The sequence below is a fragment of the Semicossyphus pulcher genome, unplaced genomic scaffold (genome assembly GCF_022749685.1).
Source record: "Semicossyphus pulcher isolate SPU_LCO1_2020_fin unplaced genomic scaffold, fSemPul1.0.p SCAF_17, whole genome shotgun sequence".
In the NCBI taxonomy this organism is placed as follows: Eukaryota; Metazoa; Chordata; class Actinopteri; order Labriformes; family Labridae; genus Semicossyphus; species Semicossyphus pulcher.
In genome coordinates this window covers 17,323,498-17,467,676 of record NW_027211681.1, presented here as the reverse complement: position 1 = coordinate 17,467,676, position 144,179 = coordinate 17,323,498, and the positions used below count along the sequence as shown (strand labels likewise).

The 144,179-nt window shown below is 43.1% G+C and overlaps 2 protein-coding genes across 4 annotated transcripts; one reads left to right on the top strand and one right to left on the bottom strand.

The window, feature by feature from the left end:
- Nucleotides 1-45,216: 45,216 nt before the first annotated feature.
- On the bottom strand, nt 45,217-47,580 carry lsm6 (LSM6 homolog, U6 small nuclear RNA and mRNA degradation associated). The gene is made up of 4 exons (XM_069666406.1): nt 47,514-47,580; nt 46,951-47,056; nt 46,746-46,859; nt 45,217-45,398 (listed from the first exon to the last, which is right to left on the bottom strand). The coding sequence occupies exons 2-4, from the start codon at nt 47,042-47,044 to the stop codon at nt 45,364-45,366; spliced, it is 243 nt and encodes an 80-aa protein (XP_069522507.1). The 5' UTR covers nt 47,045-47,056; nt 47,514-47,580; the 3' UTR covers nt 45,217-45,363.
- Nucleotides 47,581-60,748: 13,168 nt separating this feature from the next.
- Nucleotides 60,749-138,156, top strand: znf827 (zinc finger protein 827). Of its 3 annotated transcripts, XM_069665753.1 has the most exons (16): nt 60,749-61,056; nt 83,018-84,295; nt 86,526-86,698; nt 86,987-87,485; nt 98,366-98,653; nt 108,795-109,037; nt 113,429-113,483; nt 113,720-113,820; nt 120,837-120,887; nt 122,327-122,464; nt 123,653-123,824; nt 125,250-125,416; nt 128,843-129,052; nt 130,096-130,273; nt 133,537-133,587; nt 133,942-134,027. In XM_069665753.1, exons 1-15 carry the CDS (start codon nt 61,014-61,016, stop codon nt 133,583-133,585), a joined length of 3,645 nt encoding a protein of 1,214 aa, XP_069521854.1. In that variant the 5' UTR covers nt 60,749-61,013; the 3' UTR covers nt 133,586-133,587; nt 133,942-134,027. The 3 variants fall into 3 exon arrangements, with proteins under 3 accessions (XP_069521854.1, XP_069521857.1, XP_069521858.1); XM_069665756.1 differs by lacking the exon at nt 120,837-120,887; XM_069665757.1 differs by lacking the exons at nt 120,837-120,887; nt 133,537-133,587 and having other exon boundaries at nt 133,942-138,156.
- Nucleotides 138,157-144,179: the final 6,023 nt, after the last annotated feature.

Below are 144,179 nucleotides of genomic sequence, written 5' to 3'. Positions count from 1 at the left end.
CAGCCGGAGAGATGCACCAGACACTTTCAAATCCAAAGTCCTAATTTGTTTTAACAGTTGTTCTGTAGTAATTTATTTTACGGACTGAAACACGTACGTTGTTTAATCTCAGTTTGTGTCAAATTCTGTGGAACTGACACCAGATTGAAGTTATTAAACACATTAAACCTGCACTTTACCTTTTAGGGGCATTTTGTATTCTTCAGTTAATCAGATATCGTGATGTAGCATTCATAATATGATTGTCTTGCAATATATCAATTATCGTAGAATTGCTGTATCGTGATATTATCGTCATCATGGACCACGTATAGTATCGTATCGTAGCATAGCGTTTTGTATTGTAGCATGCGTGATGAAATGTATCGTGAGTTACCCTGCTATTCCCACCCCATTCTATTCTATTAAGTGCTGCTTTAATTTTTTTAACTTCAAAGAAGGAAAAACGTATTAAAAATCAGGCTGACATGAATAATGCAAATTACAAAAAAATGTAAATAAAACACTATCGCAGTATTTCACTTGCAAACTCTATTTGAGTAAACGGGAAAAAACAATAAAACATGCTAATACTGTTTTAGTTAATATAACTGTTTAGTAGGTTTAAGTTAACACATTTAGTTGATCTTGAGGGAGGAAATTTGGTGTTACAGCAGCACAAGGGATGGACCGGATAAGAAAACTAAAAGCACATAGCAAAATGAGAAATGTATACAGACGTAAATATTTGGAGTAGAGAAGTAAAACCGTAAAACACAACCATAAATCCAAGTTAAAAGCTACATGCTATACAAAAACATGGGTCGGTGAAGTGATTTTTATCCAATAACAGTTTCTTCATATACCAAAGTAAAGTGGGATACAGAGATATATACACTACATATATATATTTAACAAGCAACGCAAGCTCACCATCCCACAGGCCCCAGACTGTCACAGGTTAAATGTCACCGTGTTGTCAGACTCGGTCAAGAGACTGGCTTAATGGACATGTCAACCCCCCGAGTCAGGACACGGCTGTGACTACAGCAGGACGGGACAGACATTTGAAGACAGAAGTTTCTGTTAAAGAGAGCGTGTGCAAATTTTTACTTTCATTTTTAGAAACGGCTAAATAGTTACTTTACACAGCTAAGCACTCTAATATGACTTTATGTGATTCAAACAGGAGTAAATAATGCATTTACTCCATTTGGGGACTATATTTTGTGGTGGATGTATACATGTTTGTTGCTCCAGTATGTATTTATAGCACTTATTGTTGTAGGTGTGTAGGCGCCTGTGTGTTTGGACCACTGAGACGGAGACACTGAGAGCATGTGCAGCCTGTGCACAGCTTCACTGTACAGTTTGTGTGTGAATTATGGCTGACATGTTGCTCAATCCTTCCCCTGGTCAACCCTGTGACACACACACTCCATCACCAGTGGCAAAGATGTACTAGTGATTCCTAGCTGTGGGCTAGCTGGCTAATTATAAACCAGCATCTACTTTAATCTTCTGCTCCTGACGGTTATTTATCCTTTCATGCTTTTAAGCTCTCTGTTCGAGCTGTTTAGCTTCTCCTACATGCTGTAGAAACACAAACACCTCACCTGTCTTTGATGCAGAGATGCCTTTCTTTTCTTCCTTGCAGCATGCCTGTGTGTTTATGTCTCTCTGTGTGTTTCTACCTGTCATTTTGAGCGTCTGAACAGGTGTATTTGTCTGCTCGCAGTGGGTGCGTATCGCGCTCTGTTTCTCCACACTCTGGGAGGGGCCCTGGCAGTAGCGCTGCGATTGTGTGTCAATCAGGCGGCGCTGCAGACGGCCTCTCAGGCCCCCCATCGTGTGGGGTCCTGTTCTTCTCCCGTCTCATCCTGTCATTCACGGTTCTTTTTATCTCTGCCTCTGCTCCTCCCAAAATCCCTCAATCATGATCATCAGTTATTCTCAAAGTGTTTTGTGCTTAAAATCTCCTTTTTATCAAATATCTGCACAATTCTAGGTAAAATAGTGATATATTATAATAAAACTCAGCACGTGGTGTATTTCCATGTCAAATCTTTATGATAAGGATGCATTGCTAGTAAGTAAAGTAAGTAAAATCTCGAACTACTGGTACTAACTGGACAAACATTTCTTACCAATGACCATTATAAGCTTCTTTTTTTTTGTTTTTATTTAGGCGTACGTGTGTTTTTGCACATTTTTTAAATGACATGTGAAACCACTCCTGTTCATAAATGCATAAAAAGTTAGCTTCAAATTTTTCAAAAGTATCCGATGTAGATTTTTGCTGTCATGAAGACGGTTACATGTTTGCCTGAAGTTTCTCTTTGATGTCCTCTATCAGGAAGTTGAAGTTAATAGTGCAGGAAACGTCTTGGCACTATGTTCTCCCATAGAGAGACCGCAGTGAATCTTTCACTGAATCGATTCTGATCCATCCACGTCATCAAAACACCATTTCATTCGCATAGGGAGTTTTTTGGCACACATTTAAGGTCCATTCGCCCCGACAAGGGACTTCACTTTTGTTGCCTTTTAATGCTCCTTTAGTACAAAAAGAGGCGGCGATTAAATATCATCCACAATGCAAATAACAATGTTGCATTTCCTGCTTTTATATAGAAGTTATTGGAAGTCAGAAAGATGGGACAGAATTATATCTGGTCTGAATTTATCTTTTTAAAAGGTTCTATGTTAAAAACTAACGATGCGTGTGCACGTAGATAGTTTGTAATCTCTTACAACATACGTAGAATTCTAACCTGCATTTTGCTTCACTTTTAATGAAAAATGTCCAGGAGAACAAATTCGACACATTTTGTTTTCATTTTTAGAACAATGTACGAATAAGGAGCGCGGTTTGGCTCGGTGGTTGAATCGCACGTTCCATATACAGCAGCAATGCGGCAGCCCCTGGTTCGACTCCCATCCTCGGCTGCATGTGTCGTCCCCGCTCTTTCTTCCCCTGTTTCCCACAATATACACTGTCTTCTCTCTCTCAATAAAGGCATAAAAGGCCAAAAACAAAAACAATGTACAAATAGAAAATGTATAGCATGTGCTTTGTTATCTGATCTGTCCATTACAGTCTTTAATCTCTCACTTTCTCACTTTTCTGTCTCTCTGCAGACCTAATCAGATGTTTCTGACTCTTATTTGCGAGAATATTTCAGCAGTTCACACTGCTAGAAGGGCTGGACTCACTGTGCGCCTCAATAACGTTACATCCCTGTAAACACTGTTGCGCTTACTGACGTATCAGAACTGCACCGGGGTAATGCTGCTAATCAAAGAGAGAGAGAGAGATGAGCAGGGACAGTAAAAAGGGATGCTCTCTTCAGAGGCTCACGCTGTCTGATACTGTAATATATGGAGAGAGAGAAGGTCAAAGAGAGGTAAAAGTTTACATGTTTTTTTTTCTGGTAGCTTTCTGCGTACATCAGATAGTGAATAAATTGACCCTCAGCTTACAGAGGATACATTTTGACCTTTTAACCCTGCGTTATTTCAGGTCTAAGTTTCAACATGTATGAAAACTACGGAAGGCGAGGACAGCCATGCTTACATCTTTTTAAAATGCTTTTTTTAATTCAAATCTATCTGGAGATCACTGCTAAATTATTTTTTCATCTCGAGATAATCAACAAAATTCAACCTTGGATGTATAAGTTATCAAAGTTTCTTCTTACAACGTGTTTATCAATGACAGGAAGTGCCTGACCAGTGTGCATAGACTGTGCCTTTACGACTGTAGTTACTCATTTAAGCTAAGGAGTTATTATTGATCAATTAGTAAAGTTTTACTTCAATGACTGTTCAGGTAATAATCTTAAGAGTCATGACCGTTACCTTGACAGCTAAAATCAGATTGAAAAAGGACACTTATTTTGAAGTTCTCCATAAATATACTGTCATCTGAAGCAAGCTAAAGTTGTTAAAGTTGTCACTCCCTCCTTAGAGGACTGGCCTTTTTTCATGTGAATTTAAAAAAATGATTATGAGATGACAGCATAAAGAAAGATAATTGCAAGCATTGGCCATTCTCGGCTTCCGTAGAAAACACTTTCAGACTTGTCTACATCGTATTGTTTCATTCTGAGCTCATTCACAGCCAACTGTTCAGTTCAAACATGTAAAGCGACCCAGAGTCAAGGCCTTTTTTTTTTGGGAACAAGACTATCAGATGGCCCTGACGATTAATACAATGGCGAATGGGGCACTTTAATTATTAACCCTGCGTTACATTTGAAGAATGCTCAGCAGGCGAGAGATTTAAAAGAAGCTAATGTTTCACTATCAAACCATTTCATCCAATCTTCATAACAGATGTGTGTGCAGGGGAGGACATTAGTTTCCACAGCAGGCGCTGAAAATATGCCTGCGCTCCCCTCATCAGAAAGAAGTCGTGGTTTGTCTTGAGGGGCCAAGTGTCTTCTTGTGACTGGCCATTGGTTTTAAGTGGCTTGTGCATTTTTCATGGGACAGTGGTCGCTGGGAATGTCTTGTCACTCTATTACGGCCTGTTCAAATGGTAGCGGCCATAAAACGGAGCAGATGCTGAAATATTCATTTGATATTGCAACCAGCGCAGTGTGTGTGTGTGTTAATTAAGGAAAGAGCTATATGCTGTAGATGGGACAAGCTTTCAGCGTGCCGGAATGGAGGAAGATGTGTTCAATGAAAGTGACATTTAGGTTTGACGGCTTGAGGCCGGTCAATATGTGGATCTTATTTTATACGGTGCTTGTATGTAGAGGTTAAATGCTCTTAGAAGAGAGCAGTTATTGACAGCTGCTTTTAAAACCATATTCATAAGTATTTAAGTTGTTTGGTTTACAACAGATTTGACGGTTAATGGAGTACGATAAGAAGCCAGCAGTTATGTACCATTATAACACAACTGTGTTAAATACTTGATTCTGATTGGTTAATCACGGCATTCTGAGGTCTGTTATTTCTTGATAGCAGACTATGAAGAACAGACCGTTGCTAGGGATACGGCTCTAGTCACACAATCCAGAGGACAAATTGTAATCATATCAATCAGCCGAAAGAAGTCCGGTAAATTTGACATTGGTCTGTATACAGAGGGAAAAAAGAGCGACAGAACAGTGGAGAGAGGCAATAAATGTTAAAAGATGTAAAAACTGCAGGCTAAGACAGAGAGATCTACAACACTGAAGACGGCACATGAAGTAAACATTAAACAGAACACAGTATGGGATACGGCGGTGTTTATACATGGTGAATGGAAAAGAAAACGTCAACAGACAGTGACGAAACAGAGTAAAAACAGCTAGCTTAGCTCATTTTAATGTGAGTAAAAACGGCTAGCTTAGCTCATTTTAATTTGAGTAAAAACAGCTAGCTTAGCTCATTTTAAGAAGGCTACAGAGCTAACTGTTAGCTATGGACGCAGCTCTCACTATTAGTGTAACAGATTATTTTTAAACAGAAAACAGAAATATAATTATTTTTGAATAAATAAAATCATTTCCAGATCAATATTTTGTGTCAAATTATTGCTTTCGTAAGTAAATAGCCACGTAATAAGCGTCAGGGTCCCGCTCACACTGTCGGTGTTCCATTTCGCGATAACAACCTGCTCGCTATACATTATCCTTTACATAATGCATTTGTCTTTGTAGGGCTAAGTCGATGAATCAATAGAAAATAAATTGCCAACCTTTAAATGGTTAAATTGTTTGAAAAGAACACATTAAAGATTTCCTGGTTGAAGTTTCTCCACAGTGAGAAATTTCGGATTTTTCCCCATACCGTTATTATTTATTGAATCTTTTTGGGATTGGAAGTGTTAGACAAAGAATAAAATTTCAAAGATGTTTTTCTAAATAATAATTTAAAAAAAATGTAACCACCAGAATGAACTGATAGTGAAAATATTTTGGATAACATGCATACCTTTGTAGGATAAAGATTATTGCTCTATACATATATTTCTGTTACTTTTTAAAAGAGTGTAAGTGTCGTTCCTCTTCAGTCTCACTTTCTTCTCTCAGCTCCTTTATTACCGCTCCACCATTCCTCGTCTCTCTGTAGGACAGGCCAGCGATTATATACCCTATCCTCCATCTTAGAGCTTATTAACCTTTTTGTTGGAATATCTGGAGCATAAAGACCTCATTAAATATTTACATATGCACTAACCAGTATGAAAAATTAAGAAACCCAAAGTTTTATTAACCTGTAGTAATATAATGTCTACTCTTGGCCAACAAAAAGGGTCTTTTTTGCACATTAAAGCATTCTGTGGCGCATAATAATGTATGATAAGCAGGCTGCCCTTGCATTGATTAACTCCGCTTTAATATAACATTAGGTTTCCCTAAACTAGCTTTATCATAGAATTATGCTTTTAATACAAGGTGTGGAGATGAGGGCGAGGAGGAGGGGGCTGTTTAGCCTGCAGAAATATAGCATTGCGACAATCCTTAATTATCCACGGCTGTGTGTGTGTTGTGACATACAGTACGTGAGGACTTCAGAGAAACTCATACGCTCACATTTCATGAATATATTAGCAGCCGGAGCATAAACGCCTGTCCCTGCCAGCCATACTGACCCCGTCCCTCCATAGGTGTAGTTGATCCACAACACTCAGCCATTCAAATGGGACTAAGTGGCTTTCAATTATTCAAACATATATTCAAGAAAGGCCGGATCACCTGCTCCTGATATTCCGCTCCTCTGCCTCGCCGCTCGCAGTCGAAGCTGACTGAGAAGTTTCGTGGCCAGAGAATGAGGCTCTAATATCTCTGTCACTGCTGTCCTCCTTTAGTCCTGTAAAACTGTTCCTCTGTTCTCTGATAGAGACTCAAACGCTCGGGTTCCCAGAGAGCCCAAGCTTTGATTCCTTAGCAGTGCATGCAGAGCAGACTGTGTACCTGCAGGCGCTTACACCTGCATGTCAGCGGTGCAAGGCCGCTGAGGGGAGGGTGATTTTAATTTCATAGATATATAGACAGGGAGAAAGAAAGACAAACAGGCATGCTTAGAACTTGTGATCTTGTTTTTCTTATTAGTAGTATTAGTATTTGTTCAATGTATAAAGTAATCACCTTCACTTTTTATTTACAATGAATGCTAATGTAAGTTCGATATTTTAAGTCTATATTTTTGGAAGGAATCCAGTGGTGTCACTTCTATTTATAAATATCTAAACATAACTGGATAGGAAAAAAATATTTATCCATGTTTTCAGACGTGACATCACTCAATTTATCATGATAATAGAAATGTTTGGAACTATTTGGACATCCATCCATTTGTCATCTATACCGCTTATCCTGTTCAGGGTCGCGGGGGGGCTGGAGCCTATCCCAGCTGTCATTGCGCGAGGGGCGGGGTACAACCCTGGACTAATCGACAGTCAATCACAAGGCTGACACTTAGAGACAGACAACTTTTCACGCTCACATTCACACCTGCGGGCAATTTAGAATCACCAGTTGATCTAAGGAGCATGTCTTTGGACTGTGGGTTCCCTCCGGGTACTCCGGCGGGAACCCACGCATGCACTGGGAGAACATGCAAACTCCACACAGAAAGGCCCAAGGGGCTCAAACTAGAACCCTTCTTGTTGTGAGGTGACGGCGCTACCGTGCAGCCGACTATTGGAACCAAATAAACTAAATTTACGTTAAAACATAAAGTAATAAGTAAACTTGTCCTTAAACAACTTAAAAGATAATTAACCATTTATTAAGCATAAGGGCCTGATGTGAAAGTTACTTAAAGGCCCTTCCCTTATAGATTTTGATGAGCTGAACTTTGATAGACGATTAATAAAGTAGACTGAAAGTGTAGAAGAAGAGAGTCAAAGAAGCACAGTAGGGAAGTTAAGCGTAGTAAAAAAAGAATTACAATCATGATGAAAAGCTTTGAGAAACAATCTCGAGTATAAAAAGTGAGAGATGATGGTGACTGACAGCATTACGTTGTAGATTGTTAAACTTTGATGCTGCTTCTGAGTGCAGCAGTAAAGTACAGTGTGGTCTGTGAGCAGCAGTAATAGAGTGAGGACCTATACAGGCAGGAGGACGGAGAAGAGATGGGGGGGGAGATGGGGGGGATAGGGAGCATTGTAGAAGTAACAGAGAGAAGAGGCGAGCAATACATAGTCTTGAGTGAGACAGAGAGCAAGTTAGGGGTGTGGATAGTTAGATAGCGAGAGAAACAAGAAGGTTATCCATGATTTAACGCCTGTGGGGCCGTGAGATGAGCCTTGCCTGTTCAGGCTGCTGTGATTGCCGGCTGCTGCTGGTTCAGGCTCGGGCCTTTCAGCTCATTTCATCATGGAGCTCCTAATGAGGCCCGGGCCCACTCCCTGAACACGGGGGCTGCAGACGCACCTCTGATGGAGGGTACTGGGGGGCTTCAGACTCTACAAGAAACACCATCAGGTCCGGGGTATCTGAAGGGGGGAGGCACGAGGAGGGAAAGTGGTGGTGTAGGGGGTGGTGGTGGTGAGTGTTGCTCCAGGGTGAGCTCGGAGACCCACTTTGTCCCGAGGCTGTGTGAAAAGGTCACTGCCCGTGAGGAGTACCCACAGGCCCCCGCTGCAGGGTGTCTGCAGGGAGAGTTGTTTTTGTTCAAACAGGAAGTGGCAGGTTAAGAGGAGCGTGTCCATCAAGAATATGTCTGCTGTTTGCTCGTACAGAAGTGGAAGCTTTTGTTTTTGGAGTTTGTTCCAGGATACTCTGAAAGCTCAGTGTGTCACTGTTTTATGTGACTGTACCTCTTTTGTTTAGGGTTTTACTAATAGTAAACATAACAAGGAGCATCCTCTGGGGCTGAGAGATGACACAAAAACAGAAAAAAGTGCAGTTCCTCAAGTGGCCACTTGAAGCAAGCTCCAAAAGCGAGTCAATCACCACTAGGCCCAACATTAAAATGCCAAACTTTACAGCAGCATTAAACATGTTTACAGAAACGTTTTTTGTCTCTATAGCTGTAACTGAATCGGGGATAAGTTTCTATACAACTCACCCTTTTAGATTATATTAAGGCTAAACGATTAGAGGCATGGTCGCTGTAGGTAACAGGTGGATGCTGCTAGCAATCTGCTAGGTGTCAACTCAGCTAATTGAGTTACTGAACTTCACCTCTCGTCTGTGCAGGTGTTGTTGGTGCCTGATGAGATTTTTTCATGCAAATATCAGACAAGAAGTCTATGTTCACGGTTTTTGGTGAGAAAATTCTCGTATTATTTTATGGATATGTACGCACTACTTAGCAGGTATCAGTGTCTTTGCTTGCAGTACCTGGTTAGTTAGCTTGTTCAGTGTTTGCCATACATTGATTTATTCGTCGGCCAGTGCATAGGTGTCAGCACTGACATTGATACAGGGAAGACAGCGACCTGTAGTGATGAGAAGACTGGTTATTTTAAGTTACCCAGTCCGTGCTGTTCACTCGCTGTTTGCTCTCCCTACGGAGATGTGAGTCCGCTACGTTCCACAATCTCTCTTAAGCTGCTTTCCCACTTGTCAGAAAACCCGCTAACACTCAGCTTTTTTGCTTAGTGGGAAAGGCTACAATCGGCATTCAGACCAGGGTCAAATGACTCTGCAGTAGACTCGTGTAATTATCGCCTCGGCTCCGATCAGCAATGATGGGAACACAAAACACCGTGTCGACACACTAATCTCCGCCTCCTTTCCGGCACGATGCTATACTCTATACTCTATGCTATATGCTATACTACGTCTGTAACTTCTGCAACTCCTCTTCATCTCTGCTACAAATTCTGCCCGTCTCCGTCCAAGCAGCGCTTGAACATGGTTACAAATTTGTCAGCGCCGAGTTTGATAAACAGACTGAATACATAATAGATACAATAAAGACCTAACCACCGTAACATCTTCGCTGTTTACTAACCCTGTTTCAAGTGCGTTTGTGACGTCAGACAGTGACGCAGCAGAAAAGAGACTGGCAGGAGTATACTTCACTGGCAATGGGAACAGAGACAATCGGCATCTATAAGCGGGTCTTCCCGGGTCTGAAAACCCTGGGAGAAAGGGGTATATTATTCTTAAAACTAATAAACGAACAACTCGGGTGCATTACCACCATAAATAGAATCTCATTGGATAGCCAGCACGGCTTATTCATTAGCCTGTTTAGCTTTTATAACTTGCTGTATACCCCTCTGTCCTCTACAGCCCCACCCTCTTGTCCAAACATGGTAACTTCTGCCTCCAGAGAACCATCATGGTGGGAGCCAAAAGGCCAAACACAAGGCTTCAAAACTGAAGTCGACAATCCAATGGTTGACGTCACGGTGGCTACGGAGTTGTTGCTGTATAGTTGTACCATTTATTTACTGTTGCACCTTCGATCTCACTTAAATCTGTATTAGTTGAGGACTAAGCGTTGTAGTGTGTGCGGCTGTATGGGTGCCTCCCTAATGAGAGGCGGCTCTAGGGGATATGAAAGGCAGGGCGGTCGGGGCGGGTGGCAGGGGGTGGGGCAGCAGGCTTGCTGGTGGAGCGACCTGTCTGCTCACCCCGGCTCTGGCCTTTGTGCAGAGTTAATGATGCCACTAATATGTTCTTTAAAGACCACACTGTGATTCATGGCTTTCATTAGCCCCGTGTGCCAGGGTGTCTTTCTCCCTCTCTCTCTCTTTCTCTTTTCTGTCGCCCTTTTAATGATGGCCTGGAGACGAGGTGGCACGCTTGACCCTTAATCATACGAGCAAGAGGAGGCTGGTGGTGAGTGAGAGGCCGTGATGAGATGGGAGGTTTTGGGGAAAGGCAGGGGGTCGGAGGAGGAGGAAGAAATCAGATGGTTGTTCTTCATAATCCCGCTCCCTGGGGCTGGTTAAACTTCACTCTTGTGCTCGGGCAGGACGGTAGATCATTGGATGTTTGGGTTTGAAGGACAAAAACACTCCCTGGAACAGTATATAGTGATTACATTCATCTATAATAATGCTGTCAACTTCCTTTCCACTTTTTCTATCAACACCATGCTTTATAATTGCTGGCATTTCAGATCTTACAGCCTTTAGTAGGCCTGTTGACTGGAGCAGATGGAGGTCAAGTGGACTGGAGAAAGTCTCTGTATTTGCTTGTAATACAAAAGAAAGCTTCCCAGGTAGACAGGTCACATTTGCCTCTTGGGTGTCTGTTTAGTCTTTCTACATTTCATGTCTTCCTTGTCGAGTGTTTCAAGGGATGTTTTTCCTGCTCGAATCTGAAGTCTTAGGACAGAAGATTTTGTGATATTTGACAATATAGTGAACATGGAGTTGACTGACTGACTAACAAGACAAGACAACAGACCATCACACAGGTTTGAGCCAGATTAAGGCCTGTTAACTGCAGACAGTTGCTAAGATTCTTCATGTGTCTTTGCTTCATTTGCAGTACAACACGCTTGGTGACTTATACTTTTAGTCCATAGATGACTGTAGCAGGCTAGCTGAAGTCAAGCTAACGGGAAAATCTCAAAGTTCATTTAAAGAATGAGTGTGTAACATTTATTCCTCTCTCATAACAAGGACAAGAGAATTTATCAATGTTGAATTTGACGCAGAATATTTGTGTGGATTTACTTCATCCTCAAGCAAATCCACTGATTGCAGCAATTAAATGATTTGACCAACTTCCTGGTTCAACTTTGACTTACTACTTGTTGTTGTGCATGGACACAAAGTCTTCTTGCACTATGAAGGATTATTAAAGGGATAGTTGGGGTTTTTTTTATATGGGTTGTATGAGGTACTTATCAATAGTAAGTGTGCTCTAAATAACAGTCAGCACAGCCCCTGTTAGGAGAAGCTGGCCGGAGTTCCTACACAGAAGCAAAGCGAAGCACCGCTGCAGAAGAGGTCAGGAGTAGTAAGGACTTTAGCCAGCTGGATTATTCGGCATTAGTTTTGCATAATCCTCTTCAGAAAAATGAAAAGTGTTGATGTTTTCATTCAGCGGAGCTAGCCACCGCTATCTAACGCCATCATCACTCAACAGAACTCGGTGGAATGTATAAGGTAACCAGGAAAAAAACAAGCACCAACAGTTCTATCTTCAGAAAAGTGAAGTTTCATTTCAGTCTGTGCTAGCCGCTGCACTTTCTGACACAAACAGCAGACATGCAGCATAATACACTTCACAGCATGGGTAGGAAAACAATGTCATCTAGTCCCTACCGTGAACGGCACTTCATCGTTTGCATAATATTGTATTTTATTTGTTGTCTCTTCTACAAACCGCTGACCCAAACAGCTGATCCGATACCGTGCGTTGGATGCGCAGGTGTACAGGGCCGTTGTGCAGAGTAAGACATAGTGCAGAGGGAAGGGGCTGTCTGACGTCAGTGTGAAGCAGTGACAAAAACCAAAACACAACGTACACTAACATGTTTGTTTATATGTAGGACTCTTTAATTGGCTAAAGTACCCCGTCTGCAGTGGTGCTTAGCTTAGCTTCTGTATAGAAACTCTGACTGGCTTCTCCTAATAGCGGCTGTCATGAATGTTATTTACTGCACTTAAGCCGCTTTCCCACTGGTCAAAAAACCCGCTAACACCCAGCTTTTTTGCTTAGTGGGAAAGGTTACAATCGGCATTAAGACCCGGGTCAAATGACTCTGCAGTAGACCCGGGTAATTATCGCCTCGGCTCCGATCAGCAATGATGAGAACACAAAACCCGTCTCCGTCCGAGCAGCGCTCGAACACTGTTCCAAATTTGTCGGTGCCGAGTTTGATAAACAGACTGAATGAGTAATAGATGAAATATTGCGCTAACCACTGTAACATCTCCCCTGACTAACCCTGTCTCTGGTGTGTTTGTGATGTCAGACGGTGACGCAGCAGAAAAGAGACCGAAAGGAGTATACTTCACTGGCAATGGGAAAAGAGACAATCGGCCTTTATAAGTGGGTCTTCCCGGGTCTGAAAAACCTGCGTCAACACGCTAAATTTAGGTGGGAAAGAGATATTACTATTAAGTACCTCATACAACTCCACTTAAAAAAGCGAGCTATCCCTTTAACCACAGTTTGGGTGCACTTGCTTTGTCTTTTTTACAAGCTGTCTGATCATTAGACTACTCATGACTCTTGCCCAGGTGGACTTAGTGATGAGACTACAAAATAAAAGACCCAAGTTGTCATAAACTCAGAAACTGCTTTGAAAGTCTCTGCTCTCTTATCTTTGTGTTACTACTTCCCCTATTAACCTCTTCATCATAAGCAGTCAGCGGTCTAAGAAAGATGCAGAGTAATCTTTAATTGTCACAACTTTCACAATTGTGTTTTATAGTTCGAGTGTGTGTGTGTGTGGGTGCACATAAGGCCTGAGTGTGTATGTTCACAGAGGGGTAAACACAGCAGCATCTCTCACCTCCAGCCGCCTGTTGGGAGCAGGGAAAATAAACGATAAATAAATTACACACAGACATACTGTACTTGAGCTTGCTTTGCAGAGAATTACAGTTGTTTACAAGTGTGTTCGGGGGCCTGGCAGGTAGAGCCACATCATGTCTGTGTGTTATCGTGTTGTGCTGTCTTAGACCACTGACACTGGGGAGAATCTCAATAATTTACACTCTCTGTGTGATTGCAGGAGACGCCTCGTGTGTTACTTTTTAAAAATGTAAAGCAGGCCATGTTAGTCCCTGCCCACCGACCACAACCTCCATCACACACACACACACACACACACACACACACATAGGAATAACATGGCTCTGGACCAGATGATAAAGAGCAGATGTTTTCCCATCTGGGGGTATGCTCCTAATGCTTCTATACCTACCATCCCATACAACCCCTCCCCCCTCCTTCCTCTCCTCCTCCTCCTTCTCCGTCTTCTTTTCCTCTGGTCTCTATCCAAGCCATCCATTTTTCTGCAGAGTAAAGACAGATTAGGGTCTAAATCCCCCCGCAATTTGGGTCATGGCCTTTTGTGTGCTCCGTACGGCGAGTGGAGAGGCACACGACCGGGCCCCCATTTGCAGGAGATCAGAGGGTTAGGCTGCCGAGTGATTGAGGGGGAGCCACACGGGGAGACCATGTTTGGAAAAATAATGAGATTGAATTAACAGAGAGTCTATGGTGGAGACCTGGGTGTCACGGAGGGGAGGGGAGGAGGAGGAGAAGTTAGAGAGATGGTAGGAGGCAGAGGTAGTGCGAGGAGATGTGCCATGTGACCCTCATAAAATGCCACGTGGGTGCAATTGATTTCCAACAGGCACACATAACAGTATTTCAACTTCAATGACCTCTCGATAGTAGTATGCTGCACTGTAACAACAAATGTTATTCAACTATAATACAACTTCTACTTTTCATACATTTACATTGAACATCTTGTGCAATACAAGTTTCTTTATCACCTCTTATTATCACTGCAAACATGGCTGTTCATGTAATTGCCATCACTACTTTTACCAGTATACTACCAGTATCAGGTATCGGGTGGTATAGTACTTGTACTCATACTCGTAAAGCTACGACGAGTACTGCACCCGAATACCACTTTACGGCTTGACGTGAGCCTTTGTTGGTTTAAAGTAGAACAAAGTTGAGTGTTAAAATGTCATCAACAGTTGGATCATTACATGTATGTCTATTGTTACACTCAGAAACAGGAACATCTGATGAACATCTGATGAAAATGAAACATGTTTTTAAAGTCGTTACGAGAACTTTAATGATATTATTAAGTACTCATAGCGGTACACAGTATCAGCAAGTACCCAAATGTAAGTACTTCTTCTTGGTCTGATAAAAGGGGTATCGGTGCATCCCTAATAATAACAGTAACAAAAATAATATTCACACTATGTTCATTTTTCCTCGTTGAAAGAAGCGGGGTTATTTTTCTGCACAGAAAATAGTGCAGTCATTTTTTTAAATCAAAACACACATGGTGTGCAGCATCATTAAAAACCAGCTGCAAAAATATTGCTGTAATATTGCACTGTGTAGCACAACTATATTCTGCAGAATAATATGTATCTTATAGCACTATTGTTATTCTGTAAGGCACTTAACTCATGTATACTTTATATTTTATATTTCTAATATATTTGAGTTGTTATTTTGTATTACTCTTATTTTGGACTGTAATTTGGGAGCAATCCGACACTAGAATTTCCTTCAGGGTTAATAAAGTTCTATCTTTTATCTTGTCGTATCTAAAATAAGCTTTGAAAAAATGCAGACAAGGTGAACAAGTAGATCATTTCTATACAATGAGAGCTGGATCTTCTCTCAGCAGGTGGTGGAGACCAAATCAGAGCTAAAAGTGGAGTGAATACTGGACTTAACTTCTTCACATGGCCAGAAACATGACTCCTTAATGAATGTAAAATTTTCTACATTTCTTATATATTCAAACAAGAAGCCTGAAATCCTGGTGTGACAAGAACTTGAACTGTGCTGTAGCATCACCGATAGTAACCCTACATAAGAACAGGATTTCAGTGGTTTCTCGTGGTGAGCAAAAAGATGCTGGTTTGAAGATCCAGGAGGCCGAAATCTTTGCAAAGAAAGGAGCAAAAAACAAGAGTCCCAGGTAATTTAACATAAAGCAAACAAACTTTAAAAAGCCTCCCAGCAAGCTGCTACAAACAAGAATTTCACACTGTCAACGTCTCAGTCACCTCTCCTGGCAGCACCCTAACTGGACTGAACCATTGCAGGGGGTAAGGAAAACCAGAGAGTACACTGAAACAGTAGTAAAACACCTTCATGGAAAGGCCAAACACATCAATACAAATAACAATATATAACATGATTATAAACCTGTTTTTAATCTCTCTGTTTAGTTGAAACCAGAAACTCCTTTGCCTTTCTTGATAGGGTAGTGGAAATATGTGGGGAAGAGAGAGCGGGTATGTCGTGCACCAAAGGGCCGGGGTCGGAGTCGAACCAGCGGCCGATGCAGCAAGCACTTTGCCTCTGTGCATTGGGCTTCTGCTCTACCCAATGAGCTAAACCAGTGCCCTGAATGCCTCATTTCATTGTAAGTAGCACTAGTGTAGATCATTTAAAGTTTGGAGTGTGCCATACATTGCAATGCATGGTGGGAAGATAAAGCTACTTGTAAAGAGTGTTTCTCAGAGAAAGTCATTTTTGTGGTAAATTTGGAGTCGACTTCACGTGGAACTGAAAGTTTTTACATACTTAACATATTGATAATTAATATTAATATCTATATTTAATTAAATAAATGTTAAAGTGACTGAAAGACTTCCACTAATTTATGAGTCATGATTACAGATCTTCATGTCCTCCTCAAAGCCTGGAGTCAGCAGAGCATAGCAGATGCGTTTTGGGCACGCCTCATCTATTTAATGTTTACAATCTTCATAATGAGACCAAAATTTCTAGAAATCTCCGGCTTTCTTCTCGTGTTTATGTTCTTGTGGGATTACCCACAAGCTCCAGCACTTGAAATATTGTGCAAAAACAGGAAACGCTATGAGAGATAACACCATATTGCTGCAACAATCCATCGCAGCGCCTCTCTCCTCAACTCCTGTTTGGTCTGTGTTACCATCTCATCCTGAGTTCAAAGCAGCGTGATGTTAATGAAGGTTCCCATGTACAAAGAGAAGCTTATGTAAATGTTACCTCTCCAGATGTTCTATAGCTCTCAGAGCCAGAACTCCAACGCGCCCCGAGCCACAAACTAGCAGCGAGCATTTAGACAAACCTTTGTACCTTCGCTTTGCCTATAGGGCCTATCAGAGCGTCGCAGGCTGAAAATCAATATCTGCTGCTAATGAAACTTAGCCACACATTTTAATGAAGGAGCCAATTTGCATTTAAAAGTAACAGGAGGGGAAATGGGTTCATTTCTCCCCATTTCTTATTTAGTGTGTACATTTAAAGAGAAAGCAATGAACAGGTTTGTTGTGTGGTTACATTTGTCTGTTTGTGAGGAGGTTTATTTTAATCACTGTGCACATGTTGTTATTGAAGGTCTGAAGAATCACAGCTGAAGCGCTGTGGTATGTTTATATGGAATATAAAAACTACACTGTATATATAGATGGACGACGCATCTCCATCTGCTCTCATTGTACAAAATTGAAGCCAAACTAGCCACCATGATAGGCTTTGAAATCTTTGACGGTGACGTCATTTGGAGCCAGAGCTGCGCAGTAGAGATCAGCAAGTGGAGCCGCCGTAGCCACTACCGCTAACCAAAACACACACCGGAAAAGAAACAGCAAAGATCCCGCACGTCGGCGTGTTTAACAGCAGAACAGCTTCTTGTGTTGGTCTGAAGCGTGTGACGTTCACACATATGGAAACTTCAATGACCGTAGTGATTGTTTTAGTTACGTCTCCTCTCGCCGTTCCTCCTCTACTCTGCTAATCCAGAACTGATTGGCTGCAGGAGCCGTATTTGTCAACAGAGCTGTCAATCATCCTTTTTATCGCATCAAATAACTCATTAAAACTAAACTTGTCCGAAAAATTAACTCTTGGACGTAAATCAGCATGATAACAACCAACTATAATGACAGAAACCATGTTTGAGAAACATTTATTTGGCGTGTATTTTGATTTTATAGTTTGACTCATGTCCCATCTGTTAACATGGAGGAGGCAGCTTTATGACCTATACTGCAGCCAGTCAGCAGGGGGCGATAGAGATGTTTTGGCTTCACTATTAGGGAGCTGTCATGTCGTCCATCTTTTTATACAGTGTGTGATCCAACCTGACAAGGGTCTTTTTCTGAAATGCCTTAACATTACCCTTGTCAAAGCACCGTCACTTTCACTCGAATACCATGTGTCTATACTTATTGATAAAATCAGGTCTCTTTTTATCTTTCTAACAATGTTCTTTTTTTAGACAATCCATGCAGCGAGTGAAATGACTTATTTAGATGAAGAAGAAGCAGAATTTTCTCAGCCCATAAAAGAACACATTATACAAAAATCACCGTATTTGGAGATGCACTGTTTTGGCGGGAAGTTAATATCATTTTAAAAGCTTTCAGTGGTTTTCAATCTGCAATTTCAGTTAGTGTGTGTCAGCTTCTGCTGTTTTAATTATGCAATGTCCTCAACATGGTAGTATTGATGCTTTGTAACCTTTGTGCATGAGGTCTGTCTACACGTGTGTCTGCTTTCACATGTAGAACGTTGACATTGAGGTAAATCAGACATGTAGGCATGTGCTGGTTCTTTACCATCACACCACTGTATATATGTGTGTTAGGACAGTTGTAACTGCTGTAATTAACATGCAGCTTCTCACGTGTTGCAGGTTTTGTCTCTTTCTCTCATGCTTTTATGTTTAATCCCTCCTCAGCCAGAACATCTTTCTATTCTTCATGGATCTCACATCCAACCTCTTTCTTCTAGTTAAAAGTTAAACTGCTGCACTACAAAAGGCTGAGGGCACATGTTTTCTTCTTTAAGTAAAGCTCAAATCCCACATTTGAGGGGGATAAATGGTGGTTACGCCTCCAGACTTCAGACTGGATGATTTGATTCAGATAAACAAACTCTCACATGTTCTCTGTGTAATCGTCTGGTCGTAACAGGAGCTTTGATTCGTGTTCTTGTGGGGGATTTCTCTCCTGGACCAGGTAAAACATTAAAGACTCATCGTTTCACTAAACAGCTACAGTACACCCGGGGCATTTTTCTTTTTTTCCTGCACCCATTTTTATTCATTATTTTTCAGATTTGTGTTTGTTTTTTTTGACAATTTTGTTTTGTTATTTTTCTGAAAGAGTATCAGACACAAGCTGAACCCCTGTTGAGATGTAGGGTGGAATATTTTTAAAGCTAATCACCTTTGAAAGATTTATCTTTGTGGCCATGAGGGCGCTGTGTTTGTGCTTTCTTTGTTACAACATTATGTGTCTGAAGTGCACAGCACTGAAACATTAATGTTAGCATTGAATGTCTGGTCAAATTTATTGTTTATTTCATCATTTTGTGGACAGTTTCCACTTAGATTATGCAGGGCGAAGTTTCATCATGTTTATACTGAAATACAATTAAAAGTATTTCAATAATTCTCAAACTGAAACCACGGATATCACCGAGTGTTGTTGCCTGCAAATGTAGGTACAATACGATGTAGAACACACACTCTGCAGGCCTGTTCCTCTGTCTTCATCTGATATTGTCCTACAAGTATTTTAGATCACATTTAACATCTAATAAAAGAATATTCATGAATCTGGGCGACACGGTGGTGCAGTGGTTAGCACTGTTCTCTTACAGCTAGAAGGTTCATGGTTTGCTTGTTCTCCCTGTGCATGTGTAGGTTCGACCCCGGGTGCTCCGGCTACCTCCCACAGTCCAAAGACATGCTGGTTACTGTGTGTTCACACCAAATGCGAAGCGAATATTTGCCTCGCGTTACTCGCGCGAGTTTGACCGCTGGATCAAAATTTGCGTTTAAATAACAGGTGAATATTCACCCTTCGCTTCCGGAATGGAGGAGAGGAAGCGGGGCTTATCTCCATGGTTACCAACAACGTCAGGAGAATCTTGATGTTGATAGGCTTTTGCTACACCACGTGACACAAATTTGCAGAGGAAGTTAAATTTTTTCAACTCGCACGAATTCATGTCGCCATCATTTGCATAATTTGCATCGCATCATTCGCGCGGCCGACACAAATTTGCGTCTACTCACGTCATTGCATTGACTTTGTTTGGAATCTCACCACAGATTCACATCTGTTTGCGTTCGGTGTGAACGCACAGTTAGGTTCATTGGTGACTCTAAAATGGCCCATACATGTGAGTGTGAGCGTGAAAGGTCATCTGTCTCTGGCCCGATCCTAAACTCCACCCGAAAGCCTAATGCTTCGTTCACATGGATTCAGGCAGACGGTAGACGGCAAACCGGATGTCATCTTAGTGAATAAGAGCAGGATGGTAAAATGTGGTGAAGCCGTTTGAGTTAAAATTGTTTTAAGTTTTTGTCGTCCTCCGTAACGGAATTTACAACTGGATGTGACGTACCTCCCAACATGGGCGATTTGCACCAGACTGTCTTGGAGAGATCATTTTGGTTCAACAGCACCCCGAACTTTATGACCACATTTGCTTTTGTTTTTGTTGTTTTTGTCGGTGCTTTTTTCAGACGCAGATAAACAAGGGATACACAAAGCACAGTTCTCCTTTCACCATTGTAAATGAAAGAATTAGCTTGTGTTTTAAGGGAAATCTAACAGTATTTCTTTGTTTGCAATAGAATATCAATAATAATAAGCAATAATTACATCAAATGATGACACGAAATAAATGTAAAGATTATAGTTTATTTAACATCACCATAGCAACGTCTCGTCATGCGTGTTTCGTTTTGCCGTCCTGTTGTTCCGTCGGCGTGTTTGTTCACTTTTCCTGTGCCATACAAAAGGTGTTGTCCGTCTGCCGTCTGCCTGAATTCATGTGAACGCAGCATAAACACTGAACTCTCACGGACTTTAATGACGTCAGGCGTGCAGTGCGTGAGACCATGAGGGTATGAAACCTGCATAAAAAAAGGAATGAGATCATGGCATCACACGTTGCCTGGAAACAAGATGCGCCATTAAATAATAAGGAAGAAAGGCCAACCTCCAGCATGTAGGAGTAATTTTGTGTCTTGCACTGCAGTGTTTACATATAAACTATCAAAAGTCAGAAAGGCGTTATTTTTACTCCTTTATGAATATTTAACAGAAGAACATAAACGTCTCTAAAAATGTGCTATAAATAACCACAACAGTGATGAATTACACGTATACTCCTGTCACCTCTACGCTCACTTTGTTTACATTAAGATTTTTTTTGTCCAAACTTCATTGAATACTACAATACACAAGACTTATTTACATGTAGTCTAAGCACTAACACACCTATGGTCTTTTCAGACGGGGGGTGTTTGACGCGACTAGTCATTTATTTTCAATGAAAGGCGAGCAGGCGGGAAGGGAGGCGGAGCCACAAGCGGGCTTGATCTTGTGAAATAGTTGCAGTCATGCTCGTTTCACGCACACGCCCGCCTGCTGTCAGAGCTGAAAAGTTCTTTAACTTTTTTCTACACGTTGTGCAGTAATAGCCACAAACCCAATGGATGAGTTCCCGGAGTTATATAACCACTTTTTAAACAGTGACCGGGACGTTAACACGAGGGTTTTTGCATGGCAGAGCAACGGCGCAAGACTGGATGTCAGGTAATGCATCATAGTTTTAACTTAAACCAGGCTAGCTGTTACGCTAGCTAGCTTGCTTTAGCTATCAATAATATCAGTCTGTGGTTGGCATTAAATATCAGGGCAGTAGTGCGCAGAAGTTGTATCCATGGTTACCACACATAGAGCGCCTGGCGTTTACTCCCGGAGAGTTTGTCTGGCTGGCTATTCACAAGGAGCGCAGTGAGACTCCGCGGTGGACCTTTACCCAGAAAGTCTGTGAATGTGGTGATTGGGATTTGGCCACAATGTGTCAGCCCTGTGATTGACTGGTGATCAGTCCAGGGTGTAACCCCGCCTCTCGCCCAATGACAGCTGAGATAGGCTCCAGCCCTCCTGTGACTTTGAAGAGGATACGCTTTGAGACAAATACGTGTTTCAGGACACTCTGGATATTAGAAGTATCAAAATCCACACTCCTGTCAGAAAAAATACAACATGTTTACAGATATTCGGTGACCACTTATGTAACTACTTTAAAGTTGAGGAAATAAAGGGAGAAACTTTTGCCAAACACCTCTTTTCTTCCCAAATGCACATCCTCTGACAGTAAAAGTTCCCTCTTTACGAGCGCACAGTATCTCCACTTTGTCATGCTGCGTTCATGATCCTTTTCTTCTCCGGCAGCGCCTGCAACATAAAAGAACAACCTGCTCGTTTTATGTAAATAACAACAAGGCGGCGTCTCCCGCGTGCCAACGCTCGGTGAGAATACTCTGAGATCTTTGCAACAATTTTCCCACGTTCTCCCCTGCCGGCAAAGTGTGCCACAATAGCAGCTGCGGCAGGAAGGCAACTTAGCCTCCAGCAAGACTAAAGTGTGCATCAGAGTAAAACAGTTGTTTACTTTGTTTGAACTGCACTATCTCACCCACGGGAGCCTGTGCGCTTGAAGTTCTGCATCTTTCACTCCCAACTTGTGACAAAGAGTCGGATGAATAACAATGTCATTTTCTCTACCTTCCCCCCTTTTTCTTGTTGTCTTCTCCTCTATGTTCCGTCTCTCTCTCCTACCCTTCTTCTTCCCCTTTGCACTCCTCTCGAATTATTCATCGTCTCTTTTAAACTTTCAGCGTGCAGTAAATTGATGGTGACACACAAACTACATTATGTTTTCTCACTCCGTTTTTTATAAACTAACAGCACTGCTCATCTCTCTTTAATTGCGCAGCAGGTGGGGACGCAGATGCACACAGATGCGAGTGCAGGAGGGCGAGATGAGAGGGGAGGGGAAGCGAGGGGGGGGATGAAAAGACGGCGGAGAAGAGGACGATTGTGTAACTTAGTTAAAGTGATGAAGCAGCGGAGGGTCCTGAGTGACCCGGCTCGGATGCGGAGTGTTGTCGCTGTGTGCTCAAGTGGATGCGGGAGAACAGGAGGAGAGAGAGGGATGATACTCGTTCTTTGCTTTGCTTTGACTTTAAATTCAACTCAGACTAACACCGCTCATGATGCGGTTCATTTGTCAAACTTTGTGAAAGTTCCCACAAAAAACCCTGTTTGTCATAAAATGGAAATAGTACTAAAATTGGTTTAGATACAAACGATGGACGAAAGATGCCCCGCAGTTTTTCCTTCATTATGAAACATCCAAAAATTAGACAGTATCAGGCGCAGTTGGGTCCCCTTTTTTCTGAGAGGATGCCATCAATATGTTAGTAATCCTCCTTTGCATTTTTTTGCCTTTATTGAGACAGAAAGAGGACAGTGGATAGTGTCAGAAACAGGGGAGGTGCGAGTGGGGATGACACGCAGCAAGGGGCAGAGGGTGGAGGTGGCATTGAGGGCTGTGGTGTCTGTATATGAGCTAAAACCGGCGCCCCCTCCTATACGTTTAAAAGTAACAGTGCGACAAAGATCCCTTACACCCGTAGAAATCTTGACCGTTCAATTCATGTTTCATCTTTCGTCTGTGAATCACAATTTCATCTTTGCATTTTTAGCTGACCTGCTGACCTTTTAGTTCCAGGAACGTCTCTTCAAGGTACTAAATGGTTCCTGTGGCCCATTGTTGTCTGCGTTTCCACAGCAGCCTAAAGTTGCGGGATAAATAACACAACAGCAGCCCACACATCTATTTGTATTTATTATATAAGGTAATGCGTCGCTCCACCTGAACGATGCCACTTTTTTATAAGGGTGTCTGAACCAAGAGTGGTCAAAGTAAAAGGGGCGGTTATGTAAAAGGAAAATAGACTTAAATGTCCCACATAATAAGAAATATGATGATGAGAATTTTTTTAATATCGCAATAAATATCGCAACAAACAAAAAGATATTGCTATGTATGTTTTTTTCCAATCATGCAGCCCTAGTTGGTGAAATAAACTGTGAGTACTTGACCAATCAGAAATGATCAGCACTGCAGGCCCTGCCCTGAAAGTTCCTGAACCTTTGGAAAGTACTACTCCCCTGAGCAGGGACTTTTCAGGTGGTAAGTCAACTACCCTAGAAGTAAATATAGACCCTGGTTCCTGCTGTGGAAACGCACAGAGTTCCTGAAAAGGTTTCTAGTTCCTGGGGAAAGTTCCTGCTGTCGAAAAGCTTGCATGTCCTCCCCTGTGCATGTGTGGTTTCCCTCCGGATACTTCAGCTTCCTCCCGCAGTACAGAAGCTCAGACCAAACATAAAAAGGTAACACAGTGTTCCGTGTCTTCATCGTTCTTTTACTGTTTGGACAATCTGCCAAAGCAAACAGGTAAAAAGAGACTGGAGAGGGAGACTGGAGGGGTGTCATATTATATTCATCACTTACTGAATGCACTCTCTGACGTGATGCACAGTACGTGCTACTGTACCTGTATGGCTTCATTCCGCGTCCTTACATGCGTACCGTTACAATCCAGAAGTTTCCTTACACACATAACCTCAGCTGAGGATTATGTTACCCGCGGAGAACAGCGCCAGGACTTTATTAATGAAAGGGCAGTGCTTTACAGTCGATAGTAAGCCGAAACTTAACCTGGAATGGACCATGTAAGCTTTGCAGAGTTTTTAGCCAGGCTAAAAGACGGCCAGCTTCGTGGCACAGGAAACCCTGGTTAAGGCTCAGCAGACGTAAAATGCGTACACAGTAATAATCATGTCCATACTCTTCGCCTGTAAACCCATGTAGTATAGAAACAGTGCAGTAGTGTTGATCCTTGAAGCAGGTTGTTTTAGTAGCTGTTGCCTTGTTTTCTCCTCTATAGTGTGTTTACGTGTTGCTTTGTATTGTTTTCTTGTTTGCCTCTCTCTCTCTCTTTGTGTGTAATAGAGATACAGGCCTCGCATGTCAGTCGGGGGACGTGCAGAACAGAACAGAAGCGAGATCAAAGCTTCAAAAAAATTATTGATCGGAGAAACGGCAGAGTGTAGTTTCTGCTCCGGATCAGGCTGAGGTGTCCGTATCCCTGTCCTTCATCCGCTCCGTGTTAACGATCATGTCTTTAGGGAGGAGGGAGATCACAAGGGTGTGTGTTTACCCGGACGAGGTTAAGAAGAACGTCAGATGATAAATGTAAAATTCAAAGCTGTCCAAAATGTGTCAGATTTTATGTGTTTGTGTGTTTCTGGCGGGACCGGGCGATCCGTCTCCCTGTCGCCTCCTCCCGTTTCCAACCCCTTCACCTCTCCTGCAGAAGATAAATAAGTAATACTTAATATCATCATATGTGATTGAAGGGGCTCTGAAAAGCAGGAGTGAAGAGCGTCGCCGGATGAAGTGAAGTGTTGAAAAGAGTGATTATTTTTGCTTCACTGAGGTCTTATTTTTCAAAGTGCCACTAAAAGCATGTGAGACTTGTGTCACTTTGCGCTGCGAGGACGGAGCAGCTGAAGGGTGATTTGATAAGAGATGAAATAAAAGGTAGTGACACCCCACTCCTACTTTTTTTTTTTCAGACCTTTTGCTGGGAAAAAAATCTGGATTCTTCAAGTGGCTCCAATCATATTCCTCGCGAGGCAGGCAGGGCCGTATTTATGGCCGAGCGCCCACAGCTAAAGCTAATATTATGAGCTTCCACAGTGCCATCCATATTGTTTTACCTCGCGTTGCCTGCGGTGAGGAATAAATAAAGTGTCATTGGCAGCTTTCAAAGCACTCTTCCAGCCGGTTGGAGAGCGGGCCGGGCTGCAGACAGGGGAAGAAAAGGGGGCTGTCACTTCAGGTTGGGTAATTTCTGACGTGCACGTCAAGGCCTTGACAAGGGGAATGTGGCCGGCTTGTACATTAGAGCCGGAGCTCGCAGGCAGCGCAGCACTGGGGACAGGTAGTAATGCAGTCCCAGAGAGTGCTGCTCATCTGCTCACACTATGTACTTGTCTGGTGCCACACAAGGATGCCCCCTGTCGCCCCGGCTCCACTCCCCCCATCCCTCTGCAGAAATGACTTTAGTCAGTGCGGGAAGAATCCATTTACAATGTGTGCTTTATAACATCTCCTTGACAATGCAGCAGTGGATTAGAGACATTTGTGATGAATCTTTTATGGAGACTTTTTCCCCCATCTTTCTCTTCCATGTGCACAGGCTTTTCTGGGTCCACATGTGTCTGCTCGGATGTCATCGCAGCAAGATGGGGAGAGGAGAAAGCAATGGGTACTCACAAAAAAAAAAAAAAAAAAAGACAGGGAAAAGGAAAGAGGGAGAGTGACACAGAATCGTCAGAGTGGGGCATTAAAATTTATCTGCAAGTCACAATGGCTGCCATGATAGCGGCGTGAAACTTTCCTTTGAAAAAGAACGTCACTTGTCCTCTCAGTCATGCACTTCCCTTCGCAAACCAAGACAAGCGCTCTCTGTCCTCATCAATTCTTCACCGCCATTTTGACATTTATTTCACTCATTTGCATAACTGCTCCGCGTGTCGCTTGTTTCGTCTCGGTTTGAGCGCGTGCAGCATCCCCCCCCCCCCCCCGCCCCTTTCTTTTTTTTATCAACTTTTAAAACGCTGCTTTAAAATTAATGCCGGGCCTAAGAAATATATAAATATATCCTAAAGTTGACATGATGTTGTTCTACATTATTCCCTTTGAAAAGCGATTTTGTTCATACTTAAAGCTGCTCAGACGTGGCGGGTGTAGAGGTGCGGGCAACGCACACTCGGGCTAACAAACACGCACTCGGTTGTCTCGCCTCGCAATCCCTTCTGTCTGTCTGCTCTGCGGTGTTAACATGGAGAGGTGCATACTGAATGTTACAATCCAGACCAAGTGAGCGCTGCTTTTTTTTAATGCGCAGGCCTCAAGCAAGTTCACTACTTTACTTGTTTCCTTTGTAGTTTTTTGGATGTTTGTGGACACTTTGCGCGCTTCTGAACGTGGCCCGTGGCTTTACACAAACTTTAATTATTTCTTATACAAAAGTAAAGACGCAATGACTCTGAATAATGATTTAAGTTAGTCGTCAGGATGAATTTAATCACTTATCATTCTTTCAAGTTGCAAAAGGCTCATCTCGGAGCAAAGGGTGCCCTCCTTCTGTGTTTGTTTCCCTCATTAAAATTTCTTATTTCTTATTTCTTAAAGATAAAAGCTATAAAAGCTTTATTCCCTTGAAAAAGAAGCGGAGAAATCCTTCTCTGCCCGAGCGGATGCCGTCCAGGTTTCACGCGGCTGCAGCACAGATGGCTTTTTCCCTCTTTTCTTCCCTTTTTTTTCCACCTCAGACTCACCTGTCTGCCCTCATTGTCCATTTGGAAGTCAGAGCAGCGGCAAGAACCTGAGAACGACTCAATGCAAATGCTGCATGTAGAAAAAAGAAAAAGAAAAAGAAAGTATTAAAAATTGATCACCTTTCCATTTGAATTCAAGGAAGCCATCATTCTCCATAAGCAGGCCTGTCTCTTTAAATCAGACGAACTGTCGCTTCTGTGACTGCCTGTTTACAAAATATGAGGCTGAAAATGAGACCTGCTCCCTGCGGACAGGCTCCTTGTATAAATATAAATAATGAATATTAGATAAATAATTTCTGCCCCTTTAATAATGCACAACTCGACGAAATTCACTTACACTGTGAAACTGGAGAATTGGACTAAAAGTAGATAATGCAGTGGTACAATAGGGGTGAGAGTGTTGTGTGTGTCGGAGAGGAACAGGACAGGTGAGTCGCCCTGCTGACCCTGAGGTCGCCGCATGAATTCATACTGTGCAGGTGGCGATGTACGGGCAGATTCACTCTGTATGTTCTGCTCCTACTGGCCATAAAATAATTATTTAGTGATATTTAATTAAATCCTGTTAAAGGGGGTCAAATAAAATGTATTTACAACCATAACAAGGTAATCAGGGGACTCTGATGCGAGCTGGAGCCCCGTTACTCCCCCGGGGGGAAGGTGGACTCGGGAGTCTGGCGGAGCTGCTCTGCTGCCTGGGTGTCTAACGGAGAGAAAGAGGGCGGAGATTTGATGAATGGTTAATTATGAAAACCCTTGTGCCAAAGCTAAAACTGTAATTAGCCTTAATTGGCTAATTGGATTGAATTGGTGGATGGTATAAGCGTAATTGCCCCTTTTTTTCAAAGCATAGTGTTAAATTGAGCATGTGGCCGTGGCAGGGACAGTGAAGCCATTTTTTATGTGTTTTTAGAAGTGCACAATAAAGTTACCTGTTGTCAAGATCACTGCAGAGTGAGAAAAGAAGAACATTTTCACTTGTGCACGACAACAGAAACAAAAAAATGCTGTTTCTTTAGCATTTTGTGCACGTTACCAAAAGTCAAAATCACGTCAAACCGGGGAAAAAGCTGTTTTTTGGCGTTCTTACAGGTGCACGACAAAGTAAACTGGTTTTCAGATCATTCCAGAAATGAGAAAAAAAAAGTGCACATCAAAATTAACTGTTTGTAAGATCACCCCAAAACCGCGAAAAAAAGCCAGTTTTCTCTTTTTTCAAAGTGCACGACAACCTTTTTATCGAGATCATTTCGAAACCTTGAAAACTTTGAAACCTTTTCTTCGTCCAGTTTTGTTTCCCACCTGTGCATAACTCCACCTCTGCTCTGACTTGTTGTGCAGCTGCCAAAAACACTAATAAAACCCTGCAACCTGCTGATTCACGCCGCAGAGATGGATGGTGCAGAAACCTTCACTCCGGTCTGAGACGCTCGAATGAAGCAAGAATTTCCTCTCCTCCTCTCTCCTCCTTTCCTCTCCCTGACACACAAACACAAACTCTCTCTGAGTATTAGAGCGGCTTCGACTCAAGGTGCTCAGACTCCCTGCTAATAACACCATCTAGAATTCACGCCCTCCAAATAGGTTAATGTGTTTTTGCCCAGAGGGCCCGATCTACCTCTGCAGCAGAACTCTCTCTGAGCTTCCATTAAGCAACAACACTGACGCCTATTAGCTGCTGAGGGGGGCCAGAAGTGAGAATGCGAGCAGGAGTCGGTTTTATATGTGTGTGTGTGAAGTGTGTGTTTTAGTGGGCCGTGTACTGAGGGTGTCACTACCTGCCCGGGCCTGGCTGTACTGCTGCAGCAGAACAATGTTATGGCCCCTGACAGCTTGTTAAAGAGTGCACCATGTTGGAGCTGCTCGCACTTTGTTGTGTAGATACACAACTCACATTTCAACACACACACAGGGAAACTCTCACAAACATGTAAGCATGTGGAGAAAATAAGCAGATTTTAGCCTCCAGCTTTTACACGTGCTTCATAAATACATTTGGATGAAACGGATTACAAACGCAGCCGACACCAAACACATCAAATTTTATCTGCTTCTACTTTTTTGTGTTGTTTTTTTTATATTTTGTTCCTGTTGGGCTCTGCCTTCTGATTTAGTTTGATAAGAAAACGAGTTTAACCTATAAAAAAATATGCTGTTGTTGTGACGGATGGGCCGACTACTCGTTCTAAATATCCTTCAGTTTCTACTTTACGTACCAAACGTGAGAAAAAACAGGAAATTAATTTTTTAAAAGTAAATGTTTTTATTTATACCAAGTTCTGCAGATAGCTTTTTAACCTCCCTGAACCAGCTGAAAAACATTTACAGTGGACTGGAGCATGAGGGTGTTTAAAATACTGTCTCTCTCTTGATGTGGAAACGCTTTACGGACAGATTTAAAAACTGGCAAGATTAAAAAATTGCAGTTAGAATCAAAAGTTAGCACATGTCTGAATCAGGAGGTGAGGGCCGGTCAGAACATAACGCAGGAACGTTCCAGTGGCGTCAGTGTGTTTTCATATTTCAGACGTGAGATTAAATTTGTATTTACAGAAAAGGTTCATTTTACGTGATGTTCCTCACATCTTGAATGACGGTGCTGTCATGACCAGTTCAGATTTTAACAGTGAGTTTAATGTTTTGAGCTTTAGATAATAATTCCTATTATACTATACTACTACTACTATATTCCTATATATTCCTATTATTTGATTAATTTTGTGTATAGATTTCATCTTATTTCCACTCATGGATTATAGCAGAGAGCATACAGTAGATAACACTGGACAATAATGTAAGATAGAGCTAAAGGTGACTCATTATAGTAATGCTAATGACGCAGTACTTCAGGTGAATGCAGAGGCTGTGTTTCAAGATCTAATCTGCTAACAGGTGAATATTAACATGGTAAAGTAATTATTAAATTGTTCATTGATACCAGAAATTTAACTAAATATGCAGCATGTATGTTTTGCATAAAAATATCTTTTAAAATCAATCATATATTTTGTCTCTACGTCTTTGTAGAGTTTATCTTTATGCAACATGTGTTGCTACAAAATATTTCTAATTTTTATATAGAAAATGTGTCCACAGAATAATTAGTAACATGCTAATAGATGAGTTTTTATCATAATATCATTTTTAAAATCAAAATACAAACTATTTCTGATCATTATTGTGGCTGTTTTCCTGTAATTGTTTCCCCTCACATTGTTCCACACTGTTCAAACACGCAGCAGGCGCTGCATGTTCAGTGTCAGCCTGACCCCTAGTGGGCACCCAGTCCACTCACTGGTGTGCCTCTCTCCCATTAACAGGAGCATCACACAAACGCAGTACAAGGGAAACATCTATAAAACTTGTATAAATTTTGTTTAAATGAATAAATCATCTGTTGCGATGTTTTGATTGCGTTTCACAAGCAACACATGTCCCGAATTGTTGTTTTTTTTTTGCAGGAAGTATTGGAGCTGAAAACGCCCCCGGCTGTTAGCACTGGTCTGTGTCTGAGAACATGTATTTGTGTTTAAGCAGACGAAGCCATTATTCATAATGTTTGATGCCAGAGTCAATAACGGCCTGCGCAGAAATGTGACTTAAACTGCTCTAAATTCTCTGAATCGCAGCTGAGTGTGTCTGACAACAATAAGTCACACATTGAATATGTATTAAAGGCTGAGCAGTCCTCCGAGATGTAATGCATATATTTGATGAATTCAGTGACTGACTGGACCGGCCTTTATCGTCGAGGGTAAAATAGATCCGACCAACTAAGAGACAGCAGAACTAATTAAATGGATAAAAGATATATACGGCCTCCTCAGAGGATGTCAGATTAATAGCAGAGCGAAGGACTGGCCTCTGAGCCACTTCATCCACTCCACAGCACAGAGAGCGTGCAGAGGGCCGAGAGTGTCACGGGTGTGTGCGCATCCTTATTCTGACACATTTCTGCTAGGTATATTTTGTTTTCATGTTTGCATTCATCCACATGCCATCTTATAATTGTTTTATAAGGGATAGGCATGAAAAATGTTGCAGCATGTGGATGGAAATATACCAGAAAGCACACATGCAAAGAGAACAAGCTCGGTTTAATTAACCTTTAAAGGACTTCTTTAATTTTGTGGACCTGATTTAACCAACATTTTCACTGTAGATTAATCTGATGATGACTTTTTCATTTTTTCAATTAACAGCTTGTTCTATAGAAGGTCAGAACATATCCATCAAAGTGTCCCAGGGTCTCCAACATCTTGTTTAACCACCAGTCTCAAATCTAATCATGTCTAAAGTGATAATCTTGAAGATTTCCATTTAAATAAATGTCTGTTAAGTCAAAATCTATCACTGAATGAGGTAACACAATGGTGATTGAGCCTATGGCCCACTGATGAAAGCCTTTGCTTTTGGAGTATTACAGACTAGGTGTCTGGTGCAACGTTCTCCATCAGCCAGCACTGGTTGGTCTGCCAGAGAGGGTAGGCGGAGCTAAGCGGCTGCTTTTCCGGTCTCTACAAGTGTTGCGAGTAAACAGTAATCTACTATGGCTGAACAAATTAAAGAAAAGATGGATGACTACAGATACAACTTCAAAAATAAGTGAAAATCCAAAGAAAAAGAAACAAACTCGATGCTCAGATGAAGGCAAACAGTCTAAAAAGGAAAGCGACCGTCAGCGAGGAAAATCAAGAGTTACAACCGGAGCCAACCGTGGACGTCACACATGCAACACTGTCTGGATATCTGGGAAGTGTGCTCCCGCAATTACTGTCTATCACCATAGGTGCCGCCAAAGAGAACGAGTAAAACAGAAATCTGCTGAAAGGAGCAGTTCTCCCCTGGAAAAAGCCGTTATCAGTCAAAGCTGGTGTTCTCTGTAATCGGTAAAAGCAATAATATTTGAAAATGGCGCCATAGCTGTGGAGAAAGTTGTACAAACAGCTCGTGGTTTCGCCCATTCTACATTCCTACAACACCCAGCGTGCATTGCGGCCCTCCCTCTGAAAGGAACGGCCCAGCGAGAGACGCTGGAGTGAAATGGTTCAGAGCGGTACAGAGTCTGAAATAGGACAAGAATATACCATCGGATTGTCTAAAAAATCTTTTGAACGAGACATGGCGTCCTGGATTGAGGAAGTGTAGTTTAGCGAGCTCCCTGGCCTCCGCCAGATGGTGCGTTTTACGTAGTCTGGCGGAGGTTTTCCAGGGCCCATTGGAGAGGAGGATAGTGTACTCCAAAAGCACAGAGAGAAATAGCATTTTTTCTACCATAATGGCATTAGCTCCCCGTTAGAGCATGATAGGACTGAGGTTGAAAATCTGAGAACTGGCCCTTTAAAGCTAATGTTGCTGAGTGCTGTTTTAGAACTGTGTGGGTATTTTAGGTGTGACAGGCCTGCTGCACATCCAAATGAGCTTTAAGCTAACTCTGGCACAAGGCATCGCATGGTCACATTTCTGTTTAATAATGTAAACATAAATAAAAAACTGTGAGCTCCAGTCTTCAGTCACGTATGTTATATGTGTGTGTGTCTGCTTGGATGAATAGTTCATTCTCTCTTTCCCTGCCTCTCACTCACAGACGGATCCGCTGCTGACCTCACTCCTTCCCCAGAGTGACTGAGCCTGAGGTCATGTCTGTGTGAGGAATCCTCTTCGTGACCCACTTTGACTTTCACTGCCCTCACTTCCATCTACCTCTCAACCAGGCAGACTCTGGATGAAGAGAGGAGAGGGCTCTGCTTTCATCCACATACAAATTGATGGCGTGCAGGAGCCAAAGAGCAGCTTCCAGACCTGATGGGGAAGGTTCAGATAAGGACACCATGTTTTTTTTTTTATCTGCTGGGATCATACAGTCTGTAAAGAAGAGATGAAAAGCCCTTATACTGTGTGCTCTAGCTCCAAAGACGATGGATGTCGATGAAGAGTATTCATTTGTGATGTGCAAAGCTGAGTTGACACAATAACCTGAACCCTTGCACGATCAAATCCAACACAGCAGCACTTATAGTGAAGCTTTTATGTTTAGTTATATAGGAAAACTAAAGATTCCTTAGTGCTTCACAAGGGAAAAATAACCAAGAAACCAGCTTTTTAATAAACAAACATTTTACATACGTATTACTGAAATACATCAGTCTGCATAAACACATAAATCAGGGTTCATATGGCTTTTTAAGAGTTAAAAGAGTAAAGTTTACTCCTAGGTGTCTGGTGTGAGACACAAGTAGATGAACAAATACATTGACTACTGCAACTCCCTACGGGCAGGCCTTCCTGCATGCACATTCAAACCTCTGCAGATTGGTCTTCAACCAACCCCAAAACAGCACACATCACTCTTCTGTTCATATCCCTCAACTGGCTCCCATCTGCCGCTCACATCAAATTCACAACCCTGTTGCTCGCTTACAAAACAGCAATATCATCAAGGTCTACCCTCCCTTCCGCCCACTACGCTCCGCCAATTAAGGGCCTAAGATGCTAGCTAGACTCTTCTCCTCAGTAGTCCTCAGGTGGTGGAACAAGCTACCAAACTCCATTTGGTCCGCAGGGTCCCTTTCACCTTTAAGAAGAAGCTAAAGACCCAGCTCTTTCATGAACACCTCTGTGCTTAATGATACTGTTGATGATGCTGACATTGAGCATGTTGTTGTGTTGATGTTCGTTAGGAACATTCATGATGATGATGATGATGACTGTATTGACCTTGTTGATGTTGGTGATGATGATGATGATATATAAAACACTGCCTGACAGCACCTGTGTCCGGTCGCACTTGAAGCTGTTTGTTGGCACTTTGTTCCCTCCTGTCTTGATCGTTGCTCATTGTAACATATGACACATCACATGACAACCTGATGGTTCAGTTTCAAATACTGAAAGAGTTTTGGTTTAAATTTAAGATTGTGAGGATGAAGCCCCAGATAATGTTGAAATTCAAGCCAATTATCAATAATTTCAAGCATTATCCAAAACTTGAAAACAATAGTATAAAATTATGCAATTTCCAATCTTTCAAAATGCTGCTAAAAAACACACATGCAGACAAAATGACCCAAATTGATTAAGACTTTCTGCACAGTGTGAGGCCTCCTGTATAAAATGATGTGCGGACACCGTGTCAGAAGATCGTTGATTCAACAATGAAGCACTTTTTAGTGTCGTATCTGACCGCACTGTCTGCTCCCTGTCCTCCTGTGTGTGTATTATAGTTCCCGTCATCCTCCACTAGAGGGCACACCATCAAGAAAGCCACCGCTTTATCTCCAAGGAGCCCGGACCCTGCCAACTTGCCCGGCCTTGACCATGCACTTGTGAAGCCATCATTTATTTTTGGAGCCCTGGGCCGGATGGCAGCTAGGAGAGTGACGGTGAGGAGGAGGAGGGAGAGGGAGGAGAAGGAGAGAAAGCAGAACCAGTGACATAAAAAGCATTGTCCTGATTTAATGGCTGTGAAGTGTTGCCTCCCCCTGGTCCAAGAAGATGCTGATACTTAATTAGGACGCACAATCATTCAAGCGCATACACAAACACACAACACACACACACACCTTGCCAGTCCCCAAACAGAGATGATTCAATCCAGAACCAGGAGGTGAGTTATGAAGACACTGTTGTAGCCGCTCTTCTTCCAATATGGCCGCCGTAAAATTGTCACCAGGCTTTAATGTGAGGAGTTAAACCTGTGATGAGTCATGAAGTGTAAAATCAAACAGGCCCGGGGTCGATGATTCATAACTGCACAGGGAGTTGTAAGACGGTCTCTGTAATGACAAGAGGAAAAAAGGTTTTTATGTGTCCTGTTAAAACACGGTCAGACGAAGGTGTGACTTTCTGAAGTGTTAGAATTAATGCATTTTAGATCTATAATTTTTTACAGTGTAAGTGGGGAGAAACTTTATCTTAGTCGGACAGATTTCAGGCGTTAAAGAAAGGAAGCTGCATTATCTTTTACTGCAGGGATGATAGTTTAATCACACATATATGCAGTGTTTTATGTATGAGGAGATTCAGATGGATCTATTAATTACAAAGTTTGATTTTGATCTCTCTCTGAAACAAATGTAATCTCCTGTTAAAGTTTAATCCGGCATGTTTTGATTGAATGACCTTGTTCATGATGTAGAATATTGATCTCCTTGTATTGATACTACGAGACTCCACGCAGGCGGCATTAATATGAATCCGTATCAGACTGTCTCTCTTCATTTTCTCTTAGTGCAGGACCCCGATGAGCGCATGTCCCATTTGTACAGGTTTCTGTTTTTTAAAAAGTGCTGCCGCTCATCCTCCATGTTTATCACAAAGGCAAACTCGGAGTGAAACACGGGATGAATATTTTAACGTCTCTTTACTCAGAGAAATAAGGATACAAGACAAAGTCGTGTACAAGCCCCACACAAATATATGCCAAAGTGTTCCTTCTGTGAATTTACATCCAGATGTATTAAAATTCCCCTCTCCATTATCTGGAATTGCATATTTCTTAATTATTCATCGCGAGGCATTGAAGCACCCAGGTCTTTTGAATTTTTTATTTCTGCTCAGCTTCAAACAGTGGATCTTGTAAAAGGGACCCAGTTTTTCGGGGTGTGGGAATTGCTGCGGGGCGAAGCTGACAGGATTTTCAGTCTCGAGGCACCTCTCGCTTTTTCATTACAGCAAAGCAAAGGAACAAATCCAGGTCAATTAAAATAAGGAACAAGAGGGCTGAGTGGCTGGCTGCTACGGCGTCACCGCCGAGATCGGCCACTAGAGGGCACAAGGGGCTCAGGTTAGACTTGAAAATGGAGATATGCTTATTCTGACTGCCCACAAAACATACACATATCCAACACATCACCTTCTAACATTTTATTTCACTCAATCTTACACAAGCTTTGTCTGGAGGAAAAGTTTTTATTATTGCTTTTTACAAGAGCATAATCCCTGGTAATTAACCTTTTGGTGATTTTTCTTCATTTATATCTAACATTTTAGCATTTTTACTGTCATGTAATATATTAGTGTTGCGATATTGTATCTATTGTTTTCTGTTTCTATTGTATACATAGATGGACGGCGCGTGTCCATCTGCTCTCATTGTACAAAATTGATGCCAAACTAGCCCCCATGACAGGCGCTGCCATCTTGCGATGGTGACGTCATTTGGAGCCAGAGCTGCGCAGTAGAGGGTGGAGCCGCCGTAGCCACTTCCGCTAACCGAATCACACACTTAACTTAACGGAAAAAATCCCGATGTTGAAGATGTTTAACAGCAGAGCAGCTTCTTGTGCTGGTCTGAAGCAGACGTTCACACATATGGAAACTTTAAAGACTGTAGTGATTGTTTTAGTTACGTCTCCTCTCGCCGTTCCTCCTCTACTCTGCTAATCAGGAACAGATCGGCTGCAGGAGTCGTCAACAGATCTGTCAATCATCCTTTTTACAGCATCAAATAACTAATTAAAAATAAACTTGTCAGAAAAATGAACACTTGGACGTAAATCAGCATGATAAGAACTAACTATAATGACAGAAACCATGTTTGAGAAAAATGTATTTGAGGTCTATTTTGATTTTATAGTTTGACTCATGTCCCATCTGTTAACATGGAGGAGGCGGGCTTTATGACCTATACTGCAGCCAGTCAACAGGGGGCGCTAGAGATGTTTTGTCTTCACTTTTAGGGAGCTGTCATGTCGTCCATCTTTTTATACAGTCTATTGGCTGCATGTTTGTATAAAAGGTGCTTTATAAATTAAGTTGAGTTGAATTAAAAAATGATGATGTAAAAAAGTTGCAGTTAAAGTAGTGCCCCTTTTTCTATTGGCACTTAATAAAAGTCCAGCAGCTGTCTCTCAATATTCTTAACATTATGCGTCTCGTCCCCGTAAAATCTGCTCCCTCAATCGGACCGGCACCTTCTGCCAGAGGCGTGTGTGTGTGTGTGTGTGTGTCTGTGAGCATCCTCTCCCCACTCTCCGTGCTGATCGTTAAAAACTCTCAAAGTGACACGCCCACGTAAAAAGCATCAGTGGCTAACCTGGGGAGTGTCACATTGAATTTAATGGCCTCTTGTTCCCCGCGCCACGCCGTACGGGAAATCATATCTCGATGTGAAAGGTGCTCTCCCTCGTCTGCCTCATAATATGTTGTGACGCAAGTGTTCGCATACATCCTTTCTCTGTCACACACACACACACACACAAAGAGGAGAGACCCAGCTCAGGCCTGAGACTAAAAGGCTGTAATTGTGTTTATGACAGTGACCTGACTCTGAAACTGGCTCGAGTCCAGAATCCAAGTGTGTGCGTGTGTTGCATGTGTGTGTTTGTGATAGATTAGGCTGCTAAGTGTGTGTTTCTGAGTGTTCGATATGTGTTTGTGTGTGCGTGTGCGTGACTCTAGCCTCCTTCTGACCTCCCTGATGGCCGGAGATGGGCTGAAGTCATAACTCTTCTGCCTGGCTTTACCCTTGAGCAATATCACGGGCACTCTGAGTGCAGCGAGTCAAACCGCTGAACTTCTCTCCATAACTGTGCACACACAAAGTGAAACAAAACACACACACAAAGGCATCTCAGTGTGTCGACCCTCCTAACAACCTTCAAAGCAACTGAGAGCAAATGCTACGACATGGGAAGAGCCCAGTGGTCAGGCCTGTATAACATGCTGACATGACGATGTGCCGTAGTAGTACCATTCAAGTTTTGACCATTCAATAGGTTATACTGAAAGACATCTGACCGAAATGAAAGACATCTGACCGAAGCTAACATCAGGGCACGCTGCCATATGTGTTACAGAGTTGTCAGCAAAAAGTACACTCCACTTTTTTGATGTGAAATGAATGTCTAGTGCTCTTGTCCTTTGGAAAAGTAAACACTGATGTCTTTCCTTCGTAACTGAAGAAACGCTTTCTCCAAGACATTCTTAACAAACTTGAAGAGCAGAGCCGAGGCAGACTGAGCTGCTGGGTGGGCGTGTCTTTCAACTGTGAATTTCGGGAAGGGAGGGTCGGGAAGCAGATGCCCATATATAGAGTTCCTCCACTTTGTGACATCACAAAGTGAAGCCTATTCCAGACGCTTCACTTTTTTAGCAGGAGATTACTCCAGCATACTTTCACCTACAGATGTGAAGCTTCACCCACGTTTAGTCTGGACATCCAACCATGTAATATTGTATATACAGTATGTCTTAAAATGAAGCATAAACTGTAAACTTTTTAGCAAACAGCAGCTAACGCCCAGAGCAAAGTTAGCATGAATGTGGAGTCATGTTTGCTAGCTGTTCAACGAATGCCCAACATTCACTCTCCTCATAGTTCTGTTTTAATGAGCTACTTTATATCTTTTATTTAGCTGCTTAATGCTATGTTCAAGGGCTGCAGTGGTTAGCGCTGTTGCCTCACAGCTAGAAGGTCACTGGTTCAAACCCCGGTTTGGGCTAGGTGCGGAGTTTGCATGTTCTCCTCGTGCATGCGTCGGTTCCCTCCGGGGTCTCCGGCTTCCTCCCACAGTCCAAAGACATGCTCGTAAGGTTAATTGGTGACTCTAAATTGCCCATAGGGCACTCAGTGTGAGTGCGAAAGGTGTGTGTGATTGACTGCCGACCAGTCCAGGGTGTACCCCGCCCTTCGCCCAATGACAGCTGGGATAGGCTCCAGCCCCCCCCCCCCCCCCCCCCCGCGACCCTGAACAGGATAAGCGGTATAGATAATGGATGGATGCTATGTTCAAAAGCTAGTTAGCATACCGTGGGTTCTTTAGCAAAACAAGATGCTTGCTGCCATGCCTGGAAATTACTGTCATGAGAGGCTCACAGTTAAAAGGTAAAGTTGTGGGCTCTAAATCTCAAACAGTGAGCAGAAAGATGCTAAAACTCCCTGCAGAACTGAGGGGATTATCTATGATTTGATCCACTGTTTGTATAAAGCTGACATTAAAGGAGCTATTTTGTTTTGCCCTCCTTCAAACTGAAGAGGATTAGACATTAAAGCAGGGGTGGTACATACTGTACCAAAATCTGAAGTACTTGTACTGTTCTTAAGTAGTAGCACTTCATACTTCTATTCAACCAGAGTTCAGAGGCAAATGTTGTAATGTCTACTGCACGACTTTTATTCTGATAACTTTATTCAAAAGTTACTTTGGAGACGGACAAGGACCAAATCCCTAACAACTGCAGCCTGAAAGCATTTGAGGCCAAAGGTCGATGTCTTGACTCCTGACTGCCGTGCAAACATTTCCACTTCCTCCACATTTCATCCAGCGAGACACCAGCCGCCCGTGGCCGTTTGTCTGAGAGGAAACAACAACAAAGGACTCTTGCAATACCATTATTACCATTTTGGGTGGCTGCCAGCAACACTCTGGATTACCTTGCATGGCAGACAAATTGGCAATTGGAACGGCAGTGTAATGGAGGCTAATTGCCTGAGTGCAGGGTTAGTTTGTATTTCATGCAAATCTCATGTGCATAGTAGTGAGACTTGGCCGACAAACAGGACAAGCAATAGCCATTCTGAAGCAAAAAGGCGATTGAAAATGGCTCTTTGACACGGGCTGTTTACCTCATATGCACTAATTATTGCTCATGAGCACTGATGACCTCATTCTTAAATACGCTGTTTTGTGGGATGAAGTCCCAAGACGACAATTCAATAAGCTTTACAACCTTAAAATTTATCCTGCATTATCAAGGCTTTTCGAGCAATAGAATTTATTTTGCCCTTTGCTTTGGAGAAAAGCAGGAATAAAACCAAAGAAAGCTTTTATGTATTAAAGATGAAAAATAAGGCGGAATTATGTAATTTAACAGAATGTGATTATTTTGTGAGATGTCAGGTTAAAGCTCCTGTGAGGAGTTTATCGCTGGTTATGAAACAGACTGAAATTAATTCTGATTACTCTATATGAGCTACAAAAGCAAAGCAGACCATCAGTGACAAGATTGATTATTTCTATATAGTTATTTTTAATGCCTGAAACTGCTGGCGGGGGGGTAGGTGTCAGATGAAGCGATTAACTGCACGCTGCCTTTGTTTACATTTTCCAGGGCAAACATTAAGTGAGTGATACATATGACTGTTAGAGAAAACAGGATGAGATTTTATGTTGAAAAACACCACTTAAGCATGCACAGGGCAAAATAAGAGATAAGAGGCTTTGTCCACAGGGGGCGCCAAAATCAACACAAACTGAAAGTTCCTCACAGCAGCTTTAAGAAAGTTTACTTTAGGACATTATCACATTATTTACTACCCAAACAAGTGGCACACTAAAAGTGATAATATACCAGAGATATATTTTGGGTTAAGGCCAATTTTAAGTCTGACAGATGGCTGTTCAAATGCCACAGCATTTCAGCATTTGGCTTTAAAGCTGTCTTAAAAATGTTTGTAATGGAAACATACTGTAATAATTTCTATGAACTGTTCAGATAATACAATGTTCAAGCTGTGTGGCTTTGCAAGGCCCGCCTGGCACTGCCATTTGATTCATATTGTTGCTTCACCAGAATTCCACCACCCTGTTTGACCTCAGGGTCAGTTCAGTAGCTCTCGTGGAATCTTGATCAACAGGTGAAGCTTGCTCAGTTGTTTTTTTACAATTTTTTACCTGGAAATTATCCCAATGAGATACATCTCTTTTACAAGGGAGTCCTGGCCAAGAAAGCAGCATGAAAAGTTTCATATACAGAACAGACAACGGACTAAAACAAGCAGAAAATGTATCTACGATAATTTAACAGCATTCAGCAATAAGACAGGTGCATTCACTAACCAAATGATCCTCAGTTCTGTTTTTATTGTCTTCAAAGCTAATAAATCGCTCCACTTTAAGGTGACCCTGCAGCTCAGACCAAGATGAAGGACCAAAAACATTAAAAGCACTTTTACCAAAGACAGATAGAGTCCGAGGAATGACAAACATGTCCATGTGACTGCAGGCTGCAGCCACTGAAAGTTTTAGGAGTCAATAGACAACATTAATAAGAAGGTTCATGTAGTATCGCCTTGTAAAGAAAGATGTACCAGTATTCCATCCTATGGTTAGATAATGAAGACAAGCCAGCTTTTATCATATAAGATGCAGTGATGGGTGCGAAACACTTGTCAGTTGCAGAAGTTCCTGTTCCCTGTTGATTTCAAAAGTTCATTTTTAACTTGGAAAAAACATCAAACAAAACAATCTCACTTCTTTTAAGAGTTAAGTAAGTCAGATGCCGAAGCAGGTAAGTCCAAATAAAGTTCAGATTCTTGTGACACAAGGCTGAAATAAGTCTTTCACAAAATCAAACATAGAAAGATACCTCGCACATTGTACCTCAACCCTGCAGCTTCTCCTTTTCTTCCTGTAACAGGTCTGAACAAGTTCATTAAGACGTGATGGACAAAATAACTTCAGCCCTGCTGAGAAGAACTGTGATGATGTGCTTTGTATTCAGATCCATCCAGCTCATTGTAAGTGGGTCAGGTCACGGTCAATAATAATACAATACGATTATCATCTAGTTAGACATTTCAAGCAAGTGTGTTTCCACAACAGACCCTGCTGCCGTGGGACAGCTTGAGAGCCTTTGAGGGGTCAAGGTTCAAGGACTCACGTGGACAATGGTACTGTACCGTGCGAGACTTTTCCCGCCTGTTGTCTGTTACTCTGCAACACAGAAAGCTCCGCGAGTTTAGCCGTGCTGCTCTCTGCCTTCCTAAAGGGTACCTAGTTATGCTCCGCTAACCTCACCATCTGCATCATGCTGCTATTTGGAGCCAAGATAAATCACAGAAGCCCCTGTCCACGCTGGGAATAGCTTCTTCCAGATAAGAAGGTCAGGGGTCACATTTCTGGCCAAGGTTGACTGTCCTCAGGGCTAAAAAAAGAGCCTAGGGGTTGCAGAGCGGCACAGGCCAGCACAGGCCCTCACACTCAATTAGGATCAAAAGAAGCATCAAACTTGAACTTGGATTTAGGTTACTGAGAGACGTGGAAGCAGAGCGGGGAACTTTCCAGAGTAAGAGACACTTCAGGCTGGTGTATGAGAGAAAAATCTGTTTACTGGGTTAACAGGCAAACAAGGAGCGTTCAGTTATTAATCAGTAGCAGCTGTTTTCAGCATCAGTCGGCCATTGTTATGCAGTTTCTAAGGTGTTTGTTATTTCTGCAGTAACCTCACAGGACCTCTGACCCAGCGAGAGGAATGCGAGCGGCAGGGACACGGTGTGGGAGGTCAGCGCCATCATTTACATCCTAAACACATGACAGGCTGTCAGGCAGAGGTTAAAGCTGGTCAAGTTCACACAGGACGGCACAAAAACCACAACACGGTGAGGAGGGAGAAGTCTTTAAACATGCAAAAAGCACAATCAGGGAAAGACATAATTTTTTTTACTTATTGTACCATTTTTAAGAGGGTAGTAATAAGCCAAAGGACAAGTTTTGAGGCTGTAATTTGGATCTTTTTGTGTTGCATTCAAGGCCTGTCTGATATTTTCTCTTCCTTTGTACATACCACATTATTTTCCCCATGCACACACATGATTCACTCGTTAAACATGCAGAGATTCACCTTGATACCGCTGACTATGTGCAAGGAGAAGGAAAAAATGTTACATGAATGTAAAAAATGTGAAACATGATCTTTGTTTAACCTTTTCTGCTTTTCAACCTCAGTTTGAGAGGTGAAAGTAAGGCAAAATGTGAAGTATTGAAGCTGTAAATTTCTCTCCTTTGTGTTGCATTTAAGGCCTTTCTGCTATTTCTTTTCCTCTGTACATTCACCACATTATTCCGCCAATGCACACACATGATACATTTATGTATCATGTAGAGTTTCACCTTGATACCGGCTGAATACATGGAAGGAAAAAAAAAAATTACATGAATGTTTCCCGATGTGCAGCAGACTCTCCGTCAACCCTGGTAAAAACCATTCACATGAAAAGACCCACAGTGAATAGATTTGCATAGAAGAAGACAGAAATTCGTCCTTGTCCAAATGAGACCATGGTACAGCCAAACAGAAAAAAAAACACACTGATTTTCAGGTTGTCCTTGTCATCCTTTGATCCCTTGTGAAAAGGCTAGACAGTCATGCTGCAGTGATCAGTCAGGGTCAAAGTCATACTCCACTTTCCCTCCCTCCTTTTCTCCCTCCCCTCCCGCGTGCGACTCCACTGTAGTTTTGTAGCTCCGGCAGCTGGTGGTGCTGTAAGACTTGAGTCTCCCACGCTGCTTTTTTTTTTTCCCTCCGACATAACAAGGCTGTCACCTATTCTATCCTCCTTTGTCCTCTCCCCTCCATCACTCAGGTCCATACGTCAACGCTGAGCCACTGCAGCATCCTCGGCCAGCCCCCCGAGCCCGTCAGCTTTGATGGGGTGAGGGGGGGGGACCAGTGCCCTAAACAAACTCGGCATCATGAAACAAACTATGTGAATAAAGAGGGGTATATTTTACATTAATCTTGCGCATCAGTGTAATGATTTGGAAGGAAAAGTGTGGGTTTAGAGAGAGGTTTTGAGGTTGAAATCAATACTCAGATGTTGACTTGGACATGCAAAATGAAAGTGATTGCGTCTTCTTGGTGTTTTTTTTAAAAGAGGTGCATGTTTCAAAAGCGTGATGTCTTCCACTGGGTCATTTGTGTGAAAGGTATTAATTGGGTTCCCTGTGAGGCCACACAGCCAGCGGCTCAGTTATGATTCCAGTAGGTAAATATTTGCCCGCACCAACCCTCACTAGGTGCCATAATGATTCTTTGTGTGTTGCACTGTGTACAATGCGTTTCTGTGTACACATCACTCACTGCCTATGTCTGCCTGTGTGTGTGTGTGTCTGTGTTGCAGCTCAATCCCCCCCCCCCCCCCCCCCCCCCCAACATTCCCTCTCCACAGCTGCAGCCCGGCAGAGTTTGATCAATAACGCGTCCTTCATTCTCAAGTCGGGCCTGACCTTGGCAGCCTTTTGTCTCCTTCCAGGGGCCAGAGTGCGCATGTACAGGTTGGAAAACAAGGCTCTCAAAAAAAATCCACCCTTGGAAGGAAAAAAGAATTCCCCTCACTGCTTCCACACCACAGCATTCTCATTAAGAGCCTAATGAATCATATATTTATAGCGTTCTTATCTTAGCGTAATGAGGTGATGCCACTTTTGAACTCATTTGCTAAATCACCACAGGCCACACTGAAATGGAATAAACTTCCAATTCTTTGCATATGCCGCTGCGGCTGCTGCATTCGTTTTCACCTGCAAAAGTCAATAGAGAAGGCAGAGCCAATCTAAACCTGCCTCGTGAACAAAGAGCGTGTTTGTGCAGTCACGGATGACAGAAGGTGAGCCGTACAGTCCGAGACATTTAAAAGCACCAAAAACGTGGAAGTGTGCTGCAGAGGGCAGTGGGAGTCGATGTGACAGATCTGTTTACATGTTAATGCAGCCTGACGTAGCCTGCAGGTGGCACCATTTATAGATTAGTCCTGCAGTCACTCTTCTTGTCTTGTTCAGTAATGGATATTTAAATGGCCAGTAAGTGAAGGATTTTCTTGCACAGGGACATATTGAATTGTTCTATTATGCTGCATTAAAACAAGTAGAAAGTTAGTTTTGTATGCATGGGTGCTCCATCATGCAGTCATACTGTAGAGTATGATTTACTGTATTGGATAGAGGCAGATGCAGGTACATTAATGGATTGAAGCAAACACTCCAATCAGTACAAAGTTATCAGACGCAGTCATCATACAGAGCTGCAGGAATACTTTCAATTGCATTATTCATGTTTAAAGATAAATAGCTATTTTAAAAAGTTGCTCTTTCAGGTACAAAATTATCTCTCATTCTTCAAAGTAAAACATAACTTGAACTGTTTGGTTTTGAATTACACAAACAGCCGTTCATCATATTACTTGTACTATAAAGTAAATGCAGGATGAGGAGTACACAGGCCACTCGGTAATGGGTTTCTGCAGGCAAGTCGTATCAAGATCAATTTCAAAATTAGCATATTAGTGCTGACAAATTACAGAATTATGTTCTAATCCTTTTGAAGCCTTGTGGTAAAACAGTGGTAGATTTGCCTGCCTTTTATTTTGCTCTGGGGATAAACTTTTAGTGAATGATAATCCAAAAAATGCCCATCTTTATTCCACTGCCACAATCCTACTGGCAGCGGAGAAGTCCGATATATACTCTAGAATTAAATCGTAGGATATTAAAATATGAGCTACAGCTCCACACAAGAATGACAATTAGGCCTGTTGAAAAGAGACTGTTGCTTGAAAACCTACTTTACATAAACAAAAACTACTAAAGGCAGCTTCCCTCAAGATATTAACAGCAAAATGTGGAAATAATATTCACCAAATGAGACATAAATCAAACTCAGGATTTATTGATATATTCCACTCTTACAAAAACAAACACTCTTCTGGAATTGAGGCTTTACAGAACTAAAAAAAAAGAGGCAACTGTCCAAGAACACATCAAACACTGAAAAATAAAATAAAAACAGAGTGATCTTTGTTACACTTTCCTCTTCTGGGTGCTGATGTACAGGACTGTGGAAAAAACAAAGACAAAACAATGTTATGTTCTGAGTACCACGTGACATCTCTAAACCAATTTGTAATTTCTTCGCATCATGTCTTGTTTCCTGGTCCTTTGATCGTCTTTTCAGAGATACTTTGATGTCAATAATCTAATAACTTGCTCAGAATATCAAGATCTGAGCACTTGAGGAATTTGGTATCAAGTGATTAGTATAAAAAGGAGACAGTGAAGTAGTCGAAATATAACATCTCATATCTTCTTTGACAATATAAATAAAGTGTTGTCCAAGTATAGAACAAACACTCTTGGCCCCAGTAAAATAGAACTCTGCTGCAGAGGTGCACACATACGGTATTGATACTTGAATAAAATGTTCTTTATGGTTGACTTGTGCTTTTTCCAACCCTTACTTCCCATGGTAGGCCGCAAATAAACCCTCTGTGGGAAACTCTGACCCACTGAAGCAGATTTCATTGTGAAAAAAAAAAAAAAGTCACATAAATATAAAAATTATATTATAGAAATGTTTTGCCCAGGTCAGTCAAGGTGGAGGCGAAAGGCTGCAGGGTAGACCGATTGTTACATTTATGTAAATCTAATTTTATCAGCCTGCTCTGTCTTGACTGAAATAGCCTCAGCTTTGACTGTTGGCCCCTTTGTCGGTCTGAGAACTCCATCTCCCAGCATGACTCACATTCAGTAAATACAATACATGCCTGGATAAAGTTGGATCAAAAGAATAAAAAAGAAATTGTGGTAAAAACAGTACTTAAACACTTAGATCTTCTCCTAAATCAATTCTCATAGGGCTGATATACAGAGCATTTTAAACTTAAAAATATATATAGTTGTATTGATGTCCTGATGGTTGAGATGCCATGTGATTACTTACTTACTTTTACCAGTGTTGTGTTGTCATTTGAACAGTTCTATCACATGAAGCATTTCGTTTCCATCTACATTTCCTAGGATCTCTCTGCCCACATCCTTAGTGTCCTCAAAAATTGTAATAGTAAGTCAAAATGTCCTTGTAACTGAAGAATGGTCAGTCATTATAATCAACCTTATGGATGTTTCTAAAGAAAAGTGATCAAATAATATTTACTCTAACATATTTCCATGATTGTAGACCAAGTCAAAGGCAAGGGAACTGTGAACCATTGCACAAAAATTGTCTCTAGACTAGAGATTCCCCTTTCTGGGTTATGTTTCTCAATTAATTGACTACTCCACTTATTTAACTTATCTAGAACACTTTAATGACAAGAGCCCCTTAAAAATGATGAGCCCATTCACTGTGTATCAAGTCTAAATGTGCCCTGATGGAGATACAATTATAAATCTGAGGATCTTACCATTGTTCCCTCTCAGAAACGCATCTCCGTACTTGTTCTTGAGCTGTCCATTGACATACTCCTCAGTCTGCTCTATCGCGATGTTCATGTAACCATCCAGGCACGCCAGGACACCTGTAGACAGACCAATACATGTGCAGTGTTGTGGCTAAAGAAAATAATTGAGAGAGGTCAAGAAGGAGAGGTCACATGCAGGTTAATTTACCTCTGTAATCAACACCGGAGTTCAATTTGACGACCACAGGTCTTCCAATGATTTGCTTCAGAAAGTCACTCGGTGTTTGCTTTCTCAGACTCATCTTGGCTGTGATCTGAAAGGGTTGAAGATTGACAGTTGATTATATTATCGCAGTTTACTTCAATAAGCTACATTAGCCCCCAAATACAAGCTAACTAGCATTGTTCCAGCTAACTAAGTCAATGGCGTTTATTCGTTTCAGTCTAACTATAGGGTTTACTTTGTAGTGAGTATGGCATGTAGCAGAATGTATAAATGTTTCTGATTTTACCAAACACTAACGCAGAACGAAATAACTAAGACCCGTGTTACACTTTATTGACAAGTAGCGTCAGTAGCTAGCCAATTAGTGTAGCTAGCCGGCTAACAACCAACTCTTCGATGAATTTGCTTGCACTGTGAGAGGTTCCTTATCCCTATAAGTACGTTGTACACATTTAATAGTATAAAAGCAAACGACACGGTCCGTGGATAGATTTGTTATTTATAATCGCTATCTTTAGCTACACGTATGCTAGCATTTCACTTACTCGTTGAACGTCTTCTAAACGATTGTATTCGGCATGGACCGCGGGTTGACCAATCAGACGCGAGGACCGTACGGAGTCCTACTGAGGACAAAAATCTGAACACCGCATTGGTTCACATTGTTTGAGAATGTGTGCGTTTATATGTTAACATTTCAGAGACAAAACAGTTACCAAGAGATTGTATGTGTGTTGTCATATAAGAACACTTGATATATGACAATATTTAAAACAAATTTTAAGTAAACAGATTATCAGTTTGCCATACAACGGTATTGTGCTTCTTTAATTACCCAAGGCTATAGTTTTTAATTCTTTTGTACACTTCAAAAGCAGATAGAAAGGCTGCTGTTGTTGTGTATGTAACAGCACTACAATCCAAGCTTAGACATATTTCTACAATCAACCCTGATAGACATGTCCTCTTGGTTTTTTGGTAAATTGGAGTGTATGTTCTGTAATAATAATAATAATATTTATAATAATAATAATAATAATAACAATTTTGCTTAGTTATCCATTTCTGAGGTCATTGCCAATTGTTTCAAGTTGTTTAATATGATTATTTCAAGCATACAAATTTTGCATATGTATACCTTTTATTTTTGCCCTATTTAATCCGAAATAGATATTAACTTATGATCTCACACTGTGACACAGTTCTTTTGATAAATAAAAATGATTATAATTACCATTCATTTTTATGAAGCTATTCTGCCTTTCAAAGCAATTCCTTGATTCCAGTTAATGTCACAGTTCTAAATACTGTACATGTCACAGAATCTGACGAAGACTTTTTATTCCTGTGTTTATGAATTAGGTATTCATTTTACAGCACGACCCCTGTGAACCTGTGCAAACTTTAACGGTCATGATGAAAATTTCTACCAGATCTGAAGACCAACTTAAGGTAAATGTTGGATCAGTCATCAAGGAAACATAGTATATATTTAAGCAGACAGTAAGTATGGTAGAGGTGCAACAATTAGTCCATTCATTGATGATACATTAACTGAAAATGAATATGTACACATTTCTAAATATATATCATTTATAATAGTTAACTGAGCGTTATAGTTTGTGGGCTGTTGGTTGAATAAAACAAGAAATATGAATACATCACTTTTGCTTGGGTAAATTATAATCATATTTTTTCAGTATTTTCTGACATTTTAGGCAAAACAATGAAAAAGAGAAAGACTAAAGGTCAATGTTTTGTTCTTCATCTTAGACAGGGAAAAGTAAAGAACAATATTAATATTAAAATTCTACATCTACAGTAAAACTACTAAAAATGCATTAATATTTGTCTTTGAACAGACTTGTACATGTGTCTTTAATATCCAACAATTATTGACAGAAAGCTATTATTCTGCTTATTCAAATTCCTATACTTCAGTATAAGCAAACATAGCTATGACAATAGTATCATACTAGAATATGTAGAAGGAATAATATGTAAATGATGCCTGAAAGTGATTTCAGTGACCTTTATTTGACAGTACTTTGTTGTAATATCTTATAATATCTTTTTTTCTACATTGGGTTTTTATTTCTGAGGGTGTTGAAATTAAGCTCCTGGAGGTTTCAAGTCTTTTCATCATTTTTTTTCCTCTGCTCTGGCCGGGCTAGGTTGTGAAGGATAAGAGAAAGTCTACCATCTGATAAAACTGTGGTTGCTGGGTGCATGACCCAAACACTGCACAGCTTGGGAGGTACATGAAAAATGGTGTAGGGGGGAAATAGGGATGAAATGGAGAGGTGAGAGATAGAAGAGGATAGAGGGAGGGAGGATGTGCCAGGACGTGTTAACAGAGACAGAGGGGTTGAGAGAAAGAGAGGGAGAGAGGTAGAGAGACAGAGGGAGAGAGGGGGATTGTGAGAGGTGGAATCATAAAGTACTTCTTGTGTGTCTAGACAGGTTGCTTGTTAGCAGGGCATGGCTAGCCCTGTGGAGGCTAGAGGTTAATTTGGTATCTGCTGCTGTGTTAAACTAAGGTCAGTACTACAAGTCCTTAAGTCATAAACAAGAGTGGTTAAGAGCCATGTATACACCTAGGCACCGGTTAATGAATATTCAATGAAGATATTTTTTTCCCCTCGTCCCCTGTTCCCTTCGTCGTTGCTGGCTTTGAAGGAAATTTTAGCAAAGAAAAAAACCTCACAGTTTATTTCTGTTGCCTTCAAAAGTGACCTTTTGTGCCCTTACATTTACTTGTCCTTTGTTATCATAATGCATGGCCTTAGTCGTAATAAAAAGTGGCTTTTTCCCATTTGAAATGTGGCGCACTTATTATGCAGCTCCGTCCCTGAATGCACCAAATGTGACTACCCATAATTTGATGGCTTAATACAATAAAAGCAATAATTTAATGATAATGTGACCATTTTTTCCAGGTCGTAAAGTTTTCGCTTCAAATAAAACTTGAACTTGCGATCGAGGCTGCGTCCTCACGGGCAAATGATGCACATGTTTCAGGCTGCAGCTTAGGCAATAAGAAGTTGAACTGAGCAATCACAGGGATGTGAGATAAGTGTGTTTTGCTTGTAACCTGCAGAAATCCACCAGTGATAGCTAATAATACAGCTGAAATGGGGGTTAATTGGTCTCAAATCATTGTCAACACCACATTCCATTTTACCACGCATACACATTACATGTCAATGGTGGCCACACTTTCTGCAGCCTTTACATTACTTCAAATTAAAGTGTGTAGGAGTACACCTCTAAAATGCCAACCCTTTTTTTTTTTACACATTAATAGCAGGTAAGCATGAGAAGGCTTCATTTTTGCTTCTAGTTCTTACCAATCTAATGTATAACAGTCATTGTTTATACATATTATCTAGGTTATCACTGGCAATTAAGTTGATTTACTTGCCTACAAATTAATTTCCCGTCAGGACCAGGTTTACAATCTCACTATTAATTTTTCCACACTGCAATAGAGGTCACATGTTTTTGTATTGCAGATTTTCCTGTTTAGTGTCAAGTAGCTTCAGGCATTTTTCTGTCTTGTATTATCATTTTTCTACACATCCACAGTCCATTTAATTAATTCATTTTAATGCCAGCTTTGGAGTTTCCTTGTTTTTGCTTTAATCTCAATTGAAAGCTGCTATACTCAAGGGCTGCACAGTGGTTAGCGCTGTCGCCTCACAGCTAGAAGGTTCCGGGTTCGAATCCAGGGGGCCTTTCTGTGTGGAATTTGCACGTGCATGTGTGGGTTCCCTCCAGGTACTCTGGCCTTCTCCCACAGTCCAAAGATAACTGGTGACTCTAAAACTGCCTGTAGGAGTGAGCGTTAAAGGTTGTCTGTCTCTATGTGTCAGCCCTGTGATTGACTGGCGACCAGTCTAGGGTGTACTCCGCCTCACGCCCAATGACAGCTGGGTCACCTGAACAGGATAAGCGGTATAGATGGATGTTATATTCAATTTGGCATAGAAAAAATAGCAGCGAGTTGGTAGGGACCAAAAACAGAGCTAAAAGAAAGTGAATATTGGACTACCATTTATCAGATGCATAAACATGACTCCAAATACATGATGATGTTGTCAGTACCTGCTGGATATAGTAATAAGCAACTGTTTGTATTATAACTTTCACCATACCAACTTACAGATTGTTGCAGCTGTCCAAAAGTCGCCAAAAAAATTAAATGAGGCCACCGTCAACAAATTTAATTAGAAGCAATAGTTTGAGTATTTGCAGTTTTAGTAAGTTGTAGAAGCAGCCACAGTTGGGATATTAATAGTTGTGGTAATATTAGTGTTTGCATTAGGTTCAATAGGTGATATATTATTGCTCCTAAATGATATAATTAAGGGTTTCATCAATCATTTATTAAGTTCTTCTTCTAATAGGATCTATGAGGCCAGATGTCTTAAACTTAAAAAACATCTAAAGACCTCAGCGTCCACACAAGCAGTGAGTGACATTTCTTCAAAAATCCTCTGACCATTCATTGTAAGAGTGGTCAGCCAGAAAGCACAACAGCCGTGCTGTCAATTGAGAGACAAATCCCCTCTCCATCTCCAGGCCCCTTAACCCCGAGGGGCGGGCATGTGAAATAGAAAGATTATGGTGACGGGAGATGCTATTGTAGGTGGGAAATAGGGGGACTGGACCAACGGAGGCAGAGGCTTGAGGTGAGTGGGAATGAAGAGGGGAGGGGGGGAACACATCCCTCTTGTGTCCTCAAGCAATATGCAGGATGGAGGGTGGAGGTGGGGGTCGGCCGTGCAGGATGAGGAGAAAGTCTAGACTGCATTGACCCTTCTGAAGCCAGGTTTTCTCTTCAGGTCAAGCTTGATATGGAGAAGATAATGGAAAAGCTTGGGGGAGTTTTCAAATAAAAAACAGATTGGTAGACAGAGCGTCCCTGTTCCTGCTTCTATGTAATCCCTAACTGTATGGAAGTAATAGCTTGGAAATGATGGGAGGCCTTTCTTCCATCAAAAGGAGGCTTGGAAACCTCAACTGCATGGCTTGCAGCTTGGATTTGTTGCCTTTGTAGCACTGAGGGCTGACTTGTTTGAAATCCCTCGTGACCTCTTCCATGCCTGCAGAAGTGCTCCCCAAAACAGGTGGTCAGACCTTTAAAAGTCCTGAATCCCATCGTCATAGCCTATAACTGTATGACAGGATAATGACATTGTATAAGCAGTGGTAAATTACCCACAAGGTGCAACGAGTGTCCCTGTGCTTTGGATTTGTGCTCCTTATTATTTCCGTGGCAGTGACACATTGCTCAACTTCCACTTAATGACTCAGCTGTGAGCACTGACAGTTGACAGCGGTTGGCTGCCTGGGGGCCCCATGCAGAGAGAAGAGGGTGGCGCGATGCATTCGAGGTGGGATGTAATCACTCCCTGTAATTTGGAGGAAATCCACTGAGCTGCTCACAGTCAAGATGAAAGCCTTCCTCTTGTTCCGTCTCTCTCCACAGCCAGCAAGCTCCACTGCTCACAAAAGCCTAAAAAGAGAGCTTCAGAGAACCAATTCTCCCTGGTTGGCGTCCCCCAGGGTATAGTCCTGGGCCCGTCTCAAATCAGCTGCAGCCCTGGAGCCATGTTCTTTCCCTAAGGAGCGGCACAGCAGACAGACAGTCAGACTGCCCATCCTGTGCTATATGGCCCAGGCGCAGCCAGCCAGCCAGCACACAAGTCTCCTGAGATCCTCCTGAGGGGAAAGGGAGCTCAGTGGAGCTTATGCTGAGGGCTCTGCTTGTATCTGGCGGTCTGTCTGTCTTTCTGTCTGACACCCTCCCATGTCACCTTATCCTCTCTCACTTCCCTTCAATATCTCAATCTGAGGGAGGGAGGGGATGCATTTTAAAGCCCCACATCCAGTCCCTTTTTTGTCGCATAAAGGGAGGAAAAAAGGAGCATTTTAGGAACCTTAAAATAAACTTTTTCAACAATGCGACAAGCCTGTGTGAATAAGTTTGCCTCGAAGCATCCTGTCATAAAAACAATTGTGCGCACACTTACTAATAATTGCACTTTGTTAAACTCAGCATGGCTTATTGTCTTAACTGTCTAAATGACAGTCAGTTTCACAAGAAAAATCTGGCTCGAGCCATGAGCAGATCGCCCAGTTTGATCACTTTGTCACACAACACTATCCTACCGAGTTGTCAGAGAGACACTGTAGTGGTTTGGCTTGATAGATGGTGAATGGTGCTTATACAAGGAGCCACTCCAGTGCGCCCATAAATATGCATCGTGACATTTGGAACAAAGCCGCTCGTCCTCTCTTTCCTGATGAGCTCTGCCTGCATACTATAACATATTGCCATACTGTCACACCTTGTGTTTCATAGCCAATCTCTCTGTTCATCAAGTTGGCAGATAACCTCTAGATGCTGACAGATGATATGGGGGATGGCATTAGGGCTCTATTGTATGCAAAACCAGGAAGTGAATTTTCCAACAGCTTATACCAGTAATTAATAATTAATCCTTATTATTTCATGATGTCTATAATGTATGGTTGCATGAATATTTAAAGAGGAGGCTATATAGAGTGTTTGCGTGATCTTCTTCTGCAGACATTTAAAGACCAGACGAGAAAAGCCAAGTCAATCAAATGCCTCTATTGATCAACAGGTCAGAGGTGAACCCATGTCCTCACATTCACACACTGTAGTCTGTTCGAGCAAAAGAAAGCTTCCTGTTCTTACTGTAGCATTAAGAACATAACTGGCTTCTTTCTCCAAACACCTCATTGCTTTAGAAAGGCATAAATATCCAAGACAGCCAGGAGCAGTTCCTTTCAAATCCCACACACACACACACATATCTCTCTCTCTCTCTCTCTCCGCCATGTCTCTCTCTCTTTCTCTCTCTCTGTCATTTGACCAGCAGTGCTTCCTGCCACTGAGGACCTGTGACTCAACAGCCAGAATACAGCACCGCTCTCTTGCCCACCCTCGTGAATATTCATAGAAATGAGAAGCTCAGACCCATCCATCTTGTGTTCATCCACATTTATATAAAATAAGGAAGTGTCTGTGTGTGATATCTAAACGGGTGCTGTGGGAGAAGGGGCGTGGGGGGGCTGTTTTACACTAATTTCTTTATCCCTTTCACAGGAGTGCCATGTTACAAGAGAATTCCTGAGGCGAGCCAATGGCCCGATAAATCTGCCGGAGCCTCTCTCTCAATTTGTCTCCGTGGAATGTCAGCTGGCAAGCGCCCAGACACTGAGAACCTCTTTTCACAATGCGCCAATCTAACAGACGAGATCCCATGTTGGAGCTACAGTACAGTACAAGGACTGGCATGGACAAATTGCCACGTGCCTTATCTAGGTCTCTTTATGTCTAACCGGCTGAGGTCTTGCTCCTCGCGCGGCCTCCGAAGGCCAACTTCCTCCCAGTCCCGCCGCTTAACCTGAGCGGCTGAGTGGGTGACATTGACAAAATGCAGGTGTCATGGAAGAGGAACCTGTGATATGACACAGATGCTGTGTCAAGCCGTCTTGCTCCACATGACCCGCAGTGTGAACAGAAATTGTCCTGTTTGGTGTCGTTCATCACTGTGTGGCGCAGTCTCCCACATAGCTCGGTCCAGGTGGTGGAATGGCAGAGTGGGAGAACAGACCATGTTTGTGTGAAGATGCAACAACTATCTCTCTCTTTTTCTTTCTCTCCCCCTCCCTCCCTCCCTCCCTCCCTCTCTCCTCTCTCTCTCCCCCCTCCCTCTCCCTCTTCAAACAGACTGCTGTAGCACACTTTGTACTCTATTTAAAGGTTGTAGGTTAGAAAACAACAAGATGCCTTCCCACCTGTACCCCTAAATGAGTCATGAGTCATGAATGGATTCAGCCACTTATTTATGTACAGTATTTGTAGGAAAAATATATATGCATTTATATCTACAGATGGGCAAAGGTACAGTGTTGCTTTATCCTTTGAAGATATCCAGTTCTTAATTATAAATGACTTATTAAAGGTCTTATTAATTTAATTTTTTGACTCATTTGCTTTGAGACTAGCTGTACAGACACACTAAATCCACTCTTTAATGTAGAGCATTTATAGTAAAAGCACATCCATATATAGATAAAGATTGAGATAAGTTAACAGTAGTTTGAGGATATCCTGTTTTTAGTCACAAATTAAAGATTTAGCTGAAATGAAGTTCGATTACAAGGTTTTATTTCATTTATCATTAATGTTGTTGCATCTGTAAGTGCAGTTTTAGATTGGAATTAAATGTGTGTTATACATTCAATTATAATCTCCTTGTAACATCACAGTAATGACCCTGTATCATTGCTGAACTGCATTGTCGTAATCAGGCCGTTCTGAAAGCCACTTATTGTCTAAAACATCAAATAAAGCAGAACAAAATAAAACAACCTAATGAATACATCCTCTACAACTCTGAAATTACAACACAGCCAACCACACAGGCGTATTTAAGGGGCTCATGTTACTGCATGACAGTTGGCATGACTGTAAAAAAAAGGCCTGTGCCAGGAGGAGCTGCCAATGCTCAGCATGGCCGGTTTTAATATTTTAATGTGTTTCATTACAACAGTATGGGCCAGATAGCCTTTCTGACGTCCAGACAATTGTCTGCAAATGAACAAGATTACATGACGAGCCCTGAATGACAGAGCCACCCACCGCTGCACACCCTGCCCACTTATCTGATGGTAGCCTAGCAACAGATCCCTGACCTGGCTTTGACCTCCACCCGATAAGGTCAATACCTGAAGGCTCTCCCATTGGACGGCTTGCAGAGAGAGAGGTGGAGCCTGGGGATGAAGGGAGACAAAGGACTCACAGAGCAAGGGCAGCCTTCTCTGCATAGAGTTCCCTGCTCCCTGCTGACAACAAAATGTTCGTACAAAAGCGTGCCAGACCTCTTTACCAGGGTTTTTTAATACCTGTAAGAGCGTGTGTGTTTGTGTGTGTGCCTAAGAGGCAAGCCAATCATTAAAGAAAGCACTTGCTGGTGCCGTCTCTCCTCATTATTTTACACAGGGTCAAAGATGTTTCCTCCCAAAACAGCAGCTGTAACTGTTCATAATGAAAACTATTGTGGTGACAAACATTATGAAGGAGAATGTGAAATTAATCGAGCAAAGAAGCCCACCCTGATAGACACCCACCACTTCCCTATCAAATCGCGCGCGCACACACACACAGAACCTCTCTGGGTTTAACAGCAGCGATATGGAAGTTAATCCAAATTGTGATCGTGGCAATATCCTATTAGACCATGGCAATAAAATCAAGCTGAGACTGGCGACACATTACAGATATCAGAACATGTTCAGCACGCTCCATTACAATATGAAGTGACATTAATCAGCAGGGGTCCTCTTACACACACATAGAGGCATAAAACAAACATGCAAATCACACACACAGGCGTGCACAAGCCCAAAGTACGGCTACAAAAATAAAAGACACGTTTGAAATTTGAAGTGCTCTTTCATCTGATATTATTTTAAATGGTGAAAAGGAGTTATTACTGGCCTTTTGCTGGATAAATTCAGACATACTGTACAGAAAAAAGATAGTCAAGCAGCCAAGGGCAGAGAGGTGGACAAATGAATGGCTGTTCGTAGCACTTTTTGTAATTATTTTTGCTCAGACAGCCTCTGGAATAAAAAGGTGATTTAGAGGCAGGTGGCAGACATTGTTACTGTCCTATTACTTTATGACTTTCCTTGAAAAATGGACTACAATACAGTATGTAAGCTGCTTGAAATGATAAAAGAGGACTTGTTTTTTTAACTGCTCAAATCAGCTCACTTATCCTTTTAAATGTTTTACCAGCTTTTCGTAAGACAGGGCTTCATTTTATGTGCTACGTCTCTTTCTTTCTGATGTACATTTTTGGCTCTGTTGATCACTCGGGCTGTCACGTTTGATGCTAAAATAACTCCTGTCCCTGAGTCGAAGGACCTTCACTTCCCTCCAGGGCCTTTCTGCAAGACCTCTGCCCCAGTTCACCCAGGGCAACCTAGGCTCCTCCTCTTTGTATATATGTAAGTGTGTGTGTGTGTTTGCACTGTCTCCTCACTGAAGGGAAACTGTTGAAGGTCAAAGGGCAGGAAGTTGGCCACCTGCCTCTGTCACACTAGTAAAAGTAGTAGAGCAGAGAGAGGAAGTGGTAGCAGGAGAGTAAGACGTGACAGAAGAGAGTAACAATCGTTCTCATTTTAAGTTCCACTTCCTGATGTTTTTTTCTTTACCCGAGCAGTTTGTTTACCTTTGTGACACTTAGGTGATCAGATCTGCACACTTTCTACCTGATTTAAAGAAACAACCTCCATAGGCTCTTGAGTTTTCCATGACTACAGATGAATACCAAGAAACAGAGATCTCTACATTGGTATTTGCTTGGGGCGACAACCCTTCTCGCTCCCTGCATAAATGTGCCAACCGAGGACGAGAGCATAGAAGGCCAGAGGGCAAAGAGGGAGTGAACCACCTGCTTCTGTCACACTGTCAGGATGAAGGCGGACGAGTGCAAATAGGGTGAAGTGTGTGTGTGTGTGTGTGTGTGTGTGTGTGTGTGTGTGAAGGGGTTGGGTTGGGGATATTGTGTAGGAGGGGGGACAGGTGGCGCGCCGGACAGCGCTGGCACAAGCCACCCCAGGATTTATCACTCAGCGACAGTCACGGCTGGGCAGGGGACAGATGTTTCTGTTTACCCCAGGGCAACATCTGACTGGCCGAGCCTAACGTTAGCCCAACCAGCCTCGCCCGCACAGGACAAGGCCCGGAGGAGGAAAGAAGAGGAGGAAAAAGAGGCAGAGAAAAGGAGAAGAAAGAGGATGTTCAGTTTTTGTCCCTGAGGCACATAAGCATGTTAGTCTGCTCCATCCTCCACTGCAGCACCTGAAACTCATTTAGCCCCCACTAACTGTTGTGCCACTATAGGGAACCGTTTTAATAAGTAGTAATAATGTCGACTGACAAAATGAGCTGTTTTCAAAGCAGGGAACCCGCGTAGTTATTGGGGAGAGAAACAAAACAATTCTAATTGACCTCCAGTTTATTCTACATCTTTGCCGCACAGCAGACACAATTGCACTGCTCTTATTGTGGCGGGGATATTCAGTGAAATCCTCATTGCATTAGTGTGTGTACAGTGTTTATTGTGTGTTCCAGCTGGGAAATCTGAGCAGTGTCCCTGCTCATGTAACCAATGAGGAATGACCTTTAGGTTCGGCCCTGAGTGAGGTCATGTCAGTGTTGCATGGCTGGATACTATCAGCAGACTGTCCTGTTGCCTGCATTACCTCAGCTGCGTGGCATTGTCGGGGTCAGAGAACAGGCTGTGACCTCCACATGGTGACCAACCACTCATGTGGGAAGAAAAACACCACCAAGATAAACACCAGTAGTTAACTTTATATCCGTTCATGGAAATGTAAAGTGAAGGCACTGGATGCAGAAGTTTTTCATCTCTACACAGATTTGTGTCTGTAATAGTCAGCCTGGTAAATTGAGCTTTATATTAAAGTGAGTTTGCAATCATTAATTACCACTAATGTGTCGTAATAAGCGAAGAATGGATACACAGAGCAAGATCTAGCACGGACTAAGCTGAGCATAATGTATGCATTAAATGACTCAGAAACCCACAGAAAACAGACATTTATCTGTGATTTTATACAAGATGCACAAACCACATCTGCTGTGTTACAATGATCTATTTGAATCGTAAAATATTGCGTGCACTGTGCTGCATTTTACAGACATACTGATCTGATCAAGAAAATGTCTGTGCATGTCCCTGTTTCCATTGTTTGCAACGTTATTCTTGCTTACATACACACTGGAATAAATCCCATACATATATATGTGGATCAAACTTCATTTATAACTCTTTGTCAAAGTTGAATGTTCCACCAGCAGAGCTAGTAGATATTTGAGTGTTTAAATGAAGTATTTTTTCCCTGAGGTAGTTCGAGACATTATCGAAAGGTCTTGGCATATGCATATTTGTGCTGTCCACTCAAATACAGACAATGTGCAAGAAACACTGAAACAAACCGAATTGAACCTTTTCCTTTCAGCAGCATATCAACTCTTTGGTCAATGCACCTGTCTACAAACTGTTCATCCGCAGGTGCAGGTATACACAAGTCTATTCAAACTGTAATATTAAGTATTGCAATATTCAGTATCACAGCCCAACACTTTCCTCTCCACAAATTAAAAACCTAATGGGATGTCTTAATCATTTCATTCAGGAGATGCAATAATATAAAACTCTTTTCTATTTGTGGACCATGTTTGTCCACTCTCCTCCTGATAGGCCCCATTTAATCATGTTGTTCTGTTTCCTAATTAGCAGAAATGCAAAGTGTCTTTGTCACCTGTGGACAGCCAAGAGGGCTAATTTGGGCTTTTCACTAATTGCCACGGTAACGAGCCTCCTGCGCCTCCGCTGGGGGTGGGTGGACGGCATGGCAGGAGGAGGACTGGAGGATGGAGGGATGGAGGGATGAAGACACAGCTCTCCTCACACGCGGCCGAGGTGTGAAAGAACGCGGCAGGCCAACAGAACGCAGCCTGGAGGAGTCCAACAGCAGGGAGTGGGGGACAGCCTGCGCTGTGAAAAAGCCCCAACACCCAGCTGAGAGGGAGGAGGACTCAGCTCTGGCCAGTTCTGCTCTCTCAACTTTGATGAGGAGATGACTACATCGGGTGGGATAATTGTTGGACGTTTTTCTGACACTGACACCTGTTAAAGCCCCCCCACCTGATTTAATGCTGGTTCCCACACAATGTACTGTTCTTTAAATAGAACATTTCTAGGTATAACTCAGCAGGCAGTTTTTAAATTAGCGGCCTGACATGTATGAAGCCTGTGTGTGGGGTAGGTGGGAGGAAGTGATGACAGAAATAAACCAAATTAAAACATAGGATGATCAAGTTGCAGCTTTTAGGTGTTATTTTTCTTCATGTAACTTTTATGCAGTTTATAAATGATGGTAAAATTGGTAGAAACTTTTTATGTATACACTCTATCCCAAGGAAAAATCTTCTCCTCTGAGTATATAATTACTCTATTATATTATTAATACTATACTAAGAAGTGAAAATGTTATTGCATTACAAATAGGAGCATAGATTTAACTTAGACATTTTTACAAATGCAATGGAAAAAAATTATGTCCTCCAGTCAATATTAGCATACCTCTTTTTCTTTTAATTCTTTTGCGAATTGGATACTAATTTCATTACTTATATTTCTTATTAGTTATATTAACTATTATATTTTAGAAAGCTTTGTTATAGCAGCAAATTGTCACTCTGGCGAAAGTAAGCTAAATTCCTGATAAACATACCCCTGCTTTATGTATTCTATATCGTATAAATTGACATGTCCATTCATGTTTGCATCATTCGCATAAATTATTTTCGTCACTCACTTACTATGATGTGATTTTTGATGAAAATTAAATCAATTCCGTTAACGTAATTCGACTCCTTCACCACGGTGTCTCCGCTAAATGAAAAACCTTTTTTCTTCTTCAAATACATTTTCTTTTCAGCTCTACACCCTGAAAGCTTGGGGGCACCTTGTCCGTACGCTGCTCTCGGGGGCGAGCTCCTCGAATGTGTGCGTGCGCGTGAAAGTGAGCGTGTGCGTGAGTGTGTGTGTGTGTGCGAGAGAGAGAGAGAGAGAGAGCGTGTGAATGTGTGTATGTGTGTGAGTGAGCGTGCGTGCGCGCGTGTGGCTGCTCTGCTGTTGCTGCCCTTTGATCCCTGCATTAGTGTTAGTTAGGGGCTCGGAGACACACTTGCACCGAGAGCAGCCATAGTCAAGACACGGCAACAACAACAGCGGCACCTCCTCCGCCTGTGTTCCCATTCCCCAACAATACACTTTAAACCGAGCAAAGCCAGGTGCACGACCAAGTCCCTGCCATCACTGGCGCCTCCAGTCTCAATGGGAAAAACCTTTTTTCTTCTTATCCCTAAACAAGGACGAGAATGTGATTAAAAACGGGGGAAAATGCCAAGGAGGAAGCAGGAGCAACCCAAGCGCCTGCCTTCACGTAAGTCGCTCGCTCTATTTGTTCTATTTTAACGGCTCTCCGTGTGTTTTGCGCAGTAGTTTAGGGTTAAAGAGGTGAAACAGACAAAAGACTCGGCGTAGGTTATTTCTCCCTTTTTAGGTCCGAGCGAGGCAGCCATGTTGTTGGCGATGGGTAACGTTAGCCCAGGCAGTGAGTGGATAAATGATACGTGGCTTTATTAAGAGTATAATCGATAGAGGTCCGATTCCGCTAAAGGTTGCGGTCAGTTGGCATATGTGTCGGTTGTGTGTGAGGAATAACGGCCGAGCGTTCTAGAACGTGCTCGCCTCTCTGCTCGGTCGCTTTTCGGGTAGAAAGGGGAGGATCTGGGAGTCTGGCCGCAATAAAATGAAGGGTCAGTCGGATCAGACAAGCCAGAGTCTGGCTCCCCGTACCCTAGTGTTCCTAGTTAGCAATAGCGCTATCTAGCAACGCTCGGTAAACTTCATTTCCTCGGCTATAAATGTCTAACTTTCGCCTCATAGTTTGGCTTCTACACCGCGGAACTGAATTTGCTCGCGCGTGTTTGTCGTCGACTTTAAAAAGTGTGTTTTTCTCCCCCTCAAAGCCAGTGTATTTTCTCTACCCCTCCCAGTCTGCATGCAGGCTGTGTCAGAGCCATGGTCGGTCACCTGAAGTTCAGGGTTTTCCCCCCCTTCCCTTTGCAGCCATTCATTGCAGACAGACTACGATCAATAACGCGGTTAGAAAAGGGAAGCGACAGTTATGCTCCGATATGTTGCTTATAATAAAGCTGTACCGCAGCTGAAACCTCTTGTAATAAGCGTGTAGTTGATTTAGGAAGGGGGCTGGTTTACTTCTGTACATTTGACCCACCGTGTCTTGGATGTTCGTATTGTGCCTTTATCAGTCCAGATAATGAAAAACTGCGATAACATACTCCAGCCACTAGAGGATTGCTTTAGATGGAAGTGGGCAGTGACAATGATTATTGAAGGAATTATCCTAAAGTGACATTTTTCTTTTTTTTAATCATTTCTGCTCAATACACGCGTAAGGAAACAGCTCAATTAGTCATGTTGGTATGCAAATGTAATGAATAATGGAGTGATTCATCTTTAAAACGACCACCAGCTTGTTACATTTATCTTATGACACTATCTTCTTCATTTCTTAAATGTCAGAGCATGCCAGCTGTTCAGCATAGCCAGCCATGATCAATAGGGCGCTTTAAGTCATCTCTTTTGCTCCGTTTACTGACACATAGTTTTCATTTCAAAGTGTGAGAGGTATGAATGAGCTCCTGCACCTGTCACTCTTTCTGACACATTAAATCAAATGTACATCATAGTGTGACCCCTCCAGTATGACACAATATACAAAAATGTTGTTATATATTCTTTGGTGGCGATATCAACTAGTCTACTGTTTAGTTTTTTGACCCAGGGTTGAACTTGGGAAAAGGCAGTGGCTGGCAGGGAGGCATAGAGGTGGTGACTGGTTGACAGTGTTGAGTCTTTGTGTGTTTGTTTGTGTGCGTGTGTCTGAGTGACAGAGAGATATTTGAACAGAGAGTCCTCCCTGATATGCTGCATAAGGAGTATGTACGCCACATGGTTGGACTGCACAGAACAGGGTCAGATGTATAACTGTACGTAACCCATTGCAGCCTTTTTCCTTACTCTCTGTATACTGAGTTTTATTTTTAGGAAACTTGTCCACTGACTGTAAAAACCAAACCTGTCTTTCATGAAGTAGCTATATAGTGTACAGTATGCTCACATGCAGTAGTTTGTTATTTCAACACCTGGAACAGGTTGCCCTTTCCCACCTTCCTCTTCTTTGTTACTGATATTCATCTACTTTATTTGAAATGACCTCTGTCAAAATGTTTGTGATAAAATGAACATTGCAGTACGGAGTACGGTATTGACCAGTGTTACTTTAGTAAGTTGTAAATTGTTCTTAAAGGTGTCTAGTTTTTGTTAACTAAAGTGACTCATTGTGATGGATTTTATAGTATATCCCCCTGTTTACAGGGACATGTATATTATTTATTATTATATTAATATTTTTTGAATATATTTTGTGATATGAGTCAGTCATCTCTAAATGTAGCAGCATTTAAATTGAGTTTTTTCATGTTGCAGATGCAGACATAATCATGTTATAGCATGTAGTTGCCCGCCTAGGGCAACAGCCTTTGATTAAAGCTGCAACAATTGATCAATTATATGTTATTGTTTCTTGCCAAATACTTTTAAAGCGTGGATTTATTGGTTTAAGTAACTTTTTTAAGTTAAAAAAGGCTCAAATTATGTCATTGTAGCTTCTTTAATATGAATTCCTTTAACTAAAATCTATTTTACTGACATAGTCCAACATTTTTCACAGTTTGTCTGACATAATGAAAACCAAACAACACTAATAATTTGAGAAAATAATCGACAGATAACAACAAAAATGATCATTAGTTGCAGCCCTATAATTGATTGTCCATTTCAACATCCAGATGTAGCCTGGAGTTAAATTTTCTGTACTAGGATTGTTTTAAGCAATCACTTTCTATAATAGTTAAGATATGAAACGACAGGCTTTGTTAGTTTCAAATGTAAAATAGTTTATAGGTTATACCAGTTTTATAATGCTTTTTTCAGTCATTGTACTATTAAAAAATGGACAGAATATTTGTAAGCTTCATCAATTGAAACCCATGAGGTTGTTTACTAAATCTTCTTGATGTTTTAAAGCATACACAGTTTAGGTATGAAGCTGTACTTCACACAGCGTCAGCATCAGCGTTATATAGTTTTGAAGTTCTATATTTTCCGTCTCAAGGCCGAGAAGAACAAAGTAAGCCCATGTCAACCTTTCAATTAAGCGTCTTTGTAATTGGTCTGCAACAGAAATACTCCTCACCCACTTATCTGAAAGCATGTCCTCCTATGTAGGCACTGTGCTGGAGCACTGCTGTGCCTGTGCTGCCTGGGCTTAAATGAAAGCCTTTTCTGATTTAGGAGTTGTTTCCCTCCTCAGTCAACAAACTGTCACAGAAAAGTATGAATTTGTCAGAAGCTTTTTGCGCTTTGTTTTGGATCTTCCCACTCTAGGATGGAAGTGTCACCTCATGCCATTCGCTGTCAGTCTGTGTGTTTTCATTATTCAGCCAACAACACCCTGGTGGTGTGCCAGCCAACAAGCACAATATCGAGCTTCAAATCTCTTCATCTGTGGTGAAAAAGGGCAAGCTAATACACTGGCTTTAATGCTGGAGGTGCTTTATCTTAGCACAGACCCAGATATATGGGCTGTGTAGCCCTGTGTGCACTGTCCTATTGTCTGTGGCACAGCTTGCCAGAGGAGACTATTCTTTAAGTGTGTGTGCACGGCACGCACATGTGAAAGTGAACACGCAACCTTTGTGTGTTTGTGTGTGTGTGTGTGGGTACATAAGCTGGCCATGGAGGTCACAGTACAGTATGGCGCCTTCACTCTGACAAGTAAACATGACCTTTGGTGCCACATTGAAAACTGCCATTCTTTATGACCTTGCAGTGTGTTATTGTTTGTGTAATTTTGCTGCCTAAATACTCACTCCTAAAAGTTGGAGTTAGCGGAAATGCTTAGCTTAAGGGGTGTAAGATTTTGTTACTTTGTGATTTAAAAACAACGGCAAGTTGTGCTAGTTGAAATCAGCTTAAAATGAACACATTATAGACTATATTGCCACTAAAAGCAACAACCCCTTAGCATTCAACCTGCTGCATCCATATCCAAAGCCTTTTAAGACAAGTGGATGAGTATGTTAAAAATATAGACTGAGTGAGAGCCTTTATCATAAAGAGCTCAACCTTAAGTGTATTGAGAGAACGCTTGTATTGTGCTCCTGTCTCCCTTGATAATCTTCTTTTGAAATACAGAGAATTTAAACATTTCCTGACAGGTTTCTGCTCCTCTCCGTCAGCCAATAGCCGACTGACTGGGTGGCTCTCTACCTTACTGTAATGGCGGGTCACTGGCTCCCTTCCACTTGCTATGATTATAATGACCTTGGTGGGGCTGGGGCTGGAAAACATTGGTTTAAGGGGAAAGGAAAATGAGAGGAGGTTTCCATTTCGCTCTTGGCATAAAATTTGCGAGGAATTTCTGCCAAGAATCCCCCCCCACCCACCCACCCAACCTTACCACCACTACTATCACCGTCACGTCCCCTTCCCCCTTAAGTTGATGGGGCTTGGGTGCTCTGTTGGTGTCAGGGGAGTGGAGCTCAAGCGAATAATGATACACAGGCTTTAACTTAGAAGTGAATTAAAGGGCAGGGGAAAGGTGCTGGAGGCCTCACTCGCCATCCGCCGTCAGAGAGAATAGAAAAACTGCTCACATTCAAGAGTCAAATGGGACTATTTCCTTAATGTTTTACTTGATAGTAAATAAAAACACACACTAGGAATAGGAAGCAGTAAGTTGGGATGGTATAATTGGCCTGGTTTGAAAGATATGGTTGAGCTTGAGGGTATACACAAACGTTAACCTTACTTGCTACAGTAGACAGTTGGCAAGGCATACATGTAGCGGTTTCAGGGTTAATACAACTTCAGAATGAATGTTTGTAAAGAAAAATAGCTCCTTTAGAGTCGGTATGTTTCCCAAGAATAACTTCCTTCTTAATTTATGTGCCCGTTCACTTCATACAATGCATTGTTGTGTCACCATAGAACAAGGCTAATGCCTGAGGTTGAAAATTGAATATCAGCGGAGGTCCTAGTGTGGTTGCAGCGCTACCTTTCTTAAGTTTTGGTGAAGTTGTCATTTGGGAACCTGCTGAGGACACCCGCACCAAAGGAAAACTATATTGTACAACTCCGGGTCAAGTACCTTGTTCTCTTCATCACATTGACAGCAGCTTTTTCAAGGTGATGACTCGAGTCTCTGATTTTTTTCTTTTTTTTTTTACTCTAGGCAGGTTTTCACCTCTGATCCAGGAATTCAATTCAGAGACCCTCTGGTCACAAGGCCGCTGCGCTTGTCCTAAAACTAGCCCAGAGAAGATGGTGAAAGAAATTCCCCTCCCTTACAAACACTTCTCATATTCATCATATCCACTTTGTATTTCAAGCCCCCCTATAGAGATGCCCCATACTACTTAAATGCCTCAGATAGCGTCAGGAAAATAAGGTTTTTATAGGCTATATAACATAATTTACAATTTAATTCCATGGTATATTTTTTGGGGGTGGCAACATTACTTACACATATATGATATTGTTCAGTTCACGACTTTTAGCCCTGTGAACTCAGCTGTCTTTCACCTGATTGAAAAGTTTTGAGGGTATGCTAGTTTTTGGCTGTTAGCTAAGCTATGCTAGTCAAGGTAGCCCAGCCCATCTGCCCTATATAAACAGTTACACAAAAGCTAACGAGCGTCCAGAGCTTGTATACCATCCCATCTTTATTATTTAGATTTCCTTTTTAAGATTGTGTATTTGTAATAAATGATAGCAACCTCAGACCACATGGATCAGTTACAACCACTGCTGTCTCTGTGATCAACCCAAGTTAGCATAAGATTTGTCTCCGCAAAGAAGTGTGTCAAAAACTAGCTTCCACATTTGTGGTGGCACGACCCAAGTGCTTACAAAGCTTCAAAACAAGTGACTGGGGTGTAAGTTCCTCTATGTGTTGATCAGGCTGCCTGCCACTGCACATTTCGGCATGGCCATAACAACAACACAAGTGTCAGTATCAGTGTGAATATGGATGCAAAGTCAGTCGCATACAACATGGTGTTCAAGCATATGATCAAGCTCCTATTTTAGTGTGCTTTAACATGTGCACTGTATTGTAATTAGGTTAGAGAAATGCAGACATATAGCTTTTACAGTACTTACAGTCCCTTATGTAAATATCATGAATTTATTATTGTCAGTTCCATAAATAAAAGGCATTCTTACAAATTTAAAATGAACACCACTGTCTGCATTTGTTTTTGAATGAACAAAAATGAAAGGTATGTGACCTTAGTAAGAATCTAAGCCTCTCTCTTTGATTCTCAGTGTACCCAAACATATCTAACCTTCACCTGATAACCATGGTACGCCATGGAACTTTGCATTCTGCGGACCCCTTAATTGAACTCTTATCTCATAGACCGCAATTTCTGTTGATAAGAAAATGTTTGAGGTCATTGGTAGGGGACACAGTTTGTTTTATACGTTGGCAGGAGAGCTGAGAAATGTGCATGTAAGGGGTTAGTGCCCCATCACTTTAAAGTAGCTCACAGGAAGTTGGTTCTCACTTATTTAAGCAGCAAAAAAGACAAATAACATTGTCCTCTGATCATTTTTAGTATTATTATTATTGGTGCTTTAATTATGCACAAGTCTGGTTGATGTTTGACGTTACAAATGTTTCATTGTATTGAATCTGAATGCTTTTTGTAATACCAACTGAGATAGGTTCGAGGAAGCGGACTGTCAAACAAAAGTTACAACTGAATGTGCAACTGAATTAGCTTGTTCTTTTCACTACCTTTACCCGCTTTAAAGCAGTGCTTTATTGTTTAGGCATACAGCTGTATACTGATACTATGATGCAGTCTAATGTTATTTAAATAAGGAAATAAATGTAGTTAATTTTAAGTGCAAAACATTTCACACAGTCCTCATTTGTCAGTGATAATAATTCAATGATATCTCTTACTTTTCCAGTTTTTTATTGTCTTGTATCTTAAAAAAATAATCCTGTTACTCAACAACAAAGTTAACTTCAAATTGTAACAAAAAACTGTTTCTCAAAAGGTTGAGTCTCTGAAAAAGACATCATCCTGTTCAGCATCTGATTACCCATTGCTTAATTGAGTGTACCGCTAAATAATTTGGGTTGACATTCACAGTGTTTTCTTCTTCAGAAGTGCAGCACAAAATTAGGTATCAGTAGCCATCCTCTTGCCTCCAGTACAGTACCTGCCTGTCTGCCTGGTCTCAATCAGACCCCCTCTGTGTGGAATGGAAGTGCCTCAGCCTTGGTAACGATTTTTCCCGTGTTGACAAGTCACAACATGGAGATCTACAGCTCGGAGAGCAGCCCTTTGGCTACGCAGAGCCCTGCTTGCACTGAGTAATAGCAATCTCACAGGAGTAGCAGGCTTTCAGCTGGCAGCAGTTCATACGGAACAGCTCGCCGGTGCAGCTGGGAAAGACAGAGCAGAGAGGAGAGGAGAGGGAGAGAGGAGCTGCTGGTGGTGGTGGTGTTGGTGGTGGTGGTGGTGGTGGTGGTGGTGGTGGTAGCAGTGGAGATGGAGGGAGGAGGGAGGAAGTGGAGAGAGGAAGAGCTGTTAAGAGCTTTGGGCGGTTTCTCTGTTGTTGTACCACACAAGTGCATCCAGGCCCTGCAGGACAAGCCTTTAACAGGCATGAGGGATGGAGAGCATGAGAGGAGAGGAGGAGGAGGAGGCGGCGGTGGAGGAGGAGGAGGTGGTGGTCTGGGGAACTGAAGCCGGCCAGTCGTGCCAGACGCCTGCTCTAAACAGGGATGTGATTTATTGTTGGACTTGCGTTTCACTCCTAGAAAGGCACTAAAATTACATTGTACAGATATAAAGAACTTCCCGATCGTCTAAGAAGAACGAGCATCGCCGGTGGGCTGTGGAGATATTTTCGAGCATGTGGTACATCTTTAACTCGTATGTGAAATTGGGAAGTTTTGGGCATAAGTTGGCCTATGATTTAAAGTTTTCTGCATTTGAATCTGCTTTGTTATTGCTCTTACTGTAACGGCTGTAGCTGTCCATAAAGCTGCTTTTTAAAACAAATTAATTCAGTATAGGCGATCATTGAATGTATATTTCACTAGGGGGCTTTAATGACTTTTGGCCACCATGTTGATCTTTGTCCCCCTCTCTGAATGCTCTCTGCACGGCGCAGTGCTATGAGATGACCTCACTTCCTGTGTGGGTAGAGGAGGGCAGAAGGCCTCTTACACACGCACATACGCGCTAACAGATACTCTCTCTCTCTCTGTCTCTCTCTCTCGAGCACAGCCTGGCTCTAGCTGGCCTTTAGTGCACAAGCCAGGCCAACCCCTCTCTCCTCTTGGTGTGGAAGTGTTTCCACATTGCACATTTAGGCAGTCAAGAGCAAGACACAGGCTAATGTCTCTAACCAGCCGGGCTAACAGCTGTGTGTGTCTGCACCTTTTTGGGACGTAGGATCGGTTTTATAGGGAGATTAAAAGTACAGAGAAGGAGTGGGGGCTGGTACAGACACAGGATAGTCAGACCATAAGGCACTGACAGCTCTCTAGGGAAACAATATATCATCTCTAGAAAGGAGAGTGGAAGTGTTTGGCTGCGGGACAAAAATCCTGAGGAGTTAAGATCATTGATGTGATGTCATCTCTGAGAGAGCCATTGTCAGTGCAGTGTGAGGGTTATTTATGATGCAGGTGAGCGTCTTGACTAATTCAGTGTTGCAGAGGAGGCTTCCCCATTTGCACAATATTGTCGTAGCATCTCCCAGTGAAGAACAATATGACTCAGGTCTCATCCTTTCATTGTTTACCAAGGGCATTTGGTCAGTTCATTTCGCCCTTGTGATGCTAATGAGATTAGCTAATCGCTGGGTATTTCATTCTGAGTGATGAGCCCTGTATTTTATGGTACCTATAAGAACCATAACCATAAGTAGAAACACATGAAGCCGGACAAATTAGCAGAGGAAGGTAATGAATGACTGGGTGTAGGTAGGAAGCGACTCTAAAAAGAGCTAAATCAGATGGCTGTGCTCGTGATTGCCCGTATGTTCCCAGTGCCCACGAGTGTTTTGAATGGGGGCCATGTTGGTTCAGATTGCCGTGTCATTAATCCCTCGTACTCTACAGGGGAGTGGTCAGCGGCAGATGTATTTGCACTTCCTCCAGAAGGTTTTCTAGATTAGCACAAATCCTCCCAGAAAAACCGTTTAAAAACCTCATTTGGCACGCACAGCCAGACTTTGTGCTCATAGCCGGCCAAAGACAGCCATCCCTCCCTCTACATCTCATTCTCTCTAACTCCCCTGATTTTTTTTTTTTTGTATCCCCCCACCTTGTGGTTCTCAGAGCTTAGCCCCGCGTCGATTTGGACAGGCCGGTGTAATTGTTTGGAAACTCGCTTCTGTCATTTGCATGTAGCAAGCAGCCACTTTGCCAGTTTCAGTGGTTTGACCTTGTTGTACCTGCCAGCCAGAAATGAGATCATCAGAGGAGTAGACGAGAAGCTGACATCCCTCCTCCACCTACCCGTGGCTTTAAGTGATGGTTGTCATAGCAATCATTATGCCACAGAACAGACTCAGTGGGTGAAGGATGGCTTTGAATGCGGCAGCCTCAGGTCACAACCTGGTTATGACAAAACAGATAGACCTAGGAGGGTTGCAGCACACAGTCTGCACAAAGTAAACAAGCGCATACATTGCATATCAGGTCCATATAGATTTCAGCAGGTGCAGATTAAAATTACTGAGGCGATGTCTCCTTTTTGTACCTTGGAGAAAGCGAGGCAGGTATTGGTGTAACGGAGAGAGAAAGAGCAGCATGGGGCGAACAATGCCTCTCATTCCCATCAGCTGCCCTGGCCAGCATTTAACATGGAGATTGGAAACGGAATAAGCTCTCCCCCCTTTCTCCCTGGACCTGCATGTAAATGAGGTTAGCGGTTAGCATTTCCTGCTGTGCCACAGCATTTCTTCTCCCTCTCCTGCTCCCTCGTTTTCCTTTTTTCAAAATAATGGCCTGAAAGTGCTCCCCCTTTTTCCAGGGGTAGGGAGCGGGACCAATGCTGATTAGTGTCCCTGTCCTAAGTGACAGGCTAAAATCCAAGCAGGCACTGCCTTGGGCGCCTCTGCCAAGCAGACGTCAAACCAATACCACCATAAAGAAGCCCCCCTCCCCTTCTCCATTCTCAAGATTCCCTCCCTCTCCGCTCTGCTCATCCTCCCTCGTCGTCCAGTCTGAGTGTCCCTAATAGACACTGCCTCCATCTCTCTTACACACTGTCCCCTTACATACATGAACATACACAATTACCTCTCACCCTACCCCCCCTGCTTTGTATCCCTGGGTGGACTGGCTGCTCTAGAGCCGACTGTCCCTTTTGCCAGTAGGGCGATTTACAAACAATACATGGACGCTGTACACACTCCCACCTTCCACCCTCCTACTCTCTCTCTCACTTCTCTTCCACAGACACACAATCACCTCTGTGAGGAGCTTCAGTGTGCCAGAGAACTACACAGCAGGGTGATGGCCTGTTCTTTTTCGCACTCGCTCCAAAGAATGTACCCCGTCTACTCGAGAATGCTAGCGCGACATCCACGTCTCTGTTGAATGAGGTTACTTTGTCAACCGGAAGAAAAATTGATGGGATCTGAGTTTTTGTGTCAAGTGGCTTATAATTAGTAGTTTTTAAAAGCCACATGAAATGGTAATCTGAGCTGTGTTCATGACAATTTCGCCTGATATTACAGCAAATACATGAGGGAGTTAGTTGAACAGTTGCGGGCATATGCTAATTATTCTGTGTTTGAGAGGAGGACATTAAAAAAGTTTAAAAAGCACTAAAAGTATGACTGCTATGACTGTGTGGAAGCTGTAATAAACTGGCATCCTCAGGCTTTCTTCTAGATTTGTTACTACGCCTATCTGTCGGAAACGCTGTATATACAATAGCCGATAAAAATACTGCAGCACCCTAACGCTTCCAAGTACGTTTTTAGTTAGTAAATAATTCTGCATTTGGCATTAACATAAAAATAATCTTAAAGTATGTGTCAGAGGCATAATTTCATGCATGAAAACAAAGTTTTTTTATCCTACCATATGTGGTGTTTTACAGCGTGCTTCATGTGTTTGCCTGTATTCACTTGACAAAGAAAGTAGCCACCCACATATGCCTATTCCTATGAGATACAACAGCTGAAGTCTTGATGAATATGAACAGCTCTTTCTCACAGAATCAAGAGATTAGTCTGCTGCCGTACCACTTAGACACTCTACTGGCAATAAGCCCCATTTAGCAAGCAACCTATGAATGAAATGTTTCTGTTAACCTGTTTGGACTTTTCGAGGAGATTTACATAAAAGGAATACAGTCATGTGCACCAGCAGCTTTTACAAATGTCTTCCTGATTCTATGGTGTAAATCAATCAGTCCAAAAATATATCTAAACACAAAATATCGCTTTTTACTAATTAGCCTACTTTATAAAAATGAAGGTCAGTTATTCGTTATTTGTTTGAGTGCGCATCCCATCCAACTGCAACCTTTGGAATAGTCTAATGCTTTTTCAAAAAATGAAAATAGTGTTTTGGCTGCTTACAGACAGACTTGGCAGCTGGCTTTTATCCACAATAAAATGTGGATGTGAGTGTTATCTTATGATTCATCATAGCAATGCAAATGATTACAAATTCTAGATAGACTCTGTTTGTGCTGTTTTGAAAAATACAGCAACATTTCACTGTCTGTGGCCTACAAGCAGGGTTGAGAATTAGGTTTTTGTTCTGCCTGCCAATGGACGGTAAACTGAAAAATGTACCATCCAAAATATTTTTCAGCCAGCCATAAAACTGCATAAGATATGAGGTCAGTGAAAGAACAAATTTTCCATCGGATGACCCTTTCAAAAGGAACCCCGATAATGAAAATCTCAGCTCAAGTGACACAGCTGGTGTGGTGGTTTTTAATCGATTTTATTTTCATACAATGGGTTCCAACTGTAAAAAAGCTACATGTGAACATGTGGCAAACACAGCAGCTCATTGTGTCTGAATTTAAAAAGTTTAAGGCTTAAAGCTCCTGTGAGGAACTTTCGATTTGTGTTGATTTTGGCGCCCCCTGTGGACAAAGCCTTACCTCTTATCGCGTTGCTTGTTTTGTCCTGTAAATGCCTAAGTGGTGGTTTTTAAAGAGGGGGTATTATGCTGTTCACATTTTAAGACATATATATATATATATATATATTGTTAAAATGTTGGATGTCCAGACTAAATGTGGGTGAAGTTTCAAATCTGTTGGTAAAAGTATGTTGGAGTAATCCCCAGGCTTCTCAGCTCAGTCTGCAGGCTGTGAACGCCAAACTGTTTTTTCTACACGCTGCACTTTGTGACATCACAAAGTGCAGCCTCAGCAGGCTACGGAAAGCTGGCCAATCAGAAGAAAGTGGGCTTGTAGGGGCGGGGTTTCTTAAAGGGACAGATGTGAGATATTTCAGGCAGAGTTTGTACCAGGGCCTGCGCAGAGCACCAGTGTGAGAAAAATGAGGAGTTTTTTTAACTGTAAATTATGCTAAGCTACTCCACAGGTATCGCAGAGTAAAATATGAAGCTTGAAATTAGCATAATACCCCACCTTTAACAAAAAAAATTTCATTCATTCATCTCACTCAGTCATGTGTCACTCATTTGACATTTCTGCCCTGAAAAAAGGCAGCGTGCAGTTAACCACTTCCTCTGACACCTACTCCCACCAGCGTTTTCAGGCATTAAAAATAACTATATAGAAATAATCAATCTTGTCGCTGATGGTCTGGTTTGCTTTTGTAGGTCATATCGAGTAATCTGAATTAATTTCGGTCTGTTTCATAACCATCGGAAAAAACTCCTCACCGGAGCTTTAAAGACACTTAACTCAAGAAGTATTTAAAATGTACTAAAAAACAATGAAATTATAACATTTTTCAATCCCATTTGATTTATCCTGCCGAGTGATACCCTTCACTTTCACCTTGCTAATAAAGACCCAACCGTGCTCATCTGTTTGTGGGTTATTTCCTTGTATTCCTTAGATGGAAACCTTTTGCCATCAACCATTTCCTAAATACACAGCAGTTATTATTTTGTAAAATGGTACGAGGAGCAGTTCACTCACTTACCATCCAACCGGAAGATGATGCCAAATGAGTGGGAGAGTAACCCTGTGAAGGAACTACATATTAAATTTGACCTATGACATTTAATTCTTAAATTATTTTTCAAAGGGTAGTGCTGTCAAAAAGCATGTTGTGTGTATTATGGTGATGGACAGATAGTCACTGAAGCTGCTGAGTTGTCAGTCAATTGATCACGTAGGGCTTCTTATACATTCAATTGAGAGCTGTAGATAATATAAACAAAGTACACAGATGGCAGAATCGACCAGTAAGGTGACCCTGAGCTAGTTCATTGTCGAAACCAGTTCCCACTGGTTTTAGTATATCATTCATAGTAATTTCCCAGTTCATCCCTTCCTCTCTGCTGTGGCGCAATCTTAACTCTTCTTAATGTTGTGTTTTATGTGCCCGTGCAGAATCAATTGCACCTCAGAGCTGCTCAGGGATCCAGTAGCTTGGAGGCGTATTTAGATATGTGCTTGGGATATTTATCATGCATATTTTCCTTTTGTCCGTGATATCAGTGGCTTTAATGTTGCTGAGCGCCTTCACTTAGCAAATTCATCCACTGAGCAACTCTGTTATTTGTTCGGTTCCCTCTATCGATTTGATTGGTTAAAACCAATTTCATGTAGGGGTGTATGATATGATGGTATATAGTTTATATTGTGGAAACAAACAACATATCATTGCTATTCATGGCAATGTTGAATTAGTGTCAGTGTTTAATTAAGACCCTGTGATTGACTGGCGATCAGTCCAGGGTGTACCCCGACTCTCGCCCAATGACAGCTGGGATAGGCTCCAGCCCCCCCCGACCCCCCTGACCCTGAACAGGATAAATGGGATGGATGGATGGACATTTTCATTAATGTGATTAACAACTTTGATTTAATTAGCTTGATTAGCCAAAATAATGGCATTCCTCTGTGGTTCATTCATACATTAACCATTTCTAATTTGACCTATAGCTTCCATTGACAGTCTTGAGGACTGTTAACTTGTTAGAGACCAATGGTAAAGAAAAATAGAGTGATTGCAAAGAGCTTGCAAAACCAGTCCAACATGCTGGCAAAATGGCTAACTGGTCGTTTTTAACACTTCCTAAAAGGAGACTTTACTTCCATCATTGTTGACTGCTATTCAAAATCTTTAGGGCAGTTGGCTGTAAGTAGGCAAATTGCTTTTTGTTATGAAGGCACTTGATCCCCACCATACAATAAAGCCGTCCAAGGCCACTCTCTCCTGAGTAACACACATTCATTTTACAGGCATAACTCAGGAAAACTACACAAATAGGTTGAGATAGAATTGCCAAAAGCAAGGTAGTACAAACTCAGAGTGTAGTTATAACCTTTATTGGAGCCGTATAATATTAAATAACTAAGCACAGAGTTTTCTAACCGAATCAAAAACAACATGCATTTTCACAAATCCGACCGCAGACAGCCAGAATCTGTCTGTTGAAATTGTTTTGGTTTTGGTCAGACAGTCTAATCCTGCCAGGTGTCCATATGCCTTCAGGTTTTTTGGCCAGCATTTGCACACCTCTGTCTGTCTGGTACACTGGAACGACTGCTCAAGTTTGTACTTTTTTTTCTTTAGTTTTGGCGGTTCTTCCGATTTATAGTAACTATAATTGTGTTTTTGCTGCTTGGGTTGCATGAGAAAAAGTGACATTATTTTGTATTTGGTCTCTGGAGTCAGTGAGTTCCACTTTTTGATAGTTTGTGGAAGTGGATTCCCATCATTCATTCACTTCCCTTGATACAGCAGCATGTTAAAAATCTAATTTCCAGTTTGGGAAGTTACATCATCAAGTTTGTACAATGGACTTTTCCAGGGCTGCCCTCTGAAAGTAATCGATTGAAATCATCAGTAGTATTTTCTTTTTGTTTTTTAGATGTGTAATTGTTCACAGAGCAATGCAGGAGGCTTACATTTTACAAAGGGAGTCTCAAAATGACCTTTCAGCATTCATTATTCACAAGGTTTTTTCCTGGAGGCGAGTTATCCACAGAGGTCCTGTCTTCTACAAAACAAGCGGACCCGGTGATTAAAACTGGTTTAAAACGCTTGAATAAAGCAGATTCATGTTACAAACAAGTGTTTCCCTGACGCTGTAGACACAGGACGTCAGGAGGATCTGCGAGCTGAGCCGCTGCTAGCTTGTTTGACGTTGCCGCTTGTTTTAATTTGATTCGGTCAGCGTTTATTATTCACATTGTTTTTAAAGCTGAATTTCTACAGGGGTGTCTACCTCCTTATTTGAAACAAACCAGGTGATTAAAACACTGGTAAAACACTGAATAATGCAATTTACAGTTAAAAGCTTGTGCCCCCCAAATACTCTTTGGAGGGGCTTGCTCGGCTGCGAGCTGACCTGTTGCTAACATTAGTTCGCTAGCTCATATGGTTAAATATTATAGTGAAAAAGAATGTGACTCGATTTGATATAGAAGTTTGGTCTGAGACTGAGTTGAAAAAGCTCCGTATATGAAAGCCAAATTGAATTCAACTGACAAAATTCTGAGTCGAGTAGACTTTTCATCATTTGCATTTTACTGTGGACTTCTAAAGAAAATAATAGTAAGTACTGAAAAATCTCTGTATAAGAGAGTGACACTCCTTTGTCCTCTCAGCTGAAATTGGTAGACGGATTTGACAGTCTCATGTGTTTTTAGATGTTTAAAACATTTTGAGGCTGCTTTTGGGACCACCAGCGAACATTATCTTCGTTTTCACTCATCACTTACCATCATTAGCTGTGTTATTCAGTTTGCTTTCGAGCCTGCTGTAGATTGTTGCTAGAATTATAATCCCAATCGTTAAGTGAGATACTCTCAATGTCCATCTACAGAGGCCGTTCTAAACTGGGATGAAAAAGTTCAACATTTGCAATTTATGTCTGGGCGATTAGTTCCTCTTTTATTCTTTGTTGTAGTTGTCTCGCACCTCACATATTCACACATTTGCATGAGGAGGTTGATGCATATGCAATAGAAATGGACTCTTTTCAGGAATCCTTTTTAAACAGCTCGCAGCTCACTGCATTTTAACAAAATTCACAAATTCAACGGTGATACTTCGCAGCCAATAAATCTGAATTTAATCTTTTTAAACCAGGTTTATTTATCCCAACCTTTTTTAACGTGAAGTAAGTTTGAGAAGTTCCATCATTATAGACACGTAGCAAATTATATTTTGGTGAAACAACCATCCGTATTGCCAAAATACAAAGACTATGTCCAGACACATTAGCTACACTTTAACCTCCTATCAAGGTTTAACTCCTGTCAGAATTAGTTGTTATCTCCTCTAATAACAATTGTTCTAATGTGTCTGTTTCTCCTGCAAAGATGCAATAGACATACCACTTCTCTCCCTGCAGCAGTTTAGATCCATAGCTTTGATGACACATTTGAGGTTGTGAGCAAGTATTTTTTTTTAAACATGAGACGCTAAAAATGGAAGGGAAAAATAAACCAGGGGGTAAAGTGCACTTCATCTGCAATGAGGAATTTCAGAGGTCTGGGGCTCTCAGTCGTCTCATTCTCTTCCAAGAACACTTCTCCTTCCTGTTTCACCTCTGGCACGCCGCCCAAAGTACCCACAAACCACGGAGGCCAAGGCCGAAAATACACAGATGGTAATTTGCACTACATTTCAATACGACTCAACCGCCATTATATATAGCCTTGCTGCCTGAACCCTGATCCTCGCCGAGAGTATCGCCTCACCTCAGATTCCAGCTAAAAGATGGGCTCTTTATGTCTTTGTCACAGAGTACAAGCTGAACAGGGTATTGGAGTTAGTTGGAGTGGAAATGGAAGAGTTGTTTCTGAGTTTTCATTATGTTTTAGTGTTTAACATGAACCTTGATCAATATAAAGGAGGATTTCTTTCCTTGGATCAAGACATTGTGTCGTGTAATTATTGCTAGAGGGATGTTTAATGTTTTAGCTTGTATAGATAAGTGTCAGTTTTTCAAGTCACTTAAAGTAATGGCCTTCACAACTACTATATAATTGCCTAAGTATTTACTGAATGTATGTATATGGAAGTACTGCCATTAAGAGTTTGGCTAATGGACCCTTGATTTAAAGAGGTTAATTTAAAGGAGCGATGCTGCTTTCTAAAACAGGAGACAGGCTATCAAACCATCATCAAGTTCGTTAAAAGTAAATAAATTACCTGCTCTTTTGTAAGCGATTTTGCTTCAGTACAAACAAACTGCCAGAACACTTGTTAGTTGTCAAGTTTCATCAACTTCCTAATAAAAAAAAAAACAAGAAGGATAAACTTCGGCGCAGTAATCATAGTGCTCCTGCAAAAGAACAACAGCTTTGAACAGATTGATAGCATATAATTTTTTGTGAAGGGAGAGAGAATATATGTCTGCTAGCTCCCACACATCCAGCTGGATTTATTTAGAGCATCTGTGTTTTTTTTATTTATTTATTTATTTATTTTTAATATTAGTATTCCCGGTTAAGGAGACGGGAGTAAGACAGAGAGGGATGAAGGGAGACGAGAAGCAATAAAAAAAAAAAACGTGTGGGTGTGAAAGAGATCAAGCAAGCGAGAGATTATAGAAAAGTGAAGGGAAGCGATCCTGATCCAGTCTGTCCCAATTAATGGAATTACCTTCCTCCTCGGGAGGACTGTTAGTCATTTGCAGAGACGTGAGCCCGCCAGTAGAGCGTCTCTCCCACCATATTGTCCAGCAGGCGCTAATAAGGCAGCCCTGACCGCCGGGCGTGCTCATTAGCATAGCCCGCGGCCGTGGCAACCCCCGCTAGGGCCCAGCCGGACACTTAATTACCGCCGCGGCTCCTTCCTCACTTAATCCATACTTCTGCCTTCCTTCCTATGTCCTCACCTCCTGCTCTACCTCCTTAACCCCCCCAACAGACAGACTCATGCGCACAGCACCAGCGTCTCCCCCTCGCGGTTGTAGCAGCGAGGATGTAAGACTAATCATTTTGGGGATGTAGATGTGATGGCTTTGGTCTTTGGATGTTGTGGCAGTCTTTTATGTTAGCCCTCTTTTTATGTCTTTGCGGTCAGCAATCTTGCGATTTTAGCGATTCCCTGACCCGCGCTACCTCTCTCCAGCTCGTGCTCCCTCTCTCTTGGCCTCTCTTCCTCTCATTGCTATATTAGCTCATGGGCATGACTCTCATTTTGACATCGGCACAGTATTGATGCACCCCTGTCCAGCCTTAATCGGCTAATGGCTTCCTCTTCTTTCCTGCCCAGCCAAATCTCTCCCCCCCTCCCCTCCTTACCATCCCTCTATCTGTCCCTTCCTTCGCCTTCCCGTCTCCTCTCCCCCCCTCCAACCCTGCTCAGGCCTGGGGTCAGTGAGGCCAATTTTCATGCCTGACTTAGTCACAGAATAGCTTTGTGTGTACGTGTGTGTGTGTGAGAGAGAGGGAGAATATGTTAGTCAGCAGCCTTACACAAGTCATGTGGTTGGTGACCTCCTGACCTACCTTTACTCTAGTCCCTTTACCAGCGATCTCTTTGTGTGACAAGGAAACCTGGCCCACTCCTGTACTAACCCTGTATGTATGTATGTACACACACACACGCACACACACACACACACACACACACAGATGCTCCCCTCTTTGACCTAGAAAAGCCTCGGCCAAAATAGCCCTGCCAAGTTCACAAATGGAGATTGTTGACAGCACTGCGTGGTGAAACAATGAACAAGTCCACTACCTGTAATGTCCAACTGTTTCCAGCTGTAGTTACAGGCTGTGAGCTCACTGTCTCTGTTTTGTGACAGGTTAAAACAACACACAGGTTTCTAAACACTGTAAGTCACAGAGGTGCTACATCAAAATATTTTTAGCGGCTCGGCGCACACCTCTGTTCAAGCTCAAGGCGGTTTGTTCTGGCCGGTCTGGGAGCCTCACAGCCTTCTCTTTATGTAGCCTCAGCTTGCACTTTGACTTGTTACGTCTCTCTCTTTGTCTATAATGTGGTGGCGCTATACATCCCCGTGGCCAAGAGAGAAAATCCCCCGCCACTGCACCACTGAATCACCCATGTGTGAGTGATAACAGATCCAGACTGCTGAGCACCCTGCAGCTGTTTGTCTCAACATGCAAGTCATCCCCGCCATTACACCGCTAAATGGTTCCCTTTCAGTGGCAGACGCTCGCCGCCTCAGTCGTATCTCCGTGCCTCCATCACTTGAGGGGGGGGGGGGGTTTGCAGTTACTGTCGCCAAGCCAGCCACTGTACCAGAGGCAAAGCAGTTGAATGTGTGTCAGAGAAAAATGCGGCGGGGGGGAGGACTTGAGTATTAAATCACATTCTTGGCTGTGTAGTTTAAATATATGTATGCACGTGCTTGTGTTTGTCCCCATGCGTGTGGTGGGCACACAGCAGCAGTCGCAGAGTGCAGAGCTCAGGCGAAGCCCCCTTACAGCTTGGGCCGGAGACCATGACCTTGGGAAATGTCATTCCGCCTACGGGGGTGGCTCGCCTGTGACACACAAAGCCATGCTAGTGGAGTGCATCCGTGCACTGTAGCCTGGTGTGGTGTAGCGTTGCGTCCAGCTGCACCTAACCCTGAGGTTTAAGAGAACGAACTTAGGAAGCTAGAGAGTTCAGCCTCAAAGCCGGGACCTTGGGTCAGCAATCTAGCGATTTCCCCTCTAACCACATTACAGCCATTAGAGGCTCTTGCTACTTTTTCGCATGTCACATGGAAATGGGTCAAGCCCTGCCCTGCGTGACTCACAGGCTCTTTCTCCCTCTGCTTCTCTTTTATTCCTGCTAACCCGACTCAGGTGGCAAAATAGCTTTAAGGAGCATGGGAAACTGGCTTCACAATCAACGCGTTATTGTGTTTTTATTAACAATAAACAGTTGTAAGAAATGAGAAGGGTCATGCTTACTAAGATGTTCTGACACTATTTTTACTTTCAAGACACGGATACCTAGACTTGAGTGTCAGCCGGGTACCGTGTACCCCTTTTGATACTAGTGTGATAAAAAGAAGACTCAATGTTGCTGGGAAAACATGAATAGCCGAAATTTCGCACGCTTTGATGAACACGTCACTTTATGCTAACCACACTGTTGTTTGTTGTTATCACATTATAATTTGCCTGAATACTGTTGATTTTTGGGGGGCTCATTGGTATTGGATTGGTGCATTGACTGGCAGACTCTGGCCGATATTCGATAACAGCAGCATCATACCCCTTTCCCACCTAAATTAGCATGTTGACGCAGGTTTTTCAGACCCAAGAAGACCCGCTAATAAATGACAATTATCTCTTTTCCCATTGCCAGTGAAGTATACTCCTTTCAGTCTCTTTTCTGCTGCGTTACCGTCTGACGTCACAAACGCTCCGGAAACAGTGATGATGTCACAGTGGTTAGGTCTTTATTGTATCTGTTACTTATTCAGTCTGTGTATCAAACTCAGCACGGACAAATTTGGAACATTGTTTAAAGGCTGCTCGGATGGAGACGGGCAGAATTTGTAGCTGAGATGACAAAGAGTTGCAGAAGTTACCGATGGAGCATAGCATCGCACTGGAAAGGGGTGTTGACACGTGTTTTGTGTTCCCATCATTGCTGATCGGAGCCGAGGCGATAATTACCCGGGTCTGCTGCAGAGTCATTTGACCCGGATCTGATTGTAGCCTTTCCCACTTAGCAAAAAAGCTGAGTGTTAGTGGGTTTTTTGACCAATGGGAAAGAGGCTTCAGAGGTGGATATCAATACTGGAACCAGTGTGGAAAAAATGCTCATCCGTCTATTACACAATATCTTGGAAAGCTCAAAGGCAACTGCTATAACATACACCACTGTGTTTGATTTTGGCTTCTGAAATTCCCTATCAGCTTTTGAAACATCTAAGATTGACGTGTATGTGCGAGACAGAGATGAGAAGATGTGTGTGTGTGTTTGATATCTGTTGCAGCAGGAGAGTAGGAGTCATACAAGGTTGTGATTGTGGTCACCTTTGTGGACCACGGTGAGCCACGCTGGCCAGATGTCAGCCAACTCTAATGATCCCAACAGGTTGCTGGGCTGGGTTGCCTCGCAACCGTTTTGCCTGTGCCTGTAAACAGAGAGCAGACCCACCAGGCCGCTGTCAGGGTCGTGGAGGTGAAGACAGCTTTGGTGTGTGTGGATAATATACGTATGTTGGTGTGTGCGATGTGGTTTCCTTGCAGCTGTATGAGTGCCTATTTTTCTAAGAAATCTCAGCCAGTTCCTTTTTTTGTAGCAGATTTTATGTGAGGTTTTGTACAGTAACCCAAAGAGGAGGAAAAAAAAGTCAGTTTTGACATTTTGTTTTGCCCAGGCTTGGCGCTTTTGACATATTCTTATGGAGGTTTGTTAATATGTATCAGGAATATTCACTTTTCTTTGTTCGCCCTTGTCTGGCAAGCTGTAATGTTTTGCTTATGAATATTGATACATGAAGTGTATATTAATGACCCTTGGTGACCTTAACCCTATCCTTATTGGCTCCCCAGTGGTATCTGCAGGCTCATGAATATTAATCTAGTTCTGTAACCTCCATTACCCTAATCTTTGCTGTCTAGCCTCCCAGAAGGACCCGTTGTCATGGTAACCCCTTTACTAGACTCTTCCAGACCAAGGGTGGGAAAAAAAGATATTTAAAAAAGGACAGAAAAATCTAAATTACTCAAACATCTTGGATGCGCCTTGTGGAAAACCGACATTATATAAGAAGGAGATTTAATTTGTGTTGGATGAGATATTTTTGGTTTCCTTTCTGAGCACGCAGGTGAATATTTGCAGCATTTAAAAGCAATTTGAATTGTACACGTAAGAGTGTTTTAATTTTCAAAGTCATAGTAAGGCTTAAATGATACATTATAAGACAAGATGGAAATACAATTCCAATGTTAAAAGCTGCATGTGCACAATTCTTATAACCATAATGCCTTGCTGAAAAATAACCCTGGTCTCACTGTGAACAAAAGCAACATGGTGATATCTTCGTCCGAGTACTTGGACTTTTGTTTCTGTTGTCTCATCGTAATCCGTTCTCTCTCCTCTTCCAGATGTGGACAGCAACGAGGAAGGAGGGCCCGATGACGGTCCTGTGGAGGAGGAAGGCTGGTTTGGGAATGCTTCTGACACGCGCTCGGAGTCGTCGTCCTACGGAGACACCCAGGACGAGCTCCTCCTGCCCAGGGGCTCCTCTCCCGATGACCGGCCCGGAGTCAGCTCTGGGTCTGGGGACCACGATACCTGCGGAGGCGAGGGCTCGATGGGTTGCCCCACACCCGTCCATCGTGCCTCTTTGGAACTTCTCGGACTGGATGGAGGTGCATTCTCGGCCCAGGACACGCTCTCGTCTGTGGTGTCGTCGCTGTACGGCGAGGCAGCATCTCGTGCCCTGGGGAAACCCCTGAGCAGCAACCTACGGCGCCTCCTAGAGGCGGGGTCGCTGAAACTTGACACTGGGGACCTCCTGGGCCGGTCATCTAGGGGAGGTGCTGGGGGGGAGTCTCCTCCAATAGGTCTTGCCCCACCATTGACCCTCTCTCCATCCTCCCATCATGCCCAGCAGTTAAGTGCTCTTGCCCGAAAACTGGCCAATAACAATAACAACAGCGGCTCAGCCTCACCAGCCTCCTTGGCACCCTCAGTCACCAACATTAAGCAAGAGCCCCATGACCCCTTTAACTCTGTTACCCCAAGCAATGGCAGTGGCTTCGTATGGGCAGGTGTTGCAGATAAATGGCCTCCAGCCAGCTGCTCCACGCCCTGCAGCTCCAGCCTGTCCCCGGACTCTGCAATCCAGAAGCTAAAAGCTGCAGCTAATGCCGTACTTCAAGACAAGAACGCCGTGGCCTCCTCCTCAACGACCTCTTCCTCCTCCTCCACCTCTGCCTCATCCGCAGTGCCCGCTCTCGGAGGGGGAGGTCGAGGAGACGACGTGGTGCGCTTCGATGCCTTCAACTCTCCGTTCAGCCCACAGTCGGCTAGCTCCACCCTCGCCGCGCTCTCCAAGAAAGTCAGCGAGCGGAGCCAAGCCTCGTCAACGACCAGCGCTGCTACCGACCACCAAGCCTCAGCCAGCTCCTTTCTCTCACTCGTGTCAATGACCTCCTCTGCTGCCTTGCTCAAAGAGGTGGCAGCCAGGGCAGCGGGAAACCTGCTGGTAGAGAAAAAGGATGTTTCCTCCTTGGCGACAGCAGGGGTCCTCCAAGAGGATGTGAAGCCCCTGCTGGACAAGAACCAGAAGGCTCCCACGCCCTCCACGCCCACTCAGAGCCTAGAGTTGCTGCTGCCCTCTACTCCAAAGAGCAGAGGCAAACCCAACAGCCAAGCAGGTAATTGTGATAATTATGTATGCACATTAATCACTGTCGGCATATTTATAGCAAAACTACATTCATAAAAATGCACCAAAACAGATAATACAAGTGGAGCTCGGCTCGGGTTAGGTGTATTTTTGGAGAACTGTCTGGTTAAGAGATGCTCTGTAGTGAGACACAGATAGAAATCACTGAAACACTCAGTTGTTGCCTTTCTTTAAACACAGAATCAGACTACTTGAGCTCTAACAAGGTTGCTGCAATAAAACAAAACGACCTTATGTCTGTCTGTATTGAAGAAAGAGACTATGAAGGTTCAAGATCATTTCGGCTGCACTTCATCTGCTGAAGTTTTCATCTTTTGTCACCGCGCCGCTCTCTTTTGAAAAATAATCGTACAAACTACCTGAAGTTCAAGAGAAATATTTCCCCTTGTATTATACTTTCTTCCATTCAGCGCGTATCAAAGACAACACCACTTGTATCATGAAAGGAAATTTCCAACTGTTCGTGCCGATAAATTAAAACTAATATTTGTAATGGAAGCGTGACTGACTGTGTGTGCCGGGTTTACTTGTCACCAAAATACTTTCAGAAAAGCACAATTCTGAACTTCCATGACATGTTGTCTCTAGTTTTGTAATGGCTGTGTTCTCACCTCACTGGCGCTGAAGTAGCGAGAAGTGTAGCCTCAGCTTAACTGTCAGCCGAGCAGAGAGCACAGCCGAGAGAAAACAGCCCTGGCTGGCCTTCTAGTCTGGGAAATGGTCTGCGGGCTCGACGGGGGGTTCCGACTGAGACCTCACTGCCTTCCCAGACCAGCTCGTTTGTGCTCGGATGTGCGTGCTGCCAAAAGGGGGCCGTCAGTGTGTGCTCAGCACAGTGGGGAGCCCTGGAGTCCATATCCATCTCGGCAGCCTCCTCCTGGCTTCAGCCCCCACTAACCAGAGCCCTTTGCACTGATCAGCACAGCAGACTTAAGGCCAAACACATCATACTTTCCACTGACTGGATACAGATGCGTGCGTGCACACACACTCCTCCTTTTGCTCTCCCTCTTATGCTCTCCCTCTCTCTGTTACTCACAAATGGCCATGCAGTATATTCTGCAATTGTGTACTCAGATGTAGACATATAACCCAAACAATGGTGCACGCAAAGATCTCAGTCTTTCACATGCAGGGAGAGAGAAAGCTTCAGAGTGCAGGCTCGCACTAAGTAGCCTTTAGGGAGAACAGAATGTTTTCAGGGAGATGGATGGGCACTTTTGAGGGATTGTGTCGCAACCCCGCCAAATCTAAAATGGCTGGATCAAATTGACTTCAGACAGATGAGGCAGTCGATGTAATATTCTGTGATCTGCATGCTAAAAAGGGGGTCTGCTTCTAACCCGCGAGACGTCAAGGTCGAGCAGCGCTGTAAAAATGCAGGTAGTTGTTTGGTCGCCAGACTGAAAAATGTGACCTTGATTATTGACTGTCATGTCTTGTTTTATTGCCGTCCCCTGCCAGTTCCACTATAAAACTGTGTCGCACGGGTCTGTTGTGCGCTTTGAAAATCTCAGGAAAGATTATTCCCTTTTATAAAACATGATTACACAGGGAACACACATGATAGGTACTAAGATGAAGGAAGTAAACTCGCACACATTTTCTCTCTCCTGCTTTATTTCCGCTTCACTCAGCTCAACTCCGCATAAGCAGAAGTCATTTTTGCATTGTGATCTCTGCCGCGCTCGGAGAGGTTGGGCCGCAGATGGCGGTTTATTGTTGCAAATAGGCAGTCTCGAGGTTTTACACCTCAGGTCAATGAATGGCTGAGCACAGTAATTTCACCAAACACTGATTACCAGATGTTTTTCAAGGAACAGCACTGGAATACTTATGAAGCCATCCTGACAGGCCCTTGTAGAATTTGTAATGCAATCATGCCTCTTTCTAATAAGACCAATTAAACAGTAATGGATGCCGGATATGAAGCCAACAACAATAATCGAGATACTAAAACATGCTTGAGTTTTTACTTCCATTGTTCCATTGCTTCCAGCTGGCATTTCCCTTGATAGTTTTCATCATTAGGTGTGTAGTCATTGTCTCCTCCAGCTCTGTTTATACATTTGGACAGGCTGATTTTTAGTTTCTGTACAGTAACAAAGACAGATTTCAGCATGATAATACATATTCCCTCACACTACCTTTTAAAACTCCTTCAATGTCATTGTTAACACTTCTCTGGTTCTCTCAAGGCTCCCCCGAGGATGGTGGCAAACCATTCCAGTGTCCTGTGTGTGGACTGGTCATCAAACGCAAGAGCTACTGGAAGAGACACATGGTCATCCACACAGGCTTGAAAAGCCACCAGTGTCCCCTGTGTCCCTTCCGCTGTGCTCGCAAAGACAATCTCAAGTCCCACATGAAGGTGAGATGAGATGGATTTTGTTTATCTCGTGACCCTGCACCCCTTGTCACCCTCACCTTCATCATCTTTAATTAGTGGCTATTATGGCTCTTGGAATATAATTATTACGATTAAAGGATATGCATGCTTTAGTTAAACCTGTAATATATCCTCTATGCGGCATAATTAAACACTTCTGCTTGTTTGTTAACTGAAATAAGCAAAAGATCCCACTCAATCTCTGGATGTCCTGTAGTTCCTGCAGAGGAAAGTAGTGATTTGACACTTAAACCTGTCCTCCTTTTCCAGGTACATCAGCACCAGGACCGGGGTGAGACGTTTCAGTGCGAACTCTGCCCCTTCACCTCCTCCCGTCACTTCAGCCTGAAGCTTCACATGCGCTGCCACCAGCACTTCCCCCGCACAGACGTCAAGGTGAAAGAGGAGCTCACCACCGACACGGAGGGCGAGGGCTCCCTGATGGGTGACAGCGGCTCCGCGGACCTGCGAGGGACGGAGGTGTCGCCGCTGCACTCGGACAGTCAGCAGCAGTGTTCTCCGCCGCTGCTCGAAGCTTCCTCCAATCACGTCCACATCAAGGAGGAGCCTCAGGAGCGAGATCTGTCTGTGCTCTCCCCCTTTAGCATGTGTAGGGACCGTCCCAGCAGCAGCGCCAACTCCCTGGACCTGCCTGGAGTCGGGGTAGGAGTCGGAGTCAGATCCAGTCCTAGTGGTCCAACCACAGCCTCCCTCTTCAGCCCTGACATCAGTACCAAGACAGCCACTGACCTGCTTATGAAGCTTTCAGGTTAGCATCATTTTTTAATGAAATATGAAAATGAAATTCACTCTCAGGCGGTGACTGTTATTTTCACCATTGATGCTTCATATCAGGAAGCAACAAAGAAAGGCCCATCAAATATGGCATAACCAATAATGGCGTCTAGTTTTTTTTTCACCAGCTTTTTTTTTCACCAGCTGTCATTAGCCCAAAGATATTTAGTTTAGTACCAAAGAAGGAAAAGAAAACCAGAAAATACCTTTAAAATAACCTTTAAAAAGCTTGAAGTGTTAATCTCAAAGATCTCAGTTTTGTTCTCTTTGGCGTCACCTATGATGATAAACGGTAAATGCAGGAGCACACTTCCCAGATATCCAGACAGTGTCGCATGTGTGACGTCCACGGTTGGTTCCGTTTGTAACTCTTGAATTTCCTTGCTGGCGGTCGCTTTCCTTTTTAGACAGTTTGCCTTCATCTGAGCGTCAAATTTGTTTCTTTGTCTTTGGATTTTCACTTATTTTTGAAGTTATATCTGGAGTCATAAATCGTTTGTTCAGCCATAGTAGATTACTGTTTACTCGCAACTTTTGCTGAGACCAGAAAAGCAGCCGCTTAGCTCCGCCTACCCTCTCTGGCAGACCAACCACTGCTGGGTGATGGAAAACGCGTCACAAGCCTTTTTTACACTGCCAGTACAAGGCGGGATTATTCCGCCTCTGTTACGTTTTGTCTTCTATGTAGAACACACAGAGCAGAATGGTGGGGCAAAGTCGTTCTGCCCCTGAACTGGCATTGGAGGTAGTAACAGAGGCGAAATGGCGTCTGTGTAAACAGCGGAGCTGGCAGGGCGGAACAGCGCAGTGAGTGTGTATTTGAAACACGCACTGTTTGTTTACACCTCGTGCACATTTTGCTTCCGCAATGCCGGAACGCTGTGTAACAACACACACTAGGGCGGCTTTACGCCGGCGTTGCTTGGTCCAATATAGAATGACGAAGATGGCATGAGGACGGCGCTTCGATATGGCACTGAGGCGGAACTGCAGTGTGAAAAGGGCTACTAACTGGCCCACTTGTGATTTTTTCCGAGAAAGTCGCACCAGACAGCCAGTCCGTAATGCTGCAAATGCAAAAGCTTTCATCATTTGGTGATAGATAGTGACTTAACAGACATTTATTTAAATAAAAATCATCAAGATTATTACTTTAAACCACTGAATTGTTTCAATTTGGCTAAAAAAATTATTTAGTAATCAAATTTAGTCAATCCATACATGTATACTTTTGCAAACATGGCAGACAGTCCGTAATGGCTGTCGCCTATAAGAGCCTAAATACATTAAACTGTAATAATAATGTAAAGTAAGTTTTTCTCTAAGCCTATAAAATGTCAGTTTGTGTTTAACTGCAGATCGATGTATCTTCTGTCCAAAGACATGACAGATTTAGAGCTACATGAAAAACCAGCTCGCAGAGACACAACACCAGCTTGACTCCTGTAATCCATAATTGTTTTGTTTATTGTGCTATTTTCTCAGCTTGACTTTGTAACTCCAGTCACCGCAGTCACACTTTTATCAAAAGTGTTTCACTTCTTTAAGACTTGAACGTGAAGTCATTCGTTTCTGATCTGAAGCTAGATGTTGTCTCCCCTTTGCCTTAAGTTTTGTTTTGATTCTTCGCTGTCACCAGAAATAACACTCGTAAGAAGTGTAAACAGTTTTATGTTTATCGTTTCAGGTCAAGGCTGCAGTGTGTCTCTGTGAGCTGCTTTTAGTGGATTTTAAAACAATGGTAGCCCAAAATGTCTGCGAGTTGGTTCAAACCCTCAGTGAAAAGACAGCTTTTGCTTTTGACAGTAACAAATGCATTACTGTGTTTTGACTATTATGGTCATAAACATAGGAAAATACTATAAATCCCACTTATGTTATCATATATACAGGGAATTGAATAGAGAGAGTTTACATAATATGTGCTAAATCACCCTGCAGGGGTCTCATTGTGCTGCTGTTTTTCAGACCTTAACTGTTATTGTGCACATTGGGGATATCAGGCATGCCTTCACTTGTGCACAGGGTTATTCACAATCATGGTTTCTGTGACTTTCCCATGAGTGTGCTAGCAAAGTAGGCCATGGCCTTTCAGCCTTTTCACAAGTACCACATGCCTTTAAACTGGTTAGCAGGACACACGAAGAATTCAAAACTTGCCCTTTGGACTCTGTGTACAATATTTTGACTTTCCTGAATCAGATATAAAAGATTGAAATATTCCAATAACGTTCCAGAAAATCCTGCATCAGCTGCAAAACCAGGATAAACAAACAATGGACCTCACCTGTGAGACTTAAACGGCCAGTTTGCCAGTTTTCAACCTCAGTCCTATCATGCTATTATGGGCATTTCGCTCTGTGCCTTTGGAAGAAGCTATCTGCTTCTCCAATGGGCCCTGGAAAACCTCTGCCAGATTACATAAAACGCATCACCTGGCGGAAGCCAGGGAGCTTGCTAAACTACACTTCCTCAATCCAGGACGCCCGCCTCCGATGTCATGTCTCCCTCAAAATCGTCAGGTTTGAAATGTAGACTGCAGACCTGAAGACTTTTTGGGATGATCCACCTGTATATTCTCGTCGTATTTCAGATTCTGTACCGCTCTGAGCCATTGCCTGCAGCGGTCAATGTCGGTAGTATTTCACTCCAGCGTCTCTCGCTGGGCCATTCCTTTCAGACAGAGGGGCACAATGCACACTGGGTGTTGTAGGAATGTAGACTGGGCGAAACCACAAGCTGTTCGTACAACTTTTTCCACAGCTATGTCGCCAATTTCAAATATTAATGCTTCTATCGATTACAGAGAACACCAGCTTTGACTGACAGCGGCTTTTTCCAGGGCTAACTGCTCCTTTTATTGTGCAAATCTACATTCAAGAGATGATACAGCTCATTGATTGGGCCTCGATACATGCTACAATTGTTGGATACTGTAAAGCCCAACACATCTAACTAATTTAACGGCAACCAGTTGGTGTCATGCCACCGCTGTGTATGATGAAATGTGTTGGAATAAGCAAAAGAGCGCAGACATTCTTAGCATAACATAAGAGCATTCTCCGTCTACTTCCTCCTTCATGGTATGCATGGCATCTGATTTTGAGATTCTTTCTCACTCACGTTACATTGCTTTGCTTTGCATTTTAATTGTAGTATCAGTTTAAAGTGAACCTCATGCACAGATAGTGTATCATTATATGCACCATCATGATTGGCAGCAGCAGAGTAGAACATGCACATAAAAATCAACTGAAGTACAACAGAGCAGCACTGAAGTCATGACCTAAATCAGAGACTGTACAGTTTGTTCATATCTAATCTTAAAGAGAAATGATCTGTTTTTGAACCACATATTATCTGCTCAAAAACGTCATTACAAAACCCAAATTAGACGACAGTCCTCCACCATTTTTAAAGCTAATTTATCCATCCGAGGATGAATTTGAGCTTCTTTTGCTCAAAATGACACTTGAAGGCGCCTCAGTAGGACACCCTCAGTCCTCTGCTGTTGGCCGCTGATTAGCTCCACTGAAGCATTTCGGGACTGGATGATTTGCTCAAGGGCACCTCGACAATATCAATTGAGGGATTAATTTTTCTCACCAACATATTGTCGGTTGTCAGGGGAGCGGAAGATCTGTAACCTCCGAGGCATCTTTCTCCTGCTATGAATCATCCATTTGTGTGTCTGTTATTATGAATGACAAAAGGGGGCAACTTATATTCTAGGTGTTTACATTGAGCTGCTTTAATTTGGCGGAAAGCCTTAGTTATAAAGGAAACATTTTCCAAATTCCCCCGTGTTTTAATGCTTTTGATTTCCCGTTCAAGAAACAGTTAAACACTAAGAAGTTGTCATGTAATTCAGCGTTTTCGGCCATTGCTAAAGTTGCAATGTGACAGAATTTCTCTAAGCGTTCTAACATCATGATACAGCATTATTTTAACAAACTTGACAAACATGCTGCTCTAAGGTAAACTAGGTCCACAGTGTGTTTAGATGCTTTTCACCATGTTGCAGAATATCAAAGGCTGAGCTCGGAGACAATGGCAAGATTGATGGAAAAAGGTTGACCGAGGTTCAGCGTCGGGGTCGAGGCTACGGCTGCCACTCTTCCACTTAATGCTGTGTAATTAGATTGAGATCTTGAGCGAGGATGGGAGGAAAAAACCCTGGGAACATTAGATTAATTAAAAATTTATGCATAATTCATAATTAAAAAGGAATTCATAATTTGAAATGATTAGCGCCCTCAGCGCCATCCTGTGACCCCGCCAGGATGCACGGGGACTGGGCCGGCTTAGTTAACTCCCCCTCGATCTCGCACGCCCCGGCTCCACATGGATGCCCCCTGGGTGCCAGTTTCACTTCACTCCCAGACTGCACAATCAAGCCCAGGCAACTCCCAGAGGAGCCAAGATGGCTTCTCGCAATGTCAGTCCAGTGTCAAGTGGCGGACATCTTAGTCAGGGCATCATTCAAGGAGAATGAGGGAGGATATAAAAAGACAGGACGAGAGGATGTTGAACTTGAATGCATGATGATGGCTTTTAATGAATACTACTGCTTTGATCACCAAGATCTTACTTTGTTGGGGGGCGGAGTTAAAGATGGAGGGTTATGAAACTCAGAAGAACCAGGCTTAGATCTTTTGGAGACTTACCCATGCCACGGAGCAGCCAGGGAGGGAGAGGTGAAGAAGCTCCTCCTGGGACCTCTAGACTCTATTTCTTTTGACCTCCCTGCCAACCCAGATTGAATGTGTACACGAGCAGCTCATCCCTCCTGCTTTTACACTGCTGTCTCAGTGCCTCAATCCCACAAGGCCTGGGAGAGGGGAGAGGGGGGGTTGGATGGGGTGTGTGGGGCTGGAGAGGGGAGGATAAAAAAAAAAAAAAGAGACAGATAAAGTGACAGCAAGCGAGGGAGACGGCGAACGAGGCATAGAGGGAGTTGCATCGAGTTCCCCAGGCATTAAAAAGCCAGTGAACTCTTCCTGACCTCTGACATAATAAGCATATCATTTTTTTGGGCTGCCCTGCTTTCCATTGAGTGTTATACTGATACCCTTTGATTTTTATCCTTGCACGCTGACACAACCGTTAGCTATCCAGTGTGATCCACATTTTGATTCAGAGATGAAAGCCGCCGAGGCACTTTGAAATGCACAGCCCCTACCCTGTGCCCAGTGGACCCTGAGTTAATAATGACAGTGGGCACTGCACACCCTCCAAACACCAACCACCGCCCCCACACCCCCCACACCCCCCGCTGCGGTGACACAGGCACAACGAGCTTGACCCTGGCTGGGTGTGAATAATTGGCATGCAGGGGGTTGTGGGAGGTGTTGCATCTGTCATGATGCTTCTGCAGTTGTCTTATTTATCTTTTTCCTTGGAGAGTGTCTTGCATGCCATGCTCTGCGACAGAGAAATGAAGCCCTGGAAGAATTTTAAGCACTGTACATGAAAAATCCAGCGCTGCTTTTGAGGATTTTAAGGGAACTTTTTCTCCTATGTGGTATTATGTCATTATCCTACTTACAGACATTACTTCTTTGTTTGTAAACATAGCAGGTCATAGAGGCATTTGCTGGATCTTATACAACAGACAGTTCCAAACAAGTAATTGGATTGGTCAAGAGGCATTCACTGAGTGCTGTTAAAGAGTGTAACAGCACTGCGACCTTATTATATATATATGCATTTGCTGCAGGTGTTCTGAATACCGTTAATTAACGTTACAGCAGACAGTGATTGTCTAGATTGATCAAGCTGCTACCTAGGAATCACACTGGCCACCAAGGCAACAGTCATAAAGCTTTTTCCCCAGGTGGCACTATACATGGAAACACACAGATAAATGTTCATGAGCAGCTTGTCAACAGTCAACTTCCAGTCAAGTTGCAGAATTGTTAGGTTGGTGGAGCTAAATTAATGATTAAATGAACAAATAATCTGTTTTTGTTAATTACTTTTTATACTATACGCCGCTTGTTGAACTGTTCTGTAAGAAATATCACCCTCTAGGTCGTTATGCAGAATGTCAGCACTGCTGTATTTATTTTTGGAAGCACAGCCGTGCTGATACAACAGCACTCCTTCCTGTGTGATGTTGCTTAAAGGAGCAATTTGCCCCTGGAAAAAGCCGCTGTCAGTCAAAGCTGGTGTTCTCTGTAATCGATAGATGCAATAATATATGAAATTGGCGCCATAGCTGTGGAGAAAGTTGTACAAACAGCTCGTGGTTTCGCCCATTCTACATTCCTACAACACCCAGCGTGCATTGCTCTCCTCCCTCTGAAAGGAACAGCCCAGCGAGAGACGCTGGAGTGAAATACATCCGTTTTGCTGCAGGCAACGGCTCAGAGCGGTACAGAATCTGAAAAATGACGAGAATATACCGGTGGATCGTCTAAAAAATCTTCAGGTCCGCAGTCTACATTTCAAACCTGACGATTTTGAACGAGGCATGACACCGGAGGCGGGCGTCCTAGATTGAGGAAGTGTAGTTTAGCGAGCTCCCTGGCCTCTGCCAAATGACGCGTTTTACCTAGTCTGGCGGAGGTTTTCCAGGCCCTATTGGAGAAGCAGATAGCATGATAGGACTGAGGGTAAAAATTGGCGAACTGGCCCTTTAATTCTTGTGTAGTAAGACACTGGCATTGTTGACACAGATAATTTTGAAATGTCTTCTCCTTGGTTTTCTCTCATTGTGAACATCTTGATGTAATCTGCGTGTCCCCTGCTTTCCAGCTCTGCATGAGCAGACACAGGCAGGCCTTTTGTGTGTGACCTCTGGTACATACATCCCCACTGCAGCCATCAGTATCACTGTCCGGCGTCTAGCACACTGTCAGCTATTGTTGGGTTCTCAACCTGCCCCACGTAGCCCTGTGCTTTTTTTTTTCTCTCCCGGAGAAAACAGCAGCCAATTGTCAGAGGGGGAGCAGGCCGGCGTGACAGAGGTGGAAAGCTAATGAAGTTATTTGACGGCAGCCCTGGCCACGGAGCGAGAGGTGAGGCGGAGTGGACAAGCGCCTGGCAGCGAGACGGATGAGGCGCGAGAGAGGAGCGTGGCGAAGGGGAAAGAGAGAAACAGGGAAGGGAACGGCGATGGAAGTGGCATTGGTGGCAGGTGTCAGAAGGGTGTGATAACATGGAGACAAACTGATAGCGTCGTCAACCCTGAGCTCGAAGCGGCCTTACAGTATCATGCACAGGGAGCTGACATTGGCCTGGGTACGTGCTCACAGAGGAGATGCCCAGTCACCCAGAGATGCCCGTCTCCTCCTCAGATCTGTGTTCACTTCACAGGCTGATCTGTCAGACTGGATGCTCATGATGCTATTGTGATTGTGAAATCCCGACAGACAAAAGGCCAAAGTGTAAGCTTGGCATTGTAGGCTGAATTGTTCCTGTTGGTACTGCGCTCTGGCTTCTTGTCATTGAGCCATCAGCTAAGAGGAATAAAAAAAACGTGCCCATTGGATTAGGCTACTAAATAATTCATTTGGCTCTGTAACATAGATTCTTAGTGGAAATACGCTCTATTTATAGCGACAAACCCAAAGGTCACTGGAGTGGTGTGACTTTGTGTGTGAGTGCACGTCCTGGGGTTGTTTTTCTTCTCATGAGGCCACAAAGGAGAAGAATTTCAGAGTTTGTGTTGAGTCTGGTGGCTTATGTGCAGCCCGGTGCGAACGCAGCATGACACAACCCGGGTTCTGTTGTATGTGACAACAAAAAGGATTCCTCCTAAGATATAGTTAAGTATGTGTCTGCGAGGGTAAATGGGACAGTGTATTTTTATGTGTGTTTGTAAGACGGTGACCAAGTGTGCTGTCCCTGTCTGATCCGACATGGCCCAACACGCTTCTAATTAGAGGACGTCCTTCCAGGTGCTGACCAGGTTATACTTAGCCTGCCCGCTGACATCTGACGGTGTGACATTTCCAGCTGGTGCCGTGTGCGACCCTGCGCCACTGCCCCTGAACTTGAAGGTCACTGCAGCCCCCCTCTTCCCCTCCTCACCCTCTTCCTTCTCCCCCTCTTGATCCGCAGCCCCGGCCTGCCATGGTGTGGCACTGTGGCATTGTGGCATCACATGGGTGGTTCAAAAACACCAGCACCTGTCCCCTTTTCCTGCCCCCGTATCCCCTGTCCCTGAGCCCTCTATCCCTCCGGCATAGATCATCATTAATCAGAGGGGCCGGAGCCGGAGCCAGCGCAGATTGATGATGCGGGCAGGGGGCGGCGGGCCTGTGTCGGGTAGAGATGTTAGGTGAGACTGGAGGGTGAGGAGCGGAGCAGATCTCTGCTGGGGCCAGAGGAGACTGGACAGCAGTCTGCCCAAGAGTGATAGCCTCGCTTATATCCATGCCCTGTGTCTGTGTGTGTGTGTGTGTGTGTGTGTGTTTGTGTGTGTGTGTGTGTGTGTGTGTGTGTTTGTGTGTGACAGGTAGCAGTAGTGTTGTACACATCGTTTGAAAATTGTTGATGTGCCATGGGTTAGAAGGTTTTGGATGATATGTGTAAATGTGTTCATTGGAACCTGAATCTGCCACGTTACAAATCCACTGGAACAAAATTTTCATAATTTACTTTAAAAAATAATATTATAATTAAATAATAATTTGGAATTAAAATGTACATATAATTAGGTGAACTACTTTCCTTTTAGCTCCTCAGCTCCCCACCTTTGGCATCTAGTGGAACATCAGCATAATATATTTTTGTATATTTGCTGTCAAAACTGGCCAAAAATGACGTTTGATTATTTCATCTAAAAAAAACACACAGGTTCGACTTTTGAAATATCTATTTTTGGCCAATACAAATAAAACGAGAGACAAACTTTTAAAAGATCAACATAGGCGACCTACACCTTGCAAAATAAACAAAATAATTAGGTTAAAGGTCTTTTAAAAAAAATCAACATAAGGTCTACCTGTCTGTTATGCTGCGGGCTGGGATTTTAATTCTCCGCCATCATTACCACATGCCACATAGTTGTTGTATTAGCTCCTTTCGGCGAGACTAAAGATCATTATTGACGTATAAAGTGACGTTGTGATGCATTCATTTTTTTTTTTCATAGCAAATGTTAATTTTAACAATCAAATATCCGATTTTTATCAAAAATCGATCATATATTTGAATTTAGAATATTCGTTGACAGCCCTAGAATACATGAACATAACTTAACCAATTCTTGTGTTGCAGATGTTTTTACAATTAAAAGAAATACAGTTATTATAATATTGAAAGCACCTCTGTCACATGTAATCGCAAGCATACATGATGGCTTGCCAATTAATTAAGGACTTAGCAGCTAAGTCACAAGACCAAAGCTTAAGATACTGTCACATCCATCTTAGCTATTTTGTTTTTTTGCTTTTGGCAAACGACAGAAAAACCCTGCAGAAAACGAGATCTACTCACACTTCCTACAAGCTTCATGCTTGCTCAAATAAACTCTGCTTCCTTCTACAACAGATCATCTTTATCGTCTATTTGATCATAAAAAAATCAAAAATTTAAAAGTTTGAGCTCATAAAATCAGACAGTAAAATAATAATATACGTATATTTTGCAACAAACACAAAAATTGTGTCGCACAGCATCACTTGAATGAGCATTCGTGTAACAGTTATGTAGTTGCATATTAAGATCTTTACTGCCAGAAGCCAATCCACTCAGTGTAGTACTTAGCACCGTAATTGGTTCTTATAAGAGGCATGTTGCATGCCTACTAAGTCAGGTTACACCAGTGGACAACAGGATCCTGTCCCCATATAACCGTCCCCACTGTTCCCGTAGCTGCACTGAAAGAAACAAGGGTATCAGGTTCCTTTTGCAAAAACAAATAGAATGTATTTCAAGTGTTTCTACAGCTTCTCTCTTTGTCTTATTGCCATTTTAAATTTCAACAATGTTGTAAGCTTGAGCCTGTCTAAACCTCTCTGTTAGCACAGAGTGTAGTGGAACGTGCTGAGAGACACAAAGAGAGGCGCTTGCCCCGCTGTTCTTTTCTTGGCGGCTATCGGAAGTTGCTCCATGTCTAATTATTAATTATTCATCTTAGGCGGATTAGATGTGGCCCAGTTTCTCTTGAAGATGACTTTAGAGCAGAGGGATCCATGTGACGGTTCACTCCCCAACCTAGGCGACACACTGCAGAGATGGCAGATAAGGCTACAGCCGATTGTTATCCCGCTCGACAGAAGTACAGGAATTATTTCATGTCCGCACGTCTGAAGAGACAATCCCGGGTGAGAAGGGATGGCGAAAGCAGACTTAAAGCAGAATAGAGCTGAGAATAAAGTGTATGGAAATTAATGGGATGGGGAGGAGGGGGGGGGGGGCAGTGTGAAGGAGAAAAGAGGAGAGAAATGAATTGGGAATTTGTTGTCGATGCCCTGAAGACCAAGAGAGAAGGACAGTCATAAGGTTGCACCTTCTGTGTTGGCCCACAGCACACCAACTGTGGTGTTTTTTGCAGTGACTAGACTGTGAAAATCCACTGTGGGCCACTTTGTTGTTCCATTTAATTTGCACTTTCATTTATTATACTTTATGTTGTGTGTATAAAGTCCTTTACACTCATAAGAAATGTGCAAGAAACTGAATAATGTCCATGTGGGATATTATACCATACATCACAATACATTTATAACAGATGTTCATGACAGGCTAAAGGGCCCTTAAAGACATGTTGCCCACATGTAAGGCAGATGCTGTTGTAGAAAAAAAGGAAGAGCGCAACCAACCTTTTTTTTTCCTGCTCACATCAAATTCTCGATCCTAATTTCCTGGCATTCCTTTGTTTCCTTTTCTTTGCGGCTGCAGCGGCCAACCAGAGAGAGACACTCAAGTCTCCATTCCACCTGAAGGAAGAGCCCAAAGTGGAGGAAGCATTGAGTCCTAGACCATCCTCCCAGTCCCAGGGCCAGGTGCAGCCAAGCTTCACTGCGACTTTCTGCCAGGACGGACCAGCGGGGGCTGCAGCAGCCACCAAGGGCCCGGGACCACTGAAGCCAAGGGAAGGAAGCCCCATGGCCAAAAACAGCCTGCTGAGCCAGGATATCAACGTTAAGGTGGCCTCTGAGCTGCTGATGAAGCTCTCAGGTAGGCAAGGTATGTATCGCATCTCCAGAACAGTTTATGTTTGTGACCTTTGTAGCTTTTACATTAAGCAGTCCACAAAATTCTGCTATGCTTTGAAATGTAAGCAAGAAATTCAATCTGTGGTCTTGAATTTGCATGCATAGACAGAATTTCTTGAGTGTGTGTGAAACAGCCATTGCAAACATACATGAAAAATCAAGTGAACTTCTGCAGCCCTCCCTGCAGAAGTGTTTCTAGGACAGGACAGATCATGCACTTTGTCTCTGATGTTTGCGGTGCTGCTCCGTTGTTTGAGTCTCAGATCAGCCAATGGCCGCTCATGAGATTAGCTGTAGGCCAAAAGTTTTGACACCGACTGCAATAAAAGGGTTTGAGCTCGCCTAATCAGGCTGAAACTGGAGGCTTCGCAAAGCTGAGCAAAATGTACCTGTGGGGGAAAAGCAAATGTGGTCTTTTTTTTTCTCTGCTGTATCCTCTGTGATGATCTTCAGGTGACAAACCCTGACCCATTTTTTACTATAATATCCCTGCATGTATCTATGACTATTCCTTGTGAACAATAAGCATGTTGAGGATCAGTTCTGCCTTGTTCCGTGCATCGGTTGTCTTTTCTGATGTCCATCAAACGACAGAAGCTGTATCTGCTTGCAACGCCGAACTTCAACCCTGACTTGTACCGTGACAGACAGTTGCAGAGTAGGATATTTAGACCATGTTTCAACCTGCGTGAACCACTCTGACATCATCCAGCGCGGCATGATTTAGCCTTTTAAAGCTGCTGGTTTGAGCTCAGCAAGAATGTTAAAAAAGGCCCCAGGCAGGGACTCAAATCTACTTCTTTTATTTTCTATTGCATATGCTTAAAGCTATTGCTTATTTTAGCCTGCAAACATCTGACATCACTACTGAATGCCAGGTCAAGTCCAAGTGGGTGACAGACAGGTGTTTGACCACTGTGGGCTGCTGGAGTGCATCACTCGAGAAGTCAAGAATGCGAATGTATCGGTGTGTACCAGCAGAGCTAGCGTCCCCAGCTACATGATTATAAAATAATTTATTGCAGTTTTGAATGCATATTTCAGCTTTAACAAATACTTTCAAATGTAAGTTGAGGCCATGAGCTACCTTTCCTTTAGAAAAACAGACTGGTTTCAACATTGGAATGATAAGTACACTACAATTATGCAACAGTAAAAATCTACAGTGTGACACACTTGTGTAAATATGCATCCACTGTGTTAAAAAACCACAAGGCAAATGGCAGTCTGATGGTGGCGCAGTAGTGTTTCTCCATCCGCGGCTCTTCATCCTGTGCCAGTGTGTGCGTGCTTGACAGACACCTCACACACCGGTTGCCATTGTTCTCTCTGGGTTGACTGGTGTTCACAGTGACTCATGCTGGCTGGGAGCTCTGTGGTACTACACGTGTGCTGCTCCACTGCCTGCCCCCAGGTCACGTTTCCCTGTGTGTGTGCGTGTGTGCTTTTTGTGTGAGGGTTTGAGGAAGACGTAGATGACATGATTACAGCTTTTAAAACAACAAAAAAAACAACATTTACGATACTGGCCTTTCCAATCAGAGAGATTAATGATATGGGCTGAACTGCCTCCGCCAATCGTCTTTGTTTCATCGCTGTTATCCCTCTTTTCTCTCCCGTCATTTTTTTGCCATTTCCGAACCCTGCACTGATGTTATCCTGCCAGTTTATTTGGTCCTCAAGCAGCATGGCCGGCGTTTATCCCCTCCCATCACTTACACCAGCTCTGCAAGGTTGACCTAGGTTAGGGAAAGATGCTGCAGCGTTCATCCATCCGCTGGCTCCCTCTGCCCCCTCACACAGTCCTCGGAGCGCAGTGCCGTCCATTGCCATGGCAACAGCGGGGGCGGTAGATGGAGAGGGCTGTCTAGAGTGACAGCCTTGACAAGAGTCTGGACCCTCAAATGACCCTGGGGGGAAGGGAAGGAGACAAAGATGGTGCGGAGGGAAGGAGAGAGCCAGGGAAAGGTCAATGCAGTTACAGTCACGTGTGATTACAGTCATGAGGTTCAAGGGCATCTACACTCTAACCTTCCCCTGTCCCCTGTTAATGGTCAACCACACAATGCAATAGGATACTTGAATTAGGGAAGCACATTGGGGAGTCAGGCTAAGCATTTTCTATTTACAAAACATCACTTTCTCCTGTTAAAAAGTGCTTATTTTCTCGTTCAAGCTTGTCGTACAGCAAATGGTCACAGCCTAATTAGATTTCAGCAGCTCATCCTTCCTCGGCCATGGCATTGGACAGTCAGAGCAAGTGGGGTTGTCATCATTACTGCCCATTGTACTGTAACATGAGTTGCATCATCCCTTTAAGTAGGTCACTTCTTCTTCTTCTCCTCTCCCCTCTTCTCACCCCCCTTCCCCCTCTCCTCTCTTCCTTATCAAACGTTGGTTGGTCATGTTGAGTCGCCTAGCTAGCGCTACCTCCCCCACATCTGTTTAAAACCAGGCTGCTGGTGTCTGGGGGCTAATTACGCCGGGCTAAATAGTCCCTGGCGCCAGCGGCTAACGTGTCCTAGCAGATGGGCATTGGTGTTGCAGGGCAAGGGGAACATGGCGTCACAGGAAGGGAGGGGGGAAGAGAGAAGGGGAGGGGGAAGGGGGGTTGAAGGGCCCTAGGTGGTGCCCTGGCAGACTGGCATCGTGTGGGTAACAGCCGCGCCACCCACTCACCATCCAGCCACCCTCACTATAGGTGTGAAATCACACTTTGTACTTGCTTAACTCATTCCTCATTCCTCAGGAACAGGCCTTCCATCTCTGAGGACATTTAACAGGCCCTCTCCCCTCCGCAGTGCTCGTTAGCCTGCTAATAAAAGTTGCATTAAGCAGTTTTGACCACTAAGGTGCAGGGAGACTTTGAGATGACAGAAACACATTTTTAGGTTATGAGGTCATTTCTTCTGCTGTATAAAACATCAGACTTACACAGGAACAAAGCAATATGGACACTCCATCCAGGCGTTTTGGTCCATCCAGCTCTTTTGATAGTTTATGTGCATGTTTTTATAGTAAACTGCATTGTTTTCGTTTTGTCCGTGCCTCAGGTAAATAAGCTGAATGCTGCAAGAAACTGCAAAGTGATTATTTAGTTCCAGAAGCAGTGGCCAAAGCCGATTGATTGGCTGATAATTAACGGTGTTTATAATCAAAGGATGCCAGCTCCACCTGGCTTCTCCTCAAAAGACTTCACATAATTGGCTCATTTGTAGGAGCTCAAACTGACTGACATACCACATGTTGAAAAAAACTACAGTGCAGATATTGTCACTGTCAACTACATAATCAGACATGACAATCTAGAGTTTTGTCCTTAGTTACGTCTTTTAAATTTAACTAAAACATGACCTGTTTTAATTCAGCTGTATGTTTGCGATGAAAATACATGAATCAAAATGTAACAGATACAGTTGAGGCTGTAACAGACCAGTTTGTGTGATGTGTGATTTTTTTGCAGGACCCGTGTTGGTTGTGCACTTTTTCCTCGAGGTAACCACAGTGGATCATGTTGCATAACGGCCATGCTCCTTGGCCCGGCAGCACTTGTTACAGATAAAGCACAGTGTACATCTCCTGCTGCCTTCAGGTAGCTGCCTTTTAGAAGGTTTTTATTCAAATAAATAATCAATATTAAGAAAATGAATTCTTGCAACACACATTTCCCTTGCAATTGATTTTAGATTGACCAAATTATTAACTTAAAGGGGGGGGGGGGGATTATGCTAATCTCAAGCTTCATATTTCACTCTGTGATACCTGTGGAGTACCTTAGCATAATTTAGAGTAAACAAAAACTCATTTTACTCACACAGTTGCTCTATGCAGGCCCTCATACAGCCTCTGCTTGAAACGACTCAGTCAGGTCTGTCCCTTAAAGAAACCCCGCCCTTACAAGCATGCTTTCTTCTGATTGGCCAGCTCTCCGAATCCTGCCCAGTGGCAGACCTCAGTGTTTGAGGCACGCCTCCAACCTGTGGGCGTGTTACAGAGTTTTTCGATTTGAAATGAATGTCTGCTGCTCTCGTGCTTTAGAAAAGCAACTTTCCTTCACAGCCAAAGAAACACTTTCTCCAAGAAATTCTTCACCAACCAAGCCGTTGAGCAGAGTGGTGGAGTGACAAAAAAATTCCGAGGCAGACTGAGCTGCTGGGTGGGCGTGTCTTTGAACTGTGCCAGGGGCAGGCAGTTCTGCTGTGTTTCAGGCAGATGTCCAAATTTAGACTTCATCCACTTTATGACATCACAAAGTGAAGTGTCTGGAGAAGTATGTCTGAAAGCAAGCGTTTTGGCAGGGGATTACTCCAACATACTTTTACCTACAGATTTAAAACTTCGTTTAGTCTGGACATCCAACATTGTAACATTATATGTATGTCTTAAAATGTGAAACAGCATCATCCCCCGTCTTTAATAATGGGGCACTGCAAACATATGTTTTGATATTTAAACTGGCACTAATTATTCTTTGACCCAATAAAAAGATTAAGAAAAAGTAGCCCTTATAATTGCCACCACGCAACTTAAGGAATTAATTTAAAAAAAGAAAAGTCACTGAAAAACTATTTATCTTATTAAAAATGTATGTAGACATTAAATATAAACATAGGCTTTCCCCTTTAAGGTAGTAAGTGGATGTAATGCTCCATATTTATATTTAGCCTCACATTAAAGGATTCACTATTTACTGCATATAGCTTACCACAGCAGATTGTGTAAGCAGTTACCATTCTACTTCACAACACCCCATTACTGCACAGTATTACTTCATGTTAAGCTCCACACTGCTCTGACAGTGTCCTCATCATGCCCCCTCAGTGTGTCCGCTCGCTGACCTCTCTAACTCCCACCCCCCCCCCTACCTCCACATCTTTCTCTCTGTCTCACTGGCCTCTCATCACCGCCTGTAGTTCTATTTACAGGAATGCAGACCTGAGTCCCTTCGCTCCTTGCTATTTGTAGGTAGTTTCATATGCAGAAGTGATTGACCGAACTACTGAGGCAATCACTCTTTTGTCTTGACCTTTTTATATGATAAAGCTGTTCTAGCCTTGGATCAGCTCCGTCGTGTGCCAAATGTTTTTGTTTAGGACCCCTTTATCGGGGCCATATATGGCTCCTGATGGGCTGTTTATCAAACACACTGCTCCAGAGTCAGATGTAGCTGCAGTTTTTGGCCGTTGGAAGGCCGAACTACTGAAAGCTAGCTGGTCGAGGATCAATTGTAGCAGCAGCTGTCTGTGAAGTCTGCAGGCAAGGCTGCTGTGGCTCCCACATGACATGCAGTCTCCACACTGCAGCCTTTGAAGCGCATGAACTCTTCACCCCTGTCTGAGCAGGTCGGCTAGAGAGCAGGAGAATAGAGAGATTGAGAGAGAGAGGGATGGGGGCAGGGAGCGAGGGATGTGGAATAGCAGAGCAGGGAGAAGGGTAGACTAGGATAGCAGGAGGGGGGAGAGGTGGAGAGGTTGTCATTTAGGCTCTAGCCGTTCCTCATCCTTCTGTCCTCCCCCAGCTCTTCTCTCTCATCCTGCTTTCTTCTTTCCTCTCTCACCCTCGGGTGTTCTTTTTCTGGCACTGCTTCCCCATCTTTACCCTCCCTCCCCTTCACTTTCCGTCTGTCCAAGTTTTTGTTTCTTTCAATGCATCACAGCTGTGCATTCATTTGACTTTGCATGCATTTAATCACTAATTGTTTGACTTATTGTTGTCTGTGTAGTTTACAAACCTATTCTGGGTCTGAACCCTCTTGTGTTGTATTCTCAGCTGAGCAGGCTGTCACGTCTGTGCAGATTCAAATAGACACCTGAAGTCAAAGTTGATCACTAAAAACAGAACATCGCACAAACCCCAGTCACATTCGTTCTGGCTCAAAAGTTGAGTGGTGCTGCGTCACAGCGAACAAGGTATGTACAGTGCATTTATAGCAACTTGGCATACAGGTCGCATTCACACACATTGTAAAACTGCAGCGGGGTTGCTGTTATAAACCACACCGAGCTGAATGAAGCTTTCATTTGCAGACTTTTACTTGGTCACATTTGGACGAATGTTTTAACCCTTCTAATCCACACGAGGCGTGAACCTCAGGCGTCTGAAACTTAAACCAAGTTCAATGCTCTTAAATTAAAAAAAATAGTTGACAAACTTTACTGATTAGGAAAACAAATGTTAAATGGACTGTACTTATACAGCGCTTCTGTAGTCTTTTGACCACTCGTCACATTCACACACTGATGGCAAAGGCCTAAGTGCCTATCTCCAGTCAGGATTACATAGACACTCACACACTGATGGCTATGCCTTTGGGGGCAATTTGGAATTCAGTGTCTTGCCAAAGGACACTTCAACTTGAGACTGTAGCAGTCAGGGATCGAACCCCCTACCTTCAGATTGAGAGATGTTCAAGTCTACCACTGAGCCACAGTCGCCCAACAGGAAGTGCTCATAGGATTTTGACACCAAAAGTTTTAGGACTTGGATCTAAATGGAACTATATAACCTAGATGTGACAACATTATCTCTTTATATGCTGTTTTTGTGTAACCCTGCTCTCCTATACACATGTTGATGATGAAGTTGAACTTGATATTGGCATATTAAAGGGGATATTATTTAGCTATGCAATCAATTTTCTATGATTCGAATGTGTTTTGAAGTTTGTTTTGTTTAAAAAAATGTATAAATATTTTTATTTAATTATTTTTCGGAGCCTCTCCTTCCTCCTGAAGCTGTTTTACCATTCAAATGTTAGACCTTAGCCACGATTGGCTGACAGTATTTGGAGCCCCTCCCTCACGTGGGTTTGCGGCCGCACTGCACTGTCACTCCAAAGTTGTAGAAAACATGGCTGCTCTAGGATCGGTTATTCAGCCTTATATGTACGAGCCAGAATCGCCAGGTGGTATTGGAATGGTCAGTTGAAGTCTTGACAACGACTTGACTACAAGCTAGTGCAAGAAGGCAGCCTGAGGTGAATGACGGTGAATGACGATTGGTCGATTTCAGTGAAAGCAAGGTTCTATGTAGAAACCTGCAGCTGTTCTGAACGGCCCATTTCAGAGGCAACCTTTTTAAAAATTTAATTCTAGAAATTAAAAAATGGATTATGCAGTTTTCACTTTTTCACTGTGAACAATAAACACCCAAAAATGTGACACCCATGCAAAATGTGAGAATATCCATTCAAAAGATATGGCCCCTTTAAATAATATCACAGGTAATTAGACTGGACTTTGTTGTCCCTATCTAATTTTCAGATAGGAGTTCAACCAGCCAAACTGTGCAGAGAACTTTGTGCATTATGTGGCAAAATGAATAAATGTACAGCAAACTGTTTAAGTGACAATGTAGTTTACTAGATTACTTGTTATGAAATTATATTTCAGAAATCAGTTCCCCTGTTTTCCCCTGCAAAAACAGCTTCCATGTATACCATTTATAACTTATAAAACACACAGATTAATTATTAGTTTGCAATTAACACCATTTATTTCCCATAGTTCCCACATGTAGGTTTTATTTATGTTAAGTTTTACTGGGGTTCTTTTAAGTGTTATTAGGAGGAACTGGAGCAAAACTGACACTAAAGAAAAGCTATGATGTTTATTTAGAAAGGGCACAGACACTTTAGTACACACACACACACACACACACACACAGACAGACCTGATTCTGTGGCCTAATGGCAGCTGGTGTATCACAGAGGCGGCTTCTGCACCAGAGGGGATGACACATAGACACATAGAAAGACGGGTCACACACACACACACACACACACTCATTTGCAGACACACACAGGCCGGATTGAGGCAGACTGAGGGCTGCTTTCTGCGGCTTCAGAACATTAGGTCATGACCCCGACCAAAAAGCCACGGCTATTATCAGTGTGAGAGCGAGCCACAGTTATGGTTTCTATTTTTTTCGGACAGGTAGACTTCTGATCCGCCTCGTTGTGATGTCATGACTTGGTGTTTTTATGATCAAATATTTTCTCTCTGTGTCATGTGATCACTCTTTGGGTTGAGAACATGTTCGTCCCAGCACTGGGGAGCTCAAGTGCATATGGTAGCATGTGGGTGTGTACCTGTGCGTGTTTCTGCAGCACAGCAGTCCACTCAGCCTCTGTTGTTAGGGTGGTGATCCAATGATGGAAGCTCGCATGTCCCTTGGTTGACCCTTGCAGAGCAGTGCCCCCTTCCCCTCCGCCTGCCCGTCTCTCTCCTCCTCTGCTCTGCCCCTCCATCAGCCTCTCCTAGGTTACTCTTGGCCAACTCTGGCCACCTGATTAAGGGATTAGTGGGGCTGATGGTTGTCAGTGTCCCCCCTCACGCTGGCTCCTACCACTAAACCAGACACCTGGACCTCTGGGAGGAGGCAGGGGGGAGTTTAGTTCATCCACATAAACAAAGTAATTCAAGGGATAGTCTTGCATGTTGTTCACATGTGCACACAACATACTATAGAGTAGTCTTGATGTCTCACACTGGCCTCGTTCAGCAGAGCAGCGGAGAATGCGAGGGGAGGGGGGTGGCAGGGTTAGCACAGGGTTACTGTCTTGTATCGCCCTCCCTCCCCACCCTTTCTCCAGCTCTTCTAACCTCCCCCTGCCCCTCCCTCTGCTCCCGATGCCCTGCCAAATTCATATATCCCATAATCGTGCTGAGTCGCCATGTCAGCAGCACTGTATCAACCCCGCTGCTTTGTCTTGCTCCTGCTTGTCACCGCGATGAGACACTGCCTCCTGCCATCACTGCAGTCAAAGGATCAGATACCTCTGCTGTACAGATGCTAACGGGCGTCCTAATCATTTATTTATTTATCTGCACTGTTTATACTCACAGTAGCCTTAAGTAGGCCTCCATTTAATCGAGTAAATGTAGCCATTGAGAACCATTAGGGAGCCAGTTTTTGCATTAAGGAAAAAAAGTCTGTCTCACACTTTCCTTTCAATATTATTTTTATGACGGCCTTTAGTCTTTTGTTTAATATCCGTAGAGAGAGCGGAGTCTGTGTCTGATTCTGCAGATCGGCTCAGGACACTCCTAACAGATGCCATCCCGACTATTTTTAGCCCGCTTTCTTTGCCTCACCTTTTGAACTTGCACGAGAAGCGAGTCAACAGCTGTTTTCACCCTCTCCCATCGTTGTTTATGTGTGGGAAAAAAACTCCCTTCAATCAGATAGTCTTGACTCAAACACCTCTGGTTGTTGTAAACGTAGAATCTTCCTCTTAGTGTTTTAGTGTGCGATGAGCTGCTGGAGCCCTCCCCGAAGTGAGAGTGTGACCTCTCGGTGCCCTCGTGCCCTAATAATTACACAGCAACATGCTAACCGGCTCAGCGCGGCTTTAGCAGCAACTCTCATGTTTTTGCTGTTATTTTTAGCTTCAGTGTCATTCGTACAATATCTTTAAACACGTACGCTCCACGCTGTGTTTACTTGTACTTTAGGTTGATAGTCAAAATTGTTTTATTTTTTATTTGCTGTGTGAGCAAAACTGACTTGACTCGTAGAGGATGAGCACATCTGACAGGTGCTTTTACCCACAACATCACATCATATTAAGCCTTTATTCATTATGCAGGTCAGTCGGGGTTATGTGGAGGTCACACAGAAGGCTCAGACATTTCACTGCAACTTATAAGGCCTAGATTAATTCATTTCAAGATAAAGGTTAAACTTTTGAGTGTACACACTAAATGTTTTGGGATCGTAGCTGTTTGCCTCAGGTGCTTTTGATTTTAAGTACATGTAAGGTCAGATACAGGATCTAGTTGAAACTCTGAATTAAACATAAATGGGAATGTCTGTACAGTGTAATGCAGAGTCCTGTGATTTTCTCCATATACTGTATTTGAATAAGGGCTGCACGATGTTGGAAAAAAGTGACTTTCTTTGACGATCTTTTTGCGATTTTAAAAAATACAGCAAATTAGACGAGCAAACACTTATTAAAATGCGTTTACAGGGTTGTGTTTGTCCTCGTTGCCCAGTCTAGATCCTTAAACAGTCACAGTAATCTCCTTTCTGTGAGTAAACATCAAACCTCAGATAATGTCATCATTTAATCTCTACTCTAACCATATTTGTTCAATCATCTGTTGCAGAGAACAACAAAGAAGCCCAGTACCAGAAGGTGAAAGTAAAGGCAGAGCCCATGGAGGTGGACCCACCCCCTACAGAACTCACCCCGCCTGCCTCTCACCTGCTGGCCTTCAGCACTTTAGGGGCGAGTGAGAAGAGTGAGCCGATGAGTAACCTCCCCGAGACGTTGGCCCGCCCCCAGAAAGACCTCTTCTCGCAGGACATATCGGTCAAAATGGCCTCTGAACTACTGTTCAAACTGTCAGGTATGATCCTACAGGTACACGCTGTTCTCTGAGCAACTGTACATCCACAACACGCACACACACGACCAGAGTAAACCTTGGACACTTTGTGATACTGAACCATAAACCTATGTTTCCATTTCCATCCTCTGGTGGCTCTGTTGTAAAGTCAAGGATATGTGACATGTTATGACATCCTGCTTTTTACCTGCACGGCCGTGAAAGTGACATTGAAGCAGCAGACAGCTGTTTGTATTGCTAGATTAAGACAGAGCTCTGAGGTGCAGCTTTGTGTGCTTGACTGTGAGTGTGTGTTGGGGGGGTTGAGGAAGTCCTGGGTTGTGACCCCAGCTACATCCAGCCTCCGATCGCTTCCCTTAAATGCCACACAGAGAAACAAGCTCGTGTAAAATCTTTTTCCTCGTCTTGCTCTCACACATATTCACAAATTCACACATTGACAGTCTTTCTTTCCCACACAGTCTTGCATGCACACCTTTACACACTCACACAAGGCCCCATGGGGAGTGGTGTCTGCACAAATGCCCCCCCTCCTCCCTCCTCCCTCTCGTCTTTTCTCTCATTCTCTCTCTCTCCCTCCCTCGACTCGTTTTCAGACATGCCGGCTCAAGCACACTTGGCTGCACACGCTCTCCCCCTGCACTTCCCCTCCTTCCCTCCCTCCCTGCCTTTACATTTCTCCCGTGCGGCATCTCCATGGCAACGTCGAAAGAGACCTCTGTCCTTGGCGAACAGTGTGACGGAGTGGGGTGTTTAGGGGTGCGTCGGGAGGGGGGTTGTAGCGAGGGGCAGAGGATAAGGAGGGTAGAGAGGGCAGAAAGAGTACCCAGTGTGCCCACCCAGGGAGGCCAGGGCATCGCTAGCCTGGCAACAGCGACAACCCGCCCCCCTTGGAAGTGGGTCTGAATGTGAGGGGGACTGGAACAGAGTGGGCTGCTGTCACACAATGAGCAATCAATATGAATTACCCAGAGCAGTAGGACCTCAGAGACACATCAGTAGCAAGGTCGCTCTGAACACTGAGACGGTTGCAGCTTTGAAATTCACTTCAGTGCATCGCCTTGAAACTCACACATATGGCTCCATTCTCAGGCATTTTGTATAGTGCTCTTTACCGCTGAATACTGAACCCCCCCCACACACACACACACACACCCCCACCCCCTGCTCTGTGCTCACATTAGCCCTCCAAGTAGTGGCATTAGCTGATTTCACAATCCTCACTTTACGTACCACTCAGACATCTCTTAAAATCATTAGTATACAAGACTCCACTCTACTGTGTTTTACTGAACTGCTATTAATTTGATGATAATGACCTTCAACCATGACTGACCTGAAGTGACTGACTCAGAAACAGCGCTCAGGATCCCTGGTACACAAAGATTGACCACAATACAAGTGCATGTGCAACAGACTCTAGAGAAATGGCTAAATGTCTGAAACAGGTGTGATCTAAGCTGCCAGAGGGACATTTGTGAACATTGCCAACACTGTAAAGTTGCAGGAACACATCTTTTTTTGGAATACTCGAGCAATTATTGACACCTTTGAGTCCACGTTCTTATATATTTACCTGTATTTGTAGCTTCTCTGCAATTGACAGAGAAGACAGCCTGCTAAAAAAGAGAAAACGTCCCTGTTTTGTGAATGATGATGTGAAGTTTGTAATTTAAAGGGGCGCTGGTTTAGCTCCGAGGGTAGAGCAGGCGCCCCATATATAGAGGCTATAGTCCTCGACGCAGCTGCTGCAGGTTCGTCTTCCGCCCTCGGCCCTTTGCTGCATGTAATCCCCCACACTCTCCTCCCTATATTTCCTGTCTCTCTTCAGCTTTTCTGAGCAAGAAAAAGAAGAAAAGCTCAATGCCACAAAAAGTTGAATAGGCTACGTTTCGACGCAATGGTTTTCTTCATGTGATAGTTCTCTGGAAACTGGGAGACACACCAGTAGGCTGATAGGCACTATGATGACAGGTGGGGTCAAACAATGTAAAAACAGCCAAAGGGAAAATATACTGTACATGTATAAAAAAAACCTTATTTAAATACAAACAGCAAATTTGCAAAGGAAAAATATTACCACTAAATTATTAAACCTAAATCCTTCTCTGCAGCTTTCAAAAAGGCAAAAAAATAATCTTTTAAAAAAAAGGTTTGTTATTTATCAGAAGCTGTCTGATTCAGCTCAGCCGAATCAGATGTTGTAAAATCACTACTCTGTAATTAATCTGATGTCGACAAAGAATAAAAACCGGCCTTTTTTGGATTTGGGAAACTAAGCGCTCAGCTAGTTACAAGCAGGAGCTGATGTGTCAGGGGGGAAAAAAACACTGATTTAAAGTTGGTTTAAAAATCACTAGAAGGACAAACATTCTGTATTTTTTCCTCCTTAAAGGGCCAGTTCGCTGATTTTCACCCTCAGTCCTATCATGCTATTATTGGTAGAAAAAAAACTGCAATTTGGCTCTCTCTAAACTACACTTCCTCAGTCTAGGGCGCCCGCCTCCGATGTCATGTCTCGTTCAAAATCATCAGGTTTGAAATGTAGACTGCAGACCTGAAGATTTTATAGACGATCCACCGGTATAATCTCGTCGTATTTCGGATTATGTACCGCTCTGAGCCATTGCCTGCAGCGAAACGTTAGTATTTTACTCCAGCCTCTCGCTGGACCGTTCCTTTCAGAGGGAGGGGTGCAATGCATGCTGGGTGTTGTAGGAATGTAGAATGGACGAAACCACAAGCTGTTTGTATAACTTTCACCACAGCTATGGCGCCAATTTCATATATTATTGCTTCTATCGATTACAGAGAACACCAGCTTTGACTGACAGCGGCTTTTTCCAGGGGCGAACTGCTCCTTTAAGTGGCTCCATGAAATATTTGAAAATGTTCTCCTTCAGCAGACTTTCCCTGTGTGCTCAGAGGTTTAAACTGCATTGTTTAATGAATGCTAGGCTATTAGCTAGCTCTGTGCAATCAAAGGAAGGAAGGAAATCACCAAAAAGCCTTGAAACAGATCCTAACTTTTGTATAATCTTCTTATTTTATTTATTATTTATGATAGGAGCGGTGTTGAACTCCTGCGCAGCTTTTTAAGGCCATAGTTGTTTGGACTCTATAATGTCCAAAGGTGTTTGTAATATTTCATTTCCCCTCATTTACATACAAGAGCTCCACACACACACATGTGCCATCTGGGCAGTCTGATGTAGATCTGATCAGCCATGCACATTGTTATTCTTTTTAAAAATCTTTTCACATTGGTGTTGCTGGGCTTACTTTGGGCCCTCAGGTCGGCAGGACCACCAGAGACTCCCACTACTCCAGATGGCAAATACACCCCTGCTGGCATGGCGAACCTGTGCTTTACCAGCTGAGCTAAACTACAAGGAATCGGGATCATATAGTGTGTTCTCTGCTCTGTGATGGGCAGTGTGCGGGGAGGATTAAGGACATTTTTGGGAACAATTTATTAACTGATTTATTAACTGATGGAGTAATACAGTGTGGCAGCTTGATACATCTTAATATATCTTCTCTAGAGCGGACCCAGGACTTAATCTGAGTGTTAAAATGTATGAATTCAAACACTAGTTTATTTGCTCGAGGTCCACTTACTAGCTTTTCCTTTAGCCACCAGACATGTTCTTCATTAGTTGATAGAGTTTGCTAAGTCGTCTTTGAGAAGGTTCAGTTGTCAGGGATGTGGATTTTAGGGACGGCAAGTGTTTCCGTTTATAGTACGCTTGTAGTCCGAGTAATATTGATCAATCACATATCAGCAGGCTGTGGCGTATGGAGGAAAAACAGTCCGTGTGGAGAGCAAAAGCAGGCGGCTCTCATCAGCGGCTATCTGATGATGATTTATCTTCTTATTAATCTCTATAAACAGACATCTGCAGGCTAACAGCTAGAGACAAATTTCCTTGGCGCTGTGTCACGAAAGCCATTCAGCGGTCAGATTTCCCGACTTCCTCGAATGCGTCAGATTGATCCGATCCGAACAAACGAGCATTTTAAAAGCAGTTTTCTTCTCCTCTTGAGGACAGACCTGACAAAAGCTTCATTTTTACTTTTTACTAATCAGCATCATGATGTTATTTCGACAAAGGAAAGACCCATTAATTAAAGTAAATGACAAGAAAAACGGTTTCTTTTACTGTAAACAATGCAGCACACGGAAAAGGAAATCTTGACTGGAAGTCGTTTATCGCTAACCGCTGGCTACACACCCAGCATGTTCGCCGTTGTCCCCAGAGGCTATATCGTCGTCAAACTATAGCCGATGTGATAACAGACGGTCATACATAGGAGGTGGATTGAAACACCTGATTTGACTTGAAAGTTGACTCATCTGATAAGTTTCTTCTTCTTGTTTTTGTTTTCAGAAAAAGTCAGTAAATCCAACAACCACAAAGACAGTAACATGGTGGGAATAAACAGGTGAGTCATTAATAATGTACATGTATTTGCTGCTTAGTTACATAATGTTTTGCCTTCTTAATGTTCTCCTGAGTTTTACATAATGTTGTTTTTTAACACACATTATTTATATGTTTTTTATTATGTATCATTACATAATATTTGTTGGGCTTTTAAACCACATTTTTTAAATACTCTTTGAATATGTGCTTAAAATAGGGGCCATGTAACCGTCAGTGTTATGTATCATGTTTCAGCCCGTTCCTGGACGAGTGCTTCAGACAATCACCCTTTAACTCGCGCTCCAAGAGCTCTTCCCCCGCAGAGGCCAGCTCTTCTACCAGGGCAGCATTTCATGGTGAGAAACACACACACTCACACACTCACACACTGAAACATGACTAGAGGTGCAGCAGAGGAACATAGACATATCATGAGCAGTTTGTTTCAGGCAGTAAACGGATGGCAGCTACAATGATTAGTCATTCAACAGTTTTTTTGTTTTTTTAAACAGACATGCCAAACGCTTTCCGGTCCGCCTTCTCATATTTCAATGTGTGCAGATTTTCTTTGTCATATATGACCGTAAATTGAAAACTGAACAGTTGGTAAGACAAAACAAGCTAATGGAAAGACATCTTGCCGGTTATATCAATACAAAGTTGTGAATGCCATTGTATCACTCTCTTTTAGCAAAACAAGGCCAACGGTGGCTAATGGTGGCCAACTGCCAACAGTGAGGGCCGTTGCATTTTTCATAGCCTGGTTTCTTCAAAGACGTGGACTCAAGTCTTCATGTTATTTTTATTGTAGCTTAGACAAATAATTGGTTAAGCCGAGATGCTCGTTATACACATACTTGTTTTTATTGCCTTTATTGTGAGAGAGGGGACAGTGGATGGTGTCAGAAACAGGGGGAGTGGGACTGAGTGGGGACGAGAGCGATAATCAGAACTTTATACACAAACTTTAATAAAAAAAACTCTTCATTGGGAACAAATGTGGAGATTTTCCAACTGCCTCACAGGTTGATTAAAACACATCATGGTAAATCACAATACATACTAGAGATAGACTGATATGTTTTTTTCAGGGCCGATACCGATTATTAGTAGTCAAGGAGGCCGATAACCGAAGCCGATATTCATTTGCAGTAAAAGTGAAAATATTGGTGTCAAAATTTTGAATAATACAAACTCCAACACTTAACTTTGTTTAAATACCTTTAAGCATATGCATCAGAGCCAAAATAACCCAGTTTTTATCGGCCGTCAGATACAAAAAAATATATATTTTTTTTAAATATATAAAAAAAAATTTTTAAAAAGGCCGATGCCGATATGCGTCAAAATTCACAGTACAGGAAGTCATAACATTCTTGGTTCCGTTGTGAATACTAATAACCACTTTTACAAATGTAAGCATTACGTGGGCGCAGGTTTAGCTCAGCGGTTAAATCACATGGCCCACCCTCGGCCCTATGCCGCGTGTCGTCCCCGCTCTCTCTCCCGACACTCTCCACTGACCTCTCTCTCTCTCAATAAAGGCATAAAATGCCAAAAAAAATCATCTAAAAAAAAAAAGCTAATTCTAGCATTATGTATGACATCTCTTTATTGTTCTTGGCACTGCTTTATTGTGTCGTCCTGAGGGCAGATTTATGAATTCCTTAAAAAGGTGATGAACACGATCTGACAGCATTACATTTTTCAGCAATCTGAGCTACAGTAGCTCTTCTGTTGGATCGGTAAGACTGAAATAACAGTAACAACTGGAACACCCACTGACAGGTGCCATTGTAATAGGCAGTGGTCATAATGTTATGGCTGATCGGTGTTCCAGTTGTTCCTGTTATTTTCAAATAGTCTTACTGATCAAGTCCCCATGTGCCTGTACCATGTACACATACTAAACCTTACTATACTCTTAGCACGTCTGGCTTACTGTTCCAATAAAAGCCCTACATCTCAATAAACACGTTTGACATGTAATAGAAAATATTCTAAAAGCAGTTACAGAATATGATCCACAGACACAAATACGAACAATAGAAGACATAAAGTAGATTTTTATATAAATGTTAATTAAGGTACAAATCTGCTTTACATGGTGTTTATTAACGCCTCACATAAGTGATAATAACCAAGTTAGTGTATCAAAGAGTTCAGTGGATTTTATTGCCCGCCCTCTTCTTAATCAATGAAGGGTTGCCAAGTCTTATGAAGTTTTTCAATGGAGCCTTGTTACATGATTCTTAGTTTTTTTTTTTTACAGTTGAAGGTGTTGCATAACATCTTTGATCTGCGTAGTGTAAGTGGGAGGTTGAGCCTGTTTCCAGTTCAATCGAGTCATTATGTGAGCCAAAAGGTTTATGAACCAGTGGAACCCAAATACTGACTGCATCGCTTTTTTAAGGAGTATTTTCTGTGTCGGCTCCTGAAGTGAACTCAAAGAAGGTTACAGTCGTATTTACACTTCTCTTACATGTGCATACATGTTTTACAGACCCTCACTGTATAGCACACACTCTCACCCACACAGAGACTTTGAAGCTGAAGCTACTCATCTAACTCGGGGCTGCACGATAAATTGTTTAACCATTGCAATTACAATGTGCGCATGTGCAATAGACACATTGCAGGACGTGCGATTGCGAGGTAAATTAACTGAATTGACCGCTGAGCTGCAGTCTGTGTGTCACCTGCCTGTAAACTGTAAACATGCACGCGATGCTGCTGCCGTCACAGATAATACAGGAGGTATGATCGAGGAAGGCTTTTAGTTATGCGTGGCGGCTTTTAAGCGTGTGTATTGCCGTCATCAGCGGCACCTCGTCCCGGTGCTCGTTAACGCTGTGGCTACATATTCGGGCTGGTAGCGGAGCGGACGTGCCGCAGAGTGCTAACTTTTAGTGGCTACAGCTGGAGTTCACACCTGGCGCGAGGCTGTGTGTGCCGACAGGAAGTAGGAGAAGATGAGCTTTCATTTCCAAAAGTCACCGAGCTGGTCACACTGATCAAATATACATTTGAACCTAGTTAGAAATGGAAGATGACAAGATGACAACTGCAGCCCACAAGTCAGTTTGTGTTTTATAAAGAAAGATGTTGCTCTACCTGAAATCCACTTCCACATCGTGCAGCCCTAAACGTACTACACATGAAGACATCAAGCTTTAAATCTGTGTATTCGGCCACAAAGACACATCACAATTAACCACCTCCAACTTTACATGCTTCACCCTCCTCTCCAGCAAACCCTCCTCTCCCTGCTTCATATTTAGAGCTCCATCCGGCCTCTCTGCTCTCTCACTCATTTCCCCAACCTGGAGGCCTCTGCCCGGGGCATCCCCCCCTGTCTCCCTCTCGTCCTCTCTTCCCTGGCATCCCACAACTTCCCTCCATGTTCCTTTGGCAGTGAGAGATCCAGAGGTTAATTAGCTTGTGCCAGCTTCGCCTGTCCCTCTGCCAGTTAATGAAAATCTGATTGGCTTCTGGGTGTCAAGAGTGTCCTGAAAGTTAATTCGCCCGGTCCACCTCCCCTTTCCCTTGTGTGTTTAAGCTTCAGATCCAGCCTCCGCCGCTCGCTCTTCTACTGTCTTACTGTTTTTACTCTTTGCTCTGCTTCATGTGTTTCTATCTACACCTTTTCTTTTCTTTAGTTTAACTGTTTTATTTCCCCCTCTCAGATTATTAGGGAGAAAGCTGCTTAATATGACGGCTGCTTATGGTGCAATTATTTATGTAGAGGTGAAAACTTTAGCCTTTCCTTTTAGGAGAAAGTGTCCCGAGGAGTTTACTGTCTTTTCCTTTTACTCTGAGGTTCAGCACACTCCTTCACTTCTTGTTGAATCCCCTCTCTCTCTGTCTCTCTCTCTCTCTCTCTCTATTAACCACTTCAAGTAAAGCTGCAACCATTTTTAGATTAATAACTTAATCAAAGATTAAAGTTAAAAATAACCAATCTAATCAAAATTAATGGTCCACTATTTTGATAATTGATTCATCGCTTTGGTAATTTTGTGGCTTTTTTTTGCCTTTGTTGGATAGGACAGCTGAAGAGAGACAGGAAGCGTGGGGAGGAGAGAGTGGGGGATGACATGCACCAAATGATCACAGACTTGGAGTTGAACCTGCGATCAGAGCGTTGAGGACTGTAGCCTCTGTACATGGCTTCAGCTTTGGTCATTTTTTAAGCAGAAATGACAAACATTTGCTAGCTTGTTAAATGTGAAGATTTGCTGCTTTTGTTTGTCATTTCTGAGAGTAAATGAAGACACTTTGGGTTTGGAGTGTTGAAGACGTCACTTTGGCCTCTAAAGGTTTATAGTGAACTTTTTTTCACCACTTTTTTGCCTTTCATAGTCTAAAAGATGAATCCTTAATGGAGAAAATAATAGTTTTCTTGATTTAGAAAATATTAGACGGTAGCTCAGTCTGTAGGGACTTGGCTTGGGAACCGGAGGGTGGCTGGTTCAAGTCCAGGTATGGACTGAGCATGGGAATTGGGACTGAAAGCTGGAGAGGTGCCGTGTCATTTCCTGGACACTGTTGAGGCGTCCTTGAGCATCGAATCCCCCAACTGCTCGGGGCGCGTGTCCACGTGCAGCCCCCTCACTCTGACATTAATGCATGTCCACAGAGTCCTGTTTGTGCATGTCTGTGTTTCCGACCAGTGTGTGCAGCATGTTTGAAATAATGACGGAGTGAAAACATTGAATTTCCCCACAGGATTGATAAAGTATATCAAAAACAAAGAAAAATCATTAGTTGCAGCCCTAACTTCAAGCCCCACGCCCCGCCCTACCTGGCTTAATCATCAGTGTGTTCCTGAGTCGAGGCCTTCCACCCTTGCTGACCAGACCATCTCCCGGTCTCACTTTTGAGTGAGTTAATGCTTTTATGTGCTAAGCTTTACCTAGAAGCTGCGTAAGAAGATCTGGGATTCTCAGATTAAGCCATAACAGACAATGAGATTGGAGAAAAGCAGCATGAATACACAGTCGGACATCAGCGCCCATGTTGTGGTCAGAGACAGATTCCTGAGGTCAGGAAGTCCATGACCTGCGGGTTGGCCAGGGTGGCAGGTGTGTTGACGTATGTTGTGTAAGCTTGCAGCGGTGGTTGTGTTACCGATGTCACGCAGTGTTCGGGCATACATCAATTACACAACGATTACATTACCTTCCTATTGCCCCCACTTTTATGTAGCCTTTTTTACATAATAGAAATAGAAACGATTTCATTTTTGACTATCAGCGCAAGTTCATCAAACAAAAACTCTCATTTGTGAAATACTACGATTTTTAAAAGAGTTGAAAGAAAGATGCAGTCGAAAGAGTGTCAGCTCCTTACAGCAGCGCTCACAGACAAGAGCAGCAGGAGTCATCACGCGGTGACGGGAACAAATGTTCTGAATATTCCTTCTTTAATGAGGCATTTTTTCTAACCTCTACATTTAATATAAGCAAGTTTGTCGCGGCTTTGCGGCAGTTTTGTTTTCTTGTGTTTTTAACAAAACAATAATGAACAAACCTTCACTGGTTTTGTTCGGAGTAAGGGGAAGATCTAAAAGTCTAATGTTTTAGATGAATGTATGGATGGACTCGACAGAAGTCTTTTCTTGTTAATGTCTGTTTTTTTGGTTAAGAAACGGTTAAAAAACATTTATTAATTGGTTGGAAATTTTCGTCACTGTTATCCTTAATTTCGTGTTGTGATACTTTCAACAGGTGCTGCTTTATTCGCTGTTTTTGCTGATTATTTAGTTAATCTGTTTCCTGACATCATGTAGCTTTTTTTTTGCCTAAATGTGAGACTATAAACCATCTATACTGTATTTATATATGTGTGTGTTTTTCCTTTTAAATCAAGATATAATGCAGTGCCATTATATCAGATAACTACTGACTGGATGAATCGGTGGTCCGTATAGAGGCTGCAGTCCTCGAGTTCTTTTTTGATCATTACAATTTTTATTTCATATTTTGCATTTTAAGCACAAAGAAAAAATACAGCTATAACAAACAAACAACACATGATTGTGTGGGGAAGGGGGGTACATGAAATTTTGCATCCTTTTCACCAAGTTTGGAATTATACAGATAAGAATATAGAATATAATAGGCAACTTAGATATAGGCTCAGATTATTGGTATACAAACATATGTATAAATATATAAATATATATATATATCTACATCATATGCACACATACATCTACTCCAGGTTCAACTCCCAACGTCCGCCCTTTGCCACGTGTAATCCCCCCATTCTCTCCTCTCATTTCCGACACTATCCACTGTCCTCCCGAGCAATGAAGGCATAAAAAGCCCCCCCAAAAAATTTTATTCTGAGCCCCTCCTGTTACCTAAATTACAAAATAATAACCTACATGTATCTCACACGCACTCTGCCCTTTATATGCCCCTCTTTACCTTCCATCTCTTTATTTAAAAAAAGATTCAAATACACTTTTGTGTGCTTAAATCAAAGCAAATGTGCCGTATTCTGCTTTGACAGTAGCAAAAGGACGTGTGCGGGATGGTGTGACACAGATAAAAGCCGATAAACAAAAGGCACACAACATAAATTCACTGGTTTGCATGTAAAGGGCAAAGAGGGGATGAAATATGTGAGACAGACACTGACAAAATGCTCCGGGGTTTGTGAGTCAGACCGACAACAGTAAAATGTCCTTTAACACCTCCTCGTTCCAAAGCCAATGCATCTGTTCTTTTACATTAGGATAATATAGGAACCTGCCCACAAATGATTCTTTCCTTTTCCTCCTTGTGGAGGCCTTACCTTCACAAAGGCCTCATCAGTGGGCTGGATTTAGCAGGATGACCTTTTTTATAAAAAAGCAGTTTGAACGTTAAAATGTGACTTTAAGTAGTTTTTGTACAGTACGCGACTTAAAGATGTTAAAGATGTTTCTGACTTCTTTGTCTCGGTTGTACAGTCAGGGCTGTAAAGCTTATTTGCACTGATTTCCATCTGCAAAGCATCAAAAAGTTGAGTTAGAGGGAGAAACTGAGCAAGTTTTTCCTCCCTTTATGAAGACTGGAAATAAAACTCAAGAGTTTCTTAAAGTATCGTTTTTCCTTATTTTAATGCCTTACAAATACAAAAGTTTTGGCCAAGGTCAGACTGTGTAGGAACTTCTCTGAACCATATAGACAATAAGTAAAAAATCTTGCCTCCATCTGTGGAAGTTGTATAGCATTAGAGTACTATAAGTACTACATGTTTTTACCCTTGGGAATGTCTATGCCACATTCATATGGCGAGGCTCAATTCTCTTCAATTCTTTGTAATCTATCAAAGCATCTGAAAATAGTCGCTCTCTTTCTTTTTATTTCTTTGATTAAAGGTTGGAGGAGACGGGAGAGGGGGGTGACGCGCGGAAAGGAGAGCTACAGTGGTATATGTGTGTGTGAATGCTGCAGGCTTTAGAGCAAAGGACTGGCGCTTGCTGTTGACATTAAGAATGCATTTTGCACCGCATCCCACCCGCAGGCTAGAGAAGGAGCATCTGTCAAATGGTAGCAGACAGGTTTCAGTCTTGTGGGTTAGCAAATTAGCCCACAGTGTATCAGCGGTTCTGTTGTTAGACTGACACTGACGGGAGAAAGACTTTTCCTGATTACAGATTACATTTTACCTTCTAGTCTTTGGCTACGTGTACAGTATCTTACAGAACATGTAAAGATGTACCTCTAATACTCTCCTTTAAGGAAGAACCATCTTTAATAATAGATCCTCCCCTTCTTATAAATCTTTCCATCTATATTCTGTGTCATCTTTTTAATGCACATCCCTGTCATTTTCCCCGCCGCCTGTATGCATTCAGCCTCTCCTTGTCTGTGTGTGCAGAGGGGTGGAGGCCAGAAGCTGGACGTATGTAGCATGCAGGCCAGTTACCATGGAAAACTACACAGTCTCCATACGGAAGGATTCAGATTTAGAGATGTTAAAGGAATAGTGTAACATTTTCAGGCTTATTTGTCACTTTCAGTTAGCTTCGCTTTAAGGAAGGGGTAACACCTAGACTAGCTACTTCCAAAGTTTAAATAGTGGGTGTGTTTAGCCACACGCCGTTGTGGCTAACTTGCTGTTTCCTTTTATTTCTCGTCTTTTTGCTATGCTAAGCTAACTGCCTGCTGGCTTTATTTTTATATTTAGTGGACACACATGGTGTGATATCAATATTCTTATAACTGGTAACAAAGTGATTAATCATATTTCCTAAAATGTCAAAATGTTACAATCCCCTGTATCGTATAGTTTCATCTGTTACTGGTGTTTAAATCTAATTATCAATGGATGTAATTGGGGCATTGTAGTGAGTAAGGCCCAGTGTCCACATAGCGTCTTTATTAATTGAACCCAATAAGGACAGAACACATGCAGCTGCCTAGAGCGCAGCACCCAGCATCTTTTTTTCAGAGCGCTTCCCCTTTCTTGTGCGGCCGCTCTGAGCGCTTCTGGTTAATTTCTGACTTTGTTGTATTCATTCCCACCTCGACCCTTTGTTTACTATCTCTCTCTCTCAGCTGTCTACTATTGAATGAAGGCAAAATGCCCCCAAAAATTACTTTAAATAGGGATCAGTACACAAGCACACAGCGGTATCTTCAGCGTGGTAGTTATGGTTTCAACATCAATATATATTGAACTTAAGTTACTTTATCTGATTTATAGCAGCACGACTTCACAGCCTTTGGTCCACCTGCAGATGCTTTTGTGGCTGATTGTGTCAGCAGTGAATGATGAGTATGGTTTTCTGTGCGTGTGTGTGTGTGTGTGTCTATGTGTGTGTGTGTGTGTGTGTGTGTGTGTGTGTGTGTGTGTGTCTTCCAGACTTAGAAAAGGACGATGGAGAGCCGGGAAACGGGATCGCCCAGTGGAGACTAAACGAGCAGCTCTTCCCCTGTCCCGTCTGCGGAAAGGTGTTCGGTAGACAGCAGACTCTTTCTAGACATCTGTCTCTACACACAGGTAAACAAACACACAAATATATACAATATATAAACACAATGACGTCGTTGGCGTATGTGCACACGTTAGCTGCCGTGTGCTTGTATTAGTGCTGCCCCACAGTAAGTAAATAAGGTTTACTAGACTAGATTACCCTTCCTTTAAAGAGATTACTACCATGATTAGTCTCACTGGGAAAACTGCCCGTCTAATTACCCAGCAAGAGGGATCCCTCACACACACACACGCGCACTAAAACACACACACCAGTAATTCTGATGCAGCTACGATTGGTTTCACTTTCTCTCTCTCGCACACACACACACAGGAGACTCCTTTAGGACGAGGCTGTGCTCTCCCTTGTGTCCTGATTACACTGTGTTTTCAAACTTGGCCCCTCTTTGTTCCCAATTGATCCATTCTACGCCATCGCCGTCCTCTGCAATCTTTCTTTCCTTATTAGGACCCAAACATGAATGAATATCCTGCTTAAACTGAAATTCACGCTCGATTAGAAATTAATGCAGCCTAGTTGGGATTGCAGACTAAATCATTGGGCGCACAAATGGAGACTCGTGTACAAAATGCCCCCACACAATTGGACATGCTCTCACATTTTGCGTGCACACACTTCCACGACACACACACACACACACACACCATCTGAGAGTGTTGGCTGTGAACAGCTTGGCCACACCACAGAGAGCAGAAGCAGGGGCATATGTCAGTGTGATGGTCTTTTTGGTTTCCCCGGCGACATAAAGGTTGCCTGGCTTCATGTCCTTGGGGCAAATGGTGTGTGTGCAAGTGCGTGTGTGTTTGAGGGAGAAATTTGTTGTGATGTTGATTTATTTTTGGTTAATAGGAAAGGTTGTGTTTTGCATTTCATATTTTTATTAGATTTTAGAGTGCAGGAAAATAAGGTGAAACAATGTCTGTCTTTGACTTATAATTTGACACATCCACAGAGTTTTCATGTGCTTCCCTGTAAGCTTGAGTTTCTCGAACATCACGAGGTGTTTTTCCCTCCTCTCCCCAGGATCAGAGTTACAGTCGGGGTCAGGCAAAGGTGAGGCAGGGTTAGGCATTGAGTAATTAGGTTTAAGCTTTCTTTAAAGGCTGAGAGGCTGAGCGCAACTTAATGAAATATCACCTGAGGTAACGTTTACAGTAACCCGAGGTCTTGTGTCTCTGTGTTTTCTGTTGCAGAAGAGAGGAAGTACAAGTGTCACCTGTGTCCTTATGCAGCCAAGTGCAGGGCTAACCTCAATCAGCACCTGACCATCCACTCTGTCAAGCTGGTCAACACAGACGCTGAGCAGATCGTCAGCGCTGTTACAGCCGACTCTGCCGAGCGCAAGAACTGCCCCTACTACTACAGGTAGTGATAACAGACCAAGACACAACTCCCGAGATACAGTAATATAAGAGGTCTGAAGCAAGGGACGCATTGGTGATCTTTATCTGTTGTTTTATGCCCAATTATATTTGATATATTTATCCAATTCATTTACCAATAACTGCTCTGCTTATCAGTTTTTTTATGACTTATTTATCGGGAAATGATGCTTCTTCGCTATCTGACAAGAGTTGATGAGAAAAGAAATACAATTGTACCTATATGTGAAATACAGCATGAAGGTACAGCCAGGAGACACTTAGCTCAGCTTAGCATAGTGACTGGAACCGACAAAGAAAACATCTTGCGTTGCTCTGATCAAAGTTTAAAAAAAAAAAAGCACCTCAAATTGAAATGTTATTTATTTGCACAAAACCCAGGTGTAAATATGTTTGCTTGTTTCGCACAGGGGTGATGTTCTTAAAGGAGCAATTCTCCCCTGGAAAAAGCCACTGTCAGTCAAATCGATAGAAGCAATAATATTTGAAACTGGCGCCATAGCTGTGGAGAAAGTTGCACAAACAGCTCGTGGTTTCGCCCATTCTACATTCCTACAACACCCAGCGTGCATTGCGCCCCTCCCTCTGAAAGGAACGGCCCAGGGAGAGACGCTGGAGTGAAATACTGTTTCCCAGTCGAGGACGTAGATCGCTGCAGGCAATGGCTCAGAGCGGTACAGAATCCTAAACACGACGAGAATATGCCGGTTGATCGTCTAAAAAATCTTCAGGTCTGCAGTCTACATTTCAAACCTGACGATTTTGAACGAGACATGATATCAGAAGCGGGCGACCTAGATTGAGGAAGCCAGGTGACGCGTTTTACGGAGTCTGGCTGAGGTTTTCCAGGGCCCATTGGAGAAGCGGATAGCGTCCTCCCTACAGTAACGGCATTAGCTCCCCATAATAGCATGATAGGACTGAGGATGAAAATCGGCGAACTGGCCCTCTAACTATGTTATGTAAACCTACTTCCAGGAGTCACCTGCTCTCCTTTGTGAGTTTTAGACGTGTTGGTGTATGAATATTTGAACTTGGGACAGAGGCTGTTTTCTCCTACAGTCTTTATTCTAAGCTAATGTAACCTGGTCCCCTGGCTGTAGCTTCATATTTACCATACAGACAAAGAGTGCTCTTGTTCTTTTCTTTTAACTCTCAGCAAAAAAAGCCAGAATTTCCCCAAATTTCATACTATTGCTTGATTCATTTGAATTTTGCTAATGATGTGAAAACAGCTAAATCGCACCAAGTCTGCAGCGTTTCATTTTCAATCATCTTAATCAAATTAAAATATCCACACTGTGCCACTTACCAATTTATGCGGACATAATCTAACACTAAAGCTGACTGCCCCTCCCCCTGTTATTCTCACCATCTTCCTTCCTCTTCCTCTCTGTTCGCTGTCCAGCTGCCATGTGTGCGATTTCCAGACGGAGCTGAACGCCCAGTTTGTCAGCCACATGTCGCTCCATGTGGACAAGGAGCAGTGGATGTTCTCGCTCTGCTGCAGCGTCTGTGACTACGTCTGCATGGAGGAGAACGACATGAAGAGCCACATTAGCACTGGGCACGCAGGTACAGAGTCTCTCAGGATGCATGGCTGCACACGGGGTCTGAGTGACGGCATTAATAAGATATCGCCTCTAATATACGGTTTATGTTAATCAGTGAAAAAATAGTGAAAACGTTAAATTGCTGTCTAATAAACAGCCCAAACCTAGACATATGCAATGTATTATTATTACATAACAAAAGAAAGAAAGCAAACCCCCAAAAGACGCTGACACGAGCACTTATTAGATTTTTTGGCTTAAAAAAAAGACTCAAAATATCTGCTGATCTTGACTTAACTTTATTCATAAATCGATTTGACGTTAGGGAAATGTTGTGGATTCTCAAACACATTCTGGCTAGTAGCAAACTAAATGATTCAACCCCTAGAAATAACGATTTATGGAGTTATTTTCAAAAATTACTCTCACATGTTAAGAGTGGGTGGTAGCTTACACATCGTGGCTCTTGTTCACAGCCCAGAATAGAAAAACAGTGCAGTGCTTGGACGGTGACACATTTTCTATTGTTTTGGCTCAGCACTCCAACACATGGGGTTTAAATTTAAACAATGGCTGAGGTTAAAGAGACGACTTTCTACTTTAAATCTGTTATATATATAGTCCAACAATGTGGTTACAATTCATACGCTTTTCAATTAACCTGCAGTTGCATGGAAACACCCTCAAATGTATGCTTCACATCATTGTTGTACCCTTACAGTCTCAGTTTCATGCTGGACTGAATCCACTTATCATTTTCAGCTTTTGCAGAGTATTTTGGCAGTCTATGTTCTGGGTTAGGAGAGGTTGGTACACGTTGATTGCTTGTCTTGTCCAACAGTCTAAAAACAAAGAATATTTAGTTTTCTGATGAGTAAGATTTCAAAAAATTGATTTTTCGATTTTTTGTCATTTTACTTAAAAAACATTTAATTGATTAGTAAATTCTGCACCCTTTTATTTATCGACGTAGTGTTTCAGCTGTACCTTTATTTAAAGTTGTAATCTCGAAGATCTCAGTTTCGTTATCTTTGGCGGCACCCATAACGGTAATTGTGGCAGCACACTTCCCAGATATCCAGACAGTGTCGCATGTGTGACGTCCGCGGTCGGCTCCGGTTGTAACTCTTGATTTTCCTCGCTGACGGTCGCTTTCCTCTTTAGACAGTTTACCTTCATCTGAGCGTCCAATTTGTTTCTTCTTCTTTAGATTTTCACTTATTGTTGAAGTTGTATCTGTAGTCATCGATCTTTTCTTTGTTTGTTCAGCCATTGTAGATTACTGTTTACTCGCAACACTTGCAGAGACCAGAAAAGCAGCCGCTTAGCTCCGCCTACCCTCTCTGGCAGACCAACCACTGCTGGCTGATGGAAAACGCGTCACTAACTGGGCGCTGCTTGTGATTTTTCCAGTGAAAGTCGCCACAGACACCCAGTCTGTGATACTGCAAATGCAAAGGCTTTCATCAGTGGGCCATAGGCTCAATCACCATTGTGTTACCTCATTCTGCGATAGACATTTATTTAAATGAAAATCTTCAAGATTATCGCTTTAAAATCCAGTGTTTTTACATGCTCAAATACTTAAATATGTCACTTTATCTTTACAGTCTATGAAAGATAACCAGTAAAAATGTATTCTTTAAAAAAAGGCCATATTGTAGAAGTAGTTCACTCTTGATAAACTTGTAGTTGTGTTTGAGTTTAGAGGCCACAGGGAAAGACAAGCAGCTGAATCGGGTTTCACCAACAAGCCTCCTCCAGTCGACCTTCTTTACACTTTTAAAGCTGCTGGAGTGAACCCCCGGTGGTCGATATGAGTGTTTTTGTCTAAAACAGCTTTGTCCAGTTTATTGCTGACGTTTTGCTCCTCCACTGTTCCTCAATATGTGATTGTGTGTGCACGCGCTCGGTGTGTGTTGTGTGTGGGTGGGTGGGATTGTCCGGCCTAGACAGCTGAGGGGTCTTTCAGAGGCCACAGTGGCCTTGTTTATCTGAGAAGGTTGGCCCTTATCGTGCCTGAGGGGAAAAAATCAATAGGCCTTGGGTCCTTTAGAGACGAGCTGGGTTTACGATGCCGCTGTGGCCATCTTTTAAGTCTCTCAGCCCGGCTTGGCATTTATCTCAGTCACGCACAAGATGGACACCGCCACCAAACACACACAAGTACAGTTGTGCGGCTTATTGTCGTCTAAGTCACTCTGTCTTCTATATGTGGGGAATTTAATTATTAGTCTTGGTCCAGCCCTGTTTGTTAAAGTCACTTTACTTCAGAGGGAACGATAGATGGAGGTCCACTTAGAGTAAATCTTGGCGGAGTGTAAAAAACGAGTAAACCGCGTGAGCATGCCCGGGCATGAGACGGCTGCGCTCAGCAGGTGTCAGAGTTCAAGCTGACCCCCTGTGAAGACCGGACTCCACACTGGGGAAGGGGTGGGTTGGGTGCACCTCTCTGTAGGGGGGAAGGTGGTGAATTATGTGACAGTTTACTCGATGTCTACCCCGGATACTTTGGCTGATTTTGCTTCTTCCTGTATCATGAACATCGTCGCATAGGGAGCTCTTTGTTGAGAAAGAAAACAGAGTAATTTTCATTAAGGTGTGTTCAAGGTCGAGGCCCACTGGCTCAGAGCATCGTCTTTTTTTGCTTGTATTCTGTGGCATTAGCCTTTTGGATTCTGTCAGAGAAGGCAAGTGCACGTTAAATACTACAGCAGAGGAGCGGCATTAAAGCTCCATCAATGGTGTATTCAAAATGCTGCTCCGACTGTGCTGTGAATGACCCTGGGATATTTAGATTTGATTGAAGGCAATTAATCACATCTTGTCTCTCGCTGTGTAATTCCTTATGTTTGTGCTGCATGTGTTTGCTCCTGTAAGTTTTAGACTCAGTCTCTCTCGCGCGCGCGCGTGTGTGTGTGTGTGTGTGTGTGTGTGTGCCTGTATTAAAAAGAAAAAGACAGGTCAACCATTTCAGGATCGGAGCAGCCTTTTCTCCCTCCTTTCACTCCCTCCTGAGTGAATGCCCTTTGTTGAGCTGTGCCCTGAGATGCTCCCGCCATCTTAGCTCCTTCGGCCATGACCCGCACTCCCTCCCTCCCTCTCGCCCCCTCCCCTTCTTAATTCCCTCTCTCTTCCCGGTGAATTGCCGACTTACAGAGGGGGATCAATAAAAGCACACTGCGTCTTGATTTGACTGGCAGCAGGGCCTCAGCAAGAGCACAGGGCTGCTTCTATTCTGTTTGTGTGTGTGTGTGTGTCTGTGTGTGTGTGTGTGCACGTACACAGCAGACGGGTCCTTGAAACTGGTAATTTAATATGAATGTTTTGTGTTAATGGTTTTCTTTAGTTGGAGCTGTAAAAATGTATCCCCTAGCATTGCTTCCTGCATGATAATAACATCTTCTTCCTCTTCTTACTCTCTGCTGTCCGTCCTCTTGGCGTCCAGGTCTGAACTCAAGGAGTCCCCTCAGCGAGACCAAGAGCACCTCCTCGTCCCTCTCGGCCCTCAGCGACTCACTCAACAGCTCGGAGGGCGGAGACCTCACCCACAGTAACGAAGAACTCAGAGGCCTGCTTGCCCCGCCCTCCTCCGCAGGCAGCCAGTCCAGCTCTGGAAGCCACTCGGGATCAGGAACTGAGGACAAGTCTGACAAAGGCAAGGAAATGTGGGAGATATTGCAAACATAAACACTTTGTCGTTTGAAATGTCAACATCATGATGCAGATTTGTAAAAAGTAAAAATGAAGCTTTGTCAGGTCTGTCCTCGAGAGGAGAAGAAAACTACTTTTAAAATGCTCTTTTGTTGAACGGAGGTCATTTATGATGCATTCGAGGAAGTCGGGAAATCTGAACGCTGAACAGCTTTTGTGACACAGTGTCAGGGGGAATTTATCTCAAGTTGAATTTTAGATCTAGAACGGATTGTTAGCTGTTAGCATGCAGATGTCTGTTTATAGAGATTAATAAGAAGCTAAATCATCGTCAGATAGCCGCTGATGGGAGTCGGGATGTTATTACGGCAGATCACGTTCCGCCTGCTTTTGCTCTCCACGCGGACAGTTTTTCCTGCATACGCCGCAGCCTGCTGATACGTGATTGGTACAAGCGTACTACAAACCAGAACACTTGCCATCCCTAAAATCCACGTCCCTGCTTACAGAGTCTACAGTTCTACGTAGAGTCTGTAAATAGAGATTGGAACACCTTTATCCTTTATTTGGCCCCGCCCACTTTAAACAAGCCAGAGAATCAAACAAAAGTAAAACGCCTTAAAGGCCATCAAGGCTATCAAGAGTAAAATTACCCCCCGTTCTTTACCTGTTATGTTACTAACATTGCACACTGTGTACGTTAACTCCTTTTACTTTTTATATATATAAACAGAGCATAAACATTTTAACACATAGACATCAGTTTACTGGAGATAAGCAGGACTACTCATCCTGTGAAAACAGAAGAGTAAAGCCTTTTGTTACTCTTGAAGGCCTTTCTAAAGTCTGAAAAAAAAACCTTTGTGTGTGAGCATTTCTAAGGCTGGCAGCATCTAACAAAACATGCCCTAAGGTTGCACTATGGGAAGTGTAGGATTAATAGTTTTTAGAGAACCTTTTCAGGACTCAAATCAATTAAACTCTGCAGCATTATCACATTTAAAATCATGATCAAAGAGTCTTAACTCACCCTCTCCTCCTCCACAGGCTTCGAGTGTGTCTTCTGCAATTTTGTGTGCAAGACGCGTAGCATGTACGAACGGCACCTCCAAATTCACCTCATCACGCGGATGTTCGAGTGCGACGTCTGCCACAAGTTCCTCAAGACGCCCGAGCAGCTGCTGGAGCACAAGAAGTGCCACACCGTCCCCTCCGGAGGGCTCAAGTAAGGAAAGCAAGTACAGACAGAGGTTCCTAACTCCGCCCGTCCTCCCCCCCTCCCTCGCCTCTCAACCTTTCAATCCATTACACCCAGAGACACACAGAGTACATACACGTTTATAGACGCATGCTAGGAGTGTGCAAACTATGGCATTTTTATATATAACATAAAGTCATCTAATCATTTTAAGACACAGTGGTTATAGTTCTTGCTTATTCTACATTAAATGATGCATGTTAAATAACATCAAGGATAGGAAATGATGCATAATATGAAGATGGCTGGAATAATCAAGGTTTTTTAATAAGATTCGATCGTAACAGACGCACAGATAACACTTGTAAGCTCTCATATATAAGACAGAATCATAAATACGTGGTCTATTTGAAGATTATTCTCGCCATGTGTCCTTAATCAGTTAACCTCACTTAAATGTTCATTATCTGCAGCCAGCAAATGAAACGATACAAGCTGCAGTTTTGCTCGACAGCCTCTCTTGGCAGCTCTAACTTATTAGACAGTGGTCTGTGGGTCTGCAGTGGCCGCTATGAACAGAAGGGAGAGTGTAAGGGAGATGGAAATGGGCTTCCCCTCAGGGTCTGTTGTTCCACTGCCCACAGCTCACGGCCATGCCAAGGAAAAAATATCTGATGGAACCTGCAGTCCAGAAAGCTGCTTTTATTTTTCCCCCCCCGATGCAGACACACTGGGCTGGGTATTATATAAAATTAGTTGGCACACTCCTAGATGATAATCATTTAGAGGAAAGTGAACACACGCCATAAACGTCAGATCACTTTCATTTGTAACAGCAGAGAGCGGACACAGACACGAGCCTATTCAAATTATAGAAACCAATCTAACGCATGCTTTCAAATGAGCACGCTCTGATCTTATCAAGGCATGCAGTTTGTGGAAAGAATGAAAAGCTTCTAAACTGCAGTTTGCATCCTAAACATTTCGAACCCTACATGTAGAAACATCTGAGCACTCCAGTGTTAATTTCGTTACAGAAAATGATGACGAAAAATGTTTGTCAACGTCCTTTTTTCCACGATGAAGACGAGACGCTGACGAGCTAAAAATAGATCGTTGATAATAAAAACTCTGACGACACGTATGCTTTGTTTTTGTTAACGAGACGGGACTAAAATGCATAATTTGACGCTTCTTTCGCACAAAAATTTCCCTTTCCCGCATTGACGTGGGTTTTTCAGACCCGGGAAGTCCCACTATTAAATGCTGATTGTCTCTGTTCCCATTGCCAGTGAAGTATACTCCTTTCGGTCTCTCTTCTGCTGCGTCACCGTCCGGCGTCACAAACGCACCGCAAACACAGTTAGTGAACAGTGAAGATGTTACGGTGGTTAGGTCTTTATTGTATCTATTCCTCATTCAGTGTGTTTATCAAACTCGGCACAGACAAATTTGGAACGATGTTCGAGCGCTGCTCGGACGGAGCTGAGATGACAAGGAGTCACAGAAGTTACTGACGGAGCATAGCATCGCACCGTAAAGGGGGAGGAGATTATTGTGTCGACACAGGTTTTGTGTTCCCATCAATGCTGATGGGAGCCGAGGCGATGATTACCCGGGTCTACTGCAGAGTCATTTGACCCGTGTCTGAATGCTAATTGTAGCCTTTCCCACAAAGCAAAAAAGCCAGGTGTTAGTGGGTTCTTTGACCAGTGGGAAAGGGGCTTCAGACTGCTGTAAATAAGGCAGGAGAGGAATGTGCAGTGTGTGCTATTGTAACTGCACAACTTCGTTCTGTGGCTTTACATGAGTAATGTTCCAGAAGTTTCCATATACACACATAACCTCAGCTGAGGATCTATATCACCCGCGGAGAACGTCGTCAGGAAACAATTAATGTAAGGACGGATGAAAGGACTAGAGAAAACGTTTGAACTAAAATGTGATGACTTTTTTTTTACTAAAACTGGACTAAAATGTTTTGAGTTTGCGTCGACTAAAACCAAAACCAAAAACTAAAAAGCATCTTCGTCTTATGACAGCTGCCAAAATTAACGCTGGAGCAGTCCTGCACACACATATTAGCTCAAGTTATTTTAAGGTATCTTCATGAGGCAGCCTTGTTTTTCTAATATCGACTATTAATATAGCTCGAGCCTCATCACATGCTTCCCTCTCCATCTCCATACTCCAGTCCCTCAGGAGCCTTTGTTGTACTGTGACACGTTTATGTCTCATTTCAGGCCTGTCAGGCTAACATAAAGCCCATCTGTTGATCTCAGCATCCTCACCACACACTGACGATGTTAGCGTTTGAGTTCAGGCTGATGTTTAAAAGTCATCTTTAGGGTGGCGGCAGAATTTGGGATTTAAAAAACTTGTGATATTTACCCAAATATTTAGGAAGAAGTCCTGTAAAATTTTGATTAACTTCAAATAACACAAGCCATGTTTTGTTTTTGGTTGTTCCCATGACTCCAGTCTGTGCATGCGCAGAGCCATTGAGTATCATTATGATTATCGCCCTCATCTTGTCATGAACAAAGACCTGTACATCTTTTTTTCTGTGCAGCCATTAGTGAAGTCAGGATGTTCTCAACATTGCCAAATGTGTGCAAACGGTAGCATTGCATTAAATATAAAGTAGGAAGCTGCCAACAAAGTTACATTGTCTATGTAATAGGAACTGTGTGGCTGACAACACAAACACACAGGAAGCCCCTTTACAGCATCTTTAGTGTCTAACTAGCTGCAGTGGGATTAAATACATGTAAAGGAGTTTTAAATGTTTCTTCTGTCTGGTGTTTATGTTTATAAAACCAGATTAATTTATTTGATGATATTTAAGCTTATATTTAAAAGGGAGATTGACAGCTTGTGGATATTTAAAGAGACAGAAGAACCAACTTTAATCGATAAATCTGCCATAACTCAACTTCTTCTGTTACACTGTATATGTCCGCACATGTAGGTTACATTTAATATTGTTTGAGGGTTACGCAGTCCTTTCATTTATGCAAACCAAATCTATGTATAATTTGAATAGCAGACAGCCAAACAGGAATAGAACGAGCGAACGCACCCTAAGGACAACCAGTGTTTAGATAAACTCCTCTATTGCCTACATCTGACCCCCAAGGTCCACATAAAGATTTTTTCCCTCGACCAGTGCGTACACGTGTATACACTTGAGCAATGTGAAGTGTATTTCTATATATGTAGGAGTGTGTAGAAAGGCAGAGAGGGCCTTGACCATTTCGAGGTTTTTCTGAGGTGATTCTGTTCTGCAGGGTTTGTGAAGCGCTTTGGGGCCCAGAGCAGATGAAAGGTGCTATTTAAATGTAAGTGCCACTCCATTCCTTCATTTCCCTTCATGTCCTACTGCTCCAATCTTTTCTCCAGCCTGTCACCCACCTCCTCCTCCTCCTCCTCCTCCTCCTCCTCCTCCACACACACATATACCTGATCACCTCAATTCTCCCACCATTAAACTGCCACACATACCACCATGAGCACACAGACCTGTACATCATACACACTTTTCCTTTACCTGCTCCTCTCCTCTTCATCACTTTGTGTTATTGAATTTCAAGGTTTGTTATGTGGATTGTGAAGGTACACTTCCCCTTCAACTGTCTTTTGCTTTTTTTGTGCTGTGTCCTCCCTCCCTGCTCCCCTTTTGTTGCATTACCCAGGTGCCCTTTCTGCATCTACTCCACCAATCGTCCAGCGGCCATGGAGTGCCACCTTAAGACGCACTGTAAGATGGAGTACCGCTGCCGCATCTGCCAGGGACTGTGGCCCGACCAGGCCTCATTGGAGGCCCACATGCGCGGGCACCGCCTGGGCAACCACTACAAGTGTGAGCAGTGTGGCTACTTGTCCAAGACGGCCAACAAGCTGATCGAGCACGTGCGCGTGCACACAGGGGAGCGGCCCTTCCACTGCGACCGCTGCTCTTATAGCTGCAAGCGCAAGGACAACCTCAACCTGCACAAGAAGCTGAAGCACGCGCCGCGCCAGACTTTCGGCTGCCAAGAGTGCCCTTTCACCACCACACACCCCTTCGTCTTCAGCCGCCACCTCAAGAAACACCAGAGCGGAGGGGCGGGGGGGCTGGGCGGAGGAGAAGAAGAGGAGGAGGATGAGGAGGCAGGAGAGGAGGAGCTGCCACTCCAGGGAGCGTCGCCGGGGGGGTCGTTGCTGCGGAAGAGCCAGGAGAACTTCCTGTTCAGTGGAGGAGGGGGGAGCAGCGGAGGGAGTGGGAGTAACAGCCCGCTCATGAGTCTAACAGCGTCCCAGGCGCTGCAGTCCGTCGCTCTGTCACTCACACTGGGAAAGTCCCAACAGCTGGACGCCGGAGGCCCCCTGCGCCGCCTGGTCAGCACTAACGGCGCCAGAAACCCCGGCGGCCCGAGCAGCGGCAGCCCCTCCCTCTTCCTCCCCTCCTCCCGCCACGTGTTCGAGCAGTACCGGAACTGCGAGCGGGCGCACCTGATCCCCCTCACCACCCTGTTCACCCACAACAGCCGCTTCACATTCCACTCGCACCTCCACTCCAGATGGCGGCCCGCCACATCTCCCCTCCTCTTCTCCTCCAATTCGCCGTCCCCCTCCCGCTCTCCCTCGTCACCCACCTCCCACAAACACTCCTTCCTGGCCTACCTGGGACTGATGGAGAGGGCCAAGACTGTTTGACCTCGCCCTCCTCTCCTCCTCTCCTCCTCTCCTCCTCCTCCTCACCTCGCTGTTTCCCTCACTCCTCAGACAGTGGTGTGAATGACACTTGACCGCTGCAGTGGGAGCGACGACTTTTTCCAATCAGACCAGCAGAATAAGCTGGAGCAGACAAACATATTAAAGAAAAGATAAAAAAAACATTTATAAGAGAAAAAGGCTGTACATGCTAAAATGCATTTATATCAAGAAGCTGCTTTTCTTATCAGTTCTATCGATTGAATTATTACTACTTCAACTACTACTCTCTCTGAGCTTTTATTTCTGTTTTTAATGTCTGAATGACCTGGACCCAGTTGCATTACCTGAGGGAACTAACGTATCTCAGTTTTATAGATATTTTTCTTTAGTCGTTCGACGAGATAAAAAGACGAAACAAAACTTGCAAGTGCTATATTTTAGTGCATTTTTGTCTATTGCTATTATGCATCGAGATAGCATGCCCGTTTCTGTGTTTCAACTAGCTTTGACGTCATTAGGAAGCTAAAATTCGAGAAGTGTTAGCGGTGCAACGTGGACAGAACCAATGAAACGGAACACGTTTCTGAAGCAACGCCTCAAACCACGCACTTACTTATTTATCAGTCTTGTACATAGTTTTGTAGCCCCTCCCCCTCCCATCTTTTGGATTTCTGTTGGTTTTTTTGTATAATGGTGGAACCATATTATGCATGGCTGCTGCCTGATATCACCTCTGCCTCAGAATGAGTGTCGTGACTCGCTCATTTGGACGGTTTTTTTTGTAAGCTCACCGAAACAGAGGATAAGCTGCGTTAACGCAAAAAGGTGAATCTGACCAATCGTGAAAGTCCACATTTACATTTGATGTAAAGACGTTGCTGATAAATTTGCACTCCCAGGTGAATAAGCAGGAAGATAATTAGACGTTATTTCTGAGACCAGGTGGATATCAGTGCAGCCTCATGTGCAGAACTATGTATCACGCACCTATACTTAGAAGAGATATATGAGATAACTGTTTTGTGGAGGTGACCAGCTCCGGTGTTAGCGAGCGAGCTACCCGCAGCCCGGGTCACCACAGGCCGATTCAATGGTGCTTTTTGGAGCTTTTTGTAATTTTTGTGTACAAAAAAAAGAAAAAAAAACTGTTCCAAAATGACTTGAATGAATGTATTTTTGTTTATGTACATGAAAATGAAGCGATACAGAAGTGTGAACAGGGACGTCTTCTGTGCTGGAATAGACGGGGAAAGTTTGTGTGTTTGGTGGCCTTCTGTGTCTTGTTTTCTTTTGTTTGGTTTTTTTTTGTCTCTTTTTTTTTTTACTTTTTTACTGAGCCTTTTACATCATAAGAAAACATTTTCTACTAACATTCATAAAGAACCCATTGTGAGGAAAAAGCTCCTGTAGGTGCAATGATGAAGCAAAGCCATTCACTTGTACAGCATTGTGTTCGATGGCTTCTGTTCGGCCGGCAGACATGGTACTGCTTTTTGCCCTCCCTCTCTCCCTCCTCCTGTCAACCTTTTGAGTTTTAATTGCACTTAATGTAGTTACACTTCAAGCCAAAAGCACTTAAACCTTTAATTTTCCTGTTGTGTTTTTTTTAAAGTGCAAACTTAGATCCACCAAGTTACCGTAATGTGAAGTGGACAGCAGTCGCTGGAAATGACTCAATCAACACCCCTCATTTTCACGTGTAGGCATTTCTAGCAGTGCAGAAAGGTCTGCCTCTGTGAAATCGGAGAAAGTAAATGAATACAAATTGCATGAATTAGTCAGTAGAGGTCAAGCTCTCCCTGGGAACTAAAGGTCCCAGGCTAAATTGCGATGAGCCAATTTTGCACAGTGCTGCACTTTTTGATTAAGAGAATATGTATTTATTCGTGAAAATGCTCAAAAAGAGGTATATTTGCGAGATAGGGCAGCAAACTACAAGCATTTTGTTTTGAAAAAAGCTTTACCCATGACTTGTTTTTGTAAGTGGTCTTCAAGCCAAAATCCCTTATTTGTAAAGGGATTGTTTTTTTATTTCCTTGTTTTTATTTTGTCTGTTTTTCTCATGCGTTATCTTCTAAAGAAACATTGTTTGCTTTTTTTTATTTTTCTACTTTTAATTCATGTCAGGAAAAAAAAAAAAATGCTGATTTGGAAAAGAGAGAACATGAATCGTCAAGACCAAAATGTAAGCCGCGGCAGGACGTGATGTTAGGATTGAATCCGTCACGTCGCTGCTCCGGGAGCGATTGTCCCCCTTTACACTGCTGTTTGTTGGTTCCTTTTTTCGCTCTGTCCGTGTCTGGCATGCTGTCTCTGGAGTGAAACGAGCAACACACACACACACACACACACACACACACACACACACACGCTCTCTCCTCGTACTATCTACGTTATCTTTTATACTCTAGTGCCACTTGGTGGAAGGAAACCACCTGAGACTCCTGGGAATGAGTCAAACTTAATTGTCAGGGTCAAAAAAAAAAAAAAAAAGATGAAGAGATAAAAAAAAAGAGTGCGTCCACTCTTGACACCTTTTTAAAATGTCTGCCTTTTATTAATCATGAATGGCTGCACTTCTTTATGTCCCCTCTTAGTTTGAGTGTAATGTTTAAAAAGGCAACAGGGCTCTATCGTTTTGAACACCGATATTCTTAAGCACTTACTCTGTTTATTTTTGCCCATTTGTACGCAGCATAGTGACCTTTTTCTTTTCTTTTTTTAAAAGCTTGACTACCTTTTCAGCACTTCAGAGAATGCATGACATGCCCCTCTCTCTCTCTAGCACTCGATTGTGTTTCAAACTAACTCCCTCGGTTGCGTTTATTTAGCATCACACCGCACTGTCTACAATCAGTTAGCTTTACGTTTGGCTGTGTTATGATCAGAAAAAGGCTCAACTATCTTCTCTTTTGGCACTCGGTTAAAGATTGGTATGTGCTGTACAAAGCTTTTTTTTATTACTCCATTGTTAAGGCTGTACAGGGTTGTGACGATAACTGGTAAATAGATCATTTGTACTTTTTTTTTTTTTTTTTTTTGGTTTTGTATTTGTTTTCTTTTTTTTTTTCTTTTTTTTTTGGCATTATTTTATGTTCAAACTTGCCAGATCTAAATGTAACAGGATTTGAAAGTAAAGCTTACATCAGATATTACGTCAGTGGTTTTGTCTTCTCTCTGTTTATGCTTTCCTTACACAACCTCAGACAGCATCACGCTCATAAAACATTTTCTTTATCTCTCTAACTGGCTGATTCTTCATTTAATACATTGTCTCAAATCCCCTAATTAACACCCACAACCCCCTGCAACGTTATCCTATTTTGGAGGATGTAGAAGATTAGACTAATTTGGATGTATCTTATGTAATACTGATGCCACGTGTTTGTAAACTTTACATATAAAGTGTACCTGGACCATCCCTCATTTTCCCTAAGTAACATTTTATATAAACGGACACATTCACTGTTAAACAGTTGCTTGTTAGCGTTCATAATTGTAGCATATTGGCTCCGTTATAAAGTGTGTATTAATAGATGGATAGATTCTTTATTGATCCCAAGGGAAAGTGAGGCATCCAGTAGCTTACAAGACGCATGACGTCACACATCTGTCGCCCCCACGTCGTCAAGCCCGTAAGAAAATAATCACATTATGAGAAAAAATAAAAGCTATTACAAATATACACTGCAACTTTGAGTAGTGGCTGTATAGATGTAATGCAAATATAAACTTAATGAGCAGAGTTAGTGCTCATCAACCATAACCCTGCAAAACAGTGCGGTGCAAATGTGCAAAAAGATAAAGTGTCATAATGCATTACTATAATCTAAATTTACCAGGACATTCACAAAGACTCTTCCTTTAATAACATCCTAATTACTGTTTGTTGCTACTAAGTAAGAAGGTAAGAAGTAAGAAGAGCAAAGCATAAAATCGTAATTGTACAACAACGTCCTTGCCAACCACTAACACGCCTTAATTAGTTACTTAAGGGAAAGTCTTAATAAAAGCCGAGTCTTTGTAGAATATAGTGATGCTTAAAAAGAAGGCAAAGAAGAGGCAAACTGCTGCTAATGCACGTGCTAATTAGCAGCTAGTTAATAGTTAATATGTAGATCTTAATATAAAGTGTGACAAGTGCAGTAATCGTATTAGAGAAAAATAAAACTAAGAAACTTTTTTTTTTTTTACCCTTTTCTGCCTTTAGTTAGAGAGAGGACAGTGGACAGAGGGAGTGGGGACGTCGCAAGGGAATAGGGCCGAGGGTGGGAGTCGAGCCCGGGGCCGCCTCATCGAGGACTGTGACCTCTATACAGGGGACGCACAATTTAACCGCTGAGCTAAACCGGCGCCCCAGCAGATAAAAATCTTAACTATGTAAGGCAATGTAAAGACGATCAGAAGGTTGATATGATGCTACATGTATAATCATATTTATTATTGCCAGGGCTGAATTAGGCTCCTCATATCGACAGTGTTCTGTCTTTAGCTCACATTTAAATCAGCCTACACGAAGCGCAAACAGGAACTGAAATTCCTGTTCCCTTTTCCCCCCAAAGATAAGACAAAGAAAGACAAAAAGAGCTCTGAAGCATGTTCCAGAAAGGAGCAGACAGTGCATCATTCAGCGGGGACACAGGGACAGGAGTTAAGGAAGCGCGCTGATCATCTTTGAGGGACAGAGCGTCGTGTAATTCATAACGCCGGCGTGCCATCATAATAATAAGGAATAGGATCTGTCATGGTGTCTAGCTGGTGTTTTTATTAGACCGATGGGAGGTTTCTCTCTCGCTCTCCTCTCTGTGTCGTAGTAATGAAAGTTACAGCACGTTCTCGGCCAGCCAAAGGTTGGCCCTGCCTAATGAAAACAGATGAAGCAGAGATAAAGTGTTTGCCGACATTAAGGGACTCATTTATCACCGTTAGCCCCCGAGCTATAGAACACCTTGGTGTGGAGCTCTCCTTTAACGGGCCCTGCCTCACAGCACCCTGGTGGCACCCTGCATTCAGCCTTACGGGCACACGAGCACCTCTATCTTCACCTCTTTCCCTTTATTCCATGCAGATGTTGCGTTTTTTTGAACAGATTATATCATCTTTATGTGCATGTTTTCTTATCCGCATGGATTTATATGCATAAGAGGGGGGGGTTAGCGCTAAAAAACAAAGATTTTTGGAGGAATCTTTATCAAAACTAAAGGATTAGGCAGTCCTCCATCACCGCGCCCTCGGTGTTGACCCCATGTGGGTTCAACAGCCATCCGGAGCCGGATCTCTTCCGTTGGAGGGCCGAGTTCTCATCTAGCTGCTCATCTTTGCCTGTGTAATAATGAATCTTTTCGGCTGTGTTTAAAGCTGCTTAATTAAGTTCAAAGCAGTGCTCGGGGCACTGTGCGCCTGCTCGTCTGACCTCCCTACGAGTGGAAGTGTTGATTAGGAAGTGAAGAGACACGCAGGCACTGCAGGGGATGGCTATTGATTGAAAGGATAGAAAAGCTCATTTGGATTTTGTGATTGGAATATCGCACTGTACACGGGGGCTGTTTTTCTTCATTTGGGGCGCAATAATAACTCCGTCCCTGCCCGCCGAAATTGTCGACTAAGTGAGGAATTTTCTGTTATAAGACTAAAACGCCGGAGTTTTCCCTCATCCCAATAATAGCCCTTCACCCCGGCCCGAGCTGTCTGCACAATGTCGACCTTTCGACACCACCTCGCCAAAGTTGGCCGCTGTCGATCGATAGCGTGTTAGCTTTTTTGTTTGAAGGTTCAGGCTGCCTTGGCTTTATTACAGCTGCTGAGAGTCATGGGGGAGTCGTGCACGGCTTTGTGAGAGAGGAGCTCCCTCTTGTTTGCCAAAAGTGTAATCCCGCCGTGACCCGCCGTGACCCTGCCCTGAGAGGAAAGCTGCTTAGACAGAAGTGCGTGTCTGTGGGAGCTCCCAGCTGCCTGGCCTCTCTCTCTCTCTCTCTCTCTCTCTCTCTGTCTCTCTATTCTCTCTGTTTTGCTCTCTACATCCACCTCGCCCCTTCTTTTACAGCTCCATGTTCTTCTTAAGATCACACAGAATCGCCCCTTCTGCCCCTCACTCAACTCTCTCCTCTCCTCCTCTCCTGTTTACCTCCTCATTCTTCGCTGCTCTTCCCTTCTTTTACAGTAAACTCCATCAATACTTACAAGAGTCCCCCCTCCTCTCCTCTCCTCTCCTCTCCACCCCTCGACCACCAGCTAGATTTTTACCCTGTGAAGAAGCAGAGGCTTCGCTAAGTGGAGACAGACCCCCCAAACTCCCCTCTTTTTTTTGCTCCAGCAGAGAAAATAAACACACAAAGTCCTGCCGTACACAGCCCTCAGAGCGAGCTGCAGAGCAGGACCACTGACACGCGGAAAAAAGAGAAAATGAAGGAAGAAAATGACCTCTGGAATCGATTTGGCATGGGTTGAAGCCAGGGCTAAAAACCGCGCAGAACACGGCTCCGCTGAGGCTGCTTGCTGATTCATAAATCTATTCATCTTTGAGAACATTAGGCACCGAAATGAATCGGTGAATATGAAACTCCATGTTTATTCTGTCCTTAATTGTGTGTAGAAGTTGTGCACAGGCAGGCGGCAACGACAGGCGGTTATATTGCAAACAAAGACGTCAGGTTCAAGTCCATGCAGGAGGACAGACAATCCACACCTGAGCGGGCAGAGAGGGACGATCTGAGGGCTCGCTACTTTTTCCTCTGGAGTTCGGTTGGACACGCATGGTGGGACGTGTTTTTACATGCATGTTTGGTGCCCGGCCCAGGGGGCATAGCATCACTGGCTGCCCGACCCCCCGCTGCGCCCGCTCCCTGTTCTCTGGGGTGAGACATCACTCGGCGGGGGTCAGCAGCAATCTGATTCAGGAAGCACTGCAGGGGGTGCTTTGGATTTTTTTTGGGGAGGGGAGAAATTACCCAAAAGTCTCTGGGCTTGGCATATCCAGACTTAGGGGTAGCCTGAATCAGCAGGGGGGGAGGGGGCAGATCATACCCCCCTGCTGGGTGCTGCCTCAAATATAAAGCTACTGCGTGGCCACTCCAACGAGGTGACAAACACATTATAGAGGGGGAAATGGGGGAGGGGGGGAGGATGGTGATAGGCAGACTGTGAGCAGCTCTACTTAAGTATGATCTTTGAAATAGATCAGTGTGATACCCCTCTCCCACCGAAATTAGCGCGTTGACGTGGGTTTTTCAGACCTGGGACGACCCACTTATAGATGCTGATTGTCTCTTTTCCCGTTGCCAGTGGAGTATACGTCTGTTGGTCTCTTTTCTGCTGCGTCAGCGCCAACGTGCCAGAAACAGGGTAAGTAAACGGTGAAGATGTTTCGGTGGTTAGGTCTTTATTGTATCTATTACTCATTTAGTGTATTCCAACTTGACGGCGACAAATTTGGAACGATGTTCGGAGATGGGCGGAATTTGTAGCTGATATGACAAGGAGTCGCAGAAGTTACCGACGGCGCATAGCATTGCGCCGGAAAGGGGGCGGAGATTAGCGTGTCGACACAGGTTTTGTGTTCCCATCAACGCCGATCGGAGCCGAGGCGATAATTACCCGGGTCTACAGCAGAGTCGTTTGACCCGGGATTGTCCTTATGAGGCTGATGACAACATGTTTGTTGATGTAGGTGAGGACAGCGAACGAGCAGTGGAGGAGCAGTCCTGCCTACTCCCGGAACAAAGTATCCAGAGCTGTAAAGACAGAGAGTCGCGTCAGTGGAGGTCCAATATACTCCATGATCCGCCATTGCGATGCCGTAACTCTGTCTCTCTACGGCTCTGAAAGTACTGTCAGTCACATACAGACCCATGTGTCGGGCGGACCCCGGCGGGTTAGCGGGTTAGCTTGACAGTCACCAGCCATAGGTTCCTCCCTTTCTATGGGTAACGGTTCATTCACACCTCCTGTGACTCGACACTTCATCATCTTCCCCCTCCAGTTTCCTGCAGCTCTCAAGAACAATCCTGACCGAAGTACATGATGTTCATTTTCAAACTCTTGTTTTTACCGTTTCCCCGCCTGCGAGGTGCGATGATTTCAATGATTCAGGTCTGCAGAGATCTAAAGCGAGGAGATTTTGGTGAGAGCGAGCTTAACAGAATAGTCCAAGGTCGAGCCCAAACTAATCAGGCTCCTCATTTCCCTGGATGGAGTAATGAAGTAGAACGCTGACCCCCGGCCGACCCTGGGAATCTGTAGCCGGGAAAACTGGCCTGGAGACCAATTAGAGAAAAGTAAACGGAAATATTAAAACAGAGCGGTCATTTATTAATAAATACGATCGCAGCGGCTTCAAAGTGCTTAAATCTGCCTTTATGCGGGAAGAACCATTTGATGTCATGAAACCTTAAATACTGCAGGATAACAAGCTCCTTTTAGCGTGATCCCGGAGAAGATTTGTACCGAGGGTTGATTACAACCTGGTTAGCTCTTCTAATTGTCTCATGCACTTGAGCATTTAATGATTTCCATGATTCAATTATCTCTAACCGAATTCCTGTCTTCAATCAATTAAAGCCGACGCCGCGCACTCATCCATCTTCCAATCAGGACATCGGGAATCCCTCCATCCATTCTCATTTGAGGAGAGAGTGGGTCAAACAAATTAACAGAGATCGCATCCATCCATGTCTTTTCAGCGTTTTTTCTCCCTTTATTAACCTTTTCGGCTTCTTTTACTTTGTTACTCCAGAGTGTGGAGAGGATTCGTTCGGGATGAGGGCAGAAACTATTATGTCCTCAAAAAAAAGCAGGAAATCATCTTAAAAATAACTGAAGTGGCCGTTAAAATGTTTTAACTTTGTAATAAATAGGAACAATATGGCTCCCCTCCGACCCTGACCCTTTCAATCGCACAAACGCCCGCTGTGCTTGTGATCGCAAAGTGTTCTCCTGAAACCTTGAGTAAATACAGTACGCTCTTTTTATCAAAAAGCCCTTTTTCTCCTGCTCCTCTGCGCTGGTTATTGCGACACCCGATATATGAAGGTGAGTGACAGCGGCTCTCTTCATCTCTTAAGAATGCTCTTGAACAAAGACACACACTTAACACACACACACACACACACAGTTTGGCACCATCTGCTGGAACCTTGAGCTACATGTAGGAGACGTGTGTAGCTCGGGAGGACATTTGTAATAAGGTGTAAATGGGGGACGGAAAAAATCAGAAATGGTTCTGTGGAGACGATCAAAC

Coding starts and splice junctions, on each gene's coding strand:
- znf827 (XM_069665757.1), top strand. CDS start 61,014: ATGCCAAGGAGGAAGCAGGAGCAACCCAAGCGCCTGCCTTCAC. Junction 61,057..83,017: donor ACCCAAGCGCCTGCCTTCAC/GTAAGTCGCTCG, acceptor CTCCTCTTCCAG/ATGTGGACAGCAACGAGGAA. Junction 84,296..86,525: donor CAAACCCAACAGCCAAGCAG/GTAATTGTGATA, acceptor GGTTCTCTCAAG/GCTCCCCCGAGGATGGTGGC.
- lsm6 (XM_069666406.1), bottom strand. CDS start 47,044: ATGAGTCTGAGAAAGCAAACACCGAGTGACTTTCTGAAGCAAATCATT. Junction 46,860..46,950: donor CTCCGGTGTTGATTACAGAG/GTAAATTAACCT, acceptor GTCTGTCTACAG/GTGTCCTGGCGTGCCTGGAT. Junction 45,399..46,745: donor GTTTCTGAGAGGGAACAATG/GTAAGATCCTCA, acceptor TTTTTTCCACAG/TCCTGTACATCAGCACCCAG.